Below are 144,179 nucleotides of genomic sequence, written 5' to 3' on the forward strand. Positions count from 1 at the left end.
TATTATTGAGCAGTGATCGGAACACAACCACTGCCTCACAGCCCCTCAATCTGAACCCAACACAGCTGATTTACACAGTGGCTTCTTTCCTACTTACTAAATAAACATGATGTTTCGGATAGGTTCAGCTGCGCTACCATGTGGCATGTGTCTCATCACCAAGATATTTAGAAAGAAAAGCTTGTTTAGATTTCTTGAGGCAGGTAACACGGGTAACGCAGCCTTGTTAGCTAGGTTGGATTAGCTAAGTGTTAGCAATGTTTCATGTCTATAGGGATCTGTTCAGTGCACGGTTATATTGGCCAAGAACTTCCCTCTTCCTCGACCTGCGAGACACAATTCATAACGCTGGTCTATTGATGCCATCTTCTCCGTAGTCAATGTTAAAGAGGTCCTGCAACCAGTAGCTTGACTTTGTCTAAATGCATAATTTCACTGAGCTATTCCAACAAGACAATGCTTGTCCACATACGGCTGCAGTATCAATATACTGCCTTCAATGGGGGCTCAATTGCTGGTTCGAATCCTGTTCATGTAGCTTGCCATCGGCTGCCGGAGCCCTGAGCACAATTGGTCTTGCTCTCTCTGGGTGAGTAGATGGCACTCTTTCCCCTCCTCACTCCTAGGGTGATGTCGATCAACACCTGTGAGCTAATGTATCAGAACCAAGTTGTTGCACTTTCTTCGGAGCATTAGCGCTGTGATGCTACTCTGCAATGTTCGAAAAGAGGCGGAGTCTGACTTCACATATGTCCGAGGAAGCATGTGCTAGTCGTCACTCTCCTGGTATTGGGGCATCACTAGTGTCCTAATCAGTGGGTTGGTTAATTGGCCGTGTAAATTAGGGAGAAAAAAACGGGAAATAATTAGAAATAAAATTATATAAAAAAAGATACTGCCTTGAAGACACAGATGCTACGGCCTGGCCAGCTGGATCATCAAACTCATTCCTGATTTAAAATGTGCGGGATGCTATTTGGAGGCAATATCAACATTCCTACACCCCTACCACAAAATCTGCAGGAACTGTATAAGAATATTGAAGCTGCATGGGATGGATTATCAATGTGGAACTCAATTAGGAACCTCTACAACTCCACGCTAAGATGTCTGTGTAGTATCTGTAATACCTGTATGTGTGTCTCAATAAAAATATGAAAAAGTTGCTCGTATCAGACTAAATTTTAATAATTAATTGTTCCAGGTTACTTTTATCTTCTTCCAAATAGCAAAACAATCTCACGCTTCCTTCCAGGGCCAACTATTTTCTCTGATAATTATTGTACACACCTCATCATCTTCATGGCCAGGAGTGAGGAAGGACGCAAGCCCACCCAACAGAACCCAAACCCCTCCCTCATGTTCTTCTGTCTTCAGTAATCTGCGCAGTGGGCACAGGAACTCGAACACCAACACCGGCTGAGTGGGGCCTAACTCTGTATCTGCCACCAGCGCCTGCAGGAACGATAAGCATCAAACCTCAGTAAACATAAAGGAGAGTATCAACTTTACTATATGTTTTAGTTTGTTTTGTGTAAATCTGCTCATGAAATTAAGAGCTTACCTGTAAAAAGTTCTCAAACGTGTCCCGTAGTTCCTCTTGGAGTTGCTCATTAAGCTCTGTCTCTGTGTTCTCCTCTATAGTTACTATAGAGGGCAGATGAGGTAAGTCCTGTAGGGTGTTTTTTAATAAATCATTTAGATAAGTCCAAATTGCTGAAAACTCAGGAGTGGTGCAGTAAATTAATAATATGCGGTCTCATGAACCATAAGAAAGCCAGAGTCTCACCTTGCGGCAATTATAAAATTCCACTATTTCAGACTTTGTCTTTTTCACATCCCAGTGAAGATTCTCTTTGTTGTTGTTCTCTTCTAAGTGGACTGTAAAACACAACTTCTCGTCTTCTATTTCAACCTGTAAATACCATAATAATAATATTAACATGAATATAATGATAACTTGTATCTGCTTTCTCTGTACCACAAATTTAATAACCATGAACAATGGCTTCCCTGCACTTATCAATAAATAGAAAAGACAGATCTTAATTTTATAAATGCTAGAGTACACTGACAATGCCAGATATCATGGGACAGAAACTAGTATCCCATGATTTTATTGCCATAATGCACTTATGGAAACTAAACTGTACTGCACTGACTAATGGAATATGGGGATGCATATGGGGACTCTCGCATTGAATATGGATGTGATTTCTGCCAGTCACTTTCAGTAAAGACATGCCATCACTGTAATTAAAAACCTTGTATCTCCAACTTTTGATAATATGAATCTTACAGTTGTTCTTTACATTGTATTAAAGATTTATAATCAACCGACTTACAAAAATGCTCAAAAATACCTACGCTAACTTTTATGAATATTTTTTCCTTTTCTTGTGAATTTGACCTTTGCATGACACATGACTTTCTCGCTGTCTCACCCTCTCTTGTTCTGTCTCTCCCTCTCTCGTTCTGTCTCACGCTCACTCACACTGTCTCTCCCTCTCTGTCTCTTGTTCACTCACGCTGTCTCTCGCTCACGTTCAGCTGTCTCTCCCTCTCGCTCTGTGTCTCCCTCTCTCGTTCTGTCTCTCCCTCTCTCGTACTGTCTCTCGCTCCTTTACTCTGTCTCTCCCTCTCTCGTTCTGTCTCTCGCTCCTTTACTCTGTCTATCCCTCTCTCGTTCTGTCTCTCCCTTTCTCGTTCTGTCTCTCGCTCCTTTACTCTGTCTCTCCCTCTCTCGTTCTGTCTCTTGCTCACTCACTCTGTCTCTCCCTCTCTCTCTGTCTCTCATTCACTCACGCTGTCTCTCGCTCACTTTCCGCTGTCTCTCCCTCTCTCGTTCTGTCTCTCCCTCTCTTGTTCTGTCACTCCCTCTCTGGCTCTGTGTCTCCCTCTCTGGCTCTGTGTCTCCCTCCCTCGTTCTGTCTCTCCCTCTCTCACTGTCTCCCTCTCTCGTTCTGTCACTCCCTCTCTTGTTCTGTCTCTCCCTCTCTGGCTCTGTGTCTCCCTCTCTCGTTCTGTCTCTCCCTCTCTCACTCTGTGTCTCCCTCTCTCGCTCTGTCTCTCCCTCTCTCACTCTGTGTCTCCCTCTCTCGCTCTGTCTCTCCCTCTCTCATTCTGTCTCTCCCTTTCTCACTCTGTGTCTCCCTCTCTCGTTCTGTCTCTCCCTCTCTCGCTCTGTGTCTCCCTCTCTCGTTCTGTCTCTCCCTCTCTTGTTCTGTCTCTCCCTCCCTCACTCTGTCTCCCTCTCTCGTTCTGTCTCTCCCTCTCTCGTTCTGTCTCTCACTCACTCACTCTGTCTCTCCCTCTCTGGTTCTGTCTCTCCCTCTCTCTCTCTGTCGCCTTCTCTGGTTCTGTCTCTCCCTCTCTCGTTCTGTCTCTCACTCACTCACTCTGTCTCTCCCTTTCTCTCTGTCACTCATTCACTCACGCTGTCTCTCGCTCACGTTTCACTGTCTCTCCCTCTCTTACTTTGTCTCTCGCTCACTCATATGATAATGAGGCTGTTAAACAAAAACACTGTGTGAGAATAATTATTGCTTTTAGAATTTCATGGCTACAACAATGTACTGTTTGGGTATTGTTACAGAATTCAAAGTATGTACGATTGGGTGAATGGAAATAATCGAGACCTGCAGGCTCTGGCTGGAAATCACATCCACATTCCAAGCAAAAATTCCTGCATGCATTTCCATAGGACATGACAAAAGTTATGGGATTAGTTACAGGTTTCAGTGAGCTTCATTCCAGTGCTGTCACTGGCTTTACATTCATTCAAACATATGAAGAAATGGGCAAGAAAATATTAACAATTACGAGGCAACAGACTCACATTAGTTACAGTAACAGTCCACTTTCCAGCTCGCCACATCTCTAAGGACAGCTTGAACTCCATCATATCCTCCCGGAGGCTACCGGTACAACTCTCCACGTCACTGTCCTCCTGAGAGCAAACACAGAGAAACAACAGAAGATTACAGACGATTTTAAACTCTGTTTTATTACAGGTTGTCTGCAGGTATGAGGTTTTTAATATTTACAAATACCACTCAGAGGCAATATTAAAAACACTTTTGCTGTAACAAACACTGATATTAAGTTTACAGAATTTAGAGTAAGTTTGTGAGATCTGTATTTTCTACCCATATTTCAAACATATAAACATAAATTAGCAGTTAACATTAAACAAGTATTGTTCTTACAATGACTATAGGGTCCATTGCCAATTTGGGAATATCCAACATATTTTTGTTATATTTACACTTCCCCATGCTAAGAGTATTATCCTAATTTGGTCTGGGTTGAATCAGTAAGATAACTTGCACTTGAATTACAGCTCTGGAAAAAACAAGAGAGCACTTAAAAATGATGAGTTTCTTTGAATTTACCAAATTGAAAACCTCTGGAATATAATCAAGAGGCAGATAGATGATCCCAAGCCATCAAACCAAACTGAACTGCCTGAATTTTTGCACCAGGAGTAAAGGCATAAATTTATCCAAAAGCAGTGTGTAAGACTGGTGGAGGAGAACATGATGCCAAGATGCATAAAAACTGTGAGTAAAAACCAGGGTTATTCCGCCAAATATTGATTTCTGAACTCTTAAAACTTTATGAATATGAACTTGTTTTATTTGCATTATTTGAGGTCTGAAAGCTCTGCATCTTGTTTTGCTATTTCAGCTGTTTCTTATTTTCAGCAATTAAATGTTCTAAATGACAATATTTTTATTTGAAATTTAGGAGAAATGTTGTGCGTAGTTTATAGAATAAAACAAAAATACTAATTTTACTCAAACATAAACCTATAAATAGCAAAATCAGAGAAACTGATTCAGAAACTGAAGTGGTCTCTTATTTTTCAGAGCTGTAGGTCAAATTAAACGAGAATTTTTAATATTTAATGTCTGTGGTATATGTAAGATCTTTGGTAAATGGATTTATGACATTTTAAGACAAATTAAGACCTTTTTAAGCTAAAAACATGTTATACCTTTTTTTCAAGGACGAACAAAACATATTTAAATAAAATACACAAAAAAGAAAGTTTTATTTACTCACACTGTCATAGCTGGAATTGTCACAGCTGCTGGGACCATCAGTCTCCAGCTCTATTACAGCGGGTCGGCGGGATAACAAAGCCTGCTGCCGTAACTCTATCTGTTTCTTCTTCTTTCCTTTCTTTGGATTAAGAGAATCAAACAGCTTGGAGAACTTTTTCTTCACTTTATTGCCTGTATAAATGCAAAAAAAAAAAAACATATTAAAAAAAGAAACAAATAAGCATAAAAACCCACAAAAAATCTCAAATCATCCTGGAGCCCTGGTGGTAATTTAATAGAATGAAATAAAACAATGCACCTGACTTTTTGGTTTTGTTTTCTTCAGACGGAATCTCCTCCACCTCCTGCTGGGAACTGCGGGAAAAAATTGAATCATTGCAACAGACCACTGCAATCAAGACCAGGTCAAAATAATACTAGTTATTTTTACACTGTGAAGAAAGAGGTCACTCACACTTCTGCATTCTGGCTCCCTGAAGAGGAATTAGTGTTTTCTTTATCTGTGTCTTGCACTTCCTCTGCTGGGCTCTCGGAGGTCACTCGATCCAGCTGACAAACCACCAGGCGGTTCAAGTTGTCTGGGTCTGACAGCAACGTCACAAGAGCCAGCACTGGAAAAAGAATTCTCAGATTAAAATATTAATTTTTTTATTTTTAACTCAATTATCTTCCCAGTGTAGCTGAGCCAACAAGCCCACCTACTAGGGGTGTAAAAACAAGCTACCTACTACTACCAGAGCAGGAGTGTCCTTCACTGCCTTTAATAAACTCCTGAAGACAGAGCTCTTCAAAGAGCACTTACTCTCCTAACACCTCTAACTAACTACCTTCTACTACCAGATCAGGAGCATCTCTCACTATCTTTAATAAATTCCTGAAGACAGAGCTCTTCAAAGAGTACTTACTCTCCTAACACCGCTAACTAACTACCTTCTACTACCAGATCAGGAGCATCTCTCACTATCTTTAATAAACTCCTGAAGACTGAGCTCTTTAAAGAGCACTTACTCTTCTAACACCTCTAACTAACTCACTACTTCTAACCTCATTTCCCTCTTCCCTTTCTTTCCTCCTCTATCCCGCTATTTCCATTTGGCCTCCTTTAGGTCCTGTCAAAAAAAATGTTTGCCTTGAACTTCTCTGTCCTCTATTGCTAATATACAGCTTTGGAAAAATTTAAGCGACACCTTAGTTTCTGAATCAGAGTAAAATGAACATTTTTGTTTTATTCTATAAACTACAGACAACATTTCTGTCAAGTTCCAAATAAAAATATTGTCATTTAGAGCATTTATTTGCAGAAAATGAGAAATGGCTGAAATAACAAAAAAGATGCAGAACTTTAAGATCAGTTCATATAAGTTCATATTCATAAACTTTTAAGAGTTCAGAAATCAATATTTGGGGGAATAACCCTGGTTTTTTACTCCTGGTGCAAAAAGTCAAGCAGTTCGGCTTGATTTAATGGTTGTGATCATCCGTCAGCAGATGAGAGAGATCTAAAAAAATGTATTTGAATAGCCCATAGTCCTATTCTAAAGTATAATATGCCATACAATATGGTTGGAGTATGGATATATATATCATTAATCGTAATCTTTGTATCATGATCTGTATGTTTTCCCTGAATTCATGCTAATACACCTCCATAAAGCTAGTAAAAGAACAGCTAAATCTGCCCGTAACCTTTATTCTTTCCGAGAAGTCTCTTGTAATATAGAAACTGTACAGCGGGGGGTCATAAGGTGCGGTGCTGAGCTGAACTTCTCCAAGACCAGAGCTGATGCTCCCTGCTGTACAGGAAACACACATGCACCGTAAGCCTTTAACTGGGAGGAACTGCAGTGAGTTTTTAGTGTTTTGCAGTAAAGCAACAGAGAATCAGTCAGTGTTCTCGTGCACACTGTTAAAACTATTAATAAGACATTTATTCTCCCTCAGCATACTAAAATACAGTGCTTTTAGCTGATTCTAAAAGCTTAATTAAATTAGGTCACAATAAATCAGCGGACTAGCACAAATGAATAGGTAGGATAGAGGAAAAGATTGCAAAATGAATTCAGTGGAAATGCATGAATTCCATCTGAACATTATATCTCTATATTATTCATGCATTATACTAAATTAATTCTGCTATCTGTTCCCCTATCTTATCTATTAGTTCAAGCTCATCAGTTGGCCGCTTAAAATTTGGGTTTTTTATTAATTCTTAGCACTAATTTTGTTTAAGCCCCACCTTTTAACATAGAGCCAATCAGCTTCCTTGTAACACTGTGTGAGGAGGAGGGTCAATGTGGAACTAAAGAATTACCATGTCAGTCAACTGTGGAGCCTCAAAAGTGACAACGATTGTGAAGAAGGGAGCAGACAGGAGGCGGACGTATATGCGGGTAAGACAAACAGATTTATTAAATAACAAATAAATAAACAAACAAACAAACAGGGAATTCACGAGAAAATAAGTAAACATAAACAAACAGGGAAAACAACAAGGAACTAAGCTAGACAGAAAACTAACTAAACAAGAAAAGGGATATATACAAGGAAATATATGTGAAATACAGGGAACTAGAAATAAACAAGAGATAAACAGAGCATAAAGAAAACCGTGAACAAACTCTGGCAAACGTGACGAGACAAACGACAGAGGAAGGTGCAAAGACCGACAGCAAACATAGACTAAAGGGTTCTATATATACAAACCAATAACAATGAACACCTGTGGACACAGGTAACGAGGGGCGGAGCTACAAATTACGGACACGTGACGGAAAATTACAGGGGAAACACACTGGGAAAAGCAGAAACACAGGGAAACAGAGCGAGGACGTGACAACGACAAGCAGGGAAACTGCGCAAGTCGCTGGTTAATGGCGAAACTGTGCTTTTAAGACAAGCAGCATGCCAGAATGCAAAACATTTGATGAGACACTTGAAGAAAAACAACTAATGGCATTAAAGCAGTAGAAAAATACAAAAATACAACAGTAATGTTAAAAACACATATTTTTAAGGATGATCAATTCTTATTTCGAGACGGACAACCAAAAGTTCTGGGTTGGCTGTTAAAAAGGTTTGTCTGTAGCCCTGATTACCACCTAATAATTCCATCTATTACTTTTGGCATATCAGGGTACATACAGGTTAGTCATTAATTTGACAGTAATATTGCATCATGCATCACTATCAGGCAAAAACATTCTCCTTTTCAGCAAAGAAGAAACTGAAAGTGATGTATCATCTTCTCAGTTTGAAACAGTTCAGATGCAAATACAACTGAAATAGTTTCAGAGGCTATAACAAATATGTCAGCGTTTTCACACATGGCCGTGTCCTGTCTCCTCTGTAAACTGGTCGTTCTGCTCTCGAGCTCTCACCTCACCAGTCATTTGCATGTGGTAAACCCTAGGAGTTCATGCTGAAGCATTCTTCTCTTTATGGTAATCACATGCTAACCTCCTGAAAGGTGTTTTTCAGTTTTTTCAGGCTTTCCACTACATGACCTGTCCAGCTTAAGGCTGGTTATTTATCATTATTAAGTAAATAAATAAAAGTAATTGTTTAATACAGCATACTTAAATATAACTGAAATTACACAGAAGCCCAAACAAACTCACTGGTATTACTAAGAAAGATCTTATCTCATATGTGAGAGACAAACCAGCCAGGTGGTGTAACCGTAATTCCAGCATTTTAGTCACTTGAGCAACCAAGTCGACTGGTTGTTTAGCGTTGAGAGTGCAGAAGCTTTGATCCTCCTTCTTTTGTTTTGAAGGTTGAAATATCCTGTCCCCTTTTTGTGCTTCTACATGAAGGGTTGAAATAAAATCCACTCTATTGAAAACAACTCATAGGAGCCCAGAACTAGTTCTAAATTTTGCTATAAAATCTATAAGTACATTTGCTAAATTAATTGAACAGCTTGCTCATGTTTTTTTCTTTATTGTGATAAATAGGACACATAGCTGTTCAAATTTTAAAAAATAATTCTAGAAATTAGGTCAGAACTAGTTATATGGAACAAAAAACATTTCATTAAATTATTTAAACTGTTAAATTGGTTAAAACAGACATGTAGAAACTAAAAATACACTTTTAAAAGAAGCTAGTTTAGTGTTAACTTTAGCACTAACCCAGAACCTCCATATTCTGTAAATAAACACGCATTCATTCACACACTGTACTGTAGTGATGCTCTGAGGATGTATAGTAGCTATATGTCACTTATGGACTTAAAGTGAAGGACAGAGTGCCATAAGGACATTTACAGCGTTTTTTTTTTTTATATATATAATTTTGTAATTTTTTTCCCATTTTCTTCTCAATTTACATGGCCAAAAAGACAACCCACTCATTAGGACTCCCCCTGTTACTAATGATGCCCCAACACCAGGAGGGTAAAGACTAGATCATGCCTCCTCCGATACATGTGAAGTCAGCCACCGCCTCTTTTTGAGCTGCTGCTGATGCAGAATTGCCGAGTAGCATCACAGCGCACTCGTAGGAAAGTGCAGCGACTCGGTTCTGATACATCAGCTCACAGACGCCTAGTGCGGATAAACATCACCCTAGGAGTGATGTGGGAACAGAGCTCTATCTAGCCACCCAGAGAGAGCAAGGCCAACTGCTCTCTCAGGGCTCTGGTAGCCAATGGCAAGCTACATGAACAGGATTTGAACCAGCGATTTCCCGATCATAGTGGCAGCGCTTAGCCCCCTGGACCATTCAGAGCCCATTTACAGAGCTTTTAAAGGGTACAGTATGCATGCAGCACACATGGGCTTTTTTGAGTTAATAATATTGCATGCCCAACAACCTCTAAATCTATAAGGATAATCTACAAGACCCAACAAGCATCAAGTCAAAGAAATCCACTGTACTGGAAATAATAATGTGTGCCAACTGCTGAACCTGTTCCAGCGAGTGCTCAAGTTAAAGACAATCTGTCTGTAATCAGAGAAACCAACCTCCTACTCCACTGATATGATTCTAACAGTCTGTTTCTCTGTATATATTATTATAATCCTACTTTCACCCTGATCTTCAATACTCATGACCCTACATGAGAAAAAAAAACATCACAGAGCAGCTATTATTATTATTATTTGGCTGGTGGGTCATTATTATTTCCAGGACTACAGTGATTCGCACTGATTAGCATGGTGTTGTATGAGGTCCACTTAAAAATTAGACCACTTAAAAGTGATGAGTTTCTTTGATTTCACCAAATTGAAAAAATCTGGAATATAATCAAGAGGAAGATGGATGATCACAAGCCACCAAACCAAGCTGAACTGCTTAAATTTTTGCACCAGGAGTAAAGGCATAAGGTTATCCAAAAGCAGTGTGTAAGACTGGTGGAGGACAACATGCCAAGGTCCATGAAAACTGTGATTAAAACCAGGGTTATTCTACCAAATACTGATTTCTGATCTCTTAAAAGCTCTGCATCTTTTTTGTTAGAAAAAAACAACAATGTTCATTTTACTCGAACATATACCTACAAATAGCAAAATCAGATAAACTGATTCAGAAACTGAAGTGCTCTCTTAATTTTTTTATCAGAGTTGTATGTTTGGCTGTTTCTCTTTCTTTTATTCTACTTTGTCACCCTCATTGTTTGGCCTATTTTACTACATGTTTGGCCTATTTTACTACACTGACACTCCTATTATCTACATGTTAAAAGGCAAAACAAAACACTTTCACCCCAGCGCTGCATCTCAATAATGAACTACACAGTCAACAATGTTCTGTCACCTATTTGCGTGAACCGAATCTGAGCAAAAAGAACATTTTGTCTCTCTGGTACTTTAGATAAAGTCAGAATAATGTGGTTGTGCAGGTCAGCGCAGCTCTGCTCAATGAAGGTACTCTGAAGCTGAACAGGTGAAAACAGCTCATCCTCTCTCTAGATGCTATCTAACAAAAGCATGCTAATGATTCACTCTGCAATTCTGAATATGTTACAGGAATGTTCCTGCCTGAAGCAATGCTGAAGCAAAACATACAGTTACAGAAAACTGCCCCAACCTTTCAGAGCCAGAATCTCCTGTAGAGCACAGCGGTAAACAACGGGCTCCCACAGGTGCTGCGGGAAAAGGCTGAGGATCAGGGTTTTAGAGAATTCCCTGTAGGCATTCATTTCCTGTGATTTAGAGCTGAACAGCGGGGACCTGGGGAGATAATGTCACAGACAAGAAAAAGAAATGGATCAACATTTACAAAAAGATTTTACGAATATTAACAATCTTCAGTGAACTGTCAGTATCACCAGTTATAACAAATCTGCAACCCGATAATAAAAAAAATTGTGAAAATATGGAAAATCCAAAATAAAATATGGGTTGGGACTAGAGGTGCATAGGGCAACTCACTACACAATATTATTACGATACATTGCCCACAATAACGATGATATCACAATACTGTGATTCTGTGATTCTCAATATGTCATAAGACAATTCTCTACGACACTTCACAGCATCTGTGTTACTGAAGAGGATAAAATGCTACATTAAATAAGAAAATTCCAGGAATTATTAATTATAATTATAATTTACTGGTGTCAGTTTCAAATAAAAAAAATAAATAAATAATTTCACTGCAGATTTAATCTGTTTATTTGATTATATCACCCACACATAGAGTAGTGAAGCAGTAACTTTAGTAAGTGACATTCAGGGCAAGTCTTAAGGAGTTTAGAGCGCCTAAAATAGCGCCAAGTATCGATAATGTACTGTATGATACAATATATCGCAACATTGATATTTTGTGACACACTTAGTTAGGACAGGAGTAATTTAAGACTTAAAGGAGAAGGAACATATTGTGTACGACTTTAAAATAAGACTACCTTTATAAAGGGTTTATAACTGGTATACAATTCGTTTATTTATGGATACTAATTAGGTTGTAAATGCCTTAAAAATCATTAATAATCAGTTATAACACATACGTAGAAAGGGCAACACTATAGACGGCTGTGGTTTCACTACTGTTATTTGCCAAATAGTGAAACCACAGCCGTCTATATTGTTGCCCTTTCTACGTATGTGTTATAACTGATTATTAATGATTTTTAAGGCATTTACAACCTTATTAGTAACCATTAATAAACTAATTGTAAACTATTTATAAACCCTTTATAAAGGTTGTCTTATTTTAAAGTGGTACCACATATGGTAATGTTTAAAAACATATTTCACTCACTACACTGCATAAAATTATTTAATAATTCAAGAAGTCAAGGTGTTTTAGTGTGTAACATTCTCTCAGACCCAAGATCCCTCAGACACTGCATTAAGAACTGTCATTCATCAATAGCTGATAAAACAACATGGACCAGAGATTACTTCACACACCTTCATCAGGCTCTACAAAACAGAACAGAAGCCTTATGTTTACCATATCCAGAAGTGACATCAACTTCTCTGGACTCAAAGCAAAATTAGAGAAACTGATTCAGAAACTGAAGTGGTCTCTTCATTATTTTTTCATGTTTGGCTGTTCCTCTTTTTTTTATTCTACTTTGTCACCTTCATTGTTTGGCTCTCTCACCCCAGAGCTGCATCTCAATAACCCACAAAAGAGTGGAAACGTGTGTGAGGAAGCATGCCAAAGTCTGCCATGGTTTGGAATTGTCTTAATACATTTCTGTGATGCATCATTAATGCAGAAATGTGCGTTGTGCAATTTCTAAGAGAACTTCAAACAACAAATTCTGCCTTCAAGGCGTCATTTTTTCCATTGACATTTTCCCACAAGACAATGCAAAACCACAGGCTGCACTCATTTCGATGGTTTGGCTACAGAAAAGTAGGGTATAGGTACTGAATTGGTCTAATAGGACTGGTCTGCAGTTCTGACCTATATTAACAAATTAAATAAAGCTGACCAAAAAAAGCCATGACATATCTTGGGCTGATAATGTCTGCAATTAAAAAAAGAAAAATGTATTTTTATAAGCCTTTCTATACAAGTTTCCATTTATTCTGAGTTGGGGTTGTGCAACAAAGGAGACACTTCCTGAGGAGGTTGTGCTAGACCACACTGGCCACATGAAAGATGTTTTCAGCGACTGCAATGAAACCAGAAGCTCATTTTTAACACACATAACTATAGGACATTCAAAAAAGAGAGCATGCTTACCTGGTGGGCTGCTTAGCACAGCGCAGGTGCTGGGTGAAGATGTGAATGCAGCCCACACTCGTGGCTGAGAGGTCAAATTTTTTGGCCTTGATAATGATCTGGTCCACAATGAGGTTAAATTCCGTGTGCAGAGCTGCGTGTAAGGGCTGGCTGTCTACCGGTTCAGGGACAGTGTACCAGGGCAGGACCAGGTGAGCATAGGCACACTTGAACACTACAAAGAAAATGTAGATTTAGGGCATTTTAAACAAATATTACTTTGGCAATACTACTGCATAATAGAGCTGCAACTATTAGTCTGCATAATCAACAATGTAAATTATAAACAATTATCAAATTCAACTTTCAGTGTTGACTAATTGTTCATTTAAAACTGCTAACAGAAGTGCTGCTAACAGAAACACAAAAAAGTGCCTAAAACATATTTTCTCACTAAATATCAGGTAATTTAGCTATTTTTTGTCATTTTAAAATCATAAAGAAAGAAATAATCTTTTATTTAATGCAAAAGCATCGCTGAGCTTTATTTTGCAAGTTCCTTCAATGAGTCAGCGGCTGCATGTCTCTGTCAAGTCGACACCACTTCCTATAACCCGTCACACAGACGATACAGAGCAACACACAGCCGGCAGGTTGGCACATGTAATTCATTCTGAGAAATCACATGGTTTTGAAAGGTCTCTTGAACACGTTAAAAGAAACTGAAAGATAGTACTCACGTTGGTTAAGTGACCTCTGGACATTAGTGTACTCAGATCTTTTCGTGGGTTTTTGTACAGTTTGAACAGCTGTATCAGGCACGTCTCTTCCATCCACGTGATCAGTTTCACTCGACTGTGAAAATACGATAAAGGCCATATTAGGTTTATCTGTAAAGTTTAGCACAATTCTTTTGTATAAGCAAAACCAACATTTTATATTGCTAGAGTTTAGAGTTCATAATTTAGGGCTTGTGCTGTTGGAACAGCAAAAAGAAACTGTATTTACTGCAAATGACCACTGGCGCATGATTCGCTGAATACAGACTCTGAAAAAGGTTATAAAATGAAACTTGAGTCAAGTGCAACAAACTCATAAAATACTGCTCAATGATTCAAGGAATCAGGAGGAATGTTATGGTGTAAAATTCACCACATGAACTTTAAATCCTTCAGATGGCACTGCTTCCAGAATCTTTTCTATGGATGCTCAAGCACCCCTAAAATAGGTCCCAGAACACCTAAAAGTAAAAGCAAAAAGTTGTGTTTTTGTTGTTTATTAATGAGCTGTATGTCTCTAATAAGCTGAAATGTTAAAATCTTAGAAATCAAATAATTAACCAGAATTTAGGAACAGAAACGTACACAGTACTCTTTATGCTGCTGGTGTCCGATGCTTTTTTAATTTAGTAAACTAATGCTGCTGGCAATGTGCTAGACCAGTACTGTCTGTGCTAGTACTGTCTGTATGTGTATCAGCTAAATAATGTTACAGAATAATATAAGTTCCTGTGTATGTGTGTTTGTGTGTGTAAATGTTTGTGCATGGCCCGCCAGTCACCCTGCTAAAAATCCAGATGTTTTATCTATTTAAAATGAAAGTAACACACCTGCCCCCTTTGCATAATAGTTTGTGGGTCTGATTTGAATCTAAATAATTGTATTCCTTCTGATATGACATACATACGCCTCCTGGGATCTCTCCTCAAATTCATGCACAGTTTTTGTTTTGTTAAGTAAGGGTGGTGAGGCTGGGTTTGTTGGGTGCTCAGCACCCCTAAACCACTGATCCTAGAATCACCCCTGCTCATTTCAATGGGTATATTGTGAGCTCATGTTTTCAGGAGGAATAGGGACAAAATAGGGGCAAAATAACCGTTGAATCCCAACATTTCTTGGTATCCTCAGTGCCAGACATCTATTAATAAGTGCTGTAAGAAGGAATGGTAACATTATAAAGTCGTAAATGCTTTAACAAGCCAATTTTTAGGACTGGAATAGATGTACACTACTCAAAATAATTAGTTAAACTTAGTTAATGTGCCATCCTGAAGGAGCTGGACTGCCAGTGCAGACTGAAAGGGCTTATGCTCATGCTACCAGTAGTGACAAGGACATGAGTAAAACACAAAGAGGGAAGAATCAGTCAGAAAGGATAAGAAGAGAGTTTTTTTTTGTGGCCACACCCTGTAAAACCTTTGCCTTTTTGGTGGTTATCTTGCTTTTGCCACCTTTATTTAAACCAAATGGGCAGATTAATATCACCGAAGTTTAACTGATTTTGTGTTACACTGTAATGATTCATTATTTATCGTTTTAAGCCATTTATATTAACAGATAAAATGTAAAGTTGAACAGACAAACATCTTGGGTTTATACTGTATGCACGTACATAAAGGCCAAAGTAAATACACTTAGAAAACATTTGTTATTGTATTCTCTGTACCACACTTCCTGAGGAAGTTGCATCAGAACATACTGGCTGTAATGTTGATAGTTACCATAAAAGAAGTGATGAATAAGACAGTCACAGAGCATACAGGACTGTGAATAGTGGCACATACGTATAGAATAATGCACTGTGTAGGTTATAAAATACAGTACATGTTATGCACTACTGTCAGATAATAGATAAAGGAACATGCATGGGATTTTGGAAAGTTGTCAAAAGGTCATTATGACTAAGTCTTATGACTAAGAGGCAGTTAAACAAACCAGTATATGTTTTATATTTTGGATTTATCAAAGCATAGCACATCTTGGCTGGATTTTCTCAGTCAGCTTTATGAGGTAGAGTCTCCGGGAATTCAGGCTTTCAGTTAACAGTTGTGCTGAACTCGTCAAGAGTTAATTACTTGAATTTCTTGCCTCTTAATGTGTTTGAGAGCGTCAGTAGAGTTGGTATACAGTGAATATCTCTATTTGAGTAATGTTCTAAATCTTATTATGAGAAGCATGAACTACTCAACTAAGTAAAGAAAAAATTACTTTAAGAAATGAAGGTCAGTGAATTAGAAACATTTCAAGAACTTAAACGAAAAGTAACGTTATGATGATGAAACTGGCTCTCATCAGGCCTGCCCCAGGAAAGGAAAAACAAGAGTTACTTCTGTTGTGCAGGATAGGTTCATCAGAATTACCAGACCAGCCTCAGAAACCACAAGTTAACAGCTACCCAGCTTCCTCACACTTTTGTATTTTGGTTTGTTTAACACTATTAAGTTACTACATGATTCCCTATATGTTCCTACATAGTCTGGATCACTTCAGTATTAATTTACAATGTTGTAAATTGTAAATCCAACGTTGGAAAAAAACATACAGAAAATTTTAAAAAACATTGAATAAGAATGTGTTTCCAAACTTTTGAGTGGTACTTTCTCCTAAAGCAGCAGAAAAGCTGGAGATCAGAAGTTAAACACATGTACACTCAGTACTTCAGTACACTCTAAAAAACAGAGGTACGAAAGGAGTACTTTTTTGTACTTAAAGGTACACTGTTCATAATTGTACCCTCAAAGGTACAATATTGGTCTTTACAGGGTCAGATTTGTGCACTCTGAAGTACAAAGTCAAAGTCTAACAGCAATAAGTACAAATTTGTACCATTTAACCAGTCAAAAGGTACATTTTGTATTCTGTACCACTGTACTAATAAACAATATATATTTTATTTGCACATTTTTTTTTTACTTGAGAGCCAGACAATTTTGCATCATGAAGTTCTTGACACATATTTAGTTGATGATAATGTTTATACTCTTTATAATATTTACTGGCATAAAAAAATGGGTACAAAAAAGGACTTTCACTGAAAGGTACTTTTTTGTACCTCAGTATAAGGTACAGCCCCAGCGACAAGTTTTGTACTCTTTTAAGTACAAATCTGTACTTACTTTTCTAAGTGTGTAAGTATCTACTGTACCTCAACCGCAGGTTCCTCAGAGCTGCTGCTGGTCTGGGTGCTCCTCTCAGCGCTGTACCGGGCTGTGGTGAAGCTCAGCAGAAAACACAGCAGGCCGATCCCCGCCTGAACCAAGAACAGCCCGAAATCTGACAGATACCAGACCAGAACCGCGGCTACAGCCAGCAGGACCAGCCAGAGGCTGCGCATGTTGGGCATGTCTGTCTGGAGAGCTCAGCTCCTGCTCTCAGACCGGCTGAGCTCTGACTGAACACTGATACCATCTGTAAGAATAAGAGCAGGAAGGTGAGGAGGGCTGAGAGTGAATCTGATTGGTTGGAGAAAGTCTTCGCTCTGTAGACTGTGTTTACAGCCCTGCAGCATGACATGCAAATATGTGCAAATATTTAACTCGCCCACAGAAGCATCCATATCACAGAAAAATGATATAGCTATATATACGTTATACAAACTTTTCTTATATTGTAAATTATGTCATAAATGGTTAAAACAAATAATAAAGGAAATTAACAATGTTGCATGTGAACATTAGAATTAAATAAAAATAAGGGCAGATGGGAACATTTTCATTAAAAGTTTACATTTTACAGTCTTTTACATTTTTATGTATTTTATTTTATGTTTTATCTTTTGGTCTTTTGCCCTTTTAAACTAGTTTTACCGTTTACTTTTTTTTTTTACATAATCTTATTATTTTAATTATTTATTACAATAAAATTGATAGATTTGATAGATCGAATGAATTAAGAAACATGTCACATAGATATAATAAATTGTTTTAACTAAAAACATACATGTGCATCCCAGAAAAATAGAATAAAATAGATTTTTTTAAAAGTTACTTTATTTAAGTAATTCAGTTCAAAATGTGAAACTCAGATATTACATAGATGTATTACACACAGAATGATCTATTTTAAATGTTTATTTATTTTATTGTTGATGATTATGGCTTACAGCCAATGAAAACCCAAAAATCAGAATAATATATAAGACCCAATCTTTTGGCAGGGTGCCAAGTCCTGCTGGAAAATGAAGTGCTGTAAGATTTCCGTGGAAAACACTGACTTTGGACTTGATAGAAGTGGATCAACACCAGCAGATGACATGTCTCCCCAAACCATCACTGATCATCAGTAGATTTTACATTTCATTTGTAAATCAAGGGAGCAGAGTCTGGAGAAATAGTGGAAAGATACACAGTTCAAGCTGCTTGAGGTCTAGTGTGAAGATTTCATTTTTCTGCAGGACTTGGCACACATTGCCAAAAGTACCAATTGTTCTGACATAATATTAAAATTTTCTAAGACATTGATTTTTGAGTTTTTATTTTGAGATGCACCTTTATGTGGTCTATACATGGAATCTATATTGTATAAACAGCCTGTTTTCGAACTTTTTATTCCTGTGAGGTAGCAAATTTTACATACTTTACCGGACACAATTGTATTGAAATTTATATGAATCTTCTCATTCCTGGTGTACTGCACTAATGTTTTTTACATGGATTGTTAACGTGTAATTACACAGGTATTAGAGACCCCACATATTTTACACAAAAAAATGTAAACATGTACACACACTATGCTCTATTAACAACTATAAAGTCAAAATATTAGATAACCTGTATAAATGTATTAAATATGTAACAATGCATTCTTCAGCAGTTACACTGCTATCATGATTGATTATTCATGTGTAACTACAGTTATTAAACACTAATAATAAAGGGAGACTGATAACATGTCATTGCACTCTGCAAAGCGGCAGTAAAACGGAATCTAATCCGATTTAAACCTCATTCACAATTTGCAGGATTGCCTACTGTTGCTCATTCTTCCCACACGATGGCATCAGGCCCATGTATTCCATTCACCATTATTTATGAATGAAGGGGAGTCGTGTTGCCCCAGCTTTTACATCCTAGTCTAGATCTATTTATAACTATACACATCATTTTCTTACAGAATATACATGCACGTTTTAGCTATGGGTCTATTTTCAGATTAGAATTTATAGGCTGCAGTAAATGGCAAGAGCCAACACGTGAGAACAGGATATCTCCTCCCCCACACTCACCTACCTCTACTAGGGAACAGGGCCTTCTGTTCTAAAAGCCTATTGTGCAACAAATTGGTTCATCTGAACTGATGAGACATTATTCTAGAGTATAATCATTACCCCCTTAGGGATAGAAAAGCACAACCACTCAAAAATACAAGACAGGTATTATTTACCGTGCTACTTGCACTACTTAACCTTGGTGTCATCTTACCCAAAGATTACGATAAGTAAAAGCACTCTATAATTTAGGCAATACAAATATCACAGTGCAGTCCATATTTGGACTTACTTCCCTCTCCCTTTAATTCTACCAAACAGGGACTTCTATGGAACTATATGAGGTTATAAAAGGAGAGAAGAAAAGCATCAGCTCAGCTTCTAAGAAACAGCCCATAAACAGTGTACTTTAGACTGCTATATAACCTGCATCATATAGCCTAAGAGGAAAGCAGCCCTGTGATCCAGGTCAGTCCTTTGGTTTCAAAGGACAACCCAGCAGCAACGTGACACCACCCCAACCCTCTCACCCACCCCACACTACCAAGTTGTGGTGCCAGCACTAGGTCCCTACTTGGGGATCTTCCCACACCCACCTAATGATACACAAGACGCACCAAGATAAACAGACCCCCTCACAGCTGTTCTTGGCCAAGCACCAAACATAAGACTGGGCATTCACTAGAGTATGAAATCACAGCTCCAGAAACGAGACACTGCCTGGCTGCATCTCCCTAGGGATTAAATAAGACGGGCTACTTAACGCTCAGGCAGGTTCTCATGGTTTATAAAATCAAATAATTCAGCTCATAAGTGAAAATAAAAGCACAAACTAAAAAAAAGATTAGGTTCGGTGAGTCTTTATTGAAATGCAATACATAAAAACAGACCGGCTGAGTGGCAGGTAGGTTTTCAGTACCTGGCATGGCTTCTTTTTCTCGGGGAATGACATGGTGAGGGGAACAAAAACTAACAAAAAGGGTCAAAATAAAAGCACAAAAAAGAATCCCCCAGTTCAACTAGCAGTGACACTAGCTGGTCCCTATAAATAAGGCGGAATTTGAGTCCTTCCAAATGTACAAGTTTTGTTACAGTTACACCACAACATTAACAGCCCACAAACATTTAGATGACTTTCTTCAACTCATCGTACAAGACGAGCACAAAGGCACCACCCATGCCTCTGAGAACGTTGGACCAGGCACCCTTGAAGAAAGCTTTGCCACCCTCATCACGAGCAATCTTCTTCCAGCAGTCAATTGTGCCACTGTACATGATGTCAGCTGCAATGCAAAACAAGAGATGGTTACTTCACAACACCTAAAATATACCAAGCAGACCTAAAACTTCTCAGGAGAACAGCCTTACCTCCTTTACGTCCAGACTGCATCATCATACGACGACGCACTGTGTCGAAGGGATAAGAGGCAAGACCGGCAACGGCTGTCACAGACTGAGCAATCATCCAGCTGACAACGATGTGAGTGTTCTTGGGATCTGGCAGCATACCTACAGTGACAAGAAAAAGAAGAACATTAACAACTAGTAACAGAAACCAATCGGCACTGCCACATTACAGCCAAGCCAAACGTCTTACCCTTAGCTGTGTCGTAGATGCCAAAGTAGGCAGCTCTGTAGATGATGATACCCTGCACAGACACATTGAAGCCCTGGTACAGACCCTTCAGGCCATCAGACTTGAAAATCTTTGCCAAGCAGTTACCCAGCCCGGTGAACTCTCGCTCAGCTCCTGCTTTGCCAACATCTGCAGCCAGACGGGTTCTGGCGAAGTCAAGAGGATAGACGAAGCAGAGGGAGGTGGCACCAGCAGCACCACCAGAGGCCAGGTTACCAGCAAAGTACCTCCAGAACTGGGTGCGCTTGTCTACACCATCAAGGAAGACCTTCTTGTACTTGTCCTTGAAGGCGAAGTTGAGGGCCTGAGTGGGAAAGTATCTGATGACATTGGCCAAGTTTCCTCTCCAGAAGGACAGGAAACCCTGCTCCTTGGGAATACGGACAACACAGTCCATGATGCCCTTGTAATGTTTGTCAGCTGTGATCTGTTTGCTGGCATGTTGCACCTGTTAACACAAGATAAAAAAAAAAGTTAGGAAAAAAGTTTACAAATAAAAAATAAACCTACAGGTGAAGGAGCAGAAGAACAAAAGGAACAAAAAAGCCAATCTCTGATCCTTTATTGTTCATGTACAAAAACAGCCCTTGAAAGACTACTATTTGAAAATGCAGGAACTAGGGTCAGTGTGCTGCCACTGTTCAGAGTGTAACGTAAAGTAATGAATGACTGGCAAGCTAACAAGGAAAACTTCAGAAGCAGTAGGCCTCCCCTTCTTTCGACCTTGGCCAAGTATTAGAGGAAGTCTAATGAACTCCGGGTGAGCTTAAACAACCTGGGTCAGCAATAAACTACAAACCAATGGCTACAGCTATATCATGCAATATAGCTAACCACCTGAAAGACCATTTCATTCAGCTAGCTAAATTTTTATGATTGTGCTTTTGAGACACTGCAGACTTAAAACTCCTTAATGTGTAGCTTACTTAAATCATTATAACAAGCTAACGTACTTCTTAGCCACACAACTTAAGGAGACTGAACTGTTTTAGCAAGCAGCGAGTTTGATTCATCCTGAAGAATGAACCGGCTTTGTTAGCATTAGCTTGCTAGCTAACTGTAGTTGCAATTTAAGGAGACTTTCCGCTAGCTGGCTAGCTAAGGTCACACTGCTGAGCTAGCTAACTTTAGGTATCATTGTCAAGAGTTAAAGCTTAACTGCCATGTAATTCTTGACTAAATAGGTATTATTCTAAGTTAGTTAGCTAAATAGCTGCAGCAGACACTTAACATAGCTAGATACACTTAGATAGCTTGGTTAAATCGTCATTCACAGAAGTTTAAAATCGAGGTGTTTCAGATTAGCCATGCTAGCTACCAAAGTACGGCATTCAAAGTTAATTAGATACGCAAAACCATGAATTAATACAAACGATAAAGAAATAATCTTACAAACTTTAGTGGACTAAATTCCAACCTTAACTAGTTTAACACATTTAAGTTTCTCTTTCTAGCCAACCTAACGTTACACGTCAATTAAACAGCCAAACTAGCACTGAAAATCCGGGTTGGCATTAAATAGTTAAGCTTGCTTAGCCCATCAGGAAGACACTGTTAAAAGCTAGTTCAGCATTTATTGATGACTAGTCAGAAATATTAACCTAAGCTAACTAGTTACTAAACAAGACCCACTGAGACTTAACTGCTTTACTTTAACCAACCGGCTTTATTAGCGAGCTAGCTAGCAGGCAAGCTAACGCTAACTAAGCTAAGCTAGCTAGCTAACTTTCAATTCACGGTAAAGGAGACCTTCCGCTAGCTGGCTAGCTAAGGTCATACTAAACTGCTAACGCTAGCTAACCTTCTGTACCTGTAACTTTAAAAAAAGTATTAAATAACAAGCAGCCAATGACATCTAGATAGCATCTTGGTGATCAACACGTTTTAAATCAAGCAATAAAGAAAAGAACAGCATGTAGTTAGCCAACTAAGCTAGCTACCCAAAAGTATGAATAAACTTCAGACATCTTAATCTAGTTAATGCGAAATAATGGTTTCTACAGCCAGTCACAAATATAGTTTAACAGTTAAGTTTAAGCTGTAAAAATCAACATTTTATTTAACGTTACAGTTACACTGAACACCCGGTGAGCTAAGCTAACTTAGCTAGCTAACGCTAACGTATCCGGAAGACACTGTTCATAGTTAGCATTAGCTAAGTTGCTAATGCTAGTTATTCAATTAACCGGTTTTTAAGGTAACATTCCACCTTAAACTCCCTTAAAATAACCCAGATGACTCACCTGAAGAAGCAGCTTCACTCTCTCAATAGGGGCTACAGCTGTTTTAGAGATGGCAGCGGCAATACCACCGGCCAAGAAGTCCTTGGCGAAAGAAATGGCGGTCTCGCTCATTGTTGGGCGGTGTTACTGTGGTGTCGTGTGAAGGAGAAGGATCCCGCTCAGCCGCAGGAGTTACACGGAATGCCGGCCGGGTCGAAATGGCCGATCGACAAGCGGAGAGCAGAATTTAAGCGATGCTGCTCGCGAGACGCAGCGTGAAGACGAATGAGGCGCTGTGATTGGTTTCCTGGAATGCCGGGGCGGAGTCTAATGTACTGTACTGACCGTACTCGAGAGGAAAGGGGCGGGTCTGAAAATCACGAGGGCAGAGCGCGCAGAGGAAGAACGCGTCATCAGAGAGTACTGGCGTCATCATCACTACTAACACTATTCAATATATCTCCATATCTGGACCTTTAATCTCTTTTATAGCTGTATATATGTTGAGTAAAACAGTGAGTGTATATATGGAGGCTGTAGGAGATGAAAGAAAGATGTTCAGATTTTGATAGATGTCGTTTTGTCAGTCTAAGTCCATTAATTTAAACACTGCAGTGAAACCCACACTCTCCAACCAACCTGAAGTCCTTGAAGTGACTTATAGTACTGCAGGCTAGTATGGCAGCCATACACTAACCTAGCACAGGGGTTATTAACCTGTAGCTTGCTTTACACCTCACTGTAACCATACAGTGGTATGAAAAAAAAGTTTGGGCACCCCTGATAATTTTCATGATTTTAATAAATCATTAGTTGACATTAGTTAAATATATCATATAGCAGATGAGGGTCGCATGGATTTCAGTCAATATTAGCATTCTTAAGAACAATGTTGAAGTATCCACACTTCCACTCACTGTGGAACTAATGATTATTTTTGTAGTCGACTAATCTGTCGATTATTTTTCAGATTAGTCGATTAGTTAACGATTATTTATACGATGCCCTCCATTTCTGCTTGCTGTGGGTACGGCTCCTGTTTCTAGCTTTCTCTGTGAAATATTTTTTTACAGATGCCCCCCTGATTAACTAATCCCGTTTGGACAGGGCTAAAGTTGAAGTTTCGCCAGGGATGGATACTTCAACAAGACAACGACCCTAAACTCTGCTCAAATTGTAATAAGACATTCATGCAGAGGAACAAGTACAATGTTCTGAAATGACCATCAGTCCCCAGACCTGAATATTATTGAAAATCTGTGGTTTGATTTAAAGTGGACTGTTCATGCTCAGAAACCATCATACCTGACTGAACTGGAGATGTTTTTTAAAGTAGAATGGTCCAAAATACCTTCAACCAGAAGCCAGACTCTCATTGGAAGCTATAGGAAGCATTAGAGGCTGTTATTTCTGCAAAAGGATAATCTACTAAATATTGATTCAACTTTTTTGCCTGATTTTGTTTAAAGAATTATTGCACACTTTCTGTAAATCCTTTAAACTTCGTTTCACTTCTCAAATAGCACTGTGTTCATCTGCTATGGTATATTTAACTGAAACTGATGATCCAAACCACCAATAATTTATAAAGGAAAATCATGAAAATGTTTTTAAAGCTGTTTGTCTGTATCAGGCACTCACAGCTGATTTTGTTCATTTGTTTCAAAGCACCCCCCACTTCTGTGCCCAACCAACAAGTGCTGTTCTTTCACGCAAGTGGTGTGAAGGTCCGCTATTTTTAGGTTGAGGTCTTTTTTAGTTGGACGTCCCCTTTATGGATGGTAAGTGCGACTTTGGCCCCCTAAACTCCAACCATACCAGAGAAAAAAACTTTTTTCTAGGTAAATGAAGGGGTCAATGTGTCTGTGCAACAATGTGTTAAAACCTGTGATAAAATAAAACAGGCTGATTTTATTCAAACCTCAATTTGAGAAAAAGATCATCGTCATCCTGACCACTTTACACCAAACATTCAAGACGAAGGAAAAGCAACAACTGACGCAAGATCCATATGATTTTATTCTTTGAAAATTTTTCTGTGAAACCGCCGGGATTAATCTACCAAAAAATCTATACAACACTTGTTCATTTGTTTTGTTGGGTTTTTGCATTTCAATTATGCTCTATATTTTCACATAATACATCACAGTAATACAAAACAGTAATAAGTATAATAAAGTATAAAAAGGTGAGTACAGGCACAGCACAATAATTATATACAGTATATATGTGACATTGATGTAGAGATACATACCTGCTACAAAAAAAAAAAACGGTAGTTAGGCTGGTGAAGAGGTAGTTAACAAAATAGCCTACCAACATAGGGTATGTTTTTCATAGTTGACCAGCTGGATTTTTTTAGCAGGGATATCTCTTACTTATAGCAATGAGGTATAAATAAGCAACATACTATAATTATTAACAATAACTATTATATAAATAGAAAATCTGTCAAATCTAACAGACAAAAGGCTGTGTGATGATAAATAAAACTGTGGTTAAAAATGCACAAGAGGTGCAGGTACCAGCAGATGAGAATGAGAAAATTAAATAAACATGCACATATATAAATGCATCCTATAGTAGATCTCTTTCTCACATTGATGCACAACTCAAACAGGATCCATGTGATTTTATTCTTTGAAAATGTGCCTGTCACAGTGAAATCGCCGGCAATAATCAACCAATATATCTGAACAACACAGTGCTTGTGATAAACAGCCTGTCTTTATCACCACAGACAATAAGCCCACACGGTCCACCTTCAGATCACAAACTCTGGACACTTATCTTATCCCAGCTATCCTTTGTGATCCTGGGTTGACTCAAATGGGACTCAGGGGCTTCATAACATTCTCTAAAAGAGGGTAGGTGACTTCCAAAGAAGCCTATTGAGATACAAACTGTATAGTTTCTATTCCTATTTAAAATTCACATGCAACTAATTTTAAACACCATTTATATGCAATAATGATTCTCTGGTTCAATAAGCGGCTACAAATTTACACATTTCACATGCTTTGGAAGCCTGACTAGGACATTCTTCCAATAAACCAATAATAAACTCTAAAACAGACAAAATCTTAACTTTTGGCATACCTAGACTGAATCTAGACTGAATCTATTTTTTGATAGACTGGACAGCCGGAAACCATATGAAATAAGAATTTTGCAAATTAAATCCAAATCACATTTGGAGGTGGTTAAAATGTGATTTGCAAAGATTTTAAAGGTTAGTTGCTAAAACCAATCTCAATACCACAGCAACCCATGCAGAGTATCTATTGTGATGTCAAGACATGCAAATCCGATCTGATCACTTGCAAATTAACTGTGTGGACAGTCATCTTTCCAATTGTGATTTGTCGGCAGTTGGAGCACAGCCTAAAAGACAATGGGTGCATCCCAACTGTGTACTGAATACGAATACTAACTAGTTTTTGAGTGTGAACTATGCAGTGTAGTATAGATTTAAAAGATAAAGTTGATTATACTCAAAAATATACAATGTATACTTAGAACCAGTTGATTTTATTCTAAAAGCAATGCAAAACAGAAAAGGAGTAGCTACTTGGATCTGGAAATTGTTAGATAATAATGGTTGAAAGCAATACAAGGGCTGCAGGAGAATTTGCAGTGGGGTTTGATGGTATATCAGTACTTCATCACTTTCTGTTAGAACAGAATGGGTCAGTATATTAATATATTTTGTACTAACCTGCCAAATCTCTTCTTATTCAATGTGTTTTCATTCTTTTTATGATTTTTTACATTTTAAATTTAATATTGAAGATTATATTAGAGCTATACAAGAACATACAGAGAATTATTCTGTAAAGAAAAAGTGTTAAACAAACCAGAATATGTTTTATACTTTAGATTCTTTACTCTTGGTATTTTAATCTCAGTGTCTTCATAAAGTAGTCAGCTGGGACAAACTTTTAACTGGTACCGTATAGTATTAATGTGTAGTAAGCAATTGGGACACAACCATAATTATCAATGCTATATAAAAGACCCCAAAAGGACAAGCCCCCAGTACAGGCAGGTCAAATGAGAAAAGTTCGAAACACTGGACACTTAAAAAGACAAAGACAAATTTAATATTTACATTGTTACACTTGCAATCATTGACTGCCATCAGTACTTATATAACTAATACTATATAAAACCTCATCATTTATACATGCTGTACAGAGCACAAAGGAAAACATTTTCTCTCAAAAATAACTTAATGCATTAAAATTTTACTTCACCATACGCATCATATGTCCAAACAAAGGCACTGAAATAGTCCAATCCTTTCATTTCTAATAAACGGAAAAGTACCCTTCTTGTCTAAGACATTCATATCAATAACACAAAGCATAACACTGACTGAAAGGTTTGATAGTGGTTTACGTTCCACTATAAAATAATATCTGAGGTATTGCAGAAATTAAGGGCTGTGCTTTAAGTATGCTGGGCCAAGATATCCAACATGGCGAAGATTGTATTGACTGCAGTAGCAGGCGCAATAGCACCATTGTGAAAAGTGAATGTTCAGCAGCAGGTATTGTTACAGAAGTGGAATCAACAGTGATTATTGGCTTCCAATATAATCAATTCTGACCCAGGCCACAGGAGAAAGTCCATACTGTTTACTGAACACTGACAGTATTTATTCTTACAGTTCTGAACACTTATCTGTGCATTTTGTGCAGCTTACCATAAAAACAACACCTTCAGTTTAAACCACAATGTGGGCACTTTCGTCAAAAGGTAAAAAAAGGTTGTCCACTTCATGAAAACGTCAAACAGATATGCAATTTACAAAATTCACAGTTCCTCTAACCATTAGATTCCAATGCTATGGACACCAGAATACTAAGTATTTTAACTTTTATTTCTAGGTTTTTTATACTGTCAATTTAAAACAGATTTCTAAATTTCCAAAGAGGTCCAAGTATAACATTTCAACTGAAACGTGCCCAAAACTCACATTTCCTACTCAGAAAGTTGGTTGAGCCACATAAACCCAAAGTTCTGTATCCTAGATGGCCTCACCACTGATTAACAGTAATAAAAGCAGTATTTTTAACCAGTTTATCATCACTTCTATTTATTTATGCCTCATTAAATCAGGCATAAACCCTGTACTGTCCAATTCCTCTTGCATAATGCATTGTTATTAATATTGCTAATACAATAAAAAAAAAAAAAAAAATATATATATATATATATATATATATATTAAACACCATCATCAACTCAAATGAACTGAGATGAATCACCAGCTCTGAGATCTGACTTCAAAGGTTAATTCAACGCAGAATTAGCTTACAGGAGCCAGACTCTCAAAGCATCATGTCAGTTATGAACTATTGGCTATTGAAACAAGGCCCCTTAAAATGTTACATATATGAAGAAATTATGATTTTTTTATAAGAACGTTTAGCAATGTTTCAAAAAGGTTCCAGGAAAGATAGCCAGTAATGTTACAGAAACAATTTTCAGGAACATATCGGTTAGCATCACATTATTAGAATATTTATCACAATGTCCCCAGCCAGGGGAAAGTAACTTGCCATCGGCTACTGAAGCCCCTAGACAGCACAATTGGCCTTGCTCTCTCTGGGTGGGTAGGTGGCGCTCTTTTTTCCCCTCATCACTCCAAAGGGTGATGTTGATCAGCACAAGGCGCCTGTGAGCTGATGTACCGGAACCGAATCGCTGAGCTTTCCTCCGAGTGCGCTGTGATGCTACTCGTCAATGCTGCATCAGCAGCAGTTCAAAAAGAGGCGGAGTCTGACTTCACATGTATCGGAGGAGGCATGTGTTAGTCTTTACCCTGCTGGTGTTGTGGCATCACTAGTGATAGGGGGAGTCCTAATGAGTGTGTTGGGTAATTGGCCATGTAAACATTAACTGTAACATTCAGAAAACGTTCTAAAAGCACAAACTGTTAGCTGAGATGGCCCTGATTTATATGAGAATCCACCCCCAGAGCTGCTTTATCAGCACTCATGATAACAAGAAGTGAAAGCACGTGCTTGATCTGCTGATGATGTCTAGCTTTAAAGCATTTTGCCACAAGAACCTAGTGCAACACAGTGCCAGATAATGTACTTAGTAGAGAAAATTCCCATTCAAACTTTCAAACGTTTTCCGTGTTCCGTCCTTCTGTTGTCCCTCAGTCCATCACAAGGTCAAGGAAAGACGTGTTCACCAGCGATTTCCAATTGAAGAACTCTGTGTCTGTGACTTTCTATTCCTCAGGTAACGTTTAAACTCCTGCAGTTCCTGTGGGCCCAGGCTTTGGTCCACTCCTGGTTGGAGTTTGTAGCTCAGTGGAGAGACTATATAGCCGTTTTGGTAAAGACAGACTTGTTTGCACATCTCGAAGCAGCTGAAGAGCAGGCCGTAATACGGGACAATCTGTACAAGAGACAACAAACAGGACAACTGGTAAACATTCCAACGTCTGAGACAATGACAGTAATAGACAGTAATTTGGAAAAAATTGGACTAGTTTTGCGTAAGGTCCTTCTTAAAGGAGAAGTCCAGTATAAAATTGACTTTCGGTGTAGTAAAACATGATAAAAAGTACTAACCTTTGTTGAATAGCCCACCCCTGCTCTGCTGTAGCTTTCCGACATCCAGTAATTTTATTCAGTTTTTCTATTTAGAACCTGTAGCGTAACCTAATCTCCGCACCCGGAGATCAGGTTACGCTACAGGATGCAAACAGTGTTTTTTAATAAGCTTTTTATGCACTTTTTAAGTTATTAATGCCTCGTTTCTAATGTCAGGGCTCTCCGGATTTTACCAATGAGGTGTGGAGCTACTTCAGGCCTAAATAACAATGCAATAAGTGATTTATCTGCAGGGGCTTGTTTGGACAAATGGAATAAAATTACTCGATCTCAGAAAGCTGCGGGAGAGCGGTGGTGGGCTATTCAACAAAAGTTAGTACTCTTTACTCTTTAAAGAACTAGTGCGTAATCTTGGTGTACAAATGGACTCTGATCTCACTTTTAACAGTCATGTCAAAGCAGTCACCAAATCAGCATTTTATCACCTCAAGAACATCAATAAGATCAGAGATTTTCTGTCTAAATCAGACCTGGAGAAACTCATCCACGCCTTTATTTCTAGTAGGATTGATCACTGTAATGGACTCCTAACTGGACTCCCAAAAAAGACCATCAAACAGCTTCAGCTGATTCAGAATTCAGCAGCCAGAGTTCTGACTAGGAGTAAAAGAAGGGAGCACATCACCCCCATCCTTAAATCCCTACACTGGATACCAGTATGTTACAGAATAGACTTTAAGGTATTGTTACTGGTGTATAAATGTGTTAATGGTGCAGGACCAGCATATTTATCTGATGTGCTCCAGCAGTATGAGCCGAGCAGAACTCTCAGATCATCAGGAACTGCTCAGTTAGAGCCGCCTAAAGTAAAAACTAAACACGGAGAGGGAGCGTTTAGCTACTACGCTGCTCTTAAATGGAACCAGTTAACAGAGAGCATTAGAAGAGCTCCAACACTAAACATGTTTAAATCCAGACTGAAAACCTACATGTTTGATCAGGCTTTCAGCTCAGCTTAAAACACTGCAGCTCCACATACTTTTATTCTGTAACGGCACTTTTATATTATGTTTTATTCATGCTTTATTCTTATTAATTCCTTGTTGTTCTTTTACATGTTTTTAATTTAATCATCTTTGTTTTAATCATGTTTTAATCAATCATGCTTTATTCTTATTTTAGTTTTTATTTCCATTTTTACTGTTAATCTTTTACATGTTTTTTTTATTTGATTTCTCTGTGTATTTTCTAACTTGTAAAGCACTTTGAATGACCGTTGTGTATGAAAGGTGCTATATAAATAAACTTGCCTTGCCTTGCCTTGCCTTGCCTTGATCATGTTTTACCACACCCAAAGTCAATTTCACACCAGATTTCTGTGTAAAGTCTCTGTGTTTGTTGTGTCTTAACTTGTAATAACTATTTACAGAGTTACAACAAAAACAAATGTATAACATGGCAAAAAAACGTTGTCATGGAAACGCGGTTGTCCACAAACACAGATGTTTTTCTATATTTTATGAAAAATGTGTCAAAAGTCATGGGACAGCAGTATATAATTTGATCATTAAGTGTTATATCAGGGATCTTGTGAGTGAGGTTAAACACTGGCTAGTGGACTCATATCAAGACTACATCAATTAACAGCACTGGAAAGTGGACTGTGTACTGAGGAATATGGTATAGAAGCCATTACCACCCACAGTGGACAGCGCAGTGGTGGATAATGATAGTGACTGGTAGCTTCTGGCTAAATTGTCTATGCAAACAAAAAAGTGACTCAGAAAAAAAAACTGAACTTACATCCATATTTAAAGCAGAAGACCCCCCACACACACATCCACATGCCATAATACTATTCCCTATCCCATGGCATTTGTCATGTCAGTGTATATATAACAATGAACCAATACATGATGACCTTCCTAATACAGTGTTGATCCTCTGCATGCTACCAAAACAGCTCAGTCTTTACTCTAAGGTGCTCTGTGTTGTATCTGACACCAAGGCGGGAACAGCAGATCCTGTAAGTCCTGTAAGTCCTGTAAGTCGCGAGGCAGAGCCGTCATGGATCAGAATTATTGTTCCAAGTAAATATTGCACACATACTGAACCCAGCCATCTACAGGAAAACTGGATTCACTGGACCAGGCAACCTTTTCTAACCTTGCTCTGAACTCTGTTCTAATGTTTGTGTGTCCGCTGTAGGAGCCGTATGTGGTCATTCTGGCTGGTTCATGGCTATTATCGGTTTATGTGCAGCAGAATGAGATGCACTTATGGGTCATAGTCATATCATACTGTAAGAAATATCACCATACAAAACTCCATACATGGATAATCACACAATTTTAAAAGCTGTCAGTTTTATCACATATTTTTTGCTTTTAACTGTATATACTTGTCATTTTTTGTGTTCAGTATATGCATGCACTCAATATGCATTTATGTAGTCATGCAGTTATGTAATAATTAACTTTACTCATATAATTTGTTGTCTCATAGCTAAAAGTACTGCTTATTATGTGTATAAACTAGGAACTTCTTGTGTCCCGTGACTTTAGTCATGTCACATAAAAGCCTAAAATAAGATGCACTGACCTACAACAGTCACTTCTTTACTCTTCACACAGACAATTCTAATTAGATACTGCCAGTCACAATCATTTCCACGCACTGTGCTGTCCACTGAGGGTGGTATTTATATTGCCTTTCAACCTTACTCACAAGATAACATCTCACAACTTTTACAGGTGTGAGCATTCCCTATCGGTAACACTTCATGATCAGTTTACGTACTGCTATCCCAGGACTTTTGGCATGTCAGTGTAATTGTGCTAAATGTGTACTGAAAGTTATTTGCAAAGAGCTAAACTAATTAAACTGACTCCAGCTTTATCTAAAGGCCTAAATGATTCACATATGCGTAAATTCTGTGTGAGGGGGCGGGGTTAATAGAACTGGCAAAATCATTCAAGTCTTTAAGCTTCTCACCTTGACTGTGTTTGCTGTAAAGCCATTCCAGAGGGACAACACACCCTTGGTTTTGATTACCTCTTTAAAGCAGTTGATCATGCCTGTAAAGTGGACATCAACTCCTCCACAGTGGGGCAGGGTAGGACTCTGGGCCTTAAATATAACAATATATATATATTACATTAATGCAGTTATTTGTTAAGATGAAGTTAAAATCATAAATTATTAAAAGAAATCCTAAAGGAAATGTACTAAAGGACAAAAGGACAAGAGAAGAGCGAGTGTGTGTGTGTGTGTGTGTGTACTTTGGAAGAAGGTGGATCTAAAGTACAGAACAGTCAGTGAGTCACAGGGTCAAGAAGTTAGGCATTCAGAGGTTTCCAGTTGCATAGCTGCACAACGTCATCATGAGGTATTTACCACAGACACGGTGTACAGTGATACGTGGTGGCTGCAGTAAAAGTCAAGAACACTTTTATTTTAGAGTTAATAAAAGTTAATAATAGGTCTAAATAATTATTAAATCACTATGAAAACTTTAGCTTTTGTAATGTTAAATAACTCACTCAGCAAATCAAAAAAGCGGTTAAATTCTTTGTATTGTCAGAAGTTATCTATAGAAAATGAGATGTGAATTGACTATAAATCAATATTCCATCTCTGGCCCTAAAGAAGTGGCATAAAATCAAAAATATCCAAAAGCAGTGTGTAAGACTGGTGGAGGAGAACATGCCAAGATGCATGAAAACTGTGATTAAACATAAACAGGGTTATTCCACCAAATACTGATTTATGAACTATTAATATATTAGTATTGTTGTTTATGAACAAATATGAACTTGTTTTTTTGCATTATTTGAGGTCTGAAAGGTCTGCGTCTTTTTTGCTATTTTGACAAATTTGCATTTTCTGCACATAAATGATAATATAATAGAACAAAAATGCAATTACCCCCCCCCCCCCATTTAAAGAGCAAAAAAGAAAGTATTACTGTCAAACATATTCAGAAATTGAAAATGGAATATATTAAAATGTTTAAACACTCTAAATAAATAAATAAAAATAATAATAATAAATCCATGTTTTTTTTAATTACCATATCATCTCACTCATGGGTAATATTGATGTTAGCAAAAATTAATATCAGTTCATAATGTAATGTCACAACACAATTTTTTAGATATGAAAATGTTTTTTGTGGTCTTGACATTTTAATTGAATTTCACTTAATTGCAATGTTTTAGACGATTAAACCAGTCTAAACTACAGTCTTACAGACATGTTAACTCATTTATAAAAACTCGTTTTATTAAGAGGATAAAATCATTACAGTAATTTAATCCTGCTCTGCAGTGAAAGAGGAGCTCCAGGGAACCATAAGGCCTCCTTTAACCCTATTGGTGGGCCTGATGGGGGTTGTGTGAGATTCTATTGGTCATTGTTTCTATAGACGCTTTTGTATAGCACTAAACTCAGACAGGATTTTCTCTACAGGAGGGGAATGAAGGCAACCTGGCAACTGCTCTGCCTGACAATCTGGTTTAACTTGTTAAGACAATACTGAGAATGCAGGCGTATGTAAATTAAGTTAGTTAATAGAGGGGATTTCATTCATACAGTAAAATAAATGTAGAAATTGTCTTTTAAACGGTCTGTTTAATAAATAATTTCATTTTAAAGAACGTATCTTTTGCTTAAAGATGTTATCTACATTTCCAGCTGCGTCAGACAGTTTTGTACTCCAGTCATAATATTTTGAATGCTTCTGTAATAAAACTATTACGTATTAATATAATGATTTAATACAACCAAGTATACACAGGAAGGAACTAAGGTCTTGGACAGTTTGAAGTTCTGTGAGGGTCTGTGATAGTTGCCCCATTGTGCCACCTAGTGGTGAACAAGCAGCATTACATTACATGTTTTAACTAGGGCACTGAAGATCTAATAATTTATTACAAAAGAACTAATAATTTATTTCAAAATAATAATTTATTTCAAATAACAATGGACTTTGTTGGTATGTCTGCCACAATATTAAGCTGTAGTTCTACAATTGCATTATCTCATCAATTTATTTAATAAAACAAAACATGTTCTGTGTTCAATATTTGCATATTGTTTAGTTTGATTTTGGTCAAAAATGTAACTTTTGGTGAATCCCTATTTTTAACAATTATAGCAGAGCTGCTAAATATATACTAATTGCTATAATTATGTTAGGATCATTATCACTATTTAAAAGTCTTTTCTGTTTGATAAAAAAAAAATCACACTGTTCTCATTTTATTTCATGACATATCTATCATTCATAATATTATAAACTATTTCACTCTTATCTTGGAAACACTGTGTGCATTACTAAAATCTTGAAATGTTGGATCACTGACTTCTAGTAAGATATGGTGAAATGTCCTGTATATTATTACTGCAATATCGGAAATTATCCTCAGTATTGTATAGCCCTAATTTATATCTGTTTTATATAAAAAGGTATCTTGTCTATTAGCAGCCATAAATTTACATGCGTGACATTTTGTATTCTGTCCTTGTTAGCATGTCAGTAGGTACTGACAATATGACACGGTGGGAAATATAATTAAAAATGATATTTACAGTAATATGCATCACAATACATGTGATCCTAGGCAAAAATGTGAAATAGTAAAAGAATTGGTATGGACATGTGAAAATAAATTCACCTAAAAAGTCTATTTTATCATACGCAAAATATTCAAACCTAATATTACCCAAAAATAGAAATGGATAAAATTAAGCTTTTTGATTTGTGTTATTACATGGCCAAAGCAAAATATTATAAATATAAGAATAAATGTTTTTTTTATTGAACATGTTTGTAAAGGGTATTAAAGGAAAATGCAGAAAAAGTTGTAAGTAATGCTCACCTGCATTTTCCTTTTTATCATCTCAAACGGGAAAGAGAGGCCTTGAGAGACTCCTGCTGCGAGACAGCCATTAATAAAGTTCTGTAGAGAGCTGAAGCGGAAGTGATGCTCCTGCCACAGTTTATCCAGGTTAATATAGACTACATAGCAGCCAATGGAGAACGGCACTGCACCTATTCCACAGACAAACACAATAACACAAAACAAAATTTTAGCAATCATCTTGGAGTGTTTAACCTAGATATTTCTTAAAACTGTGTATAAATAATATTAAACTGAGTGTGTATAAATTATATTAGCAGGGTTCATACACTTTTAAACCAATACGTTTTCATAATTCTTTCATGACTTTTCCATGCCTTCAAGGCAAATTGTCATGATAATAAGATTTTTAAAACATCAGTGCAGACATGGACAATAAAACCAATAACAAACTAAAACTATAATCAAAATAATAATAGTAGGCCTAAAATTAATCTGATAATCTGATTTTGATAATAATATATGTGTCAGATACTGACAGCTCCAATGTGTAGGGCTATATTACTGAATTAACTCTAAGCTGATGTATTTGTTAGCTCAAAATGGATTATTTGTTTTCTTTCTCTGTGGACCAAATTTCCCTGACTTTTTCCCTAAACTTTCTGGGTATTCTTATTTTTGCAAAACTTATCCAGGCATGGAAACTGCTATTTATAAATTCCATGACCTTTCCAGGTTTTTCATGACTGTAGAATCCCTGTTTTAGTTTATTATTCCTAAAAAATTAAACATTTGTAAAAATAAGATTCATAGAAAAGTTTAAGTGCTTATCTTTAATCAAATGAGTGCATACTAGCTCAGTAGACTGAGGTAAAGTAAAGGCCAGGCTATCTCAAGCCAATCAAAAACACATGACCAGCAGTGAGAATCATCTGACACACAAAGACAGCAAAGCACGGTACTTATTCCTCCTTTAAGAGAAGTCAAAGTCCAAAAACCAAGTTCATACAGCTATGAAAGCAGTATAGGGTGTGATGTAACTTAATATGGAGTGAATTAAGGATGATTGGGACACAAGGCCAAATACAGGACATTTTACCTAAACAAGCTTTATTTACCTACCTAAAATAGTGAGGGAAAAGCCCCGATAGAGCGCGAGGAATCCCTCGTTCTCATAGATGCGGGACAGAGCGTGCAGCACCCCTCTGTATGTGGATTCCCTGCAGTTTTGAGCGATCAGTCTGGTTTCAACAACTTCCAGTGGATACGTAACCAGAGCAGCAGATATACCGGCCAGGCCCCCAGCCAGTATCGCCCTCCACTGTGAGATACGACCAAGCTCATCCATGTGGAGGTGGACTATCCTATTCAACCAAGAGAAACAAAACAGTCATTAATACACAAAATCTACTGTCTGCAAACATATACATAACATACTGTTAATATTTTTGTGGTATCACTTTTATATATATACACATTAATTTTATATGGAGTACCAGAAAGAGCATCAGTTAATTATATTTTAGATTTTTTTATACCCTTAGCTCACTTTCACAGCTTATTTTCATTGTGATCTCAAGATAACAAGTTCATTTGTCCAGATAACATATGCTGATTTTTTTTTCAAACGTTTTGTTCAATTTTTTTTTTTCCAAAAGATAATACTGAGACAATATTGGGACATTGATTATTTATTGTTTCTTTTGAAATCAACGGCATTACAAAATGTATAGTGTATATTCAGCATATCTGACATGTCAAACATATATATTTTTTATTAATTCATGTTAATAAACATCTTATTGATTATTTGTAATTATATAAACACAGAAACATTTATGAATTACATGGTATCTGCCACCATACTACTTTAAACCTACATGGATTCAAACTTTGTATGAGAACTCTAAAGTGTCCAACATAGAAGTAAAAATACTAGAAACACACTGCTTTCTAATATCTTATTCATACGTAATCAACAGCTACAGTGCACCTTCTAACACTGTTGATGGGACGCTGCCTCCCCTCTTTCCTAGAATACTGTAAATAGAACTTTCCAAAACAGGACAGGAGGGCCGTGTGTTTATGTCTGCCATCCCATGTGACAGATATGACAGTTCTGGTATGTAAATGCATGTTTTATTTTATTTTTTTTTTCATTCTAGAGACCAGAAAAACTAAATATATAAATGTTAAAGTCTTTGGCAGACTTAAGAGATGCAGGGTGACTAAGTGCCCTCCTAGGAGGTGCCAAAATAATAATAATAATAATAATAATAATAATTGTGGACTAAATTGGTGCCCTCATAATGGGATAAACTGGGCTAAACGACACGGTACATTGTTTTCAGTGATGACGCAAAGTTTAAAAAATAAATTTCCATTCCCAAACTCCACCTCTAGAATGTATAGAGTCCCTGAAAGGACATGTACAGCTGCCCTCCTGGACACTAGCCAAATTAATACAAATCTATTTATGCACTAGGGGTGTGCCATATGGTATCGTACCAACAATATCACCAACATTTTCAAATATCGTGAACCATATTATACCCTGAAATATCGTGCCATATCACCCACCTCTAATTATCACATCAGAGTACTACAGTACTTTTTTTTTTTCGCTGTTTTTAGCAAAAGAAAAATACACACTGTTTCATCATTTCCTATTATATATCTACTAAAGACTAAAGATTATATCTATCCAGTATCATTTATTTGCATTATTAGTATCATGGTTACAATCTAATAAAATTCTTGTATTTTTTAATATCTTAGTTTGGGGTGTGCAAGATCATATTGCAAAAATAAAATGAAATTTTATTTTTTATAATTTTGTTGCAGTAGTGTATTCTTGGAAAAGATAAAAAAATAAAAAAATAAATAATAATAATAATAATAATAATAAATAATAGTAATAATAATAACAAAACACTGAATTAAAAAATAAATAAATATATATATATATATATATATATATATATATATATATATTTTTTTTTTTTAAATTCAGTGTTTTGTCACATCACCAAAGGTGATGGTTATTGGGAAAATTCTATGACATATCCCCCACCCCTAATATGCAAATGTTTATTGCACAGCCTCTTTATCTGTTTAATTCTATGCATATTCCATCTATCCATCCATCCACCAACCTGCCCATTCTACACAACACCCCCTTTCAAACGCTAGCTACTGCTGACGTCACCGTGTGCTGAGGCCGGCGCGGCGCTCTGATTGGCTGAGCCGGAAAGGCGTGATTTGGTGGTGACGGCTCCGTGAACGGAGGTAAACTTTGCGAGGGGCTGATGATGCCAGCTAGCCATATGTTTACTTAGCTTAAGTGGCCTAAATCTGCACACCATTTTGGGCGACAGTTGGACAGTTTGTAGGTAAATGCACGGAGGAACACTGTATTAGTTGGGTAGCCTGTTACATATATTAGTTTAGGGTTATAACCTTAAATAAAGTCGTTAACTAAAGTTAGCTTAGCATGCTAACCTAGCTAACTAACTTCCTATACCAACAACAAACACAAGATAGGCTATGAATTCTTCTTCAGTATGCAGTTTAAACAGACAGTTGTGTCTAAACCCAGCTTATTCAGTTAGCTTAAAGCTCAGAATATAAAATACAAATAGGAACATTAACTTTACTCACTTTTTATAAGTTGCCAGATGCACAGCGCTGTAAGGAAACAGACGCATACAGGACACCGCATTCCCCTTCCAGAAGCCTCGCAGCCCCTCGCTGTGATACAGCAGCAGAAAGCTGTTAATAAAACCACGTTTACAGTGAAAAGTCCCGACCTGACTCAGAATCTTCACCACCTCCAGCGGGGATGTCACGGTTTTGCTGAAAACACCGGCAAATCCCACACACAGGAAACTTTGAGAACTCGTCAGTCTGTTGTCCCGTTTAACTGTCGCCATGTTTAATACTAGCAGATCTAACAGGTAGCTAAAACGCTGCACGGTACTCTCACACACAAAGCTGGGGTCTGCCTGAAGACAGAAACGCAAATGTTTACCATGACAGCTGGGTGTAAAACTGCCCAGCTAACCCAGCTGTAGAAAAGCTGCCACTGGCTATCTGCCACTGCCACAACAAGCCCAAGTGATGTCACGAGTATTTAAAGGGCCTGAGAGCTGCTATTGGTGGGTGATGTGCTGAGAGGCGGGTCTGTATATAGAGGGAATCTGTCTTTTTTTAACCCGTTCAAATCAAGTCATTTCAAATTTATTTGTATAGAACTTTTTACAACTGATGTCACAAAGCAGCATTATGGAACAATGAATCAGACAAACAACTGAACGTATAATACAGAACCCCCAGTAAGCGCAAAGGCAAGAAAAAACTCCTTCAGAGCTGGAGGAAGAACAAACAGTGGGAGAACCAAAGATCTATCTGGAAGGAATTAGTTTCTCAGGGGGTCCTGGGATAATTTTCTCTTTTATGGGGGTCCTCTGTGATTTTATTCCCGTCTGGAGTGATCATGTACGTGTTTTCTCAGATGTCCTGTGAGAAAATAACAGGCTCCGTGGTCCTCCGGTAATTTTAGTCCCATTCGTACTTACATCTCTGAGTTTCGTCTAGCAATTTAAAATAGCTATTTGTCCACTGCCGCGCACAGTAATTACACTTTGGGCACGCGTTTCCACGGAGATCCACATAAACACAACAGCAAGTGGAAATGGAGGAGCTACTGAACCGATGTCATGTGACCGAGAAAGCCAAAAAAACCTCACTGGTCCCCCTTTTTTTTATTGCAGTCCAGATGCAAGAGTTTTATCACTGAGTAGAAGTGTGAAATGTTTTTCACAGACGTCCCTCTGAGAAACTAATACCCTCCAAATAGGCTCACATATAAGGCTGGCCCAGCCTACCACTGGTCAGCCAGCTTTAAATGAAGGTTAAAATGAAGGTTTAAATAAAAGGTTTGAATGAAAGTTAGAGTTATTGCACACTTTGATGTAATCGGTAGTGGAGAGTGAGCACCTAGTCCGAGGCATGTTGCAAAAAATGGATGATAGGCAGCTGATCTGTGGTGGGTGTTGGGGAAGGCTGACTTCCAGAAACTCAGTCTGGCCAGACAGGAGACAGAAGAGCTGGAGTGTCCAACATCCACTGGCATCCGGTCAGACAGGTTCAGCTGTGCTATAGGCGAAGATGATGTTTCAGTGTACTTTGGTACTCTGACACTCACAAAATACAAATCAGTCAATTAATAATACCCCATCCCCCTGGTGACGTCCAACTATCTGTGTCTCACTGCTGTCAGAGGCTCACTGCTCAGCCTTATCAGCTCTCCCTTCTGCCACGCCCCTAAACCCATACAGCACCCAGTGCCCCTATCAACCTACTCCTTTTTAGCTGAGTGGAGTCAAACTTAAAGCAGGGGGTTTAGTTACCCTTTAAAGATGCTTATTTTTAACAATTAAAAAACTCAAATTTGTGAGATTTTTTTGGTCGCTTATGACACCATCTTGCTGGTATCATAAATGAGTGAAATGGTATTGGACCTTATTATTAATAGTGTACAGTAACAGCGATCCAAGGTACAGGGGACACATTAGTGTTCTTTCAACAAGAAGACACCTTAAGTTATAAATAGATATAGATAACCAAAAAATCTACTTAAGTAAGGTAACAAAGTATTTGTATTTCATTACTTGACACCTCTGCAGCTTAATGCGTTAGTCACCTGGAATGGCTTTCAGTTAACAGAATTTTATTCTTGTTATTAGTTATTTACTTTAATTTCTTAATGTGTTTGAAAGCATAAGTTGTACAGTTGTGAAGAGGTAGAGTTGGTATACAGTGAATAGCCCTGATATAATGGCAAGACCTACTCAACTAAGTAAAGAAAAAAGTGACTTAAGTGTAGAGACCATAAAAACTATGATGAAACTGGCTCTCATCAGGACCAAGAGTTACCTCTGTTGCAGAGGATGTTAATAAGAATTAAACTTTTAAGTTACTACATGATTCCTTATTCATTTACAATTGACTGATACTGTACATTTCTAAAAAAAAAAATAAAGCAAAAAATGCAGGTGATAATTTTGAATATTTATATTTTGTGTGTATATATAACGATTCACTTTATTCTGTGTGATGTCAAGGAGGGGGTATGTTTGTTTACTTTCTGTTATCGTTTCTGGTACATCAGCGGACCACTGATATATAGGTTACACCTACAGTGATAATAAACATACAGAAAAAAGCAATATGATATACTCAGTTAGTTACAGGGTCTCACAGTAATTAAAATAGGAGAAGAATTTTGGAGGAGTGTTTTGAGAAGTTCCATTTCACTTATATCTAACACCAGATAAAGTTCGTCATTCAGACGAACATTCCAACAGAGATTATCAGTTGTTCCATAGAGTGATTGGTTTCATTATATCGATTACAGAGGAGAATTCATTCAAAACCTGTAAACATTTCACAGATTTACCTGCTATAAGACTTCAGTACTCTCAAAATAAAAGTACACTGTCACTGTTTATGTACACCACTGCTTATACTGTACATTTGTTTGTGCAAAAATAGGACTAGGTCTGCCAGAATATATATATATATATATATATATATATATATATATATATATATATATATATATATTTGTATAATGTATTTTCCTAGACATTGTAATAAACTATATTATTTTAAAATTGTGGATGAGTTTGTATAATAATCTATTGAGGATGTTCATTTAGTTTCATATGTACTCAAAACATATCACTATGATTTACAGGTCTTTTCCTAAATTGCAGAGTCATCAAAGCTATAGAAGCTGGAAGAGGGAATAGTAAGCAGACCAGTTGAAGAAGATCTGAGAATATGCATAAGTATGTGTAGAAGATCAGACAGGTAGGAAGGAACCAGATTATTGAACCAGATTATTTTACCTGTACTTGTTAGTAAATTGCTTATGTGTTAGCTATTTAGGTACTGGATAAAACTACAGCTCACCTAATGCTCATATACAGCTATATAGATGAGATACTTTGCTCTTTTTTTTAGTAATTGTAAAAATATTCATTCTCTGTTAGAAACAGTAAAAAACTGAACAAAATTACATTTGACCAGGTGTTTATTATATATTGTTTCCAGTCTAAACCACACCTAATTTACAGAAAGCAATGTAAACTAACTTTAACATGACCTTTCAGTGTTCACTTCATGGGAATTGTACGTTTAAATAAGTGTAGCTATGTATTATGATAAATCACCCTGACATATCTGAAGCTGTATCAGCAGTCACCAGCAGATGGCAGTCTATACTCAAATACAGGATCCAGGCTTTGGATGCTGAAAAAAAGTTTTGGGGGAAGGGTATGTAAAAGTCCTTTAGATACGCATTAGCATTGCAGAATTACTGGAAATCTTGTTCAGTAAAGGTAGGAGTGGAAAGAATTTTCACAAAGGTAAAAAAGATTGCAATACACACCCAATACCTGCACTACTGATATACTTGCACTGTCAATACGCACTTTAATTCCCCATAAACTGTGAACTTTAAGTACTTTACGCACTCATTCACTTTACCAGCCTTAAGCTATATACCATATTTGCACTACTGTTATATACGGGTTCTATTTATACTGTCATTCCATCTCAATCACCATCGATATTGCACTATTGTCTTTCGTCTTACTTATGTTTATTGTGTCTTGTTGTTTTGTACATTTAGTGTCTCCCACTCTTTTAGATTATATATCTTATTTCTTTTTACTTATATTTATATATCTATTTCCCCCCACCACTACTGCACCTTGTTTTTGTCTCATGTATGTCTATTGTGTCCCTGCTGTATTGTACACATAGTGTCTCCCGTTCTTTCTTTTATTATATCTATTATCTGTACCTGCTGTAAAATTGGGAAAGAGAGTAACGTAATTTCAATTCTCTGTATGTCCTGTACATATGCAGTATTGACAATAAAACTACTTGACTTGACATTGGAATGGATAGATTCTGGGCTAGCAACAGGGGAATTTAAGATATTGTTAAGATAATCTGGGACCAGTCAAAGGTTTTCTTTGATTCCTCTTTTTTTTTTATTCAGTGTGTTTTCTTACTTGCTATGATTTAGTGCATGGAATAGTTTTCTCAGCCATCTTAAAGGAGTTTCTGGAGGTGCACAATAGGTGAACAATAGGTGCTGTTTTCCTTCACGCTGTGCTTAAGCTCATCCCATTGTGAAGGACAAACACTGTGGAGGAAAAACTTTAAATGAGAAGATGTGTCCAAACTTTTGTCTGGGACTGAATATCCTCAGTATAAACCAAACATGAATTGAAGACACTGAGGCCGATTGACAGCAGTTATACAGCTGGTCTAGTCTATCTATTTACACATTTTCTTCAGCCTAACTAAGTATTTTGCATTGGACAATCCTGTGTCTGGCATAAACAGGACATGAAGGAACTTTTAAAGTCTCCACCCACTTTTTCTCTGTGAAATTAATCTGTAAAGCACCCTCACATCATGGCTTATGATCATATCGGAATTAAACCATTTATTGAATTGTATTATAAAAATGGAAAATTATCTTTTTAGGTAGAGAAAATGGTTTCAGAATGGTCTTGAACTGATGACCCATGATTTACCCTACTCACAGTGAACACTATGGGGCGTCCTAAGACTGCTCAATCTTTAAAACACTCACTTGAGCCATCATATCAGCAATTAGTGCAACAAATGAGATAGCTGCATTGATTGGATCTGTGTTGTTAATGAATTTGACCAAATATGGGCTTAATGTCTTTACACTGGTAGGTGCATACTTGTAGTGCACGCTACTATAGACCTTTATAACATTCATTAGAGTGATGGGCTCAAATAGGACAGAAATGACCAAAGTCTAGTGCTATGTGGCATTGTGTCAGGTTCTGGTGCCAGTTTGGCCAGTTATAAGCATTATAAGCAAGTGAAATATGGGCATCCATACACCCATAGTATATTTAGTTTAAGTTTTTGCAACTTGTAACATATGCTTATAATGTATATTATGGTATTATGAGCATTTTTTTTTTAATAAATGTAAATGTACTGTAATACAGTAACATATATCACTGTACATCAAGGCTTGTTGGCTCTGCACATGAAAGTAAGCGCATGAGCTCTCTGCCTGTATCTCAGCAGGGTCTTGTAGCTCTTTTCCTGTCGGGGTGGTGTTTGTTTTTGGCCTGTGTCCCCTTGCGAGGTGCACCTCCCTCCCCTGCTGGGCTGACAACCTCAGCTCCCTGTGAAGATCCCACCTCCTGTCTGAGGCTGGACCACTTGGCTTCTTCACAAAGACTACTGGAATAACAGAGCCCCGAGAAGGAAATGACGGCCTCTTCAAAAGAGCACCTTCTCTAAGACCCTGTGCCCGGGGGAGGGGCTGGGAGGGGTAAAGAGAGGTGTCAGGGACACACTTTATCATTGCTCACCTACTGAAATCTCTAAATTAGATACTTAGATTTTTGAATATTAGTACTAGGGACTAGGGCCAAAACCGAACAAAATAAAACGTGACCAATGCCTTTTCATTCCTTTTGATACACCATTGCATGAATTAATTTTCGTAGATACAAAATTTACTGTGCAAAATAGAAGCCTTCTGATAACCATGTCCAGAAGTGGCATCAACTTCTCTGAGCTTTGAGACATCTGGATTGTTCCATTACACAGTGGAATCACAGTGTACTGTGGTCAGATGAATCAGTATTGCAAATATTTTTTGGAAGAAACGAATGCTGTGTGCTCTGGACCAAAGATGAAAGGGACCATCCACACTGTTATCAGCATTAAGTTGTGGTACGTGTTTGCGTTAATACACTTATGTGAAGCAGCATTAATGCATAAAAGTATTTTGACATCTTCGAGCAACATACTGTACGCCTTCAGGCTGGCATCTTTTTCAGGGACGTCAGTGCATTTTTTAACAAGACAATGCAAGACCTTATGCTGCGCACATTATTTTTACCTTATGTGTGGACAATTTTTAACGAAAAATGCAACCAGGACAACTCCATCTTGTTGTGCACCTTAAGACTTGTTTGCAAAAACAATAAGAAAAAATAAAATTTGAAACATTCTGTTTCTTGGTATCCTCAGTGCCTAAATATATTTTGTTGTGAGTGTTGTGAGAAGCAACGGCAACATTACAAAGTGGTAAATGCTTTACTGTACCAATGTCTGAAGTGCAGTAATAGCTGTATATGAATAACAAAATGAAATTGATCAGACAAGACATATAGTACAATATCTTGGGGTCATACTGTTTGCATAAAAAAATGTCAAAGAATTTGAATAATAAGTTACAACTTATGATAAATTAACCCTTAGAGTTCTGTAATTACTATTTAGTTGTCAGCACTAACACGAACAACTGTGAATGATTTGGTAACTGTTTACTCTAGCATATATTGTGGAGTCCCACCGGTTCAATCTTGGGACCTATAGAACTGTTGAAAAATATAATTCACAGTATGGTGGTGAATTAGTGGTTAAACAAAAATGCAAGGAAAAAAGCAAAGCTTTAGCTTTAGTCATACACTAGAATTTATACAGTATAGTTATACGCTGACAAATTTTAAGCTCTGTTCTATTGTACTCCATGACAGTAAACCAGCACTAAACCAAGATTATAGTACCATACGTACCATAAGGCTGTAAAACCATTATTAATTGTCGAATACTGGTAAATACAGTGGGATATGACAAACTTACAAACCATTTTATTTATTTTTTTTTTTTATTTTTTTTCATGTGTCATTTGTCCATACTAGAAATTTTGTAAATTCTGCAAAATGAACGAATGAATAGATACAGACAGATATTAAACATACACATATTAAGGAGAGGTGTAGTCGTAAAGAAGTGTTTGGACGTGTGAGGGATTTTTCTTGACAGTGTCACTCGGGGCCTGTTAAAGAATGTCAAAGTGGGAATCAGAAGAATCTCTAGTCTCAGGAGCCGTAAAAGTTGCAGCGCTTCCTTTGAACGTGGCAGGAAAAATGGGCCTTTGATCTTACTGTCATATGCATGTGGCTCCTAATACAAGATAATGGGGCGATGCTGGTGCCAGATAACTGGTGTGAAGTGTGTGCGTTTGTTGCCTCTTATCAATTAGGGGCTGAGCCGTTTAACAGGGTTAGCCTTGTTATGTGTTGCCACAAGGTCTCCACTGTGGCTGGACGGATCTGCTGGTCTCCTCCCCTGTCCCTTTCCCTTCTTCGCTCTGGCCCTCTCAGACTCTCTTGATCTTTAGCTTGCTCTGTTTTGCTGGGATACATTGAGGAGGATAGGGCCCTGACTTCCTCCCGAATTACATAGTGTCCTCCCCTGTTTGCTGACCATCTCGCCGGCTGCGTATCCTGGATTCATTAACCCGAGAACTTCCAAAGCTCCTTTGTCTTGAGGGTCCCTCTCAGTGTCTCGGGAGCCACAGGTGGAGAAGCAGCCATTGTCATTCACTGCAGCTCATGCGCAAGTCTGCTCTTGATCCCTGGCTTTGAAATGGAGCACTGGAGGAAGAGAGTGGGCTGCTCTGCTCGGCCCACCGTTTCCCACACCGGGCCCCGGCCTGACCGTTGACCTTGACGTGTGAAGTGTGAATCTGAATTCATGCGAGCCCTGATTATCCACCCCAGTCTGCTGCCCAGCCCTGCTGGAGGTGCTGTGAGGAGAACCACTCAGCAGAGGGAGCTCTCTGACACTTAAAATGAGCCTGGCTGACCCGTCCCTGCTCTGTTCCTGCTCTCGCAGCCTGGTGCCGGGCCAGGAGGCCGAGGGGTCATAAAATTCTCGCCCCATTATCACAGTCACATCACAGTCCTGCCCTGGGAGGGGGGACGAGGGAGAGGAGAGGAAGAAGAAGGAGGGGGGCTCACACTGACACCCTCCGCCTAGTCTCACTTCACAACCAGAGATGAGATGTGGTGCACAGAAGCTCTGTTACAGTGAATTTACACATCTAAGGCTGCATCAGTTCCAGTCTATCATAAAATCTTTTCCTAAAATATAAAAAAAATGCATTTATAATTATAACAAAATCACATATCATGTTTCTTGTATAAACTGCAGATTTTATTTAGATGATAATAGTGATATATCAGCAAAACAACAGTGATTTTGAGTAGAATTACAGAAAATGTTGCTGTGCAATAAATTGCTATGCTATGCGTTTAAGAATGCATCAGTTACAGTCTACAATAAAATATTTTCCAAGAATATACATATTTTCTTGCTTTTATAAACTGTACATTTTATTTGGATACTGATATATCAGCAGAAAAAGAATTACAGTAAATGTTGCTATGCAATAAATTGATATGCTATGCGTTTAAGAATGCACCAGTTGCAGTCAGTTTTTCATCATAATAAATCCTTTCCCCACACTGTTAAAAGAATACATGTAAAAAGAAACTGCAATTACATTTATATAAAAATAAATTGCATTGGTCTTCTATTTTCATGCAGTTATAAACTGTAGGTTTTAATTTGCCCGTGAAATATCAGCAGAACCATAGTTATTTTGAATAGAATTACAGAAAATGTTGCTATGCAATAAACAACTATGCATTTAAGAATGGTTTTGTTCGTAATAAAACCTACGCTGTTAACTGAATAAATGTGAAAATAATATGCATTAGTCACATATTTTCATGTGGTTATAAACTGAATTTGACAGTGATATGCTGATCAGCATATCAGCAAGTAATGTAGTGTAAATTTTGAAACTTAAAGAATGCTTTTTATTGTATGGTCAGTTTATGGTAAAAAAAATTCCAGAGTAAAACAATACACTAAAGAAATAAAAATATTTAGAAATAAACTGGCACACATTTTTATGAATCATAAAGGTTCAATTATATGTAAAAATTATTGAATTCAGATATCATACATCTCTTTTAAAGAAAATGTTTAGAAAACACATTCTTTCGCTTCATTGTAGTTTTTGTCATCATTAGACTGATGGTTATTGAACTTGATGTACAATTTTACAATAATATACAGTATATTATGGTATATTGTGAATGTTTTAGGCATGTCAATAAATCATAAGGATTTAAGATTTCTGTAAGCTGGAATTTAAGACAAATCTCACAAATTATTCAAGCTTTATTGTTTCAACAGTTAATCACTGAGCAGTTCCATAACCACGTTCTTAATCCACAGAAAAATGTTCTTGGTCTTTAACTCGCAGAAACTAATCCCTGCAGCAGGGCCTATTGTTTTAAAGGGGTCGAGGAAAGCATTAGAAAACAGTGAAGAACGGGCAGCTGGTGTCCTCCTATCTTCCACATGTACAGCCAATAAATCAATATCAAATCTTAAGTGCAGGAAGCCAGATGGCCTTCCTCCAGAGCCAGCTCAGACCCTCTCAGAGCCAGCATGGCTACTGTAAGCCAGGCCCACTGAGAGAGAGCCCTTTGAAGGCTTACACATTCAACACGCAGGCCATGAATGTCTAAAGGGAACAAATAAGCTGTTACGACTCGGCTCAAATCAGTGTTTGTGTTTCTCCCGACATCAAAGACCTGCGACTGTTTGATATGCAGCCCCCACACCTTGATCCAGAGCTGGAACAGGTAACGGGGTGGAGCAGTCCATTGAGGGAAGGAGGAGGGGGGTTGTGAGTTTTCCCTCTCAGCTCTTGCTGAAGGGCGCTTCCACTCAGACAAAGAATTTCTTGGTGCCTCCAACTCCCTACAGAGCAATCAGGCCCTCACACCTTCCTCTGTCTGAGGCTGCAGCGCTCGCTGGGTATCTGATGGTGGTTGGCACCCTCGACGTCTCTGAAGGCCGGAGCTGACTGGTCTGATCACTGGTCCAAAACGTGATCAGATTTTGAGCTTCAAGTCTGTGGCTTATTGCTTAGACACTCAAAGATGAATGCAGAAAATTGTGGGGTACACCTGATTATGGTGGTCTCTTATAGAGAGGTGCTGTAGTTGATTGGCTAATCCTTAAATTAAGATGATCAATATATCAAGTCAAGTCAAGTAGTTTTTTTTTTGTCAATACTGCATATGTACAGGACATACAGAGAATTAAAATAACGTACAGAAAATAAATGTATAAATATAAAAGAATGGGAGGCACTATATGTACAATACAACAGGGACACAAATAGACATACATGAGACTAAAGACAATAGTGCAATAGTGATGATGGGTGATTAAGTGGGAATGACAGTACAAGTATAAACAGAACCCATATAAACATTAGTGCAAATATAGTAGTATAATAGCTTATGGCTGGTAAAGTGAATGAGTGTGTAATGTTCTTAAAAGTGTACAGTTGTAGGGGGAATTAAAGTATAAGTATAATTAATATATCTATTAAATGGCATTGAATTCTAAGAAGCAGTTTCTTTCAGACAGGGATGAAGCCTAGTTGTAGACTATATTTTCTTTTCAATGGAAAATCTCCATTCAAAATGCTGTATTCTCCAAGATTAGGTTTAAACCTGGTCTGGTAGACTGCCCCAAAATGAAGTGTAATAGATTTGATTAAACTTAACCCAATATAAACCTAACTTAAACTAAAACCTACAACCTAAAAGCATCCATAACTCTATTATAATTAATTCAGCTTGTTTATTATTTGTCATCTGTGGACAATCCATTAACCTTATTTTAACATGCCATATTTCAAGAGCTTGTTGCATTCCAATTGCATACTACACACTGATACGAAAAGAAATGTACTATATACAGCTCTGGAAAAAAATTAAGAGACCACTTCAGTTTCTGAATCAGTTTCTCTGATTTGACTTTTTGTTTAAAGGTTTATGTTTGAGTAAAATGAACTTTGTTGTTTTATTCTATAAACTACAGACAACATTTCTCCCAAATTCCAACTAAAAAATATTGTCATATTGTCAACCCTGTTTTTTAATCACAGTTTTCATGCATCTTGGCATGTTCTCCTCAACCAATCTTACACACTGTTTTTGGATAACTTTATGCCTTTACTCCTGTTCAGTTTGGTTTGATGGCTTATGATCATCCATCTTCCTCTTGATTATATTCCAGAGGTTTTTAATTTGGTAAAATTAAGAAACTCATCATTTTTTTAAGTGATTTCTTATTTTTTTCCAGAGCTGTATATCTCCATTACCCCATGTCAAATAATTAATTAACCAGGCCGGTCAAGAAATTATGAAGTAGTCTACATTAGTGTAACACAGACTGTCACACTTTCAAACATGACCCAACAAACCCATCTCAGTTTCTGTGTGGGCTCAGGTTTTAGGTTAAACAGTAGTTTCACTGAATGGCTGTTCGCAGGTCAGTGTGAAATGCCAGTGCTGTGGCGAGGTGTGACCGGGAAGAAGCAGGCCACAGGCTCCTTTGTGCTGCTCTGGGCCTGAATGCGCGGCCCCCATTGTTCCGGGTCGACCGTCCGGCCCCTCAGACTCTCTCTTGTGCTGCTTTGTCTCGAGCCGCGTGACCACTTCCTTCAGCCAGGTCAGGGCAAGGTCGCGACTTTGGAAAGCTGCCTCACGCTGTCTGGCTGTCCAGGAAAAGAGAACAAAAATGGACATGATTTGTTGGTCTGACCCTGAGATCTGCTTAAATCAAAGTGCTTTCCACTTGAGTCTAGAACGTAACATTTGTAGTTATTTGAAGTTATAGAGAAATCAAACACTAACTAACACAAACTGTGAGAAATGACTCGTTAGGTCCAGTTGAGTCGTGACTCGTGTCTGGTGTTTAATGGCGTATTAATTGAATCATTCTGAGAGGCATCACTAGCGAGAGCACTCAGATTTACTGCATTGAGTTAACCTCCCAGTTAACCTTAATGGGGTCAGCTATTTAGTTGTAAAGACAAGGGCCAGTCTGACCTCTTCCCCCCGTCCTGAGGCAGCGGCTGTCTCCCCGGACTGTGCAGAACGAAGCTCTTGCTCTTTCTTGATAAGAAAAAGAAAGAAGAAAAAGAAAGAAAGGCCAGTATGCCATCAGGCATGGTCTTCACAGGCCAGGTTGGCCCAGTACTGCGAAAAAAAAGTCGTAAGTAAAGAAAGAAAAGAGAGAAGAAGAGAAGAGATAGTGCCTGATAAAGATCATCATGGACCTTTGATCCTTGAGGAACTGATAAGATGTTACACAGTGACATGCTGAGTGGATGAGCAGGGCGACATGGCAGGTACAAACAAGCTCGCAGAAGGCCAGAGGTGGGGATGGCTCGGAGCAGACGCAAATAACTGCATAAGAGGAAGAAGGGCTGGTGGGCGGCTGGATAATTGAATGTCAGATTGGAGAGAAAAGTAAATTACAGACTCAACTTTTCCTAAGCAATATTTATCAATTACTTCAGAAAATTGCATTATTTACAATGGCAGTATGGCTAAATCCCATGGCAACAAGACACATTGCTAGAGCTCATGTTTTTCGTGTTTTTTAGGATTAGTAAAGAAAATAAAGGGCAGCTTTTTTCGTCTGTGTGCCAACAAAATCCACATGGGTGGTCCTGTAACATTTTTAGCAGTGGAGGATGCAAAAATGCGCAGGTTTAATTCAGGCTGTGTGAAATCTAGGAACACAGACTAACATTAAAACAGAATCTAAGGGAAGAGAGCACGTATTCCATACTGCTAAAATGAGACTCAAATGTCACAATTAAGCTAATCTAAGAGCCTTGCAAGCACCTTGTGCATCTGTTTTACCAGCACAAAACAAGCCAATTTTTCTTATATCTAAAAGGTCTTTAAATAGACCCTAAGCTCTTCCATGTCAATACCATGTGGACACAGAAGGCTAAGATATCTTGGACTGACACTGGCCAAAATCTCTAGATTTAATATATATTGGAAGAAAAAAAAACATAATTTTATTTGGCCCATTAGCCTACACTACAGCATGTTATAGTCTACATGTGCTCAAGTCTTATATTCATACTTCTGATAACGTATTTAAACTAATGTCATATTAATAGTTAATTTTAAGACAACGAAAAGATGACTGGTATTGGTACTGGCAGATACCCAGAAAGTGGAGAATGTATAAAGTTATATGGTGCTACACAGCATTTATTTGTTTTGTCTTCATAATGCTGCTAATTCTCCTTTTCTTCCAGTTATTGTGACTCAGTACAGTAATTGAACATATTATACTACTCATTCTGCAGGTTGCAATCTGATTATGCTTTGTGCTATAATACTGTCCATGCATTTATGCTATGTTCAGACTGCAGGGAAATTGGATTGTGTTGTCAAATCATATCTGTTGAGATGACTGCCTGCACTGTTATTTGCAGGTGATCAGATTGGATTTGCATGTCTGGACATTACAACCATATTGTATGCACGGTTTGCTGTGGTATCAAGGTTGGCTTTTCTTGGACCCCTGCACTTTCCGCACTCTGGATTAGATTAAGTTGTCTGTTAAATTATAAGTGATACAAAAAAATTGTTTTGAGTGTCTAGAGTGTCCACACTGGGCTGCATCTGTATACATTTGATTGTAATCGCATTTTAAACCTTATCCAAATGTAATTTTGATGCAATCTGGTTGTCCAGACTATCTAAAATCAATCTGTATACAATCTAGATAAGACAAAATTCAGATTTGGGCTGGCAGTCTGAACACATGAGATTAAAGCAAGACAGAACCTTTAGGGAAGCAAGCGCTGATTCCACGCTCTTAAAATGACACTCAAATGTCACAATAAAGCTGGTCGGGGGAGGGCCGTGTCTGAGCACTCCCCAGGCACTGATTTAGGGCCTGCATGTGGAGGCCAGACAGAGCCTAAAGTCGGGGGTGCGAGCGATGCTCTGAAACAGATGCCTTGCTGTCTGGCTCGTGGAGGAGGGGGCCGGACTGAATGGGAAAAGAGGAACGGCCCACCGAGTTAATGTGCCTCCACAGGGCCTCCTATAGCAACAGAGCAGCAATAGAACTCTATTCAGTGCACCTGCAGCCAGTGCCACACGTGTGGGTGTGGGGACTGATAGAGGCCCGGCTGTGTGTCTGTGCTCGTAACCTTAATTTCTTTAGACTGATGACAGTAATCCAGTAAACTGCACTAGGAGAAAGTTATAGACACTTAAGTTGCCAGAGATAATGGAAAGATCATGCAGACTTACGATATCTAATAGCTTGTCTATATAAAAGGTTTTTAAATAGACCCTAAGCCCTGAGGTTATCTTCCAAGTCCACACTTTGAAGACGTCAACACCATGTGGACACAGAAGGCTAAGATAGCTTGGACTGATGCTGGCTCACTAGATTTAATATATATCGGAAGAAATATTAGCCTACAATATAGCACGTTAGAGTGTTTAACGCTAGAACCCAAGTCTGAATATGCTCAAGTTATATACCGTATACACTTTTCTGAGAATGTTAACGTTATTTACATGGATAAGTTATGCTAAATGCATTCAAACTAATTTCATATTAACAGTTTAGTTTAAGACCAGTAAAAGATGACTGGTATTGGTACTGTCAGATACTTAGGGCTGTAGCATTGGTATCAGTTTAATTGTTTGTATTTGAGAGGCAACTGTGCAATGTACAGACTTCACATATGGCTCATATCCATGGACATGTTGCTCAGATAGCTGATCTGATCATTCCTCACTTTTTTATATTTGATACAATTTAAAAAAAATCCCTATGATTACCATTATGGGAAATGAGACATCCCTCATCCCTAGTTGTTGTAGTTGTCCTCATGGGCACAGTTAAACAAATGAGGACTGCAGGACTGCATAGCACTGAGTGCAGTAATAAGGACAGTGTAAGCTAATGGATCATGATGGATTACACTTTGTTTCTACTAATATTCAATCCTGTGATTTTGGCTAGTATTGAACACATACCAATACTGAGACATCAGATAAGTGAGCCCCTATTCAGAGCCATATTAAAAGTTCTTTAAAGAACGTGTATATTTCATGATGAATGGACTAATAGTAATGCTCCAATGTGACTTGGAGCAATATTCTTACATTGACTTCCATTGGATGTTATGAAGGTTTTTCCCTTGTCTTATAAAGTCGCCTTTTTGAAGTAACTTTTTGGGCAGTACTGATGTACAGGAAGGAAGTGTGGTTCTAGAACAAACCATATCTTTATTTATGTCGATGTGTACAAATAGGCTCTGTTTCTCATCATATAGACATCATGGTAAATGACATAGATGCTGCAGCCACAAACCTAGCTGGTTGCTTTAATATGAACATTGTCCAGTATATCTGTCATGTGCCTGACCTGAGCACATTCAAAAATTTCACATAATATCATCACTGTCTAATTAAAAATAAGTATCTCTGTTATTGTTTTACTTAATTTGAACATACACTGTCCCAAACACTCCCGGAGTCTCCAACATAACCTGAAAGCAACTCTTTTTACATAGACTTTCATTGAAAGTTGAAGAGGAATGTGTTATCTCTCTCTTGTAAAGTTGCTGTTATTGAAAGATACATATTTTTCATTGGACAGTGACAATATGCAAAATTAGTAACAAAGAGACATTTAATTGTAGCTCAAAAGGAGGAATCGGCATCATTTCAGTACCTTTATTCTGAACAGTGGAGCTCAGAATCTATCCAAACATCCATCCCTCTATACAGATACTGTACCTCCTCACATCCAGGAGAATAGGCCATAAATCCCCTCTCTCAGACCACAGTGAGGAAGATAAAGCTACACCAGCGCTCCAATTAAAAGGATTAAGATGTTAGGATCTCCATTATCAGCTCTGTCATACAGACATCAAAGAGCGCCTGCAGTGAGAGAGCAGCTGGCCTGCTGGGGTGAGCTGGGTCTCTCTCTCGCTGCTGTTTGTGTTGAGGATGTTTACTGATCCCAGCAAGGACAAACAGGCTCGCTGTTGTTTGGAAGGAGTCCTGCTCAAACAGACAAGCTCGTGAAGATGTTTCGGGCAGGATATCCTCGCTCGGGCTGTAGAAGCATTGTCTTTATACACAAGTCTCAAACATTCCCATCAACAGACAGAGCTGAATACACTAGAGTCTGGATACATTCTGTACAGACAAAACGGTACAGAACTGTTAAACCTTCGAGGATTCGAGGTCTTCAGTACATTTCATTAAGGGACATGTTTGTATTATAATTATGTAGTTTTTTCATACTTTTAAGGGACACAGCTGGGGACATTTTTTAAGGTTTCTTTTAGGAGTTCTTCAATTTTAAACTACGGAGGAGCCATGAAAATGCTTTGAGAAATCTTAAAGAACAGGCTTTTAGAATAAGGGGGTCCTCAAAACACATTACAAGTTTCCCACAGTGTTTTAAATAGAAGAACATGTAAAGGTTTCTCAAAGAATGCATAATTATAGTACCTTTTTCTGACAGTGTAGATTGTAGACCATGCTATAATGTAATTTAGGGTACATTAAGTGCTAAATATTTAACAAATACTTTATGTATCGTTCAATTAAAGTAAAAAAAATGTTAATTGTACAAGGTAAGGGAAAAAAACTCTATGACTCTATCTATTGGACCACATTATTTGTATATATATTTGTATACAAATAATGTATATGGATTATATCATATATCATCACATTTGAAATATATTTTGGAAATACTCTCCATTAATAGCAATTTAAGAATGACTGATTGTTCTTTAATCCTTCCAGACCGTGCATCTATTGCAATGTGCATCTGGTATATTCCTTTTTTTATTTTTGGATGCACACAACATAGATTGAGACATGTTGTCCATCGGAATAGATGTTTACCAGCCAATGAGAGAGCAGCTTAGTCATAGCCATAACATTGAAATAATCAGTACACTTAAAATAATAAGGCCTAGTACACTCCAGCTAAGCAGAGTAAAAGCTCATATAAAAGCTCATATAAAAGCTCATATATAATTCCTTTTATTTGATTTAGAACATTTTCACAGTTTATGAACGTGGAGTTTAAAGTATATTACTTTTTTGTTTTACTTTACAAATACAGTGTATAGCGACAAACTATGAATTTAATACAGTATAGAGTAGGTTATATAGTAAGATGTATAGTAAACTGTAGTTAATTGACAGTGGAAACGTCCCAGAAATTAAAATCTTGGCTAGGGATGATTTTAATGTAGATTTTTTATTGTTATTATAGTGAATATTGCTTTTGAATGCATTACAGACACAAAACAGCTTTTTTTCCATCACTGGAACATAATTTAGGCCCGAAAGGGTTAAACAGTGTTTCTCTTACACCCAAACCTCAATTCCTGCAAAAACACACCACAAGGTGTCGCTCTCAAACACATCTTCAGGCTCAGCATCTGTTGGCAGCTGTGTAAATCTGCAGTCCTCACAGGTGTGCCATTACACAAGCCTACAGTTTGATAAAGAGCTCGGAAAAGCTTACGATCTGTTAATCATTCCACAGAGCCAAGATCTTCTTCTGAACAACACACACAACACCACCACAACATGTCCAAATGTCCAAGTGTCCAAAAAGCTCTGTAAGGCAGAAATGTTCTTATAGAAAACACATTTCAGAATCACAGATAAAAAAAACGTTTGATTGTATTTCCATTAAAAATCTTCCATAGGACAATTTATTTGCAAATAATTGTAAATCAAATGAATTCTTAAGCTGGCATTTCTGCCTCACTTGTCATACTTAGGACCAACTCAGTTACTGAATAGTTTACATTGCTCCTGATGTATAATTACTGGTCAGTAATCATTAAGGTGTAATAAAAGTTACAGAACAAAGGTGCTAAAGTATCTCCACATAATGTAAAGAAGGTTCTACATCACTATATTTTTTTCCAGGAATCACACAAAACATCAAAGCTTTAATTAACATTAACCCTTTAATGACCTGTATTTTTTACTGTGTATCTGAGTAGAACAACCTGAATTAAACTGTCTCTTCAAATTAAAGTTGCCAAAAATGGTTATATATGCAGTGCAACAAAAAAGAGCAAAATCTCCATGGTAAATTATATTCCTTACTTACTTTATTTAGAAATATACTGAATTGTGAGTATTATAATTTGAATATACTCAGAAAACTATACAGCAGCAGTTACTAAAGTACCTTCATCTGAAGTTTACAAAGTTCATTCTGCTGCATGATAATTGCTGCTGTTAAAACAATTCTTTTCTAATTGATCCAACAACAAAAAAACTTGTGGTTATTTTTAAGAAATTATTGTAAAAAGCAGCTTTTATTAATACAGATGTTTCATGAAATTAAAAAATGTTTTTGAATGTTAGGACCTGGAGCTAATTTTACATTATTTTATTTTTGTTTTACATTTACTTACATTAAAGATTTGAAATATTACCTTTTTGGAGAAACAAGGTTTGATTTTAAGAGCAAAGATGTGGTGCATCTAATGTGGTTGGACTCTTTAATAAATTCAGGGGGGGACTGTAAAGGGGGAGGTACTTAAAGTTTTATAAGGTAACATTAGAACTACTGTTATAACTAATGTGTGATGTTGGGTTTGCAACTGCTTTTAATATTTCTGATATTTTTACACTGATTTTATAGGGATACACTTGAAACACCGAAGGAAAAGTGGTGTGGAAAACTCAAATATCGATGGAAATAAAACATTAAACAGTTGACATCACTGTTCAACCAACTAATTACCTGAAAAGAGATGTAAATCGTACTTTTATGTTTTATTTTTAATCTTATGTATATTTTTAACTGGTGATGACATTCCCTTTCACCCCCCCCCCCTACAAAGGCACACTGTTATTGTTACTGGAAACCAAACTAATAGAAATCAACCCTTGAACATGATTTATTTAATTAGCAAATGTCATCTTCTGCGCTTTGGCCCTCAGCACTATAAATCACAATAGAACAAGCCTGGACAGAGTGGTTTTATGAGGCTGGGTGGTGGGGGGACTTCCCTTGCATCCTGCAGGGGGTTGGAAGCTGACACTGCTCGAGTGTCAAAGGCCTTTTAACTGGCAGAGACCCAGGCAATGTCTTATTACTTTATTGGGCATCATTTAGAGAGCTTCTTTACACGCACTTCAAAGAAAGAGCTGGAATCCCAGAGAAGAATCCATGCAAACACAGTTATTATCAAAAAGATTTATTATCTGATCTTCTGTTTAAAGAGATGTTCTGTCTAAAAATAAGAATTATAAGAGAAGCGACGAAGAAGATGCAGTAAAGCTAATTGTAATTCATTTGGTAATTAAATTAATGACTCATAAAACAATTACACACACACAAACTAGCAGAAAAAAAGACTTTTTTCAGACTTTTGACCATTGAACTTGCTTATTACCCTAATTATTCCTGTGGTTGGTGGTATAGAGTGGTTGTATATAGCAGCAGCCTCACAAATCGGAATAAATTAAATTAACCTCTTAACAGGCCAGGATTTTTGTCAATTGTCTGCCTGACATTACACCACTAAACCATTAGGATTTCTATTCAAGCATTACATAAAAAGCTTTCATGTTTAATAAAGAACATTATTTAAAAGCATAATTGTAATTGCAAATGAAAATCTAACAAAATATTTAAGTAAATCTGCTCATGTCAAAATATAATGAATAAAATCATGAAATCTGCTTTTTCCTAAACTTCATTTTAAAATAAATATTTTCCTTAATACAAACCTTTAGCTTTGTTATGTTTGTCTGGTTTTTAAGTCTATTTTCAAACCTGCAGAATTTGGGTTGATTCCTGTTACTGATCTGAAATTATTAAGTGAAGTAAAGAGAAAACAGGCAGCTTCTCCAAGTGTCCTGTAGGAGATTTCAAAGCCCTCACATTTTCAGAATGTAAAAAACTTATTTTACTGCAAAAAAAAGGTTTTGTATCACCTACACCTTTAGCGTGTATCAGGGACAAGGCATTTTAAGGGGATGAATTAAATTAAATTAAATTAATCCTGTCGTGCAGTCATTGTTCACAGCAGTAAATGTAACTGTTATAGTGAAGCTGGTGCTTTAATCCATTATGGCTGGAGGATTTACTTTACTGCAGGGTGTGTCACTCAGACACTCGGGTCTAAAAATACTGATGAAGGCTGAGTTTGTGTATTGTGGTCTGGATGCTCTGGAGATGGTTATCAGGTGTCTTGTTTAAGGACACACTCAGGGCAAAGTGGGTGTCACTGTTTAAGAACTGTATCCAGAAGAAACACTTTTTTTTTTCTCAGGCAAAAAATAATAATAATTAGACAATTCCACAATGATGGGGTGGTAAATTATTTACTAACATTGCTGCAGTTCTTGATATGGTAAATAAATAAAAAAAATATTTTTAAGTATACAGTCACTGAAGAAATTACTTTAAATTAAATTACTTTAATTGGTAACACGTAATTGAATTCGGTAGTTTTTCTAAATGAAGTTAACAAGTTGATTGAACACAGTTATGTTAAGTTATGTCAGCTCAATCTAATTATTTTACTGTTTTCAAATTAAGAGTTTGCATTGATGGAACTAAAATGTTAGCCAAGTCATCTTAAACCATTTAAGAGTAAATAACTTAAATGATTTAAGCTTAAATAACACACTAAGTGTATTAAGTCAGCAGTACTTAATTTATGTTAACATTACTCAAACAACACTCTTTACATCTGAACCTTGAATGCAGGATCCAGTCCTGGATTTTTTAAATATTTGATAGGAGTAATGCAAATACTGCAACTGTTTATTTAACTTCCAGAAAGAATAAAATTCAGGACTGATATGAGATTTAAATTTGCCATGAAACAGGTATTGATGGCGTAATTTTGCAAACATAAATCCACTGTCTGCAGCAGAGAAAGGAACAATATTACAGCCTTTAACACAGCCCAAGCAGATGCACCACCTTATATACTAACATAGAACACATAAGAGATGGTAGACTGGGGGAATAACAATGGGAAAGATGTTTTCCTGATTAATGTTGTACTGTAAAAGCATAAGACTCAAATTAAAGTTACCATATTCCATTTAAATTAATCACTGCAGTCAATATAATTTAAATTAATAAATCCACCTTAACTCAAAATATGCCAAAAAGTTAATCTTATACAAATAAACTATTAATTTCTGAGTTATTTTGATCTAATCAGGTTAAGAGATTGCATGTTACTTACTTGATGAAAGAAGAAGGGCATTTAGAAGTTTAGATGTTCTCATTCAAAATATTATATTACTTCAACTACTACTCAAATACACTTTTTGTGTAAACATTGTGTAAACAAAATCAACAGTAAAAATTGAGGTAATATGTGACAGGGTGGTAAATATTATTCTTAAATAGCTGCAGTTCTTTCCAAGGGTTAATTTCCTGATCTAGCAAGCAAGCCAATTTTCTGGAATACCACTGTCTTTGTATTAATAATGTAAAAATCTTAATAAAAAAATTTAAATATAGAAATATATATTTTGTGTTGTGTCTGGTGGTTGACAGACTCTGTATTGGTGTGTAAAATCAAATGATGTTACTTTCTCTGTGATATGTTATTTAAAGCAGCAGTGCATTATTTTTGGACAACACAAGTTAGTCTGATGGGTGATAAATCAAACTGATGGAGGCACATCAATTCTATTATTTTACTAAAATAATGTTTGTTTTTCAGAAACAGATATATCGTATGTAAACAGAGACACACCATAATCCAGACCAATAATTATTTAAAATAAAAAATGGGCATGAACTAATGAAAAAAGTTTGTATTAAATATTGTTTTACTCTGTATACATTTTTTTTTCAAATGCTAACAAGATCACAGGATTGCCTTACGCTTTGGAAACACACTTTTTTAGCACATTTCTTGTGCTTAATGCATCTTATCAAAAGGTCCATGTTTGGGTGTTTGCTTGTAAATAGTCACCTGATACATATAACCCTGTTTGAAAATGCAAATTAATTCAATTGGAAAAACACACACAGTTCAGAATTCATTCGTTTGAGGTTTAATAACAGGAGTCAGACCTGTTTCATACTATCAGTTGTATAAGTAGTCGTTTACAGTTGGCTGTGTGAGTATCTTACAGGAGGATATGGCATGGCTGGTGCCTGGTTAGTACGATCCTATCTATGAGATTCTAATGGTGAAGGTGAAGCAAAACCTGGTTTATTTAACTGGTTCATTAAATACATCCACTGTGTGTCCCTAAAGCACTTTAAAACACTGTGACACCTGCTATCCCTGTTCAACTTTAGTTAAACTCTTTTTTTTTTACAATTTCTCTGTGTTTTATTTTATTATATACATATATTTATTATATACATTAATATTTTAACAAATAAAATAACTGATAATAAAACTGAACAAATCCACACGCTTACTGTAACCATCAAGAAGAAATGTAGAACCAAGATTCGTACTTTAAACTAACTCACCAAATATTACTATTTTCTTTAAAATAAGAAATTCTTGTTACTTTTTACTCTATGCGTATTTACCTATATTACTCTGTTGTATTTGTAATACAAAGTGTTTAATGTCTAAAACAATTATATTATAATAGTTTTATAAAACTCTAAAAGTTTGGACACACCTCTTCTCATTTAATGTGTTTTTTTGTGTCTTTTTCTAATTTTTCACATTTATTTATAATATAAATAAATATTATTTACTATTGAAGACTATATTAAAGCTATACAGTAACATATACAAGTAGCACATTAATCTTTGAGAACAGACCTGCACACTCTTGGTATTTTAATCTCAGTGTCTTCATGAGGGAGAGTCACCTGGAATAGTTTTCTCAGCGTCTTGAAGGAAGGAGTTTCTGGAGGTGCTGAACAAAAGTTGCTGCTTTTCCTTCACGCTGTGAAGCTCCAGCTCATCCCAATTAAATCACCTCAAATCACCATCTCAGTTCATCAGGTTTAGATCAGGGGATTAATGTGGAGGACTAACCCTTTTTTTACTGTTTACTGCACAATTCCATATGTGTCCCTTAACTGTTTTATGTCTTAATTTAAAGTGTTAACCTACAATGTAGAAAATAAATTAAATAAAGAGAAACATTGAATTAGAAGGTGTGTCCAAACTTTTGACTGGTACAGTATGATCAGATTGTTCATTTAAGGCAATTTATTTATTTATTTATTTAAGTCTGTATTCAGTGAATATAAGTAGTTAGAACTAATTTTTGAATCAGTGAATCGTTCTGTTCATGTGAATCGATTCCGAATTGAATCGAACTTCCCATCACTACTGCCTACCTGCACACGTTTCCTACACGACGTCAGCAGCGCCCGTGGGCTTCGCTCACCGAAACTAACGATATTTAGTCTTTAACTGAACAAAAACAACAAAATTAATACAAAAACTTCCTCAGGTCTCTGTCTGGCGTGTCTGCTCCTGTTATCTCGATGTTTTTGTTGCTCTAAGTGAAGCAGAAGCTCTGAAAGAAGACCTTTTTCAGCTCACCTTTCCAGAGCTTTGTTGGGGGATCGTAGCCACTTCCTGAAAGCCTCTCAGGTAAGGCTGGTTTCGGTGTTTGCTGGCTGAGCTGAGGCTCTACCTGCTCAACAAAAACTATAAAAATACTATAAAATACTGCTGATACGTGTGTACAAATAATGATCACGGTTAAAGTCACTCCTAAGTGTGTGTTTGGTTTGTTTTGGGATAGTTTTGTTCAGGTTTAGTGACACTAAAGGTGACATTTGTCACGGTTGACAGGTAGTTAGGTACTTAGCTAGCTAGCTAGGTACACAGCGTGCTGTGCCTTTGTGTTAGCCTAGCTAGCTAATGCTCAAATAAAAAGTAAAATAATATAATACAAATAAAATAGCTCTTTCTGAGAGTTTTAGAGATAAAATAGAATTTTAATTCTAGTTAGTTGTGACTTTTTAGCTTCTCTGAGCTGACACTGATCAATGATTTATGACCCCAGACTCAAGTGTCAGGTCAATGACTCGGAGAGTTGGGGCCTCATCACTTCTAATACCCTTCATCTGACAATTTGTCAATAATCTGGTTGGGTTTAGCAGGTGCATAACTTTTTGTGAATATGTTTTTAAAGTTATAGTACTGCTACTATAATACTAAGGCCTGGAAAATATACAGTTGTGGCTTTTCATACACATAATACAATGTAATAGTCACATCACAGGACATTCAGTGTCGGGTAAAGCAAAGGAAACTATAAAGTCAATATCATGATACAATTAGCTTTACAAAAGCTTACACAGCTTAAGAGATCCCTTCTCTGATTTTGCTATTCATAGGTATATGTTTGAGTAAAATGAACATTTTCGTATTATTCTATAAATTACAGACAATATTGCTCCCAAGTTCCAAATAAAAATATAGTCATTTAGAGAATTTATTTGCAGAAAATGAGAAATGGCTGAAATAACAAAAAAAGATTCAGAGCTTTCAGACATCAAATAATGCAAAGAAAACAAGTTTATATTCATAAAGTTTTAAAAGTTCAGAAATCAATATTTGCTGGAATAACCTTGTTTTTTTTAATAACAGTTTAATGCATCTTGGCATGTTTTCCTCCTCCAGTCTTACACACTGCTTTTGGATAACTTTATGCCACTCCTGTTGCAAAAATTCTAGCATTTTCGATGGCTGTGATCATCCATCTTCCCCCTTATTATATTTAAGGTTTTGCAATTTGGTAAAATCATAATTTTCTAATATTTTTCTTCAGAGCGGAATTGTGTATGCATTATCTAACAACTGCCTAATATCATTGTTGTACTCCAATAGTCAATGCACAGATGGCATTATTAATATCATGACGTGTTCTGGACAAATCTGTTGAATATTCCTGTATTTAACAGATTTATTTGCTTGTTTATTGCTGTTGTTGAGTTCTGTTATTTGTGACCCTTATTGTAAGGTGTTACCAAATACTTTGCAAATATGATTTTTAGATACTGCTCTGTTGTGGTTTAGTGTTTGTCTAGGTTTCTGTTTAGTTGTTTGTAATATACGGGTTGATCTTGTTCCACCTGCAGTTCAGTGTTTTTGACAGGTCATTTTCCTGCTTACCTGATGGAATAATTTACTGTGTATTTGGCTATTTGTCTTTCTGCAGTTAGTTGTTGTTATGAGATGATCTCAAAATAGCTGTTCACATGAGTTTTATCTTTATTGTGGATCAACATCTGATTTCTATTTTTAGATGTTATTTCAGGTTATTATCAAATATTGTGACAAATCAAATAAATGATCCTCTTTTATTTGCCACATAATTAATCCACTGGCACCATAATTTAAATGTGAAGTAAAATGTGTGAAAGTATGAAATAACTAAAAAAAAAAAAGATGGCCGTTCATAATAGATTTGTAAACAGGCAGTTTAAGCATTGCTATTGCAGTGTGTACGTGTGCAGGCGTCACATTGTAGGCTGTCAGATTCCACATGCCATTCTAGTTAAATCACATGGTACTTTTTTGCTGCTTGATACAAAAGGAAAAACTGCTATGTGCTCATATTCCATGGGAATTATTTATATTATAACATGTTCTTGTAAAATCTATCTTAAAAATAATCTCATGGGCAAGTTGTGCACATATTTAACCTTCCTAGATACACAGTGTCACATGTGTACAGGGAAAACAGCATAGAAGGCATTACCACCCACAGTGGACAGCACAGTGGGCAGTAATTATAGTGATTGGCTGCTTCTGGCTGGAATTGTCCATGTAATTAGTTAAGTGGCATGGCAAAAGTCATGGGACATGATGTTAGTTCCCATCCCGTGACTTCTGGCTTGGCAACATATACAACAAACTCAATGATCTAGGCTGGAATATACACTTTTTACAGCAAATTGATCTACACTGGACGAAAAGGTTTTTTTTCTAATCTATACACTATTTGTTACACACATCTTTATTACAAACATATGTTTTTATTCTTCATAGAAGCAAAAATAAATCTTCTAAGCCTGTTACAGTAGTTACATTATTGACTTATTGTACAATATATGGACATGACCTCAATAACTTTAGCTGACTTAGATATTTTGCGTTAATGTGAATTATCTTGTATTTTGACTTGAAACATATTTTTAATTCCTTTTTGAATATCAAAATATTAAATAAATCAAGATTTCATTGCATTATGCTGTTATTATAGTTATACCAGTGGCATAACTATTAAAACTGGTATAAAATAAATCTTAAAATAAATTATGTTATCGCAATAATTTGTGGAACAAATTTATAAACTGTATATATATATATATATATATATATATATATATATATATATATATATATATATATACACAGTTATATATAGTTATATAATATATAGTTACTTTGACAGGCATTGAATCTTTTGTGGTATCACTCTAAAAAACCTTTGCGGCACCTTAATTTTTAAAGTTAAGGATCATAGAAAGACATTTTCATATTTAGACTGCTTATAGGTTATAATGAGCCTGTTAAAACAACCAGTGTAAAGTTCTTGATACAACAAGTAGCTCATTATTTTTATTTGTATTTTTTTTTTTTGTGATGCTGTTGTTTTCTATTTTTGTGCCATAAATATCATGTATTGTCAAGTTGTTTGAAATTGTTTGTAATTCTTCCACTGTGGGATATGCTCACCCTTTTCCCCCTATTTCACAGTCATGTAAGGAACTCATCGCTCACTTGTTCCAGGTGAACTCAGCGGTGCACGTTTGGACCAGGCGCTGCTGCTGTAGCTCTGCGTGTGTATTCAGTGTGTATGGGTGTGGTGGAGAGAGTGATTCATGGTCTTGGTTCTGGGCGGTCAGACTGGGAGAGCGTTTCAGACTGGGCACTCTCATTTACGTTGATTTACTATTTACTCTATAGGTGGTGGACAGCAGGGTTGTTGAATTATTAGCTTACACCACCTCCCCTTTAAATTGGAGAGCTAGTCTGTATTGACTGTTGGTTTAGAGAATAGACCATGTCCATTGATCCTACCAGACCTGAATACGGAGAAATAAATAGACCATTGTGTACACAAAAAGTTGCGTGTATACATATAATTAAATTGATTGATTGCTTAAGAGGCTCTGATATCACAATATAATGTCGGTTCCTGGTACTTGGGGCTAGATAATAATTCAATATCTATGTATGTTATGATAGAAAATTCTTAAATAAAGATTTTTTTTTTTTTTTTTTTTTTTACCATATTTTAGATGTCACCTGTTACATACATTGACAAATACATTCTCAGAAGTTTATCTGTGGCTTTTGTATTGGTTATAGTGATATCTGAATTCCGAAATACAGCATTTAAAATGCATTTTAAAAAAATTGAATATCATTAAATAGTTACTATATTTCAGTAATTCAGTTCAAAATGTGAAGAATTCCGAAATACAGGTGCATTTAAAATTTTTTTTTGAATATCATTAAAAAGGTTACTTTATTTCAGTAATTCAGTTAAAATAAAGTAACTTTTTGTGAAACTCATATATTATATAGATGTATTACACAGAATGATCTATTTTAATCATTTATTTTTTTATTGTTGATAATTATGGCTTACAGCTAATGAAAACCCAAAAATCAGTGTCTTAGAAAATTTAAATATTATATAAGACTGGACCTTTTGTCAGTGTGGGCAGTGTGCCAAGTCCTGTTGGAAAATGAAATCCCCATCTCCATAAAATTTGTCAGCTGAGGGAAGCATGAAGTGCTGTAAGATTTTTATCTCTGCCAGCAACCTTTATAGAGATGCGGATTTCATTTTCCAACAGGACTTGGCCCACTTCCCACACTGCCAAAAGTACCAATTGGTCTTATATAATATTTACATTTTCTGATGCATAGATTTTTGGGTTTTCATTGGCTGTAAGCCATAATCACCAACAATAAAAGAAATAAACACTTAAAATAGATCTCTCTGTGTGTAATACATCTATATAAATAAAGTAACTTTTCAATGATATTATATTTTTTGGAGACACACCTGTATATGTATAAGGTGTATAATTATATATAAGTTATAAATTATGGCCAAATTGTCTAGCCCTACTGGTAGTACAGGGTATCAAACATTATAACTATGACATTTAGGTCTAGAAAAATGTTACCTTATCCTTATTAATTGCCAATAAATTAATTGTGATGTGGATTATGGTGGTAAGTTACACAATCTTTTTGTAAAAAAACATATTGTCCCATTAGATACATTGCTAACACGATTTGTTTATGGATGACCGCTTACTTGCTGCTGAATTTTGTGTATGATACATGGATTTGCCCAATTTAACAGTGCTGTACTTTGAGGAAATTGTCCGATACCCTTACATTAACAGTATTAAGGTACTAACATTTCCATCTGTCCTTATTGATCAGTATTTGCTGAGTGCTAGGCTTGACCGAAGTGTATCCTTGAGAGCCACTGTATCATAAAATGCTGCATTAGTAGCAAGGGGCCACTGGTGCAGCTGTAAACACCCTCTCCGCTTTATTAGCTGTTCCCAAGAGCAGGCCTATCCATCTTAACCAGGGTCACTGCTACCACTGCTACTGTTATAGGCAGAGACACCAGCAGTACACACTGTACATCCAGCCTATAGAGTACAGAGAGACCTTTAAGGTTAAGCTGTAGATCAATTTCTAACAGTTTCCTCCAACTCCAGCACTACTACAGTATATAATACTTAAAGATGCAGTTATTGCTGACACATACATTCACTCAGCTTATGTAATCTTTAAAGAAAAAACATTGCCAGTATAATGGGATGCTTTGGAGCAGTAGCATATGAGCACAAGGTCACCATGACCAATGTCAGATGTTGTCTAGAGGGTATAAAGCCCTCAGCTCTGGAATGAGGAACAGTGGAATTGTGTATGTTGGAGTGATGGAGTACCTGTGGGATGAGATGTAGTGGAGTCTGGCACCTAGAACTGATTATCCAGCATCAGTATCTGTCCTCAGAAATGGTCTTGTGGCTGAGTGCAACCAGATCCTTTAGGCCATATTCCAGTAGTTAGTATGAAGCGTTCCTAGATAGGGCTGGTTATTGCCTTAAAATTTTCTATACCGATCCTGGTGCAGTACCTTGAATTCCATATCGATACAGAAATGCTATTTTTTTTCTATACCTTTCTCTAAATTGCAACCAAAAAATACAAAAAGCAATAATTATTCTCACTCAGTACATGAGTAATCTCATACTGTCACCATGAGAGGCTACCATACTTTTGGATCTTGTTGGAACAAACAAACAGTGAGCATGTTTTTGGCACTTTATTTAGAAAAAATCAGCAGAATTACTTAAACCGCAAGTGCTTAAACTGCAAATATTTTTTTTCTGAAGCATATTACTGGATGCATTTTAGTTTTTAAGAGTTCTTTTAAAGAAATGTCAGCATTAGATTGGAAAAAAATTAAATGATATTTATATTAGTGGTGTCAATCACTTAAAAATGAATTTAAATCATGTTTCACTTTGTAGAGAGAGAGAGGAAGACAGAGCGAGTGGTTGAGTGACAGAGTGCACAAGAGAGAAGGAGAGACAGAACGAATGAAGGCGAGCGAGGGATTTTAGCACAGCGGCAGTGTGTGGACAATTTGTATGATCTGCGTTTCTTTGAATTTTGATACCCAGCCCTATTTCTAGAACAGTAGCCGCTGCTACAACAGCAAATTTGGCACATATTAACCAGCTTTTACACTTGATTGGTTTATTCTTGATTTTTGCTCCCAATTGGTTATAATATGCTAGTAATAATAATTACTCTCAGGAAACATGCTAGCTATAGGATAAGGCTTAATTGGTAACACTCTAAATCCAAAGCATAGTGTGGAATTGTGAAACTGCAGACTGCAAAGTGCTCCTAATTAATAAGCTATAGGGCACCTTTCTGTTTGCAAATAATCTTACATGCCAAAAGTCATGGGATTATAAATTGATCATGAAGTGTAACCCAGAAATATGATATAGAAAGCATTACTAACCTCAGTGGACAGCATAGCAATGATAGATGGTAATGATAGTGACCAATGGTGTCTGGCTAGTATTGTGCATACGTGCAGCGTTCTTTACCTGCCATGGGACATAGGTGCAAGTCCCATGACTTTTGGCATGATGTTGATGTCAGCACTTAGTGCACAATAGTAGATGATTCCATAGTTTTAAATAAATAGTTAAATAAAGATATTGCAATTCACATATACATGAAATATGATATATTATTACCAGTTATATATAGATATTTTAAAACTGATCAGGAAGCATTATTATATAGTTTATTGTGATATTTCTGCAGTCGTTAATTATTTGTGTAGGTTGTCCCAGCATATTCTATATATACACTTAGGAGTAAAGACATAGACCATAGCGGATCTCCTATAGGTTGTGTTGTTTATGTGCAATTTGACCTTTTTGAACTTTGAATGGGTATGTCTGTATTTTTCCATAATTTTATATGGTTACAATTTTCCAAGATGTCTCTCAGCCGTATCTTTTACAGTGTAGCTGCTGGAATAAAGAAAAAGGACACAGATAGGGAAAAGACTGTCCCGCTTGACCTCAGACAGCGTATTTACATATCTCTGTCTTGGACACACCAGCACGCTCCCAGAGCGCGGTGTAATTGGTCAGCGGTGGTGACGGCTTCCTGGAATGCGCTGCCTGGACTTGTGCGCCATCAGCACATAAACTCCCCCTTCTTCTTTCCTCTTGTGCGCGCACACACACTCACACATACACCCACACACACACACACACACACACACACACACACACACACACACGTACACACAAACTGCTGCTTCAACTCCTCCTCCTGAGCCCGTATGGCCAGACACTGAACACCTCTCTCCACTTCACTGATCTCTCTCCCAGCCAGTCACACGGTTCTCTCTGCCTGTGTGTGTACGTTTATACACACACACACACACACACACACACACACACACGCGTGCGCGTTTACACACACGCCGGTGTACACACACACACATGCCGGTGGAGATGAAGGAGTTTGGTTTCGGTCAGGCAGGAGGCAGCCAGCCCAGCTGTTGAGTTTGAATTTCTCTTTGCATGCAGGGGCTGCTGGGAGTTGACCGTCTCCACTGTCCGCCAGCATCTGAGGTGGGTTGAAGATGAATGACAGATGAGATTTGTTTACTGTGTGTGTGTGTGTGTGTGTGTGTGTAGGGCTTGTTTGAAGTTTTAAAGGAGCAGTCGTGTTCAGTGTGTTGTGTTGACGCGAATCAAGGTTCTTGTTTTTGAATAGTTTGAGAGTTTTAGGTCTTGCGGTTTTGATTTTTTCCTTAAACCGTTAATGCATGCTATCTATGCTTTATTAAGTTTGTAAAGGTTCTCTTTACAAACTTATATTTATGGATTTTTGACTACATTATTAATTTTATGATTTGGTGTATGCTGTCTGAGAGTATATCGCATATTGTACACAATATATTTGCCCTAAAAATGTATTTTATTGTGAAACATTGTATTGTTCTTTTAGGACCATTTGATGGCACTGATATAATAAATGATGATAAAAGAATAGCACAGAAATGAATTTGCTCCATATTCATGCATTGGAATTGGAAAAAAAAGGATAGAATAAATAAAACATAAATAAAATGAAAACACAAGTTGATATTTTAGCATTTTAGCCTAAGTCATTAATGTAGTTATTATGACAAGCCTAGGTATACGTGTGGTACCATATACAATGGATGAATGTCCAGTTCAGTGAAGGGGGTCAGTCCTGCCTTTCACCCCCAATGATTCCTGGTAAGCTCTGAACCCTCTGTGACCCCGACCAAGAAAAAGAAACAGAAACGAGGCTGAATTGATGGGTGGACTATTGCTTTTGTTGTTTTTGGGACCTTCTACTACACACTATAGAAAAGGGTTGTTCAAGCAAACTCAGCTGTCTGTATAAGAGTGTATAACCATGATGTTAAAGTAGGAAATATTGATATATTAAAGTATTGCAATATTATGTTTTGCAATATGGTATCAATTCTCAAAAACACAGTCTTGCTTTTTTTAATCAGTAGTTTACCTGTAAATATTGGTGGCAGACCGTGATTAGTTTTGTGTTGTGTTGTCTTCAGATTTCACTGTTTTGATGGAATACAAAAAATGTATTAAATCTAGTCAGCTAACTCCTATTCAGTACTTTATGCATTGAAATTTTGTAGGAAATGGAAATAGTTTTGTATTATTGTGTCCCATGACTTTTGTCATGACCCATGTAAGCTAAAAAAAATGCTGAACTGACCTGTGGGATATGTGTATAGGGTCTCCTTCATTGAATGTGGATGAGATTTCTGGCACTTGTCTATTCACACGGTCAATCCTAGCCAGAAGTCGCCGGTCACGATCATTAGCACCCACTGCATGTGCTGTACACTGCAGGTGGTACAGCCTCACTCACTAGAAAACACCTCAAAACGTATAGAGCCATGGCCATTTCCGAGTTGTCTTCTGAGGTAACAATTAATAACTTTACGTTACATACTGCCACACACCTATGACTTTGTGCATGTCTGTGTAGAAGCTTATGTTTTTGGCTTTTTATTACTAAACTTAATTATTTAGTCCTTTTTAAACAGCACAATCTGGTAACGTTTTGTCTCAGAAGCTGCAGTATTTAGAAGTTATTTACTCCACATTCTTCAGCTCAGTGAGTGTGATAAGAGTGGCAGTTTAGGGAGTTTTTGCTGCACAATCTTTTCTTATTGTAGGTGGAATTAGTAGCGATTAGGACCTTCACAGAGGGAAGTAGCCTACTGTTGATTGGCCACGAGGGGCTCATTAGTGAGATGGCTGGAATTTTTTGGCACGGGTCACCCTCAGGTTCTCGTTTTCACCTAATTCCCATTAGGTGAGTTTTGACTGTTGTTCACAGATCATTTTGTGGAGCTTAACCCCTTTTAATGAAGTGAGGAGCGACACTCGGCCGAGTCAGGAACCTACAGGGCTACAGAGGAAACTTGGGAGCGCAGGATACAGCTGCGGCTCTTTCTCCCTCCAGCATATTGTTGCTTTGTTGCTGTGAAGTGAATTTGTGTCATTTCCTGTATAGCCAGCCCAGCACAAGCCAAAAAAAGAAAGTACCCCCACCAGTACTATTTTTTTTACGCTCATTTTTTCCTCTTTGTTCTCTTTTCCAGCAGGAATGCGAGATGAGGAGGCCAAGGGAACGGATGTCTCTTTCTTTCTTCACTGAACTGAAAATAGCTCGTCTTCACAGCGTTTGTGTCTAATGAAGAACTGGAGAAGCATTCTGGGTCGAGCAGAGGATAAACATAGACTGTAGACATCTCCCGCACACATTGAATCAACAACCATGACAGAGCAGAAGGCGCTGGCACCAGCGGCCGGCCTAACTTGGGCACGGGTGTGTAAGGAGTGTGGCCAAGGCCACGAAGGCCAGGACAGCCATTTGTACGAGTACCAAGACGATGTGGACGATGAGCTGGTGTGCCACATCTGCCTGCAGCCCCTGCTGCAGCCCATGGACACCCCGTGCGGACACACGTACTGCTATCAGTGCCTCAGCAGCTTCCTGCGAGACCAGGACTTCTGCCCCGTGGACCGGCAGCGGCTCCAGCTGCAGCAGTGCCGCTCCTCCAGCCTGCTGGTTCGCAACCTCTTGGACAAGCTGACCGTGCTGTGCCCTTTCCACAGCGAGTGTCAGCAGAGCATGCAGCGCTGCGAGCTGGAGCCTCACCTGCACAACAGGTCGGTGCAAAAGGCCAAACACAAGTTAGATGTATTTATTATAAATCAATTCTTCACTATTACAGAACAAACAGAGTATACAAGCTGGGAACTAATACTGGGGATCCACCAAAATGAGAATGGTGGGCTGATTACAAGATTTGCAGTCTTTGTGTTTTTAACAATGCATTTCAATTAATATTACAGAATATGTAGCATTTATTTGCAGGACAATTAATATAGGCAAGAATAGACGTGCCACAGTTCATTAAATAGCAATATGTAACTTCTTGATCTTAAAGTGTTCCCTCAAGAGGCTGCTTGGGAATGCCTACACTTCTATAAGTTGTAAGGTGTTATCTTGTGAGTGTAGTTGAATACTGGCCAGTTTGCTCATGGAAAGTGATAGTGGGTGCCAGATGGATGGGACTTTCCATTTCCAAAGCATTACCTCCCACAATTGGGTGGGAATTATTGTGCCTGGCAGTGTCTGGCTAGATTTGTCCATGCCAACAGTCAAGCGACTCTAGCACAAATTACATCCACATTTGATGCAGAAGGTCCCACACACACATCCAACAGGCCAGTACAGCATTATATAGCTTCCATGGGATGTGGCAAAAGTCATGGGATACTAGTACTAGTACTAGTCTCAAACTATTTCTCATATGCCTTCCGTCAAACCTAGGACACCTTAACCTAGACTCTCCACTTTATGCTCTTTATAAACATTATTATTCAACTTTTGGTTCTCATAATATCTTGAAACATTGATCAAGAATATGCTGTTCAGGCATCTGGGGAATGCAGCTTATCTGTGCCTGGTGGGAGCAGAGAGATTTGACTAAGCTTAGTTGGATTAATGAACAGTGAGTGAATAGAGTAAGTGACAAATGTGAGGGCTTGACCTTGGTAAGAGCTATGTGCCTTTCGGATCATGGAGTTAATTAGGAGTCACATGACTGAGCACTGTGACATGTCTGCAGAGTGTCTTATATTTGAGATTATGCTTAATCATTGGTATGTAAAGAAAAGTAGTGAATAGCCATTTTATTTTGGCTTTGGTTTGTACAGGATTTAGCACAGGTTCACAGGAGTACAGGATAACCTTTAATTAAAACCTAAAATAAAATGGAAGATTTAGATTGAAAAAAGAATGGAGGATGAGAGGGCGGGTGGACAAACAAGACTACAGTACTATAGTAGCAATAACCCTAAACCACTACATTTCCCACAATACCATGCAAATTCAAGAGCTTATAGCTTATAAGGCCCAAAGCATACTTTGCACAAGAAAAAGAATGCAGATATGTTGAGATTTGCAGAAGTTTGTGCATAGAATTTTTTTCAGAAGTGTTTCACCTGCACACAAATGATGTGTCCTTGCTTCTGTGGCAAGTGGTGGCAAAATCTAGTGGACTTCACGATGCAACTGTAATAACCCTTGTAGCATAACATGTATTCTCTGTGTGCAGTAAACTATGACCCCTCTTATGTGAACAATCAGTGTAAATATGCATACCATTAAATAACTATGCTATACTAATAAGAGTCCTTAGGAAAGAGTTTCCTCTACATCTGAAAAACAGTGTCTGCCATTGTGATGAATCAAAAAGCTGAAAAACAATGTTGACAGGTCCATTTAATTCGAACATTCAGGATAGCCAGTGATGTGTCAACTGACATGTCTCAAGACTTCTGCCATATACGGTACATGTCAAAGGTTTGGACATACCTTTCTCAGCATCTTGAAGGACTTCCTGGAGGTGCTGAACAATAGTTGCTGCTTTTCTTTTAAGCTGTGCTCCATCACCGGTCACACTTGTTACCATCCACTAGGGGTGGGCGATATGGCCCTAAAATAATATCACGATATTTCATGGCAGTTGTGTGATAACAATAACAAAACACTGAATTACTACTGAAAAAAAACAAACATTTTAATGTTGCATACAATATAGTATGGCACATTCCTAACTGAGTTATTAAAAAATACAATAATTGTATCATATTTGTAACAGAAGTCATGATACTAATAATGCACTCCAATATCTCCATATATCCATGATTAAAGTAAAATAAATGATACTGGGCAGATACAATCTGTCTCTAGCTGATGTGATAATTAAGGGTGGGTGATATGGCACAATATTTTAGGTTATAATATCGTTCACGATATAAAAAATTTTTTTGGCAATATTATTGCGTTCTATACGATATGGCACACCCCTACCACCCGCTGTGCTTTCCATTATGGGTAGAATTACCTTCAGTGATGTATTACTGGTACACATAACGCTGTGGGTCAAGGCATAATTAATGTGCCCATACAACATTGGAAATTGAACATCACTCCCAAGATAACTTGTCACAACTTATATGTAGGTGTTGGCATTCCCAATCCGCCCCCTTGATCAATTTACACACTTGTTATCTCATGACTTATGGCATACCTGTGTATGATAAGCCTTAGTATAGCAAACACTGGATCTAAACTCAACATATCCTCTTTGTGAAACCACGTGTTCTACATGTGGATTATGACTGGAGAAGGTAGAGCCACCTTGCTGTGCCCCAGCGTTCATCTCCCTCATACGGGTCGACTTTCTGCTTATCATCTGAGCTGTCGGCTGTGATGTAATGGGGAGGTCTAAAGGTTGTTTGGCTGGTAATTCACGTGGGCTAGAGAGGCTCAGTGTAAACAGAGAGTGAGCAGGGAGTGTTCAGAGGGGGGAGGACGAGGGCGTTGACTCGGTCAGACCTGATTCTGCTCTGGACTGACCTGTCCCCTCGGCCTCTCTGCAATGCAGCAGAATAGCCGTCCTCATCTGCATAACCCGTCTCTCTCTCACCACACATCCCCTCACTCTCTTTTACACTCTCTATCACTCTCTCACTCTGTGCCCTGTGTGCTAAGCTCCAAGCAAGCCTTTCTCACACCTCACCCTCCAGAGAGAGGCCAGGCCTGTTAAAACAAATGCTGACATGTGCTAGCAAGTTAGCATGTGGTGCCTTCCAGCTGAAATTGAGCATTGATTTTTTTTTCATGCTTACACTGACTCTTGGATACGAAGCATCTAAAGAAGTGGGCTGAATTACTGTAGGTTATTTTTAGTTACTTCGGCTGCCATCCTGTGATGAATGTCTTGTAGGTTAATTAACAGCAGACCACTGAGTAATGAAGCGTGCTCGCTAACTGTTTCCCTCCGCTCCAATTCCCTTCCCCTCTTCCTGGCTCTCTGCTCTCTATTAACTCTCTTTCTTTTTTTTTTATCTGTTCTCTTTCTCTCCCCACTCCACTCCACTCTTCTTCTGTCTTTTCTTTGTTGTTTCTCCATCACTCCCTCCTTCCCAGATGTCCTGCGTTCAGGCGGCTCAGGGAGGAGGCAGAGAGGAGGAAGAGGCCCTGCTGGAACGAGTTAAAGGGATGTAAGACGGAAGGAGAGTCCGACACCAAATCCAATCCTGCCCTCACACGCACATTTAATCCCCGCGGGCCTCCGGAGCCCGGCCTGGTCAATCCCGCCTTCGATGAGGGAGAGGATGGTAAAGATGTCTCTTTCATTGTCTCTCTAACAAAAGACAAGACACAGATAACATGAATAAAGGTGACATTCATAACTCTTATAGAAGTATAGATACTTTAAAAGAGTTTAAAATACTCCTGTAGAAGTTAAAACTCTTTAAGTAAAAGTGTAAAAGTACTGGTTTCAAAACTTCTTAAAGTATAAAAGTAAAAGTAATATAAGGAGAAAAAATACCATTAAAAACAAAAGCTTAGGCCACGCCACAGGAGCCTATAGGGCACTACCCCCCCTACCCAAAAGACATTTTTCTAATGACTATAATGTTATACTAAAATGCTAATATTGATGCGTTTGGGATGCACAAGGATGTTTGCTGTTTCAGCTGCATATATGCTGGGGGGGGGGGGGGGGGTGGGTGCAGGTGTGATGGATCACAGTATAAACCAATAGGGAGTCGCAATGGTATCTGTTTATACTTCTCTTTATCCAATCACAATCAGATTCACTCTATCTGGATGGAGAGATTTATCTGGATAGGGGTTTTATTGAACGATTAGAAGCCGGAATGAAAACGAGCTGAAATGAAATAGAAGTAACGAGGCTATTTTTAAAATGTAAGAAGTAGAATGTTCAGATAATTGTGTGAAAATGTTTCTAATTATGTGTTCTTGTTAACATGGTATATGAGAATATACTGTGGCATTGCCTTGTTTAGAATTGTTAAGTGTGAGTTTTTGGAGGTAATGTTCAGCCGATATAGTGGTGTGCCACAGGGCAGTGGCTGTCAAGGTTGGTTTGTGGTCACTGTGGACGAGGCACACAGACGAGTAAATAAGAGCTGGGGTTTAACATTAATGGGTTAGTCTGGCGCTCTGGTCCTCTGTTTTAAAGAATTGACTTATTTTGAGAGCTAGTTACATAAAAAACTGAGTTTTAGAGAAAAATAGATCTTTTCTATTTTAAATTTTGCCACAATAAGGAATATATAGTATATCAAAGAGTAACATACTATTTTCCTCATTAGTACATGTCCATTTTACATGCCTGTATTGATCTACATGATATTACATTACATTACATTACATTACATTTGGCAGACGTTTTTGTCCAAAGCGACTTACAATAGTGAAGTAAAAAGCAATTTTCTGCTTATTTCCCTGAACTACCACTTTTTCCCCATTAGATTTCCCTTGTATGTTCAACATCTACACTTTAGACATAGGTTGCTTTCCCAGTGCTCTGTAATGACTACAGAGCCAATATCATTTGGATATTGAGGGTGTGTGATTTGTTTGCATCCCTCAGTTAGAGTTAACTACCACCCAGTCACATTACTTTTCAATTTACATCACAAAAATGAAAGGTCATCATTTGAGCCCTTATAGTAAAAAGATGCAGTCTTGAGTATCAGAGTTGTATGTCTTGTTGAGACTCTTGAGGTATGAGTCACAGGGCAAAAACTTGTTTTATTAGTAAGAAACTACTTTGATAAATAGAAATAAACCCAACAGTTAAAAATGCTTAAAAAAAACTTATGCAACACCGTTGTGTTCCATGATTTATCAGAGTATATGTATATAAAAATATATAAATTATATATTTTAATAAAATATTCATATTCATTCCACACGTACCTCTTCTTAAACATGTGTATTATAGTTTATCTTCAGTTTGTTTACAGAAAATACAGTACGGGGGTCGTCGGTGGTTTAGGAAGCCGTGTGTTTGGAAGAATGTCACACGACTCGCTGCTTTGTGTCAGTTTAGAGGAAAAGGTGTGAAGCGTTTACAGAAGTCGGTGGTGAAAAGAAGAGGAAATGGATTTGCAGCTGTGTTTACTCTTGGCTGGAAAACAAAACACAAGTTGGTGTCTTTGATGAGGCCATTCCTTTAGTAATGGAGGGAAATCTCGATGAAATCATTCCGCTGTAGGCCGTGCAATTACACGCTGCAGTCATCGCTCTATCACTGTGTGCTTTCTGTGGACATGTCTGCACCTTTACCTTCGCTGGATTATTTATGTCTGCATATGTCTTTGAGCAGTCATGAAGTTCGTGAGGATATCTACCATCAGTATTTATGGCCACACAATTAATCATCACTGATTCTCATGGCAACAGTCTTATTATTTTAAGAGGTTATGACATCATGGTTGTCTTTTGTTAAGTGGCTGCTTGGAAACATAAATAAAAAAACCTGACTCATAATTTAAGCCAGACAAAGGATCATACCCACTCACTAATTAACTTTACTTGAGACCTGATTTGTCTGGTTTTATCAGAAAGTAGAGATGCACCAAAAGGAAAATTGTCGTCCGAAAACAAACAAAATTGATTACAGGTTTCCATTAATTTGGCCACTTTTAACATTGGATACATGAAAGTTTGTTTTATTATTAAACTACAATAAAAAAAATACATTGAACACTTACATTAAACATTTCTTAAACCTTTAAACACAGCTCAATACATTTAGCTCAGTACTGCTATTCTGGTAGAACTGAAGAAAACTGCTGTTTTAATCATATACTTACGTCAGCAGTGCTTTTTGAGTGACATGTGAGCGAAATTTACCTAAGAAAGCCATACAGAATTTTATTATACAAACTAATACTAAGGCTTAAGTCCTATCTAGATGGGATTAGTTTCTCAGGGGATCCGTGGGTAATTTTCTCTTTGATTTTATTCCCATCCGGAACGACCATGTACGTGTTTTCTTTTCCTCAGACATCCTCTGAGAAAATTACAGGCTCAATTATCTACTGTTTTTCACTGAACTCCATGGTCCTCCAGTAATTTTAGTCCCGTACGGACGCACATCTCTAAGTTTCGTCTCCTCACGTTTATTAAAATAGCTTCTGTAACACGTCGTAATTACACTTTGGAAGCACGTCTCCATGAAGATCCACGTAAACAGCGAGTGGAAATGGAGGAGCTACTGAACGTAATGTCATGTGACCAAGAAAGCCAAAAAACTCACTGGTCCTCCTTTTTTTTAATTGCAGTCCAGATGCAAGAGTTTTTGCCACTGAGTAGAAGTGTGAATATTTTTCACAGACGTCCCCCTGAGAAACTAATACCATCCGGATAGGGCTAGGACTATTCTAGTCCTGTACAGCTTGTATGTTTTAGTTAAAAAAAAACAGTGAAGATAGGAAAGATATATCATTAAACTGATACAGAGCATGATAAATGATGCTGAACACTGATGCTGTATTTAATTGCCACTGCTTAAAGTCCTAACTTTAAAAGAAACACCAGTCAATTTTCAGTATAAATAGTTTTTTGCTGTTTTTGCTATTTTCTGCCAAATCATTTTGGTTGTCAAATGTCCTGTGCATTCCTAACAAAAACATTTCCAATATCATAATGTTTGGTCTCCTCTGTCCCAGTAGCTCCCCTCAGGTCCAGTCTGGTGGCCGAGGCGAACGTGGTGGAGCTGTTTCGAGAGGAGCCAGAGGAAGATTTGGGTTTACGCATAGTGGGCGGGAAGGACACGCCCCTCGGGAGCATCGTCATTCAGGAGATCGTGCGTGACTCCATTGCCGCCCGCGACGCCAAGCTGGCCCCAGGAGACCACATTCTAGAGGTGAGACACATTAAAGCTCATCATATAATCAGTGTCTGTTTAGAAGACATTAGTCTCAGCTCACTGCAGATTTTATCAGGTTGTGTGTTCTCGGTAAGCCATCCCAATATCGGCCCTCTCCTTCCTACTCTGTTGTCAGTGTACACACCCAAACGTTGGTGTGTTTGCATTCCAGCCGTGACTCGGGGTAAAGGGCATGCTTTTACTGCGTGTTGTGAAATTTTCTCCTGCTTGGCATTGAGTTTGCCATGCACACAGTATAGCTTCCTTCAGTTAACCACATGAAATTCAGCAATGAACGAAAAAATGTTTGGATGCCTTGTGCTTGGATAGAGCTGCTCGATCATGGAAACTCATTCCATGAAGCTCTTTACGCTCTACTGACATGAAGTTTGGAGATCTGTAGTGATTAACCTCTGTGCACTCTGCTCCTCAGTATCCACTGACCCTCCTCTCTCATTTTACATGTCCTACCCGCCTACTCGACCCAATCTTTCACTAATGTTTGTAAAAGCAATCTATGTGACTAGCGGCTGCTTGGTTTCATACATCTTTGACCATGGAAGAGTGATGGAAACATCAGTTCAGTTATTAGAAGTGGTGATATCTTTAAATGTATAGTAAATTAAATTAAAGTTGTTAATATTGGCAGTATTCAGGTGACTCTCTGTGCTAGCAAGGTGTTTCTTATCCGTGAAAGTCTTTGTAGGGTGGAGAAAAACAATAAGAAAAGAAAAACTTTTTATTGGTTTTGTTGGTTAATATTATTTTTCCCTACCTTCTAGTGCATATAGATGTGGCCAAAAAATCAGAAGATGTTTTAGAGTTAACTGTGTAGTAGCATAGTATTATACATAGAATTGTACATAAACAGACATACCAAATATTACACAAATAGAAAAGGGAAGGCTTAGCGCTGCCACTATAATCAGAAGATCACTAGTTCAAGTCCTGTTCATGCAGCTTGCCTTCGGCTACCGGAGCCCCGAGAGAGCACAATTGGCCTTGCTCTCTCTGGGTGGGTAGATGGCGCTCTTTCCCCTCATCACTCCTAGGGTGATGTCGATCAGCATGAGACATCTGTGAGCTGATGTATCGGAACAGAGTGTTAGCGCTGTGATAATACTCGGCAATGCTGCATCAGCAACAGCTTTAAAAAAGAGGCAGTGGCTGACTTCACATGTGTCGGATAAAATAGAAAAGGGAAGAACAAGTATATGTTATTATAATTATACATTATGTAATGAAAGTGATAAAGGTTGAAGCTCAGCACATATCAAGATTCTGTTTACCTTGAGCAGTTTACAGTGTAATATAGCACAGTTTAGCAATGTAGCAGTGCTGTTCCTACCGCAGGGAAACTCATGAATGATGAATCATGTGTTTAACCTAAAATAGCAAGGTGAAAAATGTCCATTTTAAATTTAGCTCGACTTCAAGTGTTTGTATCCTCCTTTTTCCACACTGAATCTCATTATGCTGTTCAGTGTTGTGGTAAATGTCTCTATTCAGATTATTATTATTTCCTTTGGGCAATAATGTTTTCCAGCTTTCTTTGGAAAGCTTTCGTAACATGTGGAAAAGGACTTTGCTATTCTAAGTGACCCATTGCAATTCTAGTTACAGAGTGACTTGTGTCGAGACTGAATGTCAGGCAGTATTGGCTTACTGTGGGTTGGTACTGTCTTGACATTGTTAGGTTACTCTCTGTTGTGTGTGATATTGATCAGCGCTGATTTTGTGAACTGAGACGAAATGTCATGGAAGAAATTCGTTGAAGGTTTTCTTATTTTAGACTCTAGAGAACGTCCCTGTTCCTGACTGTTTGTCCTCCTGTGGGGCGCTACATTTAGGTTTAACCTTTGGTCTTGATTTGTATTTGACAGCATGGTTTTGGTCTGTGAAATGTACTGGACACAGATTAATCATTAATTATGAAGGCTGTGTTTTTACTTGTTTTTCTTCGGAAAAAGGGTTAAAGTCTTCATTTGTAGGTTCATGTGTTTTTGCGAATACCATTTTTTTTATTGTACAGATGTACAGATACACCAATTGAACAAAAATTATGATAATAGTAAAATAATAAAAATTATACAAGATTAAATAAAAAAAGAGATCAATAAATACATTCATTAAATGTGTGAACTAAACAGAGCTTCAAAGTTAACTTCATTTAGATGGTAGCTTGTTTGTTTGGAGATATTTTAGTCTGTAAATGCTAAAACCATGATTTGTGGCAAAGATTAGGGGAGAATCACAGAGGAACTCACAATACGATATTATTACAATACATTGCCCACGATAAATGATAATATCCTGACACTGTTATTCTGCGATACTGATCTGTTGATCAGTATCTTCCCTCACATGGTCTAATCTGGCATTGACTCTTTCCACTGTGAGAAAATGATACATCCATCATTCCTGTTTTTTCCTTATTTAGGAGAATTTTATCCTCGTCAGTAACACAGTTGGCGTGAAATATCCTAGAGAATTGTGTTGCACGGTATCAGGATATCATTATTATCGTGAGCAATGAATCAAAATAATATTGTAGTGTGAGTTTCCCTGTGATTCACACCCTTAACTGCATGGTTTTAGCATTTACAGACTAAAATATCTCCAAACAAACAAGCTAACAACTAAATTGTACTAGTTTACTCAATAACAGACTGAAGCTCCAGTGACCCTGGTGATCTTAAACTGATTCAACTTTATGATGCAGCTGCGCTCCTTCACCACTGACCTTACAAGTAACCGTTTCTTTTACCGTTTTCTATTATTTTAATCAGTTCGTTTTAATAAAATGATTTTGGAGTAGTTTGGTGAAAATATTTGAGTTGTAGTTTTAAAGGATCTGTCATTACTAATGCTATTTGATTGATATTTAGAAAATATTTTGAAATATTGTGATATAACACTTTTACCACTCTGAAATATTGTGATTTTATTTTACAGACATTTCACACAGCGCTAATGTAAAGTTTTAGCTTTTGCTCAGCAGTGTTGTCCTCACCTTCCCACAATCCAGAGCTCTCCTTGGGTTTCTGCCCCGGTTAGTGCTGGAATGCAGTGCTAGAGAAAACTGAGCTAACACGGCCGGCTCCACATTACAGCTCAGGAATCCTGGGAAGAGCGAATGAATGAAGGCCTTTAGCTCTCGTCTCTCCACCAGGCTGCCTGAGGATGAGCTGTAACCCAAGTGCAGCTCTTTGACTATTGTGAGAGTCTGTAAGCAGATCTATTGGAGGAAGTGTAGATTAGATTTCTCATTTCTTGAAACGCTGTCTCTCGTTTCCCCCACAGCTCCTTCAGTGTCAGTGCATTGATTTTCAGCATGGGGCTTTTCTCAGCCCTGCCCAGGAATGCTTGCTTTGCAATACAGGAGCACAAATTGTTTCGAGATGTGCAGATACTGTTGTCTTCCGAGGGGGAAAATGGAGATAATGGACGTGCTGTAGGTAGCGCTGCCCATTACTGTAGGTAGTAGATCATAATGCAGCACTGGTTTCACTTGGGACAGGTTTCTGCCTGCAGGTTTTATTATATTGCTGGCAGAGTCATGCAGGTTTAATACTACAGTATTATGCAGACTTAGGGAAAAAGCCACGCCATTAGAACTAATGCCCTCACCCAATAAATCAGCAGGACCAAGGCAGACTTTTGGAATTACCCCAAGGTCCCACCCTTAATATAATGTTATCACTTGTGATGCACCACTGTAATTGAACAAAGCCAAACATTTGGCTGGAAGCAGAATATCGTAAACCGAACACGTTTTTTGCAGGTTGTAATTATGTTTTCTCATATATAAAATTTTACCATAAATCAAAAAGTACTAAATGTATTTTGTCTTGCTTTTCAAAGCAAAAGCTAATAATTGAAAATATTTATCAAATACTGAGGATTTTAACGTCCCAGCACACAAATAGCAATACAACAAATATGCCTAATAACACGAATAATATACAGCTCTGGAAAAATAAGAGATCACTTAAAGTTTAAGTTTCTTTAATTTTACCAAATGAAAACCTCTGAAATATAATCAAGAGGAAGATGATCACAAGCCATCAAACCAAACTGAATTGCGTGAATTTTTGCACCAGGAGTGAAGGCATAAATTTATCCAAAAGCAGTGTGTAGGACAGGTGGAGGAGAGCATGCCAAGATTCATGAAAACTGTGATTAAAAACCAGGATTATCTGAAAGCTCTGCTTTTTTTTTTGTTGTTATTTCAGCCATTTCTCATTTTGTGCAAATACATGCTCTAAATGACAATATTTTTATTTAGAAAAAAACAACAATGTTCATTGTACCTAAACATATCCCTGTAAAAGAGAAACTGATTAAGAAACTGAAGTGGTAATTTTTTCCAGAGCTGTATATAAAAAAGACATTTTCATTTTAGATTATTTTAAGAAATCTTTTAAGGAAATTCTAGATTAAATTATAAAAAAGTAGGTAAACAGAAAATGAATCAAACATAAAAGACAGTAAAATCACTTTGACATTTAAACAAAGTTTGAGTTTAGGCTGTTAAGTGCCATTTCAGCCTAAATAATTGTTTTCTACCAGGTTTAAAAATCTTATCTAAAGTTATTTTCTCTTTGCAGGCGAACGATGTCAGCCTGTCCTCCGTCCCCCACTCTCACGCCGTCGCTGTGCTGCGAAGGCCATGTAGCGTCGTCAGGCTCACCGTCATGCAGGAGAAGGGTTTCAAACCCCGACCCGAACACCACCCGCACCCCTCCACCTCCCCTCCGGCCCACCCGGCTCACAACCTCCACAACCCCGGCACCGTCATCCAGGTGACTCTGGTGAAGCGCGACCGCTCCGAGCCCCTCGGGATCAAACTCATCCGCAAATCCGAAGAGCCGGGAGTCTTCATCCTGGACCTGCTGGCAGGAGGGCTGGCGGCCAAGGACGGAAAACTGCGCAACAATGACAAAGTGCTGGCCATCAACGGCCACGACCTGAGACACGGCACACCTGAGAGCGCCGCTCAGATCATACAGGTACGAACAGGAGTGAGGAGAAGCAGGAGCTAAAAAATAGCAAGAACATTTGTGTTCGGTAAAAAATTTTTTTGTTGTTGTTGTAACAATGCTTCTTGTCAATAAATCTTATACCGTTGGGAAGCCTGTTAATAGCTTCCCTTTACAGTGGAGCCATATGTTTAAGGAAAATACATATTGAACCTTATTTTGCTTCTTGTACCACCAGGTGAGCATGGGCTCTGTTGCAGCGGTCAGTTGCTAGTTGCTGACCTTAAGCATGTTGCTTTACCTGGACGAACTGTGTGTTTAAACACAAATTGCAATTGTATAAGTTGTACCCAACATTACCTGGACTTTGTCCTGAGAGCCCTCTAGTACAAATTATGGGCAAGTTCATGAATAGAGCAGGTATTTTCCAGAATAATTACAGTTGGTGCAAATCAGAGTAGCTGAATCCATTCATTAGTAGGGGTGTCCAAAAATATTTGGATATATTGAGTAAAATAAAAGGAAGCTTTGTATATTCAGAAAATCAATAAATATACCACATAATTAAAATCATAAAAGAATGTAAATGATTAGGCCCAAATGGATGCATGCACCATTTTTGGATGATATTTTTCTTTGTATTTGGATTGTAGGTATTGATTGTAATTGGCTGATGTTGTTTTTATTGTTGTTGTGGTGTGTGTGAGCAGGCGAGCGAAGTACGTGTGAACTTTGTGGTGATGAGACAGCTGGACTCGGCTGAGGAGGGAGGTGATGCTCAGAGCAGAGGGGCTAGAAGAATCTCTGAAACTCAGTATTTCAGACGGCGCTCCACATTCATGAAGGTAAAGAACATGGATTGGTGCCTGTTATGGCTTTTACTTAAAGCCATGAAACCAAACTTTAGTCATCTGATCAGCTTTATATTTAAAGAAATGCAACATTAAACAATACAGGAACATTGATTAATTAATTAATTAAATAATTAATAATTAATTAATACATGTATCGTAAAGGGGTTGAAAACTGGGGTTCAAACACCCAAATTTATTTCCCTTTATTTTTGCCGTTAAAGCTCTGCATGTCTAGTCAATAAACAGAAATGGTATGAATTCCAGTGTACAATAAACTGCCAGGGCCTTATATAAAAATAAAAATACATGAACTATAAACTGAAAAGAGTAATTTTAGGCTTGTGAAACAAACACCTTTATAATAATATTATTCTATGTATTATAATACATAGAAAAAGAAACAGAAACACAGAAAATTCTGTAACTATTAAAAGTATTGAAAGTCTTTTTTGTTTAGAGAAATTTCACATGAAGCCAAAGAGCAGTGAGTACTGTTTCCTAAACCTTCAAAAGACTAAAACAAACTGCTACAGAAAGAGTTACGTCTGGCTGACCCACATGGAAACAGCTTTAGCCTTTAGCTTAGCTTAACATGATTAAACTAAAAATCAGTTTCAGCAGTAAGGAGAAGAATTAGAGATCTGTCTGATGAAGTAAAAAAGCCTTCTGAAAATAGGACTGTTCTAAAACGGTAGTGTTTGTTAAACACTGAAATTTTTCTTTTATTCTACTGTTGCCATGTGGCATCGTGTGCGTGTTACTCCTCTCTCTCCGTGAAACCGTTCTTCACACCGCCATCCATCACACCCTGCTGCCGTGTCACTTCCTCCCCGGCTCTGCGAGGTGAAAGCCTGAGGCAGCAGATGCAGGCTGGTCACTGTGAGATTAAAGCAGCCTATCTCTGGATCTCTATCCTGATCAAAAGAGCCAGGGTGCTGCTTTCTCTCTCTTTCCCCTTCTCTCTACCTCTGCTGATGCAGTCAGTGTTTGTTTGTGGCCAGGGATCAAAGCTGGTGACAGTTAGCTTTGGCCTGGGGAGCTGAAGCCTTTACTCTTGCTGGGAGGGAGCGCCCCCCTGCTGGGGAGGAAGAGCCCTCCCTGCCCCCCTTCAGAGTCAGTGGGAGAAGATAGTGGAAACTGTGGCTTTTGCCACTCGCCATGAGTTACGATGGCAGCGTGTCAGGCTCTTCACATTATCACTGCGCTCTGTTTGCAGCAGGATCTGGAACGGGGAGCGTTTGTTTTTACAAATGTTTTCACCGCGGGAGTCGGACACATTGCCTGAGCTTTCGCTTTTCACCTATCGCACGAGAGTGAAGTGGTTTTAACATGTGCTTATTGGCCACTTTATTGGAATCCCATGTCCCTACCTTCCCCTCAATCAGTAGTCAGTTGTTGACTACAGAGCTGCTCTTGGATGAGTGATGGAGAGCTGTCAAAAAACATGACACTGATTTGTGACACTGATTTGGTCAAATCGAAACAAAATTATTTATATATTTATATATTATTTATACAATTGATGTCAACTCAGAGAAGCTTCAGAGAGACAACAGATTAACAGTGCATAAAACATAAGGCCCTGGTGAACAAGTGAAAGGCGATAGAGCCAAAAAAGTGCCAAAGAGTCACAAGAGGGGTGCCTATCCTCCTTTGGTCAAAACCACATGGTCAACAAATATACTATAAGATAATCACCGTATTGATGGTACTGATAATTGGATGGTTAAAAATGGTTAACAATTGTAACAATGTTTTTAATAGTATTTTTTTTTAAATAAAATACAAATATTAGTTGCAGTAAAAGTCCATGTAAACATACTCTGTAATTTAAGGTGGCAACTAGTCTGAGGCAGGTACTGCTGGTCAAACGTCCATCAATGTCAGGCTGAAAAAGATGGATTTTATTCTAATTGAATTAATGGAGTAGAGAGAATGTGAACATATTATCAGAGTGTCAGCAATCTCACTATAATAGCCTAGCTAGAAGGTAACACAGGCACCATGAACACACTGGCGTCCACCTTCTCAACTGTGCACAAACCTGATTGTTCGTGATCAGCAGCATCTCAGTTTACCCTAGTTTCTTTTGGCCACCATGAACTCTGTGGATCTGCAGCTTTTATCTGAAAGGAAACATTTAATTACTAGAAGCTACGTTTTTTAGCCTAGACTTTGAGATTATAGATTCAGACTGTGTATGCAGTCCCAGCAGTCAGTCATCAATACTAGTAGAGGGATGCCCAACCTTTTTCACCTTATAGCTCAACTGTTTATAACTAGAAAACATAACTAAAATAATTTAATGTAAAATATTTTAGTCTTTTTTATTTCTTACATATGTTTATCTTTATTGATTTTTACTGAGGACCTGTGTCACCATTCTTTCTTTATTTATGATAACTCTGCATCTCTTGTTAGATAATTGTTTAAATCAGGTGCATGCAGCTTTCTAAATCAGTTTCTCTGATATGTTTGTGAAAAATTAACATTGTTGTTTTATTCTATAAACTACAAAGAACATTTCTCCAAAATTCCAAATGAAATTATTTTTATTTATTAGCATTTATGAGCAGAAAATGAGAAACAGCAGAAATAACAAAAAAGATGCAGAGCTTTCAGACCTAAAATAATGCAAAAAAACACAAACAAATGTTTTATAAGTTCAGAAATCAATATTTGGTGGAATAACCCTGGTTTTTAATCACAGTTTTAATGCATATTGGCGTTTTTTCCTCCACCAGTCTTACACACTGCTGTAAGACTGGTGCAAAAATTGAAGCAGTTCAGTTTGGTTTGATGGCTTGTGATCATCCATCTTCCTCTTGATTATATTCCAGAGGTTTTCAATTTGGTAAAATCAAAGAGCCATATGTGTATGTATTGTGTATTTGTGTGTTTTTATAAAGTTTATAGATTGAACACAATTGATGACTCCATTTTTAGTTACGCCAATTTTTTCTCTACTCTTTTCAGTGGATAACCTGAGTAGAGAACAAATAATAATAATATAATAGTAACATAATTAATACAAGTGATAATAAGTACTTTGCCTGTGTTCAGGATCCTCCTGGTGGATTCTCTAGTCAGGAGAAAACCGTGAATCTGAAGAAAGAGCCACGCCACTCGCTGGGCATCACAATCGCAGGAGGGAGGGACTGCCGCAGTCGCTTGCCTGTGTACATCACCAGCGTGCAGCCTGTGGGCTGCCTCCACAGAGACGGCACCATCAAACCAGGTTAAACATCCTGAGTGTCTGTCTGTTTGGGTTATGGTCCATTCTGAACATATTAGCAGCCATAGTAACGGATGTGTGCGCTCTCTCGGCCCTGCTTGCTTAGGTGATGTGTTGCTAAGCATCAATGGTGTTGACCTGACCCAGCTGACCTATAATGAGGCAGTGACTGCACTGAAGACCCAGACTGCTCAGAACACAGTGGCGCTGCGGGTCATCCGGACCGTCTCTGAGGAGGAGGAGGAGGACGGTGACGCTGCCAACAAGGAGGAGATGGACACCCTGGAGAACCCCAGAGAGGATGACATTAACTGGTCCCCACTGTGGACCCGCTGGTTGGGTCTGCCCAGGTGAGTGACTGCATTTTACAGTACAGTGTCATGTACTGTGGTCTTCTCACCTGGATATTTTTGTTGGCGAGTGTTTATATGCATACAGCTCTGGAAAAAATTAAGAGAGCACTTCAGTTTCTAAATCAGTTTCTCTGATTTTGCTATTTATAGGTATATGTTTGAGTAAAATGGACATTGTTGTTTTATTCTATAAACGACAGACAACATTTCTGCCAAATTTCAAATAAATATATTGTCATTTTGAGCATTTATTTGCAGAAAATGAGAAATGGCTAAAACAAACAAAAAAGGTGCAGAGCTTTCAGACCTCAAATAACACAAAGAAAACCAGTTGATATTTATAAAGTTTAAGAGTTCAGAAATCAATATTTGGTGGAACAACTCAGTGTTGGCATGTTCTCCTCCACCAGTCTTACACACTGCTTTTGGATAACTTTTTGCCTTTACTCCTGGTGCAAAAATTCAAGCAGTTCAGCTTGGTTTGATGGCTTGTGATCATCCATCTTCCTCTTGATTATATTCCAGAGATTTTTTAATTTGGTAAAATCAAAGAAACTCTTCAATTTTAAGTGGTATCTTATTTTATACAGAGCTGTATTATTGCTGCCATTTAAAAAAAATGAAAATCATTTAAACCCTTCAGTTGTAAAGTTGTAGCTGCTGTTGAAAGTGCTCTATTTTCACCTATAGCTTGCTAAGGTCCTCGTTCACACCTGGCATTTATATGCATCCTGGGTGATCTGCACAAAGTAGTACAGGTGTGAAGGAAATACAGCGTGTCCAGAGGACTCATTGTAAGCTGACCAGAGATGCATATCACCACATTATTATTGTACTGTGAACAACAACAGCAAAGCACAGCCCACATTGGCCCTGTCACTGGCCCTGTCACTGCCCCTGCCAAAACATACGAGTTTTCATTAATAATTGGGAGTTTTTACTAAGGACTTAAATATGTCTAAATCTTTATCTAACAAATTGTACCATGGTCCTTTATGTTAGAATAAAAACAATAGTCCTAAATGTAACCAAGTAACAGGTAACCTGTGCTTCTTTAAGATAAACTAATTATAAACCACATGCTAGAATCTCTCTCAGGATGAGCATCAGGATGTCTAAATTTGGTTCAGTTACGTACGATTTTTAAAATCTACCAAAGGGATCTCAACCAAGTGCCATTTTTTAATGTTTTGACAATGATATTTTAAAATCTCTGTAGCTGTATCAACAGTGTTGGAATTTTGATGTAGTACTACCTCCATTAAAGAAGAACGTGCTCTCTAACTTCTTTTAATTGTTCTTCATTTATTTTTGAATATATTTTGTCGTACATTAGAACTTTTTTTAAAAACAATTTTGCTGCATAGAAGAAAACTATAATGACTTAGTCCCATCAAGACCATCTGCACGGGTTAGGTGAGCATGCTACAATAAAAAGCTAATAGATAGTGATAAAGGTGATGCCTGTGGCCGGTATGCACCAGTGAAACCAAGTGTCTCATGTCAATTTGGACTGAGAACTCTGTCCAAAATAAACTGGAAGACTCTTACTTTAAGCCAATCCAGCCAAGTGTGAACGGCTGTGCATGTTGCCAGTCATTTGTGTTCAGATCACCCAGAACACATGTTGATGCGAGGTGTGAATGGGGTCTAAATGTCACTAGAACTGCAACCTTCCAGCAATCCACACTTATAATATCTGTATCATAACAGCACTTGTTAAATATGGCATGTTCCTTTTGACACAAATAAACAAACAAGTTTGGAAAAAATGACAAAACAGCTGCATTTACTGTTTTATAATCAATGGTTCCAATTTTAGTCCTTGTGGACTCGACTGCCCTGCATACGTTCAACTATTTCACATGCCTAAACATCTAATTCAACTAATTAGCTAATTATCAGGCACTAAATGACTAGTTGTAAAAAGGATTTGGTTCAGGAAATACTAAAAAAAAACCAGAGCATTTACAAGCTTCCTCATTTATTAAACAGTATTTATGACATACACTAAAATCTGAAGCATTCCATTAAATCACTTTGTATATTATTTTATTGTGAGTAAAATGTGGGTGGTAATGGTCACCATGCAGTGGGTGGTGATGATTGTGACTGACAGCGTCTGCCTAGAATTATACATACAAGCATCATCAATACAACTTTGTTGCCGTTACTTTGCTCCTCTTATATCAATCTTTGTGAAATTTGAGCTTTTCATGCAACATTAACCTAACTTTATACTCTTATTTTCTATTATTCTTAAGCCACATGCACTGGTGTCGTGACATTGTGCTGTTGAAGACCAACAATGAGAGCTGGGGCTTCAGTATAGTTGGAGGGTATGAAGAGAGCCGAGGCCAGCAGCCGTTCTTCATCAAAACCATTGTGCCTGGAACTCCTGCCCACTTCGATGGGCGTCTCAAGTAAGCAGTGTGTTATTAATAAGGCTCATATTCCTTTTACAGAATTTGTACCATTTCACTCTCTTCACCACCTCTGTTAAGGATATTGATACTGTTGTGCAAACATATTTTTTCTGTTTTTCATACAATACCAGTCAAAGGTTTTGACATCTTAAATTAAGTGTTTTTTGATTATTTAAACAAATTCTGCATTGTAGATTAATACTAAAGTTAGATGACAGTTAGATGACAGTTTTGCACATCTTGGCTGGATTTTCTGAGTCAGCTTCATGAGGTAAATTCACTTGTAATTCAGGCTTTCAGTTAACAGCTGCGCTGAACTCATCAAGAGTTAATTACTTAAATGTCTTTCCTCTTGAAGTTCAGTCAATGAAGAAATTATGGTCAATTAATCCAAAAAAATTCTTGACATTTCAAAATATTCTCAAGTGCAGTAACAAAGACCATCAAAATGTTTTGATGAAACTGGCTCTCATCAGGACTGCCCCACAAAAGGAAGAGCAGGAGTTTCCTCTATTGCACAGGATAAGTTCAACAGAGTTCCTGGCATCAGAAACCGCAAGTTAACAGCTCCCCAGATAAGACCCTCTAAATGCTTTACAGAGTATTTTGGTTTGTTTAACACTTTTAAGTTACTACATGATTCATTATCTGTTCCTTCATAGTCTTGAGGATTTCTTTATTCTTTTACAATGTAGAAAAAATAGAAAAAAAAAGAAAGACACTGAATGAGAAGGTTGGTCCAAACTTTTGACTGGTACAATAGATAATAAGTAAGTAAACAACAGACTAGATCTTTAAATACAACAGTAAAATATAGTTATGCAATAATTAAAATAATGGAACGCTTAAAATAGCGGCCCACTATGATCAGGTCATCGCTGGTTCGAATCACGGTCATGCAGCTTACCATCAGCTGCTGGAGCCCTGAGAGAGCACAATTGGTCTTGCTCTTTCTGGGGGGTAGATGGCACTCTTTCCCCTCATCACTCCTAGGGTGATGTCGATCAGCACAAGTCGTCTGTGAGCTGATGTATCAGAACTGAGTCGCTGTGCTTTCCTGTGAGTGTTAGCGCTGTGATGCTACTCAGCAATGCTGCATCAGCAGCAGTTCAAAAAGAGGCAGAGTCTCACTTTACATAAGTCTGAGGAGGCATGTGCTAGTCTTCACCCTCCTGGTGTCGGGGCATCACCAGTGATAACACCCAGTTGAACAGAGATGCTGGATTTCTTGTTGCTTGTGTAGCTTGTAGTTTGTCTTCCTGTAGGAAAATCACACTTATTAAGCTTCTTTCTGCCGCCGCCCTGCAGGTGCGGAGATGAGATCGTGGCTGTGAATGGAGCCACCACAGTGGGCATGAACAACTCGTCTCTGATCCCCATGCTGAAGCTGCAGAAGAACAAAGTCACACTCACTGTGGTCTCCTGGCCTGGCAGCATGGCGTGAGGACTGGATCCACACTGCACAACGTCAGACTGGAACCTTCCACTACTGCTGATGGTTCACACATACCTATATATGATATAACGGATCACAGACAACAATCTGAACAATATTTTACTCGAGAAGAGTGAACTGCACATTCAGAAAAGGCACAAGAGGGCAAAGCATCAGGAAAGTTCGACAATCACTGACTTTGACTTTAATTCAGCTGAAGAGAGATTGCTTTATGTTGAGAGGCTGCATTATCCTCCATTATCCTGGATAAAATGTTTAAATAGCTGTTGTTCTGATTCTGGTGGTGTTGAAAGAGCCCTGTTGGACTGTTCTGTTCTTTTCTAATGGAGGTGCAGCTAAGCACATGGACACTATTCTGAAAACATCTTAAGTTTTTTTTTTAATTCAAGATAATTACCTTTAAACTTTAAAAAGTTTAAAGTTGTTATCTGTGTGGTAATCAGGACTGACATGCATAATCATGACCATCCTTGATTTGTTTGGTTAAGCTTGACAGGTTGGTTTAGGTGTGGATGGTTATGACTTAACAGTTACGACACTACATGAGATGAGACCTCACCACAGTCTTGCATCACTGGCCTCTCTGATTGGACCGTTTGTATCTTCTCTATTTTGTTATCTTTACCTGTTTTATTGGATTTTATGTAGCGGTTCACAGGTGTTGATGATGACTGTTGTTAAACTGTTGTTAGAGTTCATCACTACAATTTTTGGGACACAATTCTGGAAAGCTTCTTGGCACAGCAATGATTTTTAAACAGTAGTAGAGTGAGAATTACATTAAACACACTCTAGAGTAGTTAAAGTGATGTTTAAGCTCAAATCCCAACATTTTTGGCATATCTCGATTCCATCCAGATCCAAAACCTATTTTTGAATAGCACGTATAACCAGAAACCACATAAAAATTGCTGTTATTTTTTGCAAATTTGCTCCAAACCTCATTTAGAGGTGGTTTGGATTGATGCCAATCTTTTTACCACAGCAACCCACAAAGACATGTCCGTTTGTGATGTTCAGACATGCAAATCCGATCTTATTATATGATATATATATTGTATATAACAATCCAGACAGTCAGATTCACCTGCAGTCTCCCAGATCCCTGTTTGATACATAATAAAGAGTGTCTTTATTTTACGGTTGCCTTTTATATGCATAGAAATTAGTTAGTTCACAATTAACTGCCTTAATTGTCTCTATACCACAAACACCATAAAACTGTTGTTTCATTTTTATTCCACCTCTGTTTGAGGATACTGTTGCTGTCATGCAAAAAAATTAGATTTTTAGATTTTTGACTTATAATATAATGTCAAAATTGCTGGAAATCTGATTGTGTCATAATAAATAGACCAATAGAAATGCCCGAAAACCAAATTTACATTGATTTCTATTGAAGGCTATTTTTTTTCTCTTCTAAAGTTTTCAAGTACTTGATATACAAGAATATACAATTTTTTTGCATGACAGTAATGATATTTAGCTGTATACAAAAGTTTGGATCTCCTCTTATTTAAATGTCTTTAAACAAATTACATTTTTTCTTACAGTTTAAAATTTTAGAGCACAGTGATAACGGCAAAAATTTACCAATGTGTAAAATTAAGAAAATAAAGCATTATTTTAACCATTTCAACATATTTTCCATTTTAATTTGGGTGCACAAACTTTTGCATACTAGTGTTTGTTCAGATGTATGCTTGTTCCTGTTTGAGTGGAATTTCTTCGCAATATTATCACTAAAGCTGTTATAGAAGTGGTTATAAATGATGCGGATCTATTTTTTGCTGGTGTTGTAGATACATTATATACAATATTACAATAATTCAGGCTCTTTTATAAGCTCCCTCTTTCCTGGCCTTTGGGGTCGGCGTCTCTGTCTCTTTCTCGTCTGCCTTTTTAATTTCTGTAGATATTCTAAATATATTTATATACTTTAATGATTTACATGATGTACACCAATCTTGCTCGACCAATAGTGAGATATTTTTGTGAGACCTGTGATTAAAATGCTGTATAATAAAACAAAACACATTTTTGTCCTTGTTTTCTGTTTTTCTTGAAAGGGATATGTGGCTGTCTGTCTGTCCTCTCAGCTCTCAGTTTAACTGAAATTGGTTTTACAGGGTGACTGCAGGTATGAGGAAATTCAATTTAAGACTTTTTACTATCAATCAGAGATTAAATTATCACCATTTTAGCAATAGCAAAAAACACACAATATAAATATCAATTTTTGCATTTTACATTAGGGCTGGGCTTAAATAATATCACCGTATTTCATGTTATTTTTGAAATAATAATAATGTTCTTGGTAGTACGGCAAAAGATGGATTTTTTTTTATACACTAAATATTTTAACAGTTCACTTTTAAACATTAATTTATTAATGTTTAAAAGTGGTCTGTTAAAATATATAGTGTACAAAACAAGCACATGTTTATAACATTCAACATATAACGAAATAAAAATGTGCATGTCTGAACACAGGACATAACTTCCTAATTAATTCAAATTAATTAAATAAAGAAATATATATTTGAACAAAAACATAAAACAAACTATATAAATTATATGTATGGCAGTTAAATAAACATAGCATGTCAGAATTTTTGTAAATATTATTGCGGATGTTATGATACTACTTTAAAGTTTATAGTAAGCTTATGATTACTGGCCAATAAGGATAGAATATGTTAATTCCATTTACCCTAATGTATTTGTGTTTTAGTGCAATCACTGAAATAGTTATAGTAAAATTTAAATAGCTATACGTTCATTTTCTATATGTGTTCTATGGTCTTATTGTATATTATACAATGCATAATGATGTAATGCTATATAAAAATTACTGCTTTGTAAAGTGATACAGGTCCTTTTTAAAAAAAAAAGCATTAAAAAAATAATTAATCATTATTACATTGAAAATAGCATGCAGTACAAAATTAGGGTTACCATACAAACTAGCCCATATGAAGTGTTTTAAAATAAAAACAGAACTGTATTTGATGTATTTGACCTTTGGGAGATGGATTTATAACATTTTATTTTAAAGCTAAACGAAATTAAGACCTTTTAAGGCTTTTTAGAGATCCACTGACACACTGGTAAGAGAGGTATAAGAAAAAATAATATTTAGGTTGTGAGGCAGATAATATTACTAAAAATATGTTGTGCAAGAACTTAAACTAAATCTAAACTGTGTGGAAATGAGATGAGCACAGATGATCTGAACTGTAGAACTACAGTAAATAATTAGAGGAAGCAAATGAACACTGGGGTAAAGACTTTCACAGTGTGATATTATACATCATACATCATAAAATGCAAATGCTAAAGTTACAACCGTCCTCAGTGCCAACCTTTGTCTGCAGCTACTTTTCATACATACATATGTTTTTGAATGTGGATTATTCTTGATAACACTGAATTTTACACTTTGCTCTTCTAATCCTGTACTGGATGTAGGTTAGCCTGCCCCCTTCAGGCTGCCACAGAAATATAAAGGGGTTTAAAGATTATATAGAAATATTCAATATTTTTGTACGTAAGTATTGCTTAAGTAATTTATTGTAAAATGTAGTGGTGAAGTACTGAAAGTAAAAGTACAGTACTGTGTTATTAGTGCAGTTTTTACAGAAAGCAGTGGAAAGTTCTCAGAGTGAAAGTAGCAAGATCTTCTTATAAGATCAGCTTGATATCTTGATTCCCTCAATGATGAGCAGCTTCATTTACATTTCTAACATTTTTACAATTTTAACAAGTAACAATGCAGCACATAAAAAGTGTATCAATAATTAAACTCATCCAAAATATGTAGTGAAGTAAAAGTGAAAGTAGGAGAAAAAAAATAATACTCCAGTAGATACAGATACAGTATTTTAGTACTTAAAACTAGATTTTGTCCATTAGATTGTATTTAAACACTGTAAGGAAAACCACTAATTACAAAAAGGACAAATGAGTAGAACAATAATTAATAATCAAGAATTTATTTATGCTTTCCATAGAATTAGGTAAAGACAAACATGTACAGGTACTCTGTAGTAGGACCAATACAGAGAGAGGATTTCTCTGTTTCCATATGATTAGGCAAAGAATACACGTTCCTCAAGCACAGCTCTGTCCGAACCTCATCCACCGTTCCAGAGGCACTCTAATGCAGCAGGCTGACTACGAGTTAGGAGGAAAAAACTAAAACAAAACAAAAACAAAACTAACAGAACAAGAACAAAACAATAAAAAGAACAGGGGCTGGAACGGAACCATGTGCACCAACCTAAACGGCAGATGATCGGGACGCACAGGGCAGGAGACAAACACGATCGTGAAGTCGACCTTGCTGTAACAATGGACCTCAGCTACAAAAAATTAAACACTAATCTGACCATAAAGCTACGTTTTTAAAAGTAACAGAGCAAAAGGAAAGGAGGAGATAAAGGGTTTGAAATAATGTTTGCAATATAAATACAACTGATAAATTTCACATTGAAATAAATGACAAAATGTTTGACAAATTGTAATTGGCAAATGATTTTTAAAACACCAATTCTGATCTTTTAATAAACACAACATAAAAAAAATACATACTAAAAAAAAGAAAAATAAACCTCATGGACAATCAACCGAAAGCCTGATGTCCACATGTGCTCAAGTGCAATTTTCAGCCCTAACTCGACTGGCATGTAGTACATACGTTTTATGGCTTACTAGGTAAACGGGTCCATATAAACTGGAAAGTTACAGAGACGCGGTTCATAAACAATCTATGTTACAATAATATATTGGCGGAAAACTAAATCACCGGCTAAATTACATCATGTAAACATGGCATACCACACTGTACATCTTGTCCAAAACTGATATTTTAAACCTCGCCCCTGTAAAAAGGGCAATCAATCGCAGGGAGAAGAAAACCAAACAAACACCATGCTGACAAATATTTCAGCTACTTTAAAACATCCTACCCAATCCATTCATTAGCTGCAAAAAAGGTGTGACTATAAAACGCTCTACGCATTTCTGCATTACTGTACCCCGCACATGCACCTCCGATAAAAAAAAAAGAAAAAAAAAGAATTCAAACAAACTTTTGACATTTAACATAAGGCAAATACACACCCAAGGGTGCTTTGATTTTAACATTATCACCAAAAGTGGGAGGTGGGAGGACAGGTGGCTCTTTGGGGTAAATGCACTTTTAAACAGTATCATCGTTTTTTATATGTTTTTTTTTTTCTTTTCTTTTTATGTAACAAAAACATCCGAGTGCGTTTCACAGGAGCTTTTCTACTACATCAGGAAATGTGCAAAATCTGCTCTAAAGCAAAGTGACAGTGTTGCGAATTCTACTGTACAGGATACTGGGAGAAGGAGGGGCTCATTCTGAGACACCTGTGACGACCCTCAATCCAACATATATACAAGGCACTAAGGAGAGGAGTGAGGAGCCATTCACCTGCATCCCCCCAACAGTCCTCTCAGTCGGGTCTGAATATAGGATATTTGGGTAAGAATTCTATAAGAATCACCTGCAGGAGAGAAAGAAGGAAGAAAAATATCAATATTAGGAAGCACATTCACTCTAATCATCTATACAAGGTTCATCCTGATGTTTAGCTTGTTTTATGTGACAAAAATATAAATGTTGTTAAATTATAAATATTGCCAAATGTTGTGTGATGGGAATTAGTATTGTGTGCCTTGACTTTTGCCACATCCCATGGAAGCTTAAAAATGCTGCAATGACCTGTGGGATGTGCGTGTTTATATGTGTGTGTGTGGACTCCTGCATTCACTGTTGATGTGATTTCTTGCCTGTTTACATGGACAGTTTTAGCCAGATGCTATCGGTCACGATCATTACCACCACTTCACTGTCACCACTGAATGGTAATGTCTATATGCAAAGATGTATAATTCAAAGTACAACTACTTCACTACTGTACTTAAGTACTAAAATACTGTATCTGTATCTACTGGAGTATTATTTTTACTTCACTACTGTACTTAAGTACTAAAATACTGTATCTGTATCTACTGGAGTATTATTATTACTTCACTACTGTACTTAAGTACTAAAATACTGTATCTGTATCTACTGGAGTATTATTATTACTTCACTACTGTACTTAAGTACTAAAATACTGTATCTGTATCTACTGGAGTATTATTATTACTTCACTACTGTACTTAGGTACTAAAATGCTGTATCTGTATCTACTGAAGTATTATTTTTTTATTATTTATTTTACTTTAACATTTCCAAACCCACATTATCACTTAAGTCAGAGCGGCAGATGGTTCATCGGGTTTGATAAAGCTGCTAATCATTTAGTGAATCATACGATCAGATGATCTTATAAGAAGATCTCACTGCTCCTGTTCTGCCTTTCACTTTGAGAACTTTCCACTGCTTTCTGTTATAACTACACTAATAACACAGTACTGTACTTTTTCTTTCAGTATTTCACTACTACTATTACTATTAAATACTTGCACTAAATATGTTGAATAATTTACTTTGTCCACTTAAGTGCGGCGCTTAAAGAACACTTAAACTTCACTCTTTTAATAGAGCACTTATACTTTTACTTAAGACTGGGTCTCTAGTACTAAATCTCTGCTTTTACGATGCAGTCCCGGTACACAAGTGAAACTGTGGATCAAGGAATTTTAAATGTCCGCGCAACCTTTCATTTGAAACACATTTACGAGGTAACGGGGTGCAGTGATGGCTAAGGACATTGCTTAAGGGCCCAACAGTGGTGGGCCACCAAACCTGAGCATTGAAACATGTTGTACTCTAACCGCTTGTACTCTAAACACTTCATTATCATCTTACATACAGCTATCCCATGACTTTTGGCATGTCAGTGCAATGTATATTTAAAACCCTTTACTGTGATTTATACAGATACAATACAAATAAGATAAGAACTTACATATTCCATCATGTTATTACTCTCACATTTTCTTTTGCTGAGTTTCCAGTGCAGTCCCAGCTGGGGAAGAACAAAAACATATTATTGTGTCATGAAACTAATAATACACTCCATATATTTAGACATTAAGTAAAATAAATTATAACTGACATATATATATTTGTCTCTAGTATATACCCTGATGCCCCATATGACCCTAAAATAACATCACAATATATCAGGCTATTAATTGTGTCAGACATTTCTCACAGACAACCAGACTTTCTTTACACACAGGTTCACTGGGGTCAAACTGTGGCGAGTGCTTTAAGCAACTTCCTTCGAGTGCTGGCTGCAGCGTCTGTGCAGCTACTGTCTGACAGCAATGGAGCTTGAGACAGACTTTTTTTTTTTTAACTGCTGACCTCTGCACAGTCTGGTCAACTTCAGCACTCTATCAGCAAATCAGCCAAAAAGGGCTGTAAGGGAAAAGTGTCTTCACCATTTAGCAGCTACATTTACAACTGCTATTTAGCACACACCGGAACCTAAACTCTTCATCATTACTAGAGCTTTAAAAATTACCTTACCATCTTCATTATCAGTCTGTGTGATCAACAGAAATTTTGCTTACCTTGTGATATAGTCTGTTGTTTTCCCATTCTAACAATTTCTGAATGGATCTTCTCGTCTGTCAGAAAAGAGAAACCCACAAAGAGTTTTAAAGGTGCCAATAATCACCCCATCAAAACCTTCAAACAGGTGCTTAGCAAATGCCAATAAAACACCCAGCGTTTAAGCTTCAGAGACATTTACAGACTGAAACCCTTATTTAGGCAGCTCGTAAGTTGCACGTTACAGCCAATAACCCGCCGTGCAATCCCAAACTTTCCACCAAGTATCTTTTAAACAAGCTGGTTAAATGTATCAATTTCACACCATCACTAATTGGACAGACTGGAGGTTATTGGAGGCCACATTAATGGTGTGCTTAAGGCTAGTAAACCACAGACAAGCTTGATTTACAGAAGGTCTCACCCTCTTGTTGAGGCATATGACGGGCCATAGACTGCAGCCCACAGTACAGCAACAGCACAGGCAGCCACAGAGTAACCACTTCACATTGATAGGAAGGTTCTTCTTCAGGCAAGCGTTTACTCGGCTGATACTTGTCTTAAACTCCTCTGGTGCAACCTGGGTCAGGAGGAACAGCAAGACAGATGGAACAGACAGAAAAAAAAATTGTCAGTTGTGAACATCTGATAGAAAAGAATAACTGAATGTGAAATATTTCTTTATGCATTTTTTAAGCATTGTCTGAATACAAGAGCTACATTTTTATTTTATTAAAAGAACAGACTTTAAAAACATCCACAAACTGAAAGAAAAGGAATCCGGTCCAAGGCCAATCTTTACAGATCCACCCCTATTATTTAGATGAGATCTCTCAATTGCACGCTGCTAACTTGCCAACCAAGCTCCAGGACTTTCAGGGTAAAGATAGGACAAAAAAAAGGAAGATAAGCCTGTGGCCTGTGGCTATGCCATCCAAACAACATGAATGGTTGCTCATTCCTCTCTGGGTATGTACACCATAAAACCGGGGTCGTAATCTTTTATGACAGGATGCAAAGGTCTCTTTGCAAACAGTGAAAGAGCTCGGAGTAAAGCCCAGCAGGCCTGATCTGCACCCTTCTGTCATCATAATCCTGACCTCATCCATCACATGTCACCCTGGGTCACAATACTGGAGATACATTTTATTGCCCCGCACTTCCCTCAGCCTGCTCTTCCCCCTGCAAACCTTTTTGTGTTTCTGCGTCCGACCCAGGAAGCTTTCCTTTCTTGTGCATGGCGGTGTCTTTATTTCATTATTGTGTCACCTGGAGCAGTGTCCTCCCAGCACCAGGGTCCTGGTCTGCAAAGCCCTCACACGGCTTACTCATTGACACACACTCACTTTAGGATATTCACCCTGCGTTAGATGCATTATGCTGCACTAACTGAAATGCAACGCTCTTGGTCTCGAGAGGAGAGTTCTGGGAGCTTGTAAGCTTGTTAAAAAAATGCTTTGCAGGTTAAATCTTTACAGTTATCTCAAACAAATCAAAGAAGACGAAAAAAAAAAAAAAAAGAACATTGTGCAGTTTTAGTTTTGTTACCTTTCCTGTGAGAACAGAGGGGAATTCAGTGTCAAATTTGTTGCTGAGTCCAAATCTACAAATACAGAAAAAAACATGGAAAATTGGATGGTTGTGTATAACTTTTATTTGTCATGAAAATAAAACCTCAATATGGTGCACATTTATTAAAAATACAAAATGATAACACAACCAGAAGACTGTTATTTTTGCTTTTGGCATAAAACATGAAACACTTTGGTTTAAAAATATATTTTCTTATATAAATCTACACTTTAAATAATTTCCACTGGCCAATAGGAGAAACTGTACTGATCCTGTATCTTTTATTCTGTAGAAATGAGTCCAGTGTGGAATCTTAGTGTCTAGTGTTTAACGGCAATGTCCTGCTAATAAGGCTGGCAAATACTGATATATATCTATATCATACAACACATAAAAAAACAACAAAATTCATACTCATCGCACCTGCTAAACGGGTTATTGTCTGACTTTGGTTTTTGCATTTAGCTAAAGTCTGTTAAATATCTGATCTACATGTCAGAGAAAACAAGTTTAAACGTGGTTTGTCGAGTTTAATACCATTATTTATGCATGCGATACAGATTTCTGGCCAGCTAAATTAGTTATTTAGCTAGTCAGCTAACATATGAAATCAAACATTTGACCTAGCAGATAAACAGAATCTTAACCTAGTTAACTGTAATCTACGGTACGGCGTTCCTAATGCGTGACAACTATTTATTAAGATGTGGGAATAAGATCCTAATGCATGGCCACAAACTATTAAAATATTGAAATGAGACCCTAATGCGTGGCCACAAGATCCTAATGCTTGGCCACGATTTATTCAGGCGTGAGAACAAGATCCTAATTTGTGGACACAAATTATTAAAACAATGGAATGAGATCCTTGCGGCCAAGAATTACTAAGGCATGGGAACAAGATCCCAATCGTTGGACACAAATTATTAAAACATGGGAACACAATCCTAAAGCTTGGCCATGATTTATTAAGACGTGGGAACAAGATCCTAATCCGTGGCCACAAATTATCAAAATGGTGGATGAAGATTCTAAAGCTTGGACATGATTTATTCAGGCGTGAGAACAAGATCCTAAAGCGTGGCCATAAGATCCTTGTTAAAATGTGGGAACGAGATCATAATGTGTGGCCATGACTTAAAGCATGGGAATATTTTTGTTTGTTTGTTTGTTTACATGATGTCATCATAGGGGCTGGTAAGTTTTGTTTAGGTAAAGCCTGACATTAGTTTAAATGTGGTTTGTCGATATTAATACCATTATTTATGTATGTGATATTGATTTCTGGCCGGCTAAGTGTAGGTGCAGGAACAAGATCCAATGGGTGGACACAAATTATTAAAACATTGGAACGATATCCTACTGCGTGGCCACAACTTGTTAAAACATGGGAACAAGATCCTAAAGCACTGCCAAGAGATCCTGAAGCATGACCATGATTTATTAAGACAGGGGAACAAGTTTCTAAAGCATGACCACGAGATCCTAAAGCGTGACCACGATTTATTAAGGCATGGAAACAAGATCCAAATGTGCTGCCACAAATTATTAAAACGTGGAAACGACTTATTCAAGTATGGTAATATTTTTTTTTGTTTGTTTGTTTACATGATGTCACCATTGGGGCTACGTATATTTAGTTTAAGTAAAGCCTGACAATTATTTTATTTACTACATATCAGAGGAAACAAGTTTAAACGTGGTTTGTCGAGTTTAATGCCATTATTTATGTATATGATTCTGATTTCTGGCAAGCTAAATTAGTTAGCTAAGCTAGGTTAGTTAGCAGGGTGAGCTAATGTTATCTTTTAAACTTAATTCTGTTTAAACGTCTAAATGAGCTCCTTAAACGGGACCGGACGGTACCGACCACAGAGCCCCAGTAACGCGGTTAATCGCTGGGTGTAAATGAGGGAATATAAGGGAGTAATCGAGCGGAGTCTGTATAAAATCAGTGCAGTAAACAGGGGGAGCTGCGCTGAAGCTTGGCCTACATGTTCTCTGATCACAGCAGCAGCAGCAGCGCGCGGAGAAACACACATACACACACACGGAGACACACACACACACACAGCGCGAGCGTTAGCATGGATGCTAACCCTGACAGGAAAGAGAAAGCGGCGGGTAGCGAAGGCGCTGCGGCACCGGGACGCTTACACGGTGATGTGTCCGGCCCCCCGCATCACCACGGGCTCGGGGCAGTATCTGGCGAGGTGCTCCTCACTCACTATCCGCTCCTCTTCCTCTTCTAACTCATAAATGGTATCAAAGTCCGCCATGTTGGGCAGTAAGACGCTCATGACGTTTCTTGCTCTGCGTGGGTGACGTCAGCAGCGCGAGCTCGTGCACAGAGAGAGAGGCGGGAAATCAACTCTGTCATAAAAGCCATCGCAAATGTTTTTACAGTTTTTAGTAAGCAGTGTTGGTATCTTTTTACCCAAAAAGCAGTAATAAGTCGATAAGAAATTTGTTTTATTCAAAAAAATATGTTACACTTAGAATATTTCCTATTTATCCTATATAAAATGTTGTATGTCCAATAAAGCTAGAGAACTGCATTTAACTTCACAACTTCACACCATAAATCTTACGAATAAGAGAGTTGCACAATTTAAAATGAAAAAAGATTTAAAGGCGAGACTTTGCTTATTTAGTTTTGATGAAAACCAACACTGACCTAGAAATGTAGTATATTATTAATAAATTAATAAATTATTTTATTCAGTAAATACTACATTCACTTATGTAAATACTTGACTTCAATACCAATATTTGATATATTTTAACTGGACTTTACCTCACTGTTGAAATTATTTCGAATTAGCAAGAATAAGAAATGTCTAAAAACTATAAGAACTTATGATGAGCTTTGACTGGCCTCTTAATATTTCTTAATCTTTAGTTTTTTCTCCCTAATGTCTATTTTCATATTTTGTCTTCTGTTATGTTTTTGTGTATCATCTTAAAAACTTTAAAGAAAAGAGAGAGAGAGTGAGAGAGGTGGAAAACCAGCTCAGACCTCTGAACTCTGAATATTGTTTTTGTTATTTAGTGTTTTATTGGTTTCAAAGTAATTGCAATTTACATAAAAATACCAAACAAAACATGTTGGTACCACACCAATGAGAAAATAAGCACCAGTGTTATAAGGACTAAAATAGTCTATAAAATAAATAAAACAAACAATATACACTTCCTGGCCAAAAAAAGTTGCCACCACAAAAAGGGTAATTAAACCACTTTTTACTTTTATTTCGGAATGCATTCACTGTATCATTGTTTCATAAGCTTCTGCAATGTCACACGATTTATTTCAATCCTGTGTTGCATCAATTTTTCATTAAGATCTTGCAGCAGCATTGATTATGGTAGAGTCTGACCGCTGCGCAAAGTCTTCTCCAGCACATCCCAAAGATTCTCAATGAGGTTAAGGTCTGGAAAATGATGATCTCATGCTCCCTGAACCCTGAACTTTTTCACAATTCCAGTCCCATGAATCCTGGCATTGTCACCTTGGAATATGGTCGTGTCATTAGGGCAGAAAAAATCCATTGACGAAATAACCTGGTCTATATTCATTATATTCAGGTAGTCAGCTGACCTCATTCTTTCAGCACTTATTGTTGCTGAATCAGCCCCACATCATTTACTTACTTAAATCCAAGTTAGTTAAATCCAAGCACAAGTGTTATAAGCACTAATATATTTTATAAAATAAATAAAAAATAAGGCTGAATTTAAGGCATGTCCAAATTTTTTACTGGTACTGTATTTAAATATTTTAAAGTCTGAAAACACCTTCTTGTGCAATGTTTTTATTATTTTCCTGTTTTTCTCACAGACTATAAAGAAACACATAAGAAATCATGTAGTAAACTTTAAAGTTTTATACAAACCAAAAAAATACTCTGTGAAGCAGAATGTGAGTTTTCCATTTCTGAGGTGGTCCTGAGAGCTGGTTTCATCATAACGTTTTTGATGAGTTTTGCTTATGCTGAACTTGAGAATTGTCTGACCTTCATTTCCTAAAGTAAAAATGTTTTTCCTTTGCTTAGTTCAGTACTTCTTGCCATGAAATATATAATATGGGTATTCACTGTTTACTCACTCGAATTCTTTACAACACAACTAATGCTCTTAAACACATTAAGAGGGCAAGAAATTCAAGTAATGAATTGACTAGGAACAGCACAGCTGTCATATAAGCAAGAGTTACCTGCTTTGAATAATCTCAAATATAATAAAATATTCTGCTTTGTTTAACACTTTTTTGTTTACTAAATAATTCCATATGTTTTCCTTCATAGTTTGGGTGACTTAAAATTTTAAAATAATGAAAAAAAAAAAACCCACTGAATTTAAAGCGTGTCCTAACTTTTGACTGGTACTGTATATGAAGATTTTTATATACAGTACCAGTCAAATGTTTACACACATTGTCATTAATACTTGTTCTTTATTTGTATTAAGTACTACTAAAAACTATGAAGCAAAACATATGCAATTAGGTAGTAGACAAAAAAGTGTTTGGACACACAAACACCTAAAAACATAAAAACACAACCCATGTGGTTTGGGACCAGTTGAAGCATAAACACATCCAGAACTTCTATAAGACAGTTGGAATCAGCCAATAGTGGCCAAATCAGTCATCAAAGCAAAATTAGATGAATTGAAGAATCTAAAATATGAAACATACTTTTGTTTAACGCTTTTTTTATTCAGAAGTGCATATGCATTCCTTTATAGCTTCAATGTCTTCAATATTAAACTACAATGTAGAAAATAATAAATAAAAGGGGTGTTTGGTACTCTACATCTTAATAGATGGTAATATACAGTCATTGGTCTGAAACGTAGGCAATGTTTTCTATTCTCATATAGAATTCTTAGACAGGAATTCACCTACTGATCTCTAAATCTGAGTTTAGTTTAGTAATAACCAGAAAGCTTTCTACATAAATAATAATTGCTAACAGGACCAGTTGTAGCCTGATAAGATTCATTATTTCGAGATATCACGTATCAAGCTCAAAATAAAAATCCAGCTTTCTCTTTTACTGGGCAAAACTATTTCCCTGATATGTAAGGGAGGGCTGGTAGTTTAATATAATATAAATATAAATGTAGTGTAATATACAGATGTATTATTAACATCAATCTACATCTAGAAAAGACAGCTCAATGGGCATACTAATACATGCAAATTTTTAAGTTAAAATAGAAGTAAAAATAAGTCAACATTATGACTGACTCAAAATAGCCTTCTGTTTATTTGGGCAAACATGCTAATAGCTAATATGGCTAGTTTTAGCCTGCAATATTAGAAAGGGCTGGTAGAAAATAACAGGTGGGTGATTTGGCAGTATAAATATTAAATAGGAATATGTGGTCTAAATAAAAAAGGTAATATAATAAAACATACACCCAGTGTAATATACAAATATAATATTATCATCAATTTACATTTAGAAGAAGTTGTTCTGGTTCTCTAGACAGACTAATCAACCAGCATTGTGAAGCTTGGTCATATACTTGGTTGCAGATAGTTGTAGACCAGCTAGAACAAAATATTCATGCTGCTCAAAATCTAAACTGGCCATGCTGTTGTTAAGCAGAAAAACATTATTTGACAAAATTCTAAAAATATCTTAATCCAAATTGTTCCTATTGTAAGATAAACCCTGAAGCCCCATTACCTATGTTTTGACATTGTGATTTTGTAAAGGTGTTTAAGAAAAACTAAGAAACTTTTTTATAAACATAATAATAATAATACACTTTTTAAAAACATAGAGGTAAACATTTAGGCAATGTAACCTCCCAAAAGGTTTTCCTGGAAAGCCATACAATTATATTAATAAATATTAATAGATGTTACATCACAATGAAATGACCACTCTACACAAGAATGAAAAAAAATTAAGTCCTTGAAATAATTGCTGTAGAAGTGGAAGATTATAAGAAAATAAAATCAGGTTTTCTGGTATACATCTTTGCCTTGGTCCATAACTAGGTAATTATCTACTGCAGCCTACCAACACACTACCAAAACTTAGAGAAGAAGAAGAAAATATTGCACTTTTCAGAAAGCTATACAATAAAATTATTCCTTCAGGAAAGTCGAATGTATAAAATATATGTATGTACAATAATTCAGATGAGATGTATGACAGCTGATTAGCTATTATAGCCTAGTAAACTAGCAGTAATAAACTGTCACTTTCTAAAAGTATATGGTCTAAGGTGCTTCAACAAATGCCAGTATGAATCCTATAGGAATTAACTTGGTATGCTTTGTATGACAGATAATTGCAGGTCAATGCCCGATGTAATTTTGTCAGCTCAGCTGAACGCCATGTTGATCTATTTTGCCATATAAGTTGTAAAATGATCTAAAGGTGGTAAAGTCCCCCCTTGTAAAATCCGTGTCTGTTTCTGTCAGACTTTCACATTGAAGTAGGCGAATAATATTCCACAAACAAAATGTATATTTGTCTATTTTCCCTTATTTAAGCCCAAACATTATACACTCAGAACAGGTTTGGTACCTGAAATTTTATTGTATATATTTCATATTTATATATATATTTTTTTTTGTTTGTTTTTTCTATTGGCGCTACAAGGCTAGTGTAGCTAGTGTAGTCAAAAGGCTAATGGACCCAAACCTTTTAGTCGTTTTCCTTTTTGTAATTTGTACGCAAAGTGCAAATACAATTAACAATTCAGCATTTAACATAAAGTTCGTATTTTTGTTTCCGTTTTAGTAGCAGAATAGGACAAACGCGATGCGCCCTAAACTTTGACGAATTAATGTACGCCGTGCTTTCCTTTTTTTTCATAATATAATAATAAATTCCATGAGCTCTCATTTTCAAAAAAAACATTTTATTTACACGACTTTGAATTCACAGGTTCCCCCCAAAACACCCATGTATAAAATGTGCTTATAAAGAGATGCTGAAAAAGAGCGGAATGAACATTTTCACATAAAAAATCTCACGTTATTTTCTAGAGTTCCAGGGCAATGGTCATCACTTCTTTGGAGAAACAGTATAAGGCCTGAGTTAATTTATTTACAAAACTTATACACTCACCACATACAGAAAAAGATATTTATATCGTAAAAGATCAAAACACAAACAAACCATTAAAATATTTAGCTTTTGGACCAGACGAACAATGTGTTTTTGTATGTTTATTTTTTTATTTTAATTTTAAAAACTACTCTATTAAAACAATATGTGAAGAGCCTCCATCATTTCTGTCGCAGTTAAAACCCGGGAGTCCTTTCTGCTGCGATCCACAACACCCTCGGGACGCCGCATCTGGGTCTTAACTGTGTCATTTATTTATTATTATTAATATTTTTATGAAAACAGTCTCAAGTCTGACCGCTGCACGCGGCTCTGGTGTCCTCTCAGCGTGTTGGAGTGCTCCGTTTTAAAGGTGGATCTTCACCAAGTTCGAGTTCACTGAGTGACAGTAACCTGCTGTATGTTCCTCATAGATGGTAAGGTGTTCATTCCGGGTGGGGGGTAGAGGGAGTTGTGTAATTCTGAGGGGCTTAGAGAGCCGGGCACGGGGAGCGGGCTGACCGAACCGGGGTCACTGTGCACTGACCCGCCGCTGCCGTCAGACTGTCCCATCTTCTTCTTTATTAATTTCCGCTCTTTGGCCCGGCGGTTCTGAAACCAGATTTTTACCTGGAAAAAAAGAGGAAAGGGAAATTAGACTTCTCTCAATTTTTGAAGGGAGATAGGCAGAATTCTACTGCATACATAAAACATTTTGTAGTTAAGAATAGAACCGTTTAATTTAGTGTTTTAATTTAGTCGTCAGCACTAACTGAAATAATGTCCTTAAATATTCAGTGGTTATTACTAAGTAGTTATGAAGCAACACAGTAGTTATTCCATAAATGATAATGTACAGAAATGTACTGTACAGAATTATCAAAGTTGAGGCCTGCTGTCCTACCTGTCTCTCTGAAAGGCCGAGATTGACGGCCAGCTCTGATTTTCTTCTGATGGTGATGTAACGATTAAAATGAAATTCTTTCTCCAGCTCCAGCCTCTGATGATCTGTGTAGACAACTCTGTACTTCTCCTTTGTTCTCGTTTTACCTGCAAAGAGGACATAAAATAAGTTAGCTTGAAGGAAACATGTAATAAATGAAATAGAATCATAATAATAATAACAATGTTGTTAAACAATAGCAATTCATTAAAATGCAATAAATACATAATATATTATTTGAATCATTTGAACCTATTTGGTGATTGGATAAAAAAAATATTAAATCTGACCCCAGTAATATTGTCCAGTAAATATGTTTTTTTCCTATTTTACAGGCCTGTTGTTCGTTTTCGAAACTCTGTAAACGTTTGTTTTCGCTCAAATCGAGTGTAAAAAATGATCTGGTTCCTGAACTGGTCTAAATGAGAGAGACCAGTATGGTGAGAGCACCGAGCCAGTGGCCCCGAGGAGGATTTTTATCTGTCTGGATCAAGACATGTAAATTGCGCCTCTGATCTTCTTTCACGGCACTTTTTTCTACAAACTGCAGAACAATGAGTCGCAGAGATCTTAGCTAAACGCTATTCAAGTGTTAAGAGGCAACACAAGAGTTAAAAGGGATCTACAAGAAGAATCCCACCGAGGAGACTTTCCCTGATAGCTGACTGCTCCTGTTTTGCTTATAGAAATCACACCACCGTATCATCATACTGGTCATTTGTAATTAGGATGAAGTAGAACACAGCTAGAAGTTTTGTTACATGAAAAGTAAACAGCTATAAAACTAATAATTTATTTATTCATTTAATTTATGTGTGTGGGTGGAAAATCTTAGATATATTGGCCTAACTGACTGGCAATCCACGAAAACGTTTTGCAGATTTTTTTTTGAGAAAGAGAAATATATGCTTGGTATTAGTATAAAAATATTATGTACGGTATAAAAATAATAAATACAGTTCTGAATTATTAACAGCATATATAAAGCATGTTCTACTCGATCAGTATTGCGCTGTGTTTTCTTAACATGCTCCAGGATCCCCCTTTTATTTATTTGCTGTGAAATCTCTCACTCTGGCCTCGGAGAAGAGGTCGAGAGGAAGACATGCTGCTGCATATCAAAGTGGAGAAAGGTGTTGAAAGGAGCCGCCGCCTGAATATGACAGATGACCCCGAAAAAAGAGAGAAAGAAACAATGTAACAGGAAAAAACGAGCAGCTCCCATCTCCTTCTCGCGAGCGCATTAGCATTACAAGCCGCCCTGGCGCCACTTCCCAACACCTCCACCTGACTCTGCGCACATTTGCCCCCAGTGAGTTACATTTGCTCCAGTTACCCAAAAAACACAGAAGCAACTTCACAACAATAATACAACTGAGCTACATTTTAGACCTTTTAAACGGTGTTGGCTTACAGAGGGTAGAAATGTAGGCCGCAGTTTGATCCCATTTTTATATTACCTCCTTGCAGCGGTCAATATTTTAAAGCGGTTTTGCGTCAATTTATAAATTAATTTAGAACAATATAAAAAACATTGAAATATTTGATGATATGACCAAATAGTGGAAGAGTGGAGAGCAAAACAACTCCTAAACTAAAATACTGTGCACTGTGTTGAAAAGTGTTCACACTTGTTGCTTAAATTCGGTTTTAAAAAAGCAAATCGTATTTTTAAAATACATTTGCATTTAACTGAATTAAGTTTTTGTGAGTTTTTGTAAGTTTTTGTCAGATCGAATTTAAAATAGTTATGAGTTTATATAAAACAAATATATTTCTGAAACAGCAACACGCTACTATTTTACACCATATTTAATGTCATAAAATGATCCTTCGTGACCCAACAGAGCAGTATGCAGTAAGTGAACGTACCAGTGGAAGATGACTGCACGGTTTTGCTCATCCACTGATAGGAGTTGCGCCGTTCTCTGTCCGGTGATAGAGGCGGTACCGAGATATTGTCTTGCGGCGGCGGGAGCACGGCGGAGGCCGAGTTGTGCATGGACGGGTACTCGGGCGAGCAATAAGAAACTTGTCCCGGAGAAGAGTTGCTCATAGGTGTGGAGATGGTGTTTGGAGGCCCTAGGCTGTAGGCCCCCCAGTCCTCTCTCGGGGCTCCGTAAGGAGCGGCCCAAGGCCCCGCGGCCTGCGCGTGAGGGTCCACGCCGGACACATGATGGTATCCGCTAAAATCAGAGTACTGCGGGGTGGACACGAAGTTCTGTGGCGGAAGGTTGATGCCGGATCGTCGTACAGGTCCTTGGTGATACATGCTGCCCTCTTTATCCAACAGGTATCCAACATACATGATGCGCAAAAAAAGAAAAAAACAAAAAATATATACACCCCAAAAGACTAAATATTTTAGTCTTTAACTCGACATGTTAGCCATGCACCATACTGCTGGATACTGTCCAAAATCAGCCTGAAAAAAAATCGACCCGAGCAGGCCAGGAGGGCTTCTGATCTTTCTGATCTGTGGGCAGATGTGGTGAAAGATGGTAGTCCAGAGAAGGTCTCCAGCAGCTCGGTGATGTGGTGTAAGTCCGTGACGTGCTTCAATCAAACATGATATGAGAGTGTTGACAAGGTGCTGCTGGTGTAGGTGTATAACAGGGCCTTCCTGACGTCAGCCGAGACTTCAAACCCGGCCGATTTGCATTCAAATGACTGGGCCAATAAGGCCTCCAACCCACCTCTCTCTCTCTCTCTCTCTCTCTCTCTTTCACACACACACACACACACACACGCACACACATGCATACAGACAGATAGATAAAAACCTCAACTCTACATGAGGAAGAAATTATAGATTGGACTTTAGTACACAACACACAAACAGAGCAATCTAAGAATGAGGAAGAAACAAGTACAGATACAGTTCACACACACTTACACAGAGAAACACATACAAACAACCACATGCATGCATTTAGTCGTTTAGTACTTAGTGAAGTTTGCAAGTTTGCAGTTTACAACATAAGTGGGGCATTTGTTACACATTTGGGAAGAGATCGAAAAAGTGAAAAAGAAGTGAAAGGTCCACTAAAAAACACAACACCGAAAACAATTACATTTAATTAATGAAACAATTAAAATCGTTTACAATAAAAACATTAAATAATTGCAAATATTTAGTGCAATAATACAAAAACAATAATATTATAATGATAATAATTATTGTTATTTTGTTTGTCAGCATTTAGTTTCTTCTTACACATAAAAAAACTTGAAAAACTGTTTTAATCAAGCTGATTGGGCAAAAAGGCCTTTACACACAAAAAGTCAACAATAAATTTACCAAAGTTAAACCAGGCAGTTATTATTACAATAATTCTAAAAATAACAACAGTAAAAAACGAAAATAAAATATTTACAAATATTCAGTGCAAAAAAACAAAGACAATAATATTTTAATTATTGTAATTTTGTTTGTTGTCAGAATTATTTTTCTCTTTGCACATGATTAACTTTTGTCAAATTTTCTCAAGCTGATTGGGCAAAAACGCGTTTACAAAAGTCAACAATAAATTTCCTTATACACTCTAAAAAACAGAGGTACGATATGAGTACTTTTTTGTACTCGAAGGTACATTCTTTATAATTGTACCCTCAAAGGTACAATACTGGTCTTTACAGGGTCAGATTTGTTCCCTCTGAAGTACAAAGTCATTTCTAACAGCAATAAGTACAAATTTGTACCATTTAACCAGCCTAAGGGTACATTCAGTATTCTGCATCACTGCACTAATGAACAGTATATATTTAAATTGCACATTTTTTATTTGAAAGCCAGACAATTTTGTATCATCAAGTTTTTGAGCCATATTTAGTTGATGATAATGTTTATAATCTTTATGATCTTTACTGCCACAAAAACCATGGGTACAAAAAAGGACTTTCACTGAAAGGTACTTTTTTGTGCCTCAATATAAGGTACAGCCCCAGCGACAAGCTTTGTACTCTTTTAAGTACAAATCTGTACTTATATTTCTTAGAGTGTATATATATACCTTATATTTTAGTTTCGTTCGATAACTTATTTTTAATGTATATATTTATCAAAAATAAAATTAAAACCCCTAAAGGTAGTAAAAGTATATTATTATTATTATTATTATTATTATTATTATTATTATTATTATTATTATTATTATTATTATTATTATTATTATTATTATTATAGGTTTATTTCACTCTATAAAACTCTGAGTTGTAAACTGTGTGTGTGTGTGTGTGTGATACTGTAGTGAAACCTGTGGGGATGGGAAAGCTGTGTGTGTGTAGTCCCCATGCCGCCCTGTCGCCCTCAGTGGCGCGGGTTTTCTGGCGCTGTTTCACTGAAAGAGGTGTGAAGCGTGTTAACCTCTCTCTCCTTTTCTCCCTCTCTCTCCCTCTCTCCCTCTCTGTGGGTTCACACCTCCACACTCGGCCAGGTCACACTTCACAGCTAATTCCGGTTGGAGGACTGGTCGTAGATCAGTCGATGTCCAGTCGGGTCCTGATTCAGAGTCTTTAACGTGTTGTTAACTCTTTGGGTCGCGCGGGCTCTCGAGCCATATTCATGAGTGAACCCCATCACTGACCTCACTGCGGTTTAGAGAGTCCACACTTCACAGATCAGCAATCTGAATAATCCACACGCCCTCAGGCTCACACGCCTCACATTTACACCCAAACACGCGAAACAACTTAAAACGTGTTAAACTGATGCACGTGGATCATTCTGCTAAAATAATAAAAAAAAGCCAACACTTATGATGACATGTTCACTAATGCTCAATATAGCAGAATATTATCTATCTATCTATCTATCTATCTATCTATCTATCTATCTATCTATCTATCTATCTATCTATCTATCTATCTATCTATCTATCTATCTATCTATCTATCTGACGTTTTAAGAGTTCAGAAATCAATATTTGGTGGAATAACCATGTTTTTTTATCTCAGTTTTAATGCATCTCAGCATGTTGTACTCCACCAGTCTTACACACTGCTTTTGGATGACTTTATGCCAATCCTGGTGCAAAAATACAAGCAGTTCAGCTTGGTTTGATTGTTTGTGATCATCCATCTTCCTCTTGATTATCAAAATCGAAGGAACTCATCATTTTTAAGTGGCTCTTATATTTTTTGTCGGTGTCTGTTCTTTTTAAGGGTATCAATAAATAGGAAGAGAATACATTCTATCTATAATATATAAAAAGTTTTTTTTTAAATGATGATGATTTAATTTATTAAAGGGAAAAAATCCAAATCTAGCCAAACTAACCTGGCCCTATGTAAAAAAAAATGTTGCCCCTAAACCTAATAACTTGGTTGTGCCACCCATGGCAGCAACAACTGCAATCAAGCATCGGCAATCACTGGCAATGAGTCTTAGACTTTCATATCTCTCTAAAGGAATTTAGACACACTCTTCTCTGTAGAATTTTTCTACTCAGCCACACTGGAGGCTTTTCTAAAGGCCTTTGGATCATTGTCCTGCTGCAGAACCCAAGTATGCCTGAGCTTAAAGTCATGAATTGTGGTTGGACATTATTCTTCAGGATTTTCTGGTAGAGAGCAGAATTCATGGTTCCATCAATTACAGCAAGTCATCCAGGTCCTGAAGCAGCAAAGCAGCTCCAGACTATTCAACTACCACCACCATGTTTGACTGTTTGACTTTCAGTATGATGTTCATTTTATGGAATTATGTACTACACAATGTTCTACACAAGATGTAATTGAACAAATACCTTTCAAAAGTTTGACTGTTGTCTGGTCAGTCCACAGAATATTTTTTTAAAGTCCTGTGGTTTCATCAAGCTGATATATTGACATATATGTATATTAATATATAAACAAATACATCTTATTTTATCTGTATGTCTTTAGATTAACAGTCAGGTGAAAAAAATACGACAACCCATTAAACCCCTAAAAATGTGTCCAAGCTTCTCAGCAAAGGATGGTGTACCTGCAGGTTTTCATTCCAGCCAAGCTGAAGCTCATTTGTTAAGTTGTTTGAAAACCAATTGATAAAACAAGTGCAATAAAGTGTGCTTTTGAATATATAGCAATTAATAGAAGTTTTAGATGCAGCACATCACCTGCAGATGATCAGAACACAGTCTAGAGAGGATGTTGGAGTTTTTGGAGGAGCCTGTCTTATATAAACCTATGAAGTCCTCAGAGAGCTCCTTGGATCTGGTCACAGTGATCTAATTCCCTCATTTCATAAACAAGACCAAACCAAACTCTTTTATCATGATCAAAAATCAAGAAATGAGAAGATGTTCTTAGAATGCTGTCAATGTGCACATAATAATGCATTTAGCTTAATATCTACAGAATCACAGGCAGTTCCTCAGTGGTATATTTTAGGAACCCCTTTGCATGTCTTTGCTTTTAATTAAAGACCAGAAACCCTTCGTGGTTCATTTCTTATGTCTAAAAACATGGACATGAAATCATTTATTTCAGTAAAACTGAGCTTAAACCTCTGGATGTGGACCTTCTGATGACCACTAGTCAGAAGATCACTCACAACTGTAATTATTACTATTGAAAAAAATAAAACAAACAAACAAACAAAGTCATGAGAAATGATCTAATAAGCCCCCCTGCCCCACTGATTTTCATGATCGTGGTTTAAAAATGATGACTCTTTGTTACTGTGTGTACACCTAAAAATGTGGGTGCCACTTATTCACTGACAAGCTTACTGTGAACACAGTGGTGCTTTAATGTTTGTAAACCTTCAAAAGGTAGGTAAGGAGAACCAAATCCAACAAATGAGACAAAAATATTATTTATTGAGGTAAATCATCTAATAATGAGTGTCTGTGAGTGGCAAAAGTATGAAAACCTTTTTTCAGTATCTCATTTGACTCCCATGTGCAGCAATGTGAGTTGGGTTTGATTATGCACCACATGAATACATAAAACATATAGCGATTCTATTATAGATATTCCATGTGCTTAATTCTGATTATTATGTTAATGCAAAAGTTCCTAATCTTTCTCACACTCACGGATCCTTAAAAACCTAACCCCACTTTAAAAAAAACCTAAATGAAGTGTAGCTAAGCGTAGAAATCCACAACTGTTTCGGATTCTGTTCCTCCAGAAGCTGATCTGAAGAGCCCTGGTGTGTGAAAGAGTTGATTAGTCTTCATTAGGTTAATGATCAACGGCTTCACATTAAAACAATAATTTAATGTTATTAAAAAATACTTTTTCACACATGTATACAATGCATATACTGCTGCACAAAGTGTTGTACATTCACAAACAATTGAGCAAACCACCAGAAAAATGAATAAAGTGATTTAAATGAAATGCTACAATGATACAGATTGGTATGAAAAATTAAAACAAGCAAACAAAGTCATGCTAAATGATCTAATAACCCCTGTACCACTGATTTTCATGATCTTGGTTTAAAACAGATGTCTTTTTATTACTGTGTTTAAACCTGAAAAATATAATAAATAAGAAACAAAATTGACAAATGGATTAATACATATTTACAATAAAAACAATTTACCAGTTATGTTTAACACAAAAAGTAAATAAATACATTAGTGTTTTGTAAAATTTTAGTTTAAATACTCTTTAAGTACAATGTTCTACAATTTGTTCTATACATTTAATTAATTAATTCATTCATTTATTATAAATCTTAAAAATATTTTTAAGAATGAAATTCTGTTGTTGTCTACTTATTACACAATATAAATGAGCATTAAATAAGTCTCTCTCTCTCTCTCTCTCTCTCTCTCTCTCTCTCTCTCTCTCTCTCTCTTTTCACTCTTTTACTCTCTGCACCAGGTGCAGATGTTCCAGTTGTGCTACAGCTAAAGCAAGAAGGACCTCTAGTGGTCAGAAGTGTGACTGAATGATCAGGAGAAGTGTTTTGTCTCATTTATTTTTTCTCAACTTTCTTTCTTTATTGTTTTTTTATTTTACTTTTATTTTACTTTCTTTCATTTTATTATGTAAAAACTAAAATCTTTAGATTATCAAACGACCCCAGACTATCCAAAAACTCCCGTCGACCCTCACAACCCCCCCTCCCCCCCATACACACACACACACACACACACACACACACACATCAGACCCGCAGTGATGAACCACCGCCGACAGAGGGAGACCCACTACTGCTAATGAGTCTCTATTAACGCACATGCATAACGAGTCATAATAGATACAACCAGCAAGCACGGTTACATTACATTTTGGTGTCCAAATCGTTGTTATTCTATCAGAAAAAGAATGATAATAAAACATTTTTGTAAATATTTTATAATACCTTTTTTAATGGGACAACACTAAATAAATATAACACTTTGATACAATATATAGGAAATGCAATGTACAGCTTGTATATGTGTTTTTCTGACCACCATTATTTTCCAGCACTGCCTTAACACTCCTGATCATGGAGTTCACTAGAGCTTCACATGTTGCCACTTGAATCCTCTTCCACTCCTCAATTATGGTGACATAATGGAGCTGGTGGATATTAGGGATCTTGTGCTCCTTCACCTTCTGTTTGAGGATGCCCCAGAGATGCTCTATTGCGCTGATTCTCAACTGGTGGGTCGGGACCCGAAAACGATTTGCGGACACGTTCTGGGCGGGTTGCGGACAGCTTGTAAAAAATAAAAGATTAAAAATAATCAATGCTTATCTGATTTCGTATTTGTCTTTTATATACTGCAATAAAGAGTCAAATGCCTCTTTGACTTCCAAACTAAGTTGATGTCAGATGATTGAACTGTTATTGAATTGTAAGACTAAAGAATGGCTTAGTGAATTGTCTGAATTTAGGGTAATTTTTTAAATGAAAGCACAGAAGAAAAACATACATCTTTCTCTTTCACATTCACATCATTCACCAAGACAACCATAATACAGTTTTGGAATAAAAAATGATGAGTTTCTTACATTTTACCAAATAGAAAGTCTCTGGAATATGCTCAAGAGGAAGATGGATGATCACAAGTCATCAAATCAAGCTGAACTGCTTGAATTGTTGCACCAGGAGTGACATAAAATTATCCAAAAAAAGTAGTGTGTAAGACTGATGGAGGAGAACATACCAAGATGCAAGAAAAGTGTTCAAAAACCATGGTTCCTCCACCAAATATTAATTTCTAAACTAAAACTTTATGAATATGAGTATGAACAGACGTTTCTCGTTTTCTGCAAATAAATGCTCTAAATGACAATATTTTAATTTGGAATTTTGGAGAAATGTCCGCAGTTTCTAAAATAAAACTACAATGTTTATTTTACTCAAACATATACCTATAAATAGCAAAAACAGAGAAACTGATTCAGAAACTAAAGTGACATAAATTCAAAGAACACTGTATAAAATGCAAAAAAAGATCTGTAAAGTGAAGACTAACATTATTCATCTGTGTGTAATGATGTTATTTTAGAGTAAATCTTAAAATTAAATTTAAACATCTATGCTGCGACAAAAAGTTAAGTTATATCAAAGGGATCTCATGTCTTCCACATGGCTGGAAGCCTATTCATACATTTCCATGTCTTCCCATTCGGGTGGACGTCCCTTCCCACCACTGCTGCACTTGCAGAAGAATGAGCAGTTCTCAGACCCAAGCTGGCCATGGGAAACAGAATCACAGATGACATGCTTATGAAGAATTCTGAAATGGATGGCGTTGTTTATGAGAACAAACACATGGTTGTGGTGGGCTGTAGTGTTAAGCCCACCCCAGATCCCTCTGATCCCGTCCTGTGGTGCTGTGGCCTTCTATTAGTGGTTATTTTCCCTTCTTTTATGTCTGTGTATACTCTTAAACATTCTTGGATGAGCTTAAAGTTCTCTGTATATAATGGGTATATAATATTTACATTAGCGAACAGTGCAGGATGCTCACATGTCTATGTTACCTTCTGGCTCTCTCTTCACACGAAACAAAATGCACTAATGTCCCAGCTCAAACACACCATTCCTTATTTTCCAGTGATTAAAGTGAGTGTGTGTTTAACTCTAGAACACTAAAGTTAAAATGAGTAACACCATCACTAACATTGGGTTACGCTGTATGACAAGTTTTGAAACTTGGAACTTCTTTAATTTTACAACATACAACATCACATAAAATTAAAAAGGTACCATGGATAACCCTATAAAAAAGCAGAAGAAATATTGGAAAATCAGGTAATCCTTAACAGGTAATGTCCTAACAAAAAAATCATGCTGCTGGAAACTTTGGGTCTTTGTTAGACACATGGCACATGTGAGCACTTGATTTAAACACACAAACACACTAACATAACATCAAGTAAATTACACCCATGAAATATCTTACTCTCTATCACTAACGCCGGATGAAAATCACCTGAACGCATGCCTCTTAAAAAAAACATAGATGGGAGGAAAGAAATCAACCATAACTTTAATGATCTATGATCATCGCCCTGAAGCTCCCCAAAAAATCCCATACAGCTCAGACAGACAACAGCAACACAATGAAAATCAAATGAAATTGTTTTTTGGGGACAAATTACCCGGTGTTACAGTTCTAGTGTTAAGCAATCAATTTTCTAAACTGTTTTGGACCCCAAGAACCAGAACTGTAGAGCCCTGTTCTATTGCATCACACCAAAGAATGCAATGACTCGAGTGGTAGATCTTGTGCTAACCAGATTTGAGCCAGTAATAAAAATAGAACATATAAATCTAAAAGAAATATTATTACTCTATTATGTTGAAGTAGTTACTGCTTTTTGTCTTTGTATGAGAGTTTAGCTTACCAAGGTCCAGAAACTCCAGGCCGGAGTGTTCAGACCTCACTGACGGCTCCAAGAGTGGTGCAATGTTTCCTGTTGTCTGTAACCGTAGACCCCCCTCAGCTTTGCTTGTAAACAGAGGCTCAAGCTGTGCTCTTACTACCATACATAATTCATGAGTGAATGGTAATCCCTTTTTGTTTTTAGTGGCGTATAAATCTGGAGTGCATTGATTCTTGTGCAAAAAAGGCCTGAATTAATGATGTGTCCCAAACTTTAGAGCAGTCTCCGCTGTTTGTGCTGTTTTTCTCATTTTTGTCTGCTGTGTGGTGGGTTGTGGTGGTGTGCTGAGTAAATAGTGTATGATGGACTTAGTGTCTTATTACACTGTAAATATAACAAGCTGTCTAACTTATTTTTTTAGAATTATTTCTCATTTTCTCACATTTTTCTCCCAAATTAGCTAGGCCAATTGTCTCAGGCATTCAGTTGCTACTCAACTGTATATTCCCCATTAACTAGTGATGCAGCATTACCGAGTAGCATCACAGCGCTAAAGCTCGGAAGAAAGCGCAAGGCCAAGAGAACAAGGCCAATTGTGCTCTCTCAGGGCTCAGGTAGCCGATGGCAAGCTACATGAACAGGATTCGAACTGATATACAATATATTTGACCTGAAATTTGAATTGATTTAAAATTTGGTATGGTATGGGACAAAATTAACAAATTACTGTATTTTTTAATCTGAGCTGTGTTGACTTGAGCGAGGACCTCTGTTCCAGCTCCTTGGGGTAGGAGGAGCTTTTCCGGACATATTTGAATGTCCTTCTCTTTTTTTAAGTCTGATTCATCCTTGCTGGGTAAAGGTGGGGTAAATATGGCCGACCTCTGTGACTACATCCGTCCTATTGTTCTGGCTCTGGGTGAAGGGACGTGCAGCCTTACTCAACACACTGGAGTCTCAGGAGTGGACTGGATTGCAGACTGGGAATGACAGGAATATAATTCCATTAATAGATTTTATAGAGCTGGTGTTTGTTTGGGGGGAGCTGATTTAGAGCACAATTGAATTTTTGATTTCGGGGCATTTTGCCTTTGATTAAGCTTATGGTTTTTGGCAGGGCTTCAGAATCCCCTGTTACACCCCCTCTGCTTTAGTGATTAATGGAGCATCCTGCCACTCAGGGCTGTGTTTTCCTTGGGAAGAGCCGTGGAAGTGGCAACAGTGGGATTTGCATACATTCAATTGTTGCTGCAGAGAAACGATAACATATCCCAACAGGAGAGAGACTTTAATTAGATGCAAACGGGATGTTTTTTCTTGCGGATCACTTTTACAGACTCCATTGTGTTATGAAGTGGGACGAGTGGCAAATTAACAGCAGAACAATGTGTATGGTGTTTTATAGAGGAACATATTTTTCATCAAAAGTCATCTGTTCATCCCATTTAGGTGTATTTATAAGTCATTTCAATAAATTAGTAAATTTCTACACTAATTCTTGTAATGATATTAGCACATAGCTATTGTGAGAAGTGAACAATAGCCTATAAACTGAAATACAGTATTGTTTGCAATGTTGCAACTACTCTGTCTGCAGATCTGTGCAGTCTTGCTCTATGTGTGAAAATAAAAACTATGTCCTATGATTTTGTTATGTTTTTACATGATTTGTCACAAAAACTCCTACACAAAATATAATACAAATGGTTTAAATACAGTGAGATTTACTCTGACAGGCTAAATGGTGTTATTGGACATTGTATAGTATCATGTACCATGATTTTTTTTTACTGTGTATGTAGTTTTAGAGAGGAACATATTTTTCATCAAAATCATCTGTTCATCCCATTTAGGTGTATTTATAAGTAATTTCATTAGATAAGTAAACTTCTACACTAATTCTTGGTATGATATTAGCACATAGCTATTGTGAGAAATGAACAATAGCCTATAAACTGAAATACAGTATTGTATGCAATGTTGCAACTACTGTATTTGCAGATCTGTGCAGTCTTGTTCTATGTGTGAAAATATAAATGCTGTCCTATGTGCTATGTGTGTAAACTATTTATATGAGCAGTAAATATTTGATTTTGTTATAATTTTTAAATAATTTGTCACAAAAACTACTTCACATAAATATAATACAGATTATTTAAAATACAATGCTAAATTATATTATTGGACATTGCACTAGTATCATGTCCCATGATTTTTGGCTTATAGAAGCTACAGTATACTCCATTGACTGGAGTCTTTTGCATTAAATGTGGATGCAACTGATTTCTGTCATTTGAGTCAGTTGTCTGTTCTAATGGACAGTTCTAGCCAGAAGCCGCCGGTCACTATCATTACCACCCACTGTAATGCACTGTGCCTTCACATGAAACTGTCATGAGCACACTGGTCCATGTTTAACCTTACTCACAAGATAACATCTCACAACCTATACAAGTTCCAACATCCCCAATCTGTCCCCTGAAGTAACACCTCACTATCATTTTACATACAGCTGTCCTATGACTTTTGGCATGTCAGTGTATGTAAAGGATTGATGGCATGTTATAATTTTATTGAATTTTAAGTGAAAACAGAGCTGATCACAGGTCAGTCAGTGTATGGCGGGGTTGTGTTGATAAGATAAGAGTTATTAATAGTAACGATCTCTCTGTTCAGAGCTATGGGTGTTTCTCAGTCTGCAGTCTTGGTACTTCAAGTATTCACGTAGACTTCCTTAACGTCATCTTCCACCATCCAAGGTCAGTTTCAGTACTGGGAAGTGAGTACTGGGAACAGTTAAAATAGTCGGAAACATTCTTGATCTGGCTCAAGTGCAGACGATGCATCAGCTGGTAGCTTGCCAGCGTGAGTAATCTGAAAGTTTTGTAATTCACTGTAAAATTTTGCAATAGGAGAGGAGGCGAGTTTAACCCTTGAGCATTCATCTATCTATCTATCCATCTATGGAAAAAAATAAGAGACCACTTCAGTTTCTGAATCAGTTTCTATTCAGTTTTGCTATATAAAAATATTGTAATTTGAGCATTTATTTGCAGAAAATGAGAAATGGCTAAAATAACAAAAAGGATGCAAAGCTTTCAGACCTCAAATAATGCAAAGGAAACACGTTCATATTCATCAAATTTTAGGGCTTCAGAAATCAATATTTGGTGGAATAACCCTGGTTTTTAATCACAGTTTTCATGCATCTTGGCATCATGTTCTCCTCCACCAGTCTTACACAATGCTTTTGGATAACTTTATGCCTTTACTCCTGGCGTAAAAATTCAAGCAGTTTAGCTTGGTTTGATTGTTTGTGATCATCCATCTTCCTCTTGATTATATTTCAGAGGTTTTCAATTTAGTAAAATCAAAGAAACTCATAATTTTTAAGTGGTCTAATTTTTTTCCAGAGCTGTATCTATTCTTTTTAAGGGTATCAATGAATAGGAAGGGAATGTAATTTAAATTCCAATAAGAAAAAAACATGTAAGACTCATGTAAGAATTTCCTTTAGGCTAGACTTTGGTTTAAATAACATTACAATGGAATGTCCCATCCATCTGGCACCCACTGCTAGGCCTTGCTCAAGCTCACAGGATAACAGCTCACAACTTATACAGGTGTGGACATTTTCAAGCCCTCCCTTGAAGTAATACACCCTATTAGTTTAAGTTTGCATCATGCTGTACCATGACCTTTGGCATGTCAGTATTTAGTGTTTTTAGCCTTTTCACTAATAAATCCCGTTTTAGTTTTCCAGAGAATTATGCAGACAGATGTTCCCACGCCTCCACAGTTCAGTATTAGACATTGAAGCCTTTCCTTTAACTATACAGTACTAATGCAAAACTGCTGTATGACCCTGGCCACTGTGCTGTATCTCAGTGTTAGCAACCTTCTTATAGCTTATGCCATCTTTCTGAAGAGGAACAATTCTATATCTCACATCCTCTGAGAGTTCTTTGCCATGAAGTTCCAGGTTGAATATCCAGTTGCCAATATGAGAGAATTGAACACAAAGCACCCAATTTAACAGCCCTGAGACCTTGTAACTCCAACGAGTCACATAAGACCTGGGAGGAAACAACACAATTTAGCTCAACTTGACATTATATTACATTATATTTAACGTATTATTTTACAGGGCCAGAAGGAGACCAGAAAGGTAATATTGGGATATAGGAAAAAGGGAGGAGGGAGAGCAGAGAATGGTTAGAAGTAGTTAGTTAGTAATTATTTACATTACATTACATAGACATGTATAATGTACTTGTATTTCCAGCTATTTAGACATTAATTGCTGTGTGTTGAGTTATTTCCAGAGGACAGTACATCTATACTGCTGTAAAGCTGTACACTGACTACTATTAGTTACATCCAGTTACAGTTCATTTAAGATAGCATTGTTTCATGAACAGATGTGAAAATATTTGCATAAAGGTGAGGGATGTACTCACTTTTGTTGGATACTGTATATGTACTGTTCTAATCTGATGTAAGCAGTTAATTCCTGTATGAAAAATATGTACCTAGTGGTTGTTTGACTGGACATTTAAAGAAGTATGGTCTATAACTTCTATATTACTGTATATCATCACTGTCCAAAAACAAGTATCTCCAAAACATTAACTTTACAGGAGAGAAATAAAACCTTCTTAACTTTCAATGAAAGTCAGTGTAAAAATAAATTATTTCTGTATACTTTATTATAATCCTTTTTTATTATATGATGGAAGCAGTTAATTCCTGTATGAAAAACATGTACCTGGTGGTTGTTTGACTGGAAATTCAAAGAATCCATGTTTTTCTATAACTTTTGCCTGTTATTCTAGGCAGCTAGAATAACCATCACAGTAAATAGTGTACATGTGGTTTACTGTATATCACTATCCAATAAAAAAACAAGTATCTCTAAGCAACATCTTTAGAGAAGAGAAATAAAACCTTCTTAACTTTCAATGAAAGACAGTGTAAAAATAGATTATTTCAGGTAATTGTGGAGGATATCTATTTGTCTATTCATCAAGAAATCATCCTCGAAAATGGAGACTTGATTTTCATTGGACATCAACGATATAGACTAATAAGATACGTGTCTTGTTTCCTCTCTCATTTTCCTGAGTCAGTTTACATCTTAGGCGTCCGCCGCACTGGGGTGTAACTTACACCACTCAGAGAAGCTGGTCTTCTGATTGTTGTTTAAACATGATGCCACATTTCTAGTAAATCCTCTGGAACAGGACCAGTATCATTGCTGGGGGGCACTGTTGTCCCATAGGAAGGCCAGTTTTGGGACGGTAATGATTAAGAGAGCCTTCCTTTCCCACTGGCAGAGGTATTGTCCTGGTGACAGACAGACTGCCGACACCTCGCCCCGCTCAGGAAGCGTGTCTCCTTGGCCAAGGAGCAGGAGGAAGGGCGCACACCGGTGACACACGACCTGACCATCTCCCAGAACCTCAAAATAATAGAGCTGAAGAACGAGATCCAGAGGAAAGTGGTACAGTGAGCTGCAGAATTTGTAGCTGTTATATATACAGATTTATTTTACTTTTTATTTCCCAGAATCTGCATGAAAACAATGTAAAACAACACCAAAGACACATTCTGACCAATTGAACATGGCCATCAGTAGAGCTTCAGTTTCAATAGTGCTGTAGAGGTTTACTCTTAGTTTATGCTTACATTAGACTATACAAAGTCAAAACAGAACATTATGACCACCTTCTTGTTGCTACATTGCTGATTGTTCATATTATCAGTTCCACTGATCATTTAACAGCACTTATACTTAGTTATATAATTACAGACTGTGTTCATGTATTTTTTTCTCAGCATACTTTATCGTTATCTACCACAGGAGAGAAAACCACCACAGAGCAGCTATTATTATTATTATTATTATTATTATTATAATTATTATTATTATTATTATTATTATTATTATTATTATTATTATTATTATTACTATTATTATTATTATTATTATTATTTGGGTGTTGGGTCATTATTATTCTCAGCACTGCAGTGATTAGCACTGATTATCATGGTGGTGGTGTATGAGGTGTATCAGACACAGCAGTGCTGCTGGAGTTTTTAAACACCTCAGTGTCACTGCTCTAGTGAGAACAGTCCACCAACCAGACCATATTTCCCATGTTCAACAGTGGACCGATGCTATTGGCTTTGTCAAAGATAAGTATTTATTTTATTTATTCATTAATTTTAATGTATATTATTATTATTATTATTATTATTATTATTATTATTATTATTATTATTATTATTATTATTATTATGTGAATATATTTGTATTGTTTTTTTCTTTTTTTCAGGAACAAATACAATATACAAAAACAAAGGTATAGAAAAAATCAAACACAAGATTAGGAGTATTATTTGTTTATTACTGTTATTTATTTTTTATTTATTTTCAATATAGATATAATTGCTATACTCCTAATATCATACCATGCCATACCATACTATTATATTTTTATACTAACTATATATAACTTATACCTTGTTTAATTTATCCTACTGCATTTGTATTTCATTTTATTATTATAGTCATAATTTTTACCATTAGTTTTAGACCTTATTGTGGTGTGTCAGTGTGTCGAATTTTTGAAAAAGAAATATATATATATATATTCACAAAAAAAAAGAAAAAAAAAAGAAATGTTTCATAAATTACACAGAGGATTTTTGAAACATACATATCAAATCACACAGAAAAACATATTATGTGAACAACAGTATGTGAAATTACCACAGAGGCTCAAATAATGTGGTAATAAAAGGTGAAAACAACAGGTCTTTTTTGTGACTGTGACAATATGATACACTTCTTAAAACAAATCATTAGCCCACAACATGCTGTTATGTATAAATATATAGATCTTTATTTATGCTTGGTTAATATTAAAATGTAATAAAATACATTTATAATGCAAAAACAAAATACATAGAAAATCTCAGTGCATACATTTTACTTTTTCAATCGACACAAATCAGTCAATAATAATAATAATAATAATAATACAAATATTATTTGGCAGTACATTGGTTTGGTAAGTGGTCTAATCAACCACGGAATGCAATACTGGCAAATATAAAAGAGTGAATACAGATAGCAAACACTGAGTAACAGCTTTCTCCTTCTGATAGATGAATACAGTCCAAAGCCACGCTTCTCTTTAATTTAGTATCCTGTACAGTAACCGTTATAACATAGTTATTAATACTGGCATTACCTACAAGTGTGCACAAGCTTCGACTATAACTTATGATGAACATTAATACGTAGTGACCAGCCTGTTGATAGTATATGTATTTAGTGTTCTTCAGCCTGCCCTGCAAGCCATGATAAGATTATAGCACAAACATGAGTGAGCTGGGTTCCCATTAAAGTGAAACTGATTAAAAAGTGGAATATTAAGATTAATTAACGTTAATTGTTAACAATATCATGTATACAGTGTAACCAGCCTGTAAGCACTTTATTAGGCAGTTAAATGTGATCATACATTAATGAAAAGCAGGACAGACCAAATCTTGTAGTGTGACGGATCTGAGTTTAATAATTCAGATTGTACAGTGTGTTTTAAGTTAAATGTGCATGTATTAGTTTGTACTATTTTGTTCTGCTATTGAAATGCTGTCTTTGATTTTGGTTACATGAGTCTTAGAGCTGTATTCATTAAACGTCTCCTTAAAATCACTTTATTTGACTCCATTTATATTTATATGGATTATATCATAATCAGAATCATAAACCTTTAAGTGTAAACACACTCAAAATGCAATTAAAACAGATACAATTTAGTTTTTTTTTAATCCAATTATTGCATTTGAGCCACATGTTACAGCAGTGTGAGCAAATCCATCTCTACAAAATGCATTCGACAATCAGAACTCCCCCATGTAGCTGTGCACTGTGCAGCTAGATTTAGGGCTGGTCTGTGAGTCTTTGCTATCGTTTTGCACAGACAGAAACATGCAAAAGGCATATACTAGTTCTCTTAATTAATCATGGGTGTGTTTTGGGCGTAACGTGATAAAAACCAATCAGCGTGTCACTTTCCATTCCCTTTAAAAGCCAGGTGCGCTCTGATTTTGGCGGATTGCTATTTCAATGGCGCAGCTACCCTGATGTTGACAATTCACTTCCAAGACAGCCATGAACGTCTGACTGTTGACGTCTCTTACCTGAACATACCTAATTTCCTGACCACTACTATGCCCATCAGTGTAGATATATTCACAAGCACCTTTGCTATTTAAACAATGCAGACCAAAAATGTAAAAATAGACTGTTGGCAGGGTGTAAGATAGCAATGAGCATCACAGGGAGTAAAATGTGTCTCCAGTTAGTCAGAATGAAATATGTTTGCTATATTGATCTGATTGCTTTTGTTTTTAGTGGTGTTTTGGTTGTTCTTAGAGAAGTTTCAGTTGTTCAGAATGCATCCTAAAGAAATAGATGCTTTAGTGCTGCAGTTATGAGGCTCAAATGCATCACAGATCACCTTCTTAAATGGAGTGATTGGATTTTGATCTTTACACTTTTGCAATTTTAGTGGCTTGGGGCTTATCCAGATATAATCCTGATATTCAATAAAAAAAAGGCACAGAACCACATTAGGATCATTCAGCATTAAGATTATCAGATTATCATACACCTGCAAAACCTTTCTTTTGCTCCTTTCTTTCGTTAAAGTACAGTGTTGATTTAATTGTGACAGAGTAGAATAGTGAGACTATAGTGGGATTGTTTTTTTTTGTTATAAAACAATATGCATATACTGTACAAGAAAAGAACTGTGGAAGAATTTTGGTGATTCATGGTAGTTTATGTACTTAATGATAAAGAAACCATTCAAGAGCTTTAGTACACATACTGTAATGTATAAAATAAACTCTAAATTAAAATGTGAAATAAAATAAAATATATCAAATAAGTTTCCAGTTCCATTTCAATAAAATACTCCGATTAGTAAAGCAATAAGGAATTCCTTCTTTTTTCCATCCTGACTGCATGAATCATTAAAAACACCAGCCACCGATCTGTACGCTGTTGAGATCTGACTGAAGAAATGAGGGTTTTAACTGTAACATGTTGTGCTTTTTGGCTTCACAGTAGATAACAGAAATACCTGAGGTGGTCCATAGCTGTGTCTGTGGTTATCACAGTGGTGCAGGGCGAGGTGGTTCAGCAGCTTTTAGGAGGCAGTACACGCTCTTATTACTGTACACCGGTGGACCTCTTACAGAAAAAGTGCCAGAAATCATATTAGGTAGCAGTTCTAAGGCCTTTTTCTTCAGCGATCTCACTGAGCAAATGACATGCCATCTTTATTTTTTGGCCTAAAATTGAAAAAAGGGAATTAAAGAGTGGGAATAAAACAGATAAAGTATTAAATCAGTCAGCTGGGTTTGCTCAGGGTTGCGAAAGGGGGATTTGGTGAGTCCTGGTGGTCTTTAAGTTCAGGTAAATTCAGACAGGTGGGGTGGAGTAGCGCACAACGTAGTTGTAGTCGGGTGGTGGGCTGTGGCACTCCAGCTCTGGGTCCAGAGACGAGTCTTCCAGACTGAAGTCCAGTGACGGGACAGGAGGGGGGTACTTGTCTTTGTCCACCTCCGACAGAACAGATTCCTTACTCTTGCTCTTCAACCTGCAGCAGGAGAAAAAAGAGACATAATGAGACACAATTCAATCACCTTATATGCAGTATTAGCATGTATCAGTCGTCATACACGCTTCTGATTACTTTATTTGTAGCATGATTTATCTGAAAATGTATCTTCTAATTAATTCAGCTATATTAAATGTGACTCTGGCATTAGATTACACTGCATCAAGAAGCTTTATTCAACAAAAGCTGATAGAACTACATGGGCTATTAATGAATTACACACCTTTATCAACAACAAGCTCTAAAATATTATAATATTAAAATATTATAACTTAAAAGTGTTAAAGAAACCAAAACACTCTGTGAAGTACTCTCTCATGTAGGTGATCTTATCCTGTGCAACAGAGGTAACTCTTGCTCTTCCTTTTCGGGGGCGGTCCTGATGAGAGCCAGTTCCATCATGTTTTTGATAGTCTTGCTGTTACTGCCCTTGAGGATACTTTTAAAGTATAGACTGACCTTCGTTTCTTAAAGTTTTTTTTTCCTTAGAAATGAATTCAACTAATTAACTCTTGATGACTTCAGCACAGCTGTTAACTGAAAGCCTAAATTGCTGGAGACTCTACCTCATAAAGCTGACTGAGAAAATCCAGCCAAGATGTGCAAAATTGTCAGCTAAGCAAGAGTTGATACTTTAAAGAAACTAAAATATAAAACATATTCAGGTTTAACACTTTTTTGTTCACTAAATATTTGCATATATTTAAGGTGTGTCCAAACGTATGTTCATTAAAGTATACTGATGACAAAATATTTTCATATTTCTCACCTCTATCTTTACAAAAATGTCCCCAAATTAAGTGTCAAAACTCTTCTGAAAGACTAAAAGATGCAGCAAAGTCCATTTTAACATATTTCTCTTGATTTAAGCATACACTTATGAAGGAACAGTATACAGTAGCTGATGTTGAACCTTTAGTATTGAGTTCTGTGTTGTTGAGGGTGGATGTAACAGTGCGTAATGTTTCCTAACAGCGTCACTCACAGCTAGAACTTTCCACACGCACTTCATGGCACTTAAGGAGTCATTGAAATTGAGTTGTCTCTGTGTTGCTATGGGTTTCTGAAACAGCCCCCCACACACACACACCCTCTGCAACCCAACAACAAGGGCAGTGGGTCAGACACCCTGCAGTAGGTAAATGGTATGGTGAGTATGGAGTGTGATTAGTCTGTACATGGGCTGCCATGTTTTAAGGGTCTCCCAAGCCTAGACCTTTTTCACAGCACATATATTCACACACAACAAGCGCCTTGAGGCAGTCGGTGCTTGGCGCTGTCGGAGCACATGCGCCCACTGAATGGAGGAGCACCAGGTGGAATTCACCCGCACAATGCAGCCGGAGCGTTATAGAGGAGCTGAGGCGCGCCCGTAAAGCTTTAGAAGGTCAAAGGTGGCAGTGATCGAGTGGTCTCTCAGCAGGGGCCGCCTCCTCACAGTATATACATCATCCCCTGCATGTCTGAAGTGGCTCTTTTTTACCCCACAAGAGAGGTTTGGGTAAGGTACAACACGGGCAAGGCATTGCCAGCTGATTGTGGTGGGTTTTAACCAGCTTTTGTATTGTAGAGAGTGGTGATAAGGAGAGCACTGTCGATGGGATAATGGCAGAGTCGGAGAGGCGACGGCTGTGAGGGTTTTAAAGTGTTTTTAATGAAGTATCCCCTTCCTGCCTCATTAATCACAACAGAGACAACACAGATTTTAAGCTCGTATCAAGTTTCAGCCGTGGATGTTTAGAGATAAATTACTGAGAAAACTGCAGCCATGGAATTAATACATGTATGTGACTTAAGCTCTATTCGACAGGATTAGTTTTACAGGAGATGTTGAGGTAATGCGATTTTAAGGCTAATGTGATGTTATACTGTTTTAAGTCAACACAGGATCTGCTGCATAGTCTGCACAAGAGGGTGGAGTCTTTAGCAGCATACAGAGGAGCGGAGCGGAGGGAGGCGGGGTTTAGCGTTGATGTGTGAGTGACAGATATGTAAATTGGACATTTATGGAACAAATAGTGTCCCTTATTGGTTCAATACGGGACACAAAATTAAGTTGCCAAATAAAGGTTGATTATGTATTTTACAGGATTGGTGGCAACCCTAGGTAGCACTGGTCGAGGCCAAATGTAGTTTATACTTAGCAACCGGGGTGTTGGCACAAGTGACTTGGGCCAATTCTCATATTATACTTGGCAACTGTGGTGCTGGAACAGGCAGCATGGGCTGATTACCGTATTATACTCGGCAATCCGGGTGTTCGCACAAGTGACACATGCCAATTATCATATTATACTTGGCAACCGGGGTGATGGAACAAGTGGCATAGGCTGATTACGATATTATACTTGGCAACTGGGGTGATGGAACAAGTGGCACGGGCTAATTACTGTACAATACTCAGCAACCGGGGTGTTGGCACATGCAGCACTCTGCCCTAATATGAATTAAGCATTTTGACCAGAACTGGTACTAGATTCAAACTAGAGCTGGGTGATTTTTTCCAGTAAGGTGGAACATTTCCAGTGAGGTGTGCATCAGGTTACAGCGTAGACTACACAACCACACATACAGTACATGCACCGTATGTATGGGATACAGTGTAGATTTGAAGCAGAAGGATACATTTTCTCTGATTATAATGTGGTCAGAAAACATTACAAAGCCAGAAAATTAGCCAAAAGATATTTCAAGGGATAAGGATTTATAATGGTTATAAGACTGGGTTCTCAACCTCAATGCGTTATCAGTGCTCACATATTGTTTTTGTTATTTCTGGAGATGATGGCAGTGCATAAAACGAGAAGCCACTCTCATACCAGTGATTAATGAACAAAATTTCTCATTTTGATTAAATTGGTCATATATTATACAATTGTCCAGTATTAAAATTAAACTACTCTATCTCCCTATTTAAAACTAATCATGTCTTAAGAATGTAGAGCTTAAGAAGGAAATGGCCTGGTGGGTGCGATCTATATCTCTGAATGCAGATGCTTGTAAGTTTGCACCTTTTTATATAGGTGGGACAAATTTTCTACAAACAAATATGTAAATATGTAAATTGTATGTTTTCAAAAGATGTCTCAGAGTAATGTCTATTAACACTGTCTCTTAATGTGTTAATTATCCTTCTGAGTTGTCTTATTTATCATATCCACCTAAATTATGATTTAGACTCCTGTTTGCACAAATAAGTAAATCAGGTCTGTTTAAGGTAGACTTTTGTCTCAATGTAACTTTATATTTAGAGTCATATATATATATATATATATATATATATATATATATATATATATATATATATATTTTTTTTTTTTTTTTCAAAAAACAAGGGAAAACTCTTGTTTTAAAAAATAAATTGTATGGGTAGAGCCTAGTTGTCATTAAACTTGATGTGTTCTGTTGTTTTTTGACAAAAAGCATTTTAAAGTTACTGCTTGTTTTTGGTTACTGTGGGTGACAAATTGAGGATTCTCTTAGTCCAGGATTTTCATCAGTCCAGAAAAGGAAAAGTAAATACTAGAGCATTTCCATCACCTTTTTATTAAAATAAAAAGAGCTCAGTAGAGCTCAATTTCTGAAATAACACTAAAAATCTGTCAAAGATGTCAGAAAGAATAAAATATATGACATCAATATAGGCTTGTCTTTCTCTTGTTTTCTTGCTCTTGGCAGAAATTGTGGAATTCTGTTGACATGATATATTTTATTTCTCTTTGAATTGAATCAATCAGTTCAATGAATTGATTTTTTAGGGTAAAAATCGTCAAAATTGTGGATCTGCTAACATCCATTAGCAGCGCTCACTACAGTGTGACTACTCCAGGGCTTTTCTATGATCTTCTAGGCACCGCCTGTAGAGTAATGAGTAAAATCTGGCAGGCTGCAGCCGACGCTGAGAGGGTGCTGGCGGGGGATTTAAGCGGGTCACGTTTGCTGTAGTGTTCCTCACCGGTTGGAAGGGTTCTGGTATGCATGCGTGTTTTCAGTTTAGTAAGTGAGAAGCCAGTGCCTTTAAGGCAGCGCAGACAAAGCCGCGAGTCAGCAGGCCTGTAGCCGGCTTTAACGAGCCACACTTCCAGCCCCGCTTTTGTTTTCTAGCTGCCGGGTTTGTCACCTTGGGCAATATCCCTCCACTGTGCCATTGTCTCCCAGACTCTCTCGCCCAGTCACCTCTTAAAAAGCGGGAGGCAGTGACTGGAGTCGGGGCAGAAGGGGCTGGACTGGAGGGGGACAAAACACTGTATGACAATCCTGGCATCTGCATTCCAGCCCAGTGGGGGGGTTGCCAGGGATGGACCAGTGGCCCGGCTTCTTCCTGTGGCTGCAGATGCTGAGAGTGACGGGGTTTAGTAAGATTTTAACAGATCCTGTACTTACGCCAGGGCCATGATGCTCAGAGGTCGAGTCAGGGACTCCAGATGCTTCAGGGTCTTCAGATCATCTGAGGAGAATCCCATCCCACTGTCTGTCTGACCTCCCTGTAAATGACGTATGAGAGAAATAACTCAATGTGAGTTACGGGTCCATCTGTACACCAAGCTTCCAATAACACCTTGCTGCAGTTTTGGGTTGCATGTCTCAGTCTTACTAAAATATACAGAATATAGAGAATTTGTCTTACCAATGACTGTAAGTGTAAGATTATTTTGCTTATTTTAAGAATATTTATCCTAATCAGACTAAGAATTTCCACCCTGTTATAAGTCTTTTTTTCATTTGTTTACTTGTTTTTACTCTTAGTGAAATTAGCTTACCCCATTGACAGATTATTTTTGCGTAATATAAGCATATATCATTCAATTTATATATATACTGCTCTCGAAAAAAATAAAAGACTACTTAAAAATGATTTTTTTCCCCCCAAATTAAAAAACCTCTGGAATATAATCAAGAGGAAGATAGATCAAACCAGCCATCAAACCAAACTGAACTGCCTGAAATTTTTGCACCAGGAGTGGCATAGAGTTATCCAAAAATCGAAAGGTTTAAACCAAGGTTATTCCACCAAACTTTATGAATATGAACTTGTTTTCTTTGCGTTATTTGAGGTCTGAAAGCTCTGCATCTTTTTTGTTATTTCAGCCATTTCTCTTTTTTTCAGCAAATAAATGTTTTAAATTATGTTATTTTTATTTGGAATTTGGGAGAAATGTTGTCTGTAGTTTATAGAATAAAACAACAATGTTCATTTTACTCAAACATAAACCTATAACTAGCAAAATCAGAGAAACTAATTCAGAAACTGAAGTGTTCAGTGTAGGCTGTGTAAACCGTGCTTTATTAATAAAGCTTATTCACTTACTTACTAAAATCAGAAAAATTCTAAATCAGTCCTGACTCCAATGCCTCTGAACTACAGTGCATGTTCAAATTTTTATCTTTTACAAACTCATTAAGGTTTGTACATCGAGAGAGACACTCAGTAGAGCAGTGTGTTGATGGCGTGAAGTGCTTTGTATAATTGTTGGAGGACTGCAGTGTTTATGAGGGTCGTGTGGGGTTCTGAGTGTGAGGCGACTGTGAGAAAAAGCTCCTCACCTCATGGATCTCATTCATTCCATTCTCCAGGGTTACCTCATCGAAAGTCTTAACGCTGTCTGGACGCATCTTGATGTTCCTGAGGAAATCAAATGATCAGATTAGCACTGGTAAAAATTTCAGTGTTCTTGAAATAATAAAACCCTGAGAATAATAAATTACTAAACATTTAGGTTGATATGGGCAATATTTATTGGGCTAAAGAGATGTAGTAGGGGTGTAGGGAATGGTGATTGTGTGTTCAATAGCATCCCACACATTTACAATCTAAAATAGGTCTAGCAATGCAGCTAGCAATCAATCTTTTTAATTTTTCCTACATTTTAAATGAATACTGAAGTGATCCAGACTATGAAGAAACACATAATGAATAATGTAGTAACTTAAAAGTGTTAAACAAATCAAAAAATACTCTGTGAAGCATCTAGGTGCTCTTATCTGAGAAGTTGTTAACTTGTGGTTTTTGAGGCTGGTAACGCTGATGAATTTATCCTGTACAACAAAGAAAACTTTTGCTCTTCATTTCCTGGGGCGGTCCTGATGAGTGCCAGTTTCATCATAATGTTAATGATACTTGCAAAGATCTTGACTGACTTTCATTCCTTAAAGTATTTTTTTCTTTATTTAGTTGAGTAGTTCTTGCTTCTCATAATCTGGATTAGAACATTACTCAAAGAGCTATTCACTGTATACCTGTAACTCTACCTCTTCACTACTTTACTTTAACTGATGCTCTCAAACATTAACATTAAAAGGGCAAGAAATTCAAGTAATTAACTCTTGATGAGTTCAGCACAGCTGTTAACTGAAAGCCTGAATTGCAGGTGACTCTACCTCATAAAGCTGACTGAGAAAATCCAGCAGAGATGTACAAAACTGTCATCTAAGCAAGAGATGCTACTTTGAAGAATCTAATATCTAATAAGATAAATCATTTTTTTCTTCATAGTTTGGATGGCTTTAGTATTAATCTACAGAAAGATTTTTTTTAAAGAATAAAAAAACACTTAATTTAACGTGTGCCCAAACTTTTGACTGGTACTGTATGTTGCACCCTATAAAAGGGTGAAATTGCCTTTTTACTTCATGGTTTCTTCTGATCTGTGCTTTTGCAAAATCAACTAAAAACAACATTAGTCTTGCACCAGTGAATTCTCCGGGCTGCACTGGGCTGCACTGATCTACACTGATGAAGTCGGCCAGACTTAACACAAGATCTGCTCCTGATTTCTAATCTATTACACCATTAAACCATCAAACGCCATGAATAGATTTTATTTCTGATGTGAAAATAATATTGATATAACCAGTGTAACAGAGATATTATGAATACTATTATTTCAGTTCACACACAAAGCTCACAAAACTAAACATAATACCAAACCAAACCAAAACAAATATGCACAATTATCACAAAATATAAATACAGCTAAGAAAGAAAAGCATTAAAAGATCTAAACTAATAACTAAACTAATTTACTGTCACAGTTTATGCTGTCAGTGGAAGGCCTATAAAAACAAGACCCGGCCATTATGCTTCATTTTTTTCTGAAAGTCAGAGTTATCAGGTATCTGCTTAATTCAGCGTTAGCGATAACTGTCATTGCTGCATTTCAACACCGTCCTCCATAAATACACTTAGAGGACCTGTGAAAATACAAGAGTTGAACAAATATTATCTTAAGCGGACATAAATCCTGAGGCAGCGTTTGTGGCTGGGAAGGAAATTCCTTAAGGGGCCCATAGAGTACCCCGCACTTTCAGCGTGGGTCTGCTGCTATACACGTCTTATCAGGAGCCAATCAGTGCCCTCTTTGTCTTCAGCTTTATCCTAATGAACTCAGGGAAGCCCTGTGAAGGGAAGGTGCTGAGAGGTGTAGAGTAAGATGAATTAGTTCCATATCTTCTGGTGTGGGAGTTTTAAAATGAGGTCAAGAAAACTGCTGTGCTGAGAATCATTTGTAGAGCATCTCTGAAAAAGATTAGTTCTGTTTGTTTTTGCTTTTTTGTACAGTTGGCTAAACAGGTATAAGGTGGTCTCTTCACAAACATGCCTTATTTATATTTTAATACAGCTATATATACAGGTATATGTTGGAGTAAAATGAACATTGTTGTTTTATTCTATAAACTACAGACAACATTTCTCCCAAATTCCAAATAAAAATATTGTCATTTAGAGCTGAAAACGAGAAATTCAGACCTCACATAATGCAAAGAAAACAATTTCATATTCGTAAAGTTTTAAGAGTTCAGAAATCAATATTTGGTGGAATAAAGCTGATTTTGATCACAGTTTTCATGCATCTTGGCATCATGTTCTCCTCCACCAGTTTTACACACTGCTTTTGGATAACTTTATGCTGCTTTACTCCTGGTGCAAAAATTCAAGCAGTTCAGTTTGGTTTGATGTCTTGTGATCATCCATCTTCCTCTTGATTATATTCCAGAGGTTTTTGGTAAAATACATTTAATTTTTTTTTTTTTTTTTTTTTTTTTTTTTTCCCAAAAGATACTATAAATTGACTGACTGACTTTACCTCCTTTCGTGATTTCTAATTCTTTAATTTTTTTTAATTAAATAAAATTTAAGTTTGTGGTTCTATTAACTAATTAACTGCTTAGTTGACTGGTCAAATGTGGCAATTTTTTCATGCTTTAGTTTGATATCTTTAGTTTGGTTTAGTTTAGTTTGGTTCTGTGAAATGTGTACACACATAAGAAAGAAAGGTTTAAGCTTTAGCTTATTTGCCATCCCTACATAACTAACTAATATACATATTTTTATGCCACACAGTGTGGTGACACAAGAAACAACAAACAGACAGACTAATAATAATAATAATAATAATAATAATAATAATAATTGTATATAAAAAAAAACAATAAAATGCTTAAAATGTACCCAGAATTTTATTGAAAATAGGCCAAATAGAGCACCAAATTCTTGTATTGTTCAAGCTATTTAGTGGGTTCCAAAGAAACCTGAAACAAATGAACCTGAAAAAAATCGATAATATTTTTATGCATTTTTTTATTCATTATGATTAAATGTAGGTTTGCTTTCTTTTCAAAAAGAAACTAATATTCATAGCTAATATTAAAATACAAAAAAAAAAAACATTTCTTGAACTGTAAAAATATTTTACGTCTTAGCTAACATACCAATAAACCACATTATGATTTAAAATAAATGATTCATTGTTCACTGGTATAAAAGATTGTGTCTTTTTACTCGTTTCAGCCAAACCAGATTGGCAAATGTTTGGTGCAGTCCTAAAACTTAGTTAGATACAAGATACTGTGCATGCTAAGAACTTTGTACAAAAATAACTTTTTAAATTGTGTGCCATTAAATAAAAACTGGTTCAAATAACATGAAAAATGAATCTGTTTTTCAGAGCAGCACGCTTACCATGAGCTGCCCGAGTCTCTGTGAGAGACCGTTCCTGTGGAGCTCTCTTCTATGGGGTTTGATGGATCCGCTTTGGTCAGCAGGGCTGTGTTGATAGGAATGTAATGCTTTCCCTCCTGATAGAATAAAGAAACAGAGAGAAGCCGTTAACATAGGCCCCATTAATAACACTGACATCACCACCATCACCGTGTCCATGCTATTGATGTATATGATGTAATGAGGGATTGAGGGACATCAGATCCTCTGGATGTGACCTGTGGAGACATCCCGTATCCCCGAGACAGAGGAACTACTGGAGACAAAAGAATAATATCACACTATACTAATAAATCCTCTTCCTACTGAGGTGTTGATGACTGTATATCCAGTGTAGATCCAGTTTAGGCCGTTCTAATTCTAAAGTAATACTGGCTGAAGGATTCTGGCCGGAGTCCAGTGAGTACAGTAACAGTTTGATCTGCCTCTGCACTGGTTTATACTTTAATATGAGACTCCTGCACCCCTTCCTTTGTCAACACATGACAGTCTGGGCTTTGTTCGCTTTACACTCTTCCCTTTGAAGTGTCTCCGACTAATGATGTGCCAGAACTCACATCTCTTTCATCAGACTCTAACTGAAGAAATTAGTCTTCATCACAACAGAGTGCTTCATTAATCCCGGGACTGCAAACTGAGGATTAACACTCCCAGTTTTGAGTTTAAGATAATAGAAGCCCCAGCTAGGTGCAGTCGTTTAGTCTGGGCTTAGTAGAAGGCCAGGCGTGTGTTTACAGATAACAACTGATCTTAGTGAATTACGAACAACTTTAAGAACGATGTTACTTTAAGAACACCAATTTTACAGCAGTTTAACATTATTTGGTTGATGTTTTATTCTATGATTGTACTTGTTCAATTAAAATCTTTATTTTGTTCTTTTTCTGAGGTGCTGATTTTTTCTTTTTGTTAGGCTCAAATATGTTCTAATATAATAAAAGTAACACATCAAAATATACTCATCTTACATAAGTTGTTTATTGTGTCCGTAGTTAATGAAAATCTCTGTCGTGCTGGTGTTAAACCAGGGATTAAGACTACACTTGATTAAAATACTATATTGGTACTGTCCAATGAAAAACAAGTATCTCCAAAACAGCAACTTTACAGGAGAGAAAAAAGGTCAAAGGTTATTTTTAGGTCATTTTGAAGTATTTCTATTGGTCCGTTCATCACGAAATTTTGGTACAGTGTAAGGGACAGTTTGTCTGTTCAAATTATGTGGTAAACAAAAAAATTGACAAAAAAGGAGATTTTCATTGGACAGCGATGAAATAAATATTACTTCATATATTAATGCTTATAGTTAAACTGAAATAACGGAGCTCCACAGTGTCACATTACCACACATTTTCTATTGCACTGGATGTAGTGTGTGAGACGCATTGTAATGTTTTAAATAAATATTGGTTTTCATGAATGTGTGCTTTATAATATACTGTATATTGCCATGCACCGAATAGTGTTTTTGACGGAATACCGATTATAAAAAAGTACCTCAGTACTCCGTTATTAAAAAGGGTACAATAGCCTGTTTATTTAGTACTGGTATTTCAACCCAATCAGCACACAAAAATCTCACCTTGTCGTTTTCTCAGTTTAATAACTAAAGAATGCCTCAACACATCAGCATAAACCATATATATGTCTAAAAAGAGCTAGAAAGCAATGCTATAATTTCTAAAAACTGTAGCATCATAGCTCTCCGGGGAGGACCGTTGATTAAATAATTGTGGAAAACACTCAATAATAATCTCTCCTTTAAAGTTTCTTTTACAATAACTTTCTGTGACTCATTTACTGATTTATTTCTCAGTTTTTAGCACAAACCCGCGTTCTGAAGTTTAATCCAGTGTCTGAGGAGAGCTCTGTGTCGTCTCTGAGTTTCCCTGCAGCTGTGTTTAACCTAGCTCAGAGCCTGATATCCAATGCATGGGCTTTAAACAAAGTTTTGAATCATTGATTCGATTTTGCACTCAATTCTTGAACCGATTCACTCAATGAGTCGACTCTACATTCAAAATATTGTGTTTTTGAAGTTCCTGAAAATGTCCAAACCACACCACACAGATCACATGATAATTTAATTGTTCCAGTATCGGTATTGAGATATTTAGGCAGATATCGTATTGAAAGTCATAATTTTGGTATTGTGACAACGCTAGCACAGAATCAGCATGTCTGTGATGTCAGCGTGTCATTTTTAAAAGATTATTGCCGACACCTTACGTTTTTAGGTGGAACTATTTGAGAAAGCAATTTGCGAATGGATTTACGAGTGCATCAGAATTGTCTTGGGGTATAAACAAGTTTAAGTACTACATCATTTACAAAGGTTTTCTGGAAACGCTCGTAACATTATAAACATTCTTACAAAGAAGGCAACAAAGTACTTAGGCTCAATAATGTTCAGAGAGACGCACCCCAGATTTAATGGGTGTAATCTTTGGCCGCGCTCTGATAAGAACACACACTTGACTGAATGTCTTCAGCACAAATGTGGATGTTTACAATTCGTGTTATTTATCTACCACTAAAGCTCTTTTTCTCTTCTTTCTGCTGCCAAAGGGAAGCGAATGAGCTGCTGATTGCAATTTCCCTTCTCAGTTTCTCTTAAGCACTCTCCTGGGCAAGGCTCCTCACCGTGTCCTCACTGTACCTAGGTCCAATCAAAGCCGCCGCTTCCTGAGAGCGTACTGAGCACACTGACTCATTCAGCGCTGCAGTGACTAATCTCATTGTTAAAAGAGATTTTTTTAGGGTAAAGTCATTCTGGCTGGAGCTGGATTTCCTCCCCCTAATAAATAGTCCTGGTCTTGGCTTTAGATGTGACCGTTTAGATATTTAGACTGAAGAACTGAACTCTTTATAGTGAATGGAATACAGTAACTAAATAACCATATGAATAAATCAAAAAATAAATGATTTAGTTAATTATAGGTAACGGTAATTATCAAATCACACTATTTATGTTACAAAATTAATAATCATTACAACTTTTATTAACTAATGTCTTATTTCATTATTATTTAACAGGATTTACAACAATTCAGTAATGTTTAATAATGTCTTAACTGAACTAGAGTCAATTCATAATAGTTAGGAAATAATTATTTAACCATTTAACAATATGTAAGACTGTCAAAAGTATTGTTAATTGTTACCCTTATTGTAAAGTCTTATCTGATTGTGACACAAGTCGTGCCAAAAATCATGGGATAGCAGTGTGTAAATTAAATATAAGTATTAACCTCTATGGGTTGGTTTCCCAGGGAATAAGGGAACAGAGAATAACCCTTGTTGTAATCTATATTTTCTTTTTTAATGAATACATTTCCACAGGAAATGCTGTGCAGTCTAAGAATAAGCTTATCAACTGTCTGGAAAACTGCTACTATATACTGTAAGTATAAGTTATGAGGTGTTATCTAGTGAGTAAAGCTGAACACGGGCCAGGGTGTTCATGGTAAGAGGATGTGAATTATCGTTTAAATTTAAGCGAGGCCTGATAGGTAAGTAGCTGTAAAGTGAATAGGACAATTAATTTCTGAAGTGTGTGTGTGGATTTGGGATTTGCATTTAACATTATTTAATACACAGTGTCACGTGTGTAGTGGAAATATGGGACAGAGTGATGGTGAGCAGTGGCATCTGGCTAGAATTGTCCATTTGAACAGACTGTACGCATGTCATTGTAGTTTAAAGGAGAAGCCTGGTGTGAAATGGACTTGGGTTGTAGTGAAACATGATAACAAATGCAAACTTTTGTCGAACAGCCCACCTCTGTTCTCCCCCAACATTCCTAAATACAGCACTTTTAGAAAATGCTATTACCAGGCTTACAATGCTAGTGATAGGGGCATAGCAGTGCCCATGCAATTATGTTGAAATGCATGAATGTTATAGATAGATGTAGATATTTCCAGAAACAGCTACAATTCATGAATTTCCAGTGAATTAATTTAGCAAAATGTTCCACTATTGTACCTATTCCTTTGTGCTGGTCAGTTGACTTTTTGTGACTTAATTTTAAGATGGCAGTGCCCGGACAACTACCTGAAGGTATATATAAACAGTTTTACTATATCTGTGCTCTTTTAGT

At 37.0% G+C, this 144,179-nt stretch overlaps 7 protein-coding genes across 14 annotated transcripts in view; 1 reads left to right on the top strand and 6 right to left on the bottom strand.

Moving 5' to 3' along the window:
* si:rp71-46j2.7 (uncharacterized) overlaps positions 1-17,377 on the bottom strand; it is a 22,650-nt gene extending 5,273 nt beyond the window's left edge. Inside the window, exons 1-11 of the mRNA XM_007254393.4 lie at positions 17,124-17,377; positions 13,940-14,054; positions 13,221-13,434; positions 11,103-11,245; positions 5,524-5,680; positions 5,368-5,423; positions 5,068-5,240; positions 3,839-3,949; positions 1,790-1,915; positions 1,565-1,672; positions 1,291-1,455 (exon numbers count right to left, since the gene is read on the bottom strand). Of these exons, the coding sequence (XP_007254455.3) occupies positions 1,291-1,455; positions 1,565-1,672; positions 1,790-1,915; positions 3,839-3,949; positions 5,068-5,240; positions 5,368-5,423; positions 5,524-5,680; positions 11,103-11,245; positions 13,221-13,434; positions 13,940-14,054; positions 17,124-17,321 (1,566 nt within the window). The 5' untranslated portion in view covers positions 17,322-17,377. The remainder of the gene's footprint in view (positions 1-1,290; positions 1,456-1,564; positions 1,673-1,789; positions 1,916-3,838; positions 3,950-5,067; positions 5,241-5,367; positions 5,424-5,523; positions 5,681-11,102; positions 11,246-13,220; positions 13,435-13,939; positions 14,055-17,123) is intronic.
* Positions 17,378-20,028: 2,651 nt separating this feature from the next.
* Positions 20,029-23,315, bottom strand: slc25a5 (solute carrier family 25 member 5). The gene is made up of 4 exons (XM_007254394.4): positions 23,064-23,315; positions 20,782-21,268; positions 20,553-20,693; positions 20,029-20,467 (listed from the first exon to the last, which is right to left on the bottom strand). Exons 1-4 carry the CDS (start codon positions 23,172-23,174, stop codon positions 20,310-20,312), a joined length of 897 nt encoding a protein of 298 aa, XP_007254456.3. The 5' UTR covers positions 23,175-23,315; the 3' UTR covers positions 20,029-20,309.
* Positions 23,316-27,122: 3,807 nt separating this feature from the next.
* slc25a43 (solute carrier family 25 member 43) lies at positions 27,123-39,597 on the bottom strand. The gene is made up of 5 exons (XM_007254395.4): positions 39,142-39,597; positions 36,604-36,845; positions 35,500-35,672; positions 32,612-32,746; positions 27,123-29,459 (listed from the first exon to the last, which is right to left on the bottom strand). Exons 1-5 carry the CDS (start codon positions 39,411-39,413, stop codon positions 29,247-29,249), a joined length of 1,035 nt encoding a protein of 344 aa, XP_007254457.3. The 5' UTR covers positions 39,414-39,597; the 3' UTR covers positions 27,123-29,246.
* On the top strand, positions 38,775-95,518 carry lnx2b (ligand of numb-protein X 2b). Of its 8 annotated transcripts, none has more exons than XM_049483840.1 (11): positions 38,775-38,873; positions 42,261-42,357; positions 72,504-73,074; positions 76,409-76,599; positions 79,972-80,168; positions 84,782-85,183; positions 85,864-85,998; positions 89,071-89,245; positions 89,349-89,592; positions 91,860-92,018; positions 93,330-95,518. In XM_049483840.1, exons 3-11 carry the CDS (start codon positions 72,680-72,682, stop codon positions 93,463-93,465), a joined length of 2,034 nt encoding a protein of 677 aa, XP_049339797.1. In that variant the 5' UTR covers positions 38,775-38,873; positions 42,261-42,357; positions 72,504-72,679; the 3' UTR covers positions 93,466-95,518. The 8 variants fall into 8 exon arrangements, with proteins under 8 accessions (XP_049339797.1, XP_049339796.1, XP_049339795.1 ...); XM_049483839.1 differs by lacking the exons at positions 38,775-38,873; positions 42,261-42,357 and adding exons at positions 62,628-62,887; positions 70,417-70,461; XM_049483838.1 differs by lacking the exons at positions 38,775-38,873; positions 42,261-42,357 and adding exons at positions 62,628-62,887; positions 70,417-70,461 and having other exon boundaries at positions 72,507-73,074.
* A 1,935-nt stretch (positions 95,519-97,453) lies between these two features.
* Positions 97,454-104,928, bottom strand: chic1 (cysteine-rich hydrophobic domain 1). The gene is made up of 6 exons (XM_007254401.3): positions 104,747-104,928; positions 102,566-102,620; positions 101,442-101,597; positions 101,038-101,094; positions 100,425-100,484; positions 97,454-99,011 (listed from the first exon to the last, which is right to left on the bottom strand). Exons 1-6 carry the CDS (start codon positions 104,887-104,889, stop codon positions 98,961-98,963), a joined length of 522 nt encoding a protein of 173 aa, XP_007254463.1. The 5' UTR covers positions 104,890-104,928; the 3' UTR covers positions 97,454-98,960.
* A 4,532-nt stretch (positions 104,929-109,460) lies between these two features.
* Positions 109,461-113,251, bottom strand: cdx4 (caudal type homeobox 4). Its single transcript, XM_007254402.4, has 3 exons — positions 112,481-113,251; positions 110,570-110,715; positions 109,461-110,295 (listed from the first exon to the last, which is right to left on the bottom strand). Exons 1-3 carry the CDS (start codon positions 112,914-112,916, stop codon positions 110,062-110,064), a joined length of 816 nt encoding a protein of 271 aa, XP_007254464.1. The 5' UTR covers positions 112,917-113,251; the 3' UTR covers positions 109,461-110,061.
* Positions 113,252-129,191: 15,940 nt separating this feature from the next.
* kdrl (kinase insert domain receptor like) overlaps positions 129,192-144,179 on the bottom strand; it is a 101,998-nt gene continuing 87,010 nt past the window's right edge. The window contains exons 27-30 of the mRNA XM_022684284.2: positions 140,039-140,154; positions 136,624-136,702; positions 135,463-135,563; positions 129,192-131,058 (exon numbers count right to left, since the gene is read on the bottom strand). Coding sequence (XP_022540005.2) covers positions 130,881-131,058; positions 135,463-135,563; positions 136,624-136,702; positions 140,039-140,154 — 474 coding nt within the window. The 3' untranslated portion in view covers positions 129,192-130,880. The remainder of the gene's footprint in view (positions 131,059-135,462; positions 135,564-136,623; positions 136,703-140,038; positions 140,155-144,179) is intronic.

Source organism: Astyanax mexicanus, chromosome 10 (assembly GCF_023375975.1).
Source record: "Astyanax mexicanus isolate ESR-SI-001 chromosome 10, AstMex3_surface, whole genome shotgun sequence".
Classification (NCBI taxonomy): Eukaryota; Metazoa; Chordata; class Actinopteri; order Characiformes; family Acestrorhamphidae; genus Astyanax; species Astyanax mexicanus.

Excerpts from the sequence above, each read along its gene's own strand:
- slc25a5 (XM_007254394.4), bottom strand. The coding sequence starts at position 23,174 with ATGAGCGAGACCGCCATTTCTTTCGCCAAGGACTTCTTGGCCGGTGGT. Across the intron at positions 21,269-23,063 it reads GAGTGAAGCTGCTTCTTCAG|GTGCAACATGCCAGCAAACA; the intron begins GTGAGTCATCTG and ends TTGTGTTAACAG. Across the intron at positions 20,468-20,552 it reads GCAGTCTGGACGTAAAGGAG|CTGACATCATGTACAGTGGC; the intron begins GTAAGGCTGTTC and ends TTTGCATTGCAG.
- slc25a43 (XM_007254395.4), bottom strand. The coding sequence starts at position 39,413 with ATGGCGACAGTTAAACGGGACAACAGACTGACGAGTTCTCAAAGTTTC. Across the intron at positions 36,846-39,141 it reads CATCTGGCAACTTATAAAAA|GATAGTCCACCTCCACATGG; the intron begins GTGAGTAAAGTT and ends TTGGTTGAATAG. Across the intron at positions 32,747-35,499 it reads TGATAAAAAGGAAAATGCAG|GCCCAGAGTCCTACCCTGCC; the intron begins GTGAGCATTACT and ends GTTATATTTAAG.
- lnx2b (XM_049483840.1), top strand. The coding sequence starts at position 72,680 with ATGACAGAGCAGAAGGCGCTGGCACCAGCGGCCGGCCTAACTTGGGCA. Across the intron at positions 85,184-85,863 it reads GCGCCGCTCAGATCATACAG|GCGAGCGAAGTACGTGTGAA; the intron begins GTACGAACAGGA and ends GTGTGTGAGCAG. Across the intron at positions 85,999-89,070 it reads GGCGCTCCACATTCATGAAG|GATCCTCCTGGTGGATTCTC; the intron begins GTAAAGAACATG and ends GCCTGTGTTCAG.
- chic1 (XM_007254401.3), bottom strand. The coding sequence starts at position 104,889 with ATGAGCGTCTTACTGCCCAACATGGCGGACTTTGATACCATTTATGAG. Across the intron at positions 102,621-104,746 it reads GGGGCCGGACACATCACCGT|ATTTGGACTCAGCAACAAAT; the intron begins GTAAGCGTCCCG and ends CTGTATTTGTAG. Across the intron at positions 100,485-101,037 it reads ACAACAGACTATATCACAAG|CTGGGACTGCACTGGAAACT; the intron begins GTAAGCAAAATT and ends GTTCTTCCCCAG.
- cdx4 (XM_007254402.4), bottom strand. The coding sequence starts at position 112,916 with ATGTATGTTGGATACCTGTTGGATAAAGAGGGCAGCATGTATCACCAA. Across the intron at positions 110,716-112,480 it reads CGTGCAGTCATCTTCCACTG|GTAAAACGAGAACAAAGGAG; the intron begins GTACGTTCACTT and ends TCCTCTTTGCAG. Across the intron at positions 110,296-110,569 it reads TCGGCCTTTCAGAGAGACAG|GTAAAAATCTGGTTTCAGAA; the intron begins GTAGGACAGCAG and ends CTTTTTTTCCAG.